Consider the following 131,846-nt stretch of genomic DNA (forward strand, 5'->3'; position numbering starts at 1 on the left):
AATTGCGACAAGTAACTTATCAGTGACACAACAATGGTCGTGAGTGACTATTCTTCTGGACTTTAACTATTGTGCAACTTATTACGCATAACTTATCTTAATAGTTTATTAACAACTAACCATATCAATCTAAATCAAAGAAATTAACTTGATAATTTATTCTACTGATTAACCAACAATCTAACTACCATTAACAGCAATAACCTATACTATGAAGAGAGTTACGACACCTCGAGTGGCCCTTGCTTGAGTGTCATAACCTCAACTATTAGATTTTATCTTTAACTCGGATCTTCATTATCAACATTAATCATTTATTGTAGATTCAAAAGGAATACATAAAATTGATAATAGTCTTGTTGATCGACAAAGATACTAATGAGAAAATCTAATGACTGACTATAATAACTATTAACTATCAACTTGTGACTAGTAACTAATATAAACTCTAACAAGATCCTAGATTTATACATGAAATCTTGAGAGTTGGATTGTTTTAGGACTCTAAACAACTATCCTAACAAATGTCAATCCTCTCATAATCATGGGGAGAAGACTTATTCTTTTATAAACATCAACAAAGACCTAATTAAATGGAGTTGAGAGTATCATGATCCTCTTCGAACTCATACAACATCAAAGAACAATATAAGCAAAAAATTGTGCAAGAATAAGGCAACACCATTATGCACCATATTCTTGGTGTTCCACAAATCTCTCCTTGTTCTATCATTTTATTTATTCTTTATTAAGATGAACAACAAGAGGTAGCAAGAACCATTTTACATTCTTGACAGTTGCTCCATGACCACTACCTTCAGGACCACTACTCTTTATGAGCAATGACTCCACAAGTTGCAAGGAATGTACGTGTTATAGGTAACCACCCTTCAATAACAGGTTGGTAATGGAGCTTTGATGTAGCCATGTAGCCAATCTACTATAATACATTCACCATTAATTCCATAATAAAGAAAATTTGAACGACGCATAAATTAGATCAATTGCCTTTCATTCTACTCCTTACACTCTACTTTTAGATTGAAAAATAACACCTTATAATTACAATCCAAAAATTACCATTTTTGGCAGATTTTTACAAGATTCTAAATTTGTCATTTTTGGTAATATTGCATCCCTATTCGTAAGACTATGAAACTTACCAATTATTGAAATAAAAATAGAGTGACACGATATGTCAACTTGTTATGCTAATTACATGCACAAAATAAAAAATAATTAAAAATTACACTTTTGGGAAATCTCATAAAAAAACATTAAAAGCCCAATTTGAGACCTCATACAAAGGAATTTGGTCCTAGAAAAGTGTTGATATTTGAATATTTTTTAAGATTTCAAGATGCTTCTCCATGTAGAATTTCAACCTAAACAGACAATCGAGTAAAAAATTATGACATCTAAAAGTCCCTACATCAAGCTTTGCTACATGTTAATTCTTCAAAAGCATTTTATCACATTAACTATTACTAACATTAAAACCCATAACATTCCATAAATATCCACAATATCACATTCAATTCATTCATCATGACATATATATCATTCATTATACTTGAGTACTCAAATTAGCTAATAAAGTTCTTGTAGACGTATAAAAATGACCATATTCCTAAATGAATATTTTATGTTCATTTCTCTATTTAATTAAATCCAATTTAATTAAATCACCCACATTCCTCTATTTAAATTAAGTAAATTACTCAATTTATTTAAATTAAATTCACTAGGCCTCTTTTGACATTTAATGAATAAATCATTTTATTCAGTTAAATCCCTTCTATCCACTTTTAATTAAATTCAAATTTAATTAAATAGTTTACCCTAAATTGAATAAATCTAATTTATTTGATTTCCCCAAATTGCAACCAAATTGAATTAAATTCATTTTATTCAATTAAATCCTATTATCCCTTCATCCACTTGCAAAATCCTACATCTCCCACTTGCTTCCTAAACCCTATTCCTAACCCCTTCTAGACTCTTCTAATCACTTCTAAATTAACCTAACCCATTTCCTAAACTTTGTCACATCCCTAAGCAAAGGGAAGTCACTTCTCAAACCCTCAAAGTCTTTGAAAACCCTTAAAGGCTTCAACCACTTAACTTTGAAAGTCTCCCAAACCATTAATGGTTAACTCAACTCTCTAGCATGGTTAAAGAATTTCCCTAAACTCAACCTCCATGTGACCCAAGGGTCTCATCAAGCATTTATTGCTTTGACCATGTTTATCCTTAATACTTTGCACAAGAGTTTATCCTTTGGGTAAAACCTTTATCCAATGGGTAATCCTAACTTAACCATAACCCTTACCCCTAAGATAACCATGAGGTCTTCTCAAGCATTTAATGCTTCCTACCTCTCTTCTCAACCTAGTCTTATGTTGACATTTGTCACCATTTCATTGGTGCAAATTGCAAACATAGATTCCCAACTTTCAATTTCAACCCTTCATTAACTCTTTCAATCCTGACCATCCATTGCCTTATTTTTGCTATAAATAGAGCTCTCATTCCTCCATTTTCAGAGATCCAAGTCTTTAGCATCACACTTATACTAAAATCCATGCAAACTTTAATATCTCATTTATGCTCATCATTTAGCCTCTCTTTTAAATAGGAATTAATCTAAATATGCATGTTTAGAGTATTTTCCTTATCATTTAGCTTAATCATAAGACTAATATAGCATGCTAGGATAGTCTTGCTACTAATCTTGTCATCTTATAACTAGTTTATTGCATTTATAGGATCATGCATAGCTGAGGATGCATTTCATCTTAAAATCAACTAAAGCATCCCTCGTTCTTGCATTTGTCATCCCTAAACCACTTTGCTCAGTGATCTGAGAGCAAAGACATTGGTTTGAAGGACCTTGTGAGATAGAGAACCATGGAACCAACCTTGGGAAGCTGAGCCATACTTCATGACTCCATAGCTTGCACCAAGAAGTCCTGTGGGTGTGTGAGCAAGGCTCCTTAGACTCCATTTTTCACATATTGAGTTCTATCAACCCGCTTTTCTCGCATACATTTCTGGCACCCACCGTGGGGCCCGACCCCATATATCAAATCGGTTTTTGAATTTAACCACTTTTACAGGTCCGTGGGAAACAAGAATCGGTACGTGGGAAACATTTCCTAGCGCATCCGGTTAACAGTGTAGCGCATCCTGCTTTATGTTCAGCGCATGGGGTTCATCATCTACTGCATGAAATCCTTAGTTTAGCACGTAGTCCTCACTAATATTTTCCTGTAGGTCTCGACGTGGGAGAAAAATAGAACAACGCATTAGAAACACAGAACAATGCATCAAAAATACTGAACAACGCATTAGGGAAATAGAGTAGCACATCACAACCATCTTGTAGCGCGTACAGTCTATTCTGTAGCACATCACATACAGAAAATAGAGAGCTAATTTGTAACAAAAATCAAAATTTAGACTTGTAGAAGTCCATGGAATTCATCTTTTTGCTAACTCAATGACTATTTTTTTTTGCAGGTTACTAACATTTTGATTGTAGGTTTTAAATCTATTTAGGCTAGAATTAAAAGTAGTTTAAATTTTTACTAACTTTTTAAGTTAGGTAAAATTCAAATTTCTTTTTTTCCTTGTTTAAGTAAAACTGAACTCACTTTCATTTTGGGCAAGTAAAACGAACAACAATCAAAAAAATTTCTTCCTTTTCTAGGAGAAAATTTATCAATTTGGGCTCTAAAAAGAACAATACAAATTTTCAAACTTTTGCAAAAGGCCTAAAAAGAATTTCACCATCCTTTGGTGCATAAAAGGATTGACCTTTAAATTTGGGCAAAGTAAAGAAATCACACCAAGTCACAAAAGTCAATTGCAATCAAAGAGGGAAATTATTCCCCTTTTGTCAATTTTCTTTTGTTGACCAAATCGAAGTTTTGCTTTGTTGACCAGGTTCTTTTCCTAGATTAGATAATCACTGATTTGAGGAAATAAAATAAACACCATGTTTTTGTGGAGCAACATCTCCATATAGATCATTAAAAAATCATTGAATTGACAGGATAAAAAGAACAACTTGATTGCTTTGTCTCAAAAGTAGAAGGTATATGCTCTCCCCTTAATTGGGTGATCAAAAAGCTAGACTACTCTTACGCCTTCAGTATTTCAAGCAATAAATCCTTTAGCAGATCTACCTTCCCGAGGGGTTGAAATCAACTCTTAAAATCATTTATGGCCGGTGTGAAGGGAACAACCTAAGTGGGAAACGAATTTGACGCCAAGTGTTCCAACCCACTATAATCAAAAGTGGAAAATGACGAAAGTCCTTTTCAACAGTTGCACGCAGTGATTAGCCTTTCCCCAGTATCCCTGAGATATGTAAAGCCTTTGTTCTAAAGGTTGGGAAGTCTCTTAAGGGAGTTAATCACTGACGGCCAAACAAGAAGCCTGATTATGAACCTTAGAAATAACAACCTTGAGCTGAGTCAGTAACCAGACATTTGTAATATCATAGTGCAAGGGTGGGGAAGAATCTGCCCCCAAGATCACTCACCATATATCTCCCAAGATAACTACTCAATTGTGAAGCAATTCACTTTGAGTTAATTTCTGGCAAAAGGCGAAAAAATGGGCGCCCTCTAGGGGGTGACATGACTGTTTGAGCTGACGGAGTATCAAGACTAGTGGGCTATGGTATTACTTATGACCTTTGAATAAAGAGTCTTTTTTAAGTGTATTCATTGTAACCAAACCTGTTAAAACATTGGGGATTTGAACACATCCTCACATAATATACGCTTATTGTTTAGATTAGGCAAAATGGTAATGTATTTTTTGCTGTATTTGCATTTGTTACTTTAGAAAATCATCCATCAAAATGGAAAACCTAAGGCAAAACACTAAAATCATAGAAAACAGTCAAAACAGGGCAGTTTAGCATGTAAGAGCAACTTCTTAGCGCTTCGGAACCATCCTTTAGCACATCAAAGCCTATCTTTAGCGTGTAAAGTATTCATAGTAGCGCTTCATCAAAATCTAGAAATAGTTAGAGACAGTTAGCGCATCAGGAAAACAGCCTAGTGCGTTGAAACATCAGCTTAGCGCGTAGGAGTCAAAAATCAACGCATCAGGTTTATCAGTTAGCGCGTGGAAGGCCCATACTAGCGCATGATATTTTAAGAAAAATAGAAAACCAAATAAGCAGTCTAAAACAATTAGCACGTAGCCAAGGGCAGCTTAGCGCATGTGGTCTTTTCCTTAGCGCGTGAAGAAGTTTCTGTAGCGCATTCGGTCTCTGTTTTAGTGCGTGGTCAAACCCAGAAAAACAGTGGGCAAAATAGTGGAAAATTTTGAAAATTTAGAAAACATTTTGAGAGCATCCTTTCATCAGCTTCATCTTCATCAAACCAGAGTATAAAAAACAAAGCGTTAAAAACTATTTCTTAAGCAAATTTCATGTCAAAACAAAAGTTGTCCAGAATCCAAAACTAATCGCACGATAAAACATATATATTGTATCAAAATCAGGAAACATCATCGCAAGTGACGAATAGGTCCTTTATTATCTCACGGATTATATCTCAAAACACTTGTTCAAAATCTCAGGTTGTCAAATCAAGTTTCCATATCGGGAGACTTTATCCATATCATTTGACATGCTTTGTCATGAAGGGGCATCTAAACCTTCACTTTGATAAAGTAGACCTGAGTTTTCAAAACAAGATCAAATAAATCCAAAACAAATCAAAGGAAACCACTGAATCACTTATGCATGACTAATCCCCATATTCTGAGAAGAAAGAATATTTATCGTAACACCACGTTGAAGAAACAACAACCAAGTTTTTCCAAATTTGTCAAAAGAAATAAATTTTTATACATCAATCATCAACTCTTCAAATCTCATCGAACATTCCTTCATCACGTCAAAATTTATATCTAGAACAAATCCAACGAATTTGACAAAGAGCCTTTAAAGACTAGGGCATATTGTCAAAAATCCGCATTCAGTCAAATCATAAACCGTGGAGGAAGGATCAATCCGACATTCTTTCTCGACGAGTGCATCACTTACAACATACCCCGATTTGAACCGCCAACCCCCGAGCAACATATCGAAGAGGATTTTGTCCCCTTTGTCATAGAAAGTTTCTACTAAAATGCTTGTTACTCGCTCTCAACAAAACAAACAAAGCGAGGCACAAGCAGAATCCAGTATGAATCGGAGGTTATCCAATCCTTTTGAAGGTCCACATCTAGAGGATACTGAAATTTCTGAAGAACTTCTTCAGGAATGCCAAGAAAGTGCTTGATTCCAAAAACTTGTGGAAAGACTCATGGAAAATGACAAGGAAAAATACTTGCTCATGCTCACAAGGAAAGGGGTTAAACTCCCTGAAGACTTTGACACATACATGTTTAGAACAAGACCTCAACATTACAAATATCAAGAACGACAACGAGAAGGGGAAGCACGTGACCCTGAACAAGATATTCCTGAACAAAACATACCGAAACAACATACACCAAGGCAAAACATCCCTGAGAAACACATCCCCGAGCAAAACATACCGTTCCATACACCATTTCAACCCAGGATTAATGCAAGGGAAGAACTCTTCCCTCGGCAAAACAATGCACCTTTGGTGGCCCTTACTCAACAAATGCAAATGTTACAAAGACAAATGCAAGACATGCAACAAGGGACAACAGTACGGTATTCACTAAATGAAATTTGTCCTTATCCATTTGACAGAAGGTTGCACATGATCCCTTTTCCTCCAAATTCAGATGTACCTAAATTTGACAAGTACGATGGGAAAAGCAATCCCTGTGATCACGTTAGAGAATTTTGTACCGTGAGTCTTGAATTTGCTCATGATGACACCTATCTGATGAGGTTGTTCCCAAGAAGCTTGGGAGGACAAACAATGGAATGGTTATCCAAAATCACACCTCTTGTCAGATCATTTGATGAATTGGTCAATAAATTCATAACACAATATTCCTATAACATTCAACATGCTATAACCATGATAGACGTCTGCAACACCAAACAGAAAAACAATGAAACATTCATGGTATTCCTTCAACGTTGGCGACGTATGGTTTCACGATATCCTCGAGATATTCCTGAAAAGGAGAAAATGGAAATTTTCATCGACAACTTGAATGGTGAGATGAGTTACAGGCTCAAACTCCAATGCATATCGTCTTTCGCTAAACTGATTGAAAACGACATTCAAGTAGAAGAAGCACGTGTCAAGAAGGGAACACTCAAATTCTTCAAAGAAGGAACAAGTTCATCAAACTACAATAACCAAAACAACAACAACTTAGATAAATCTAGATTCTGGACTCAAAACAAAAATGAAGGCGGCAATGAATCACATGATCCAAAATCTAAACAGCCAATGCTCGCATTATCAGGAAATCCTCAAGCTACAAAGAATCCTAAAGGTGTTAACCCAGACGCTAACACATATGCACTGAATACCAATCAAGGTCAACCCAACACAAACAACGCCGATGATACTCAAAACAAAACCACAAATCGAGGACCTAATAACAATTCACGAGACGGCACCAACAATTTCCAAAAACGTGTCTTCACACCACTGGGACAATCACTGGAGTCAGCATTCGAAGAACTCCTGGAAAACAAGATTATCTCTTTGCTCGCAATCAGCAACTATGAACCCCAAATCAAACCACCTTGGTGGAACGACTCACACTTTCGTGATTCTCATTGCAACAAAGGTCATTGAACGAACAATTGCATGAGATTGAAAAACATTGTTCAAGACATGATTGATCGAGGTGATTTAATGGTGGATGGTCTCAAAACAAATGGTGACAACAGAGCCTTTAAAAATCCTCTTCCAAACTACAACAAAGATGGAGCTTCAACCTTGAACGATACACGTGGAGCTCGTATCAATCACATCTACAATAACACCATCAATCACATATCAACTGAAGACCATCATGTAAATGTCATCACAATCCAAGACCAGCATAATCAGGAATCTGTCAATGTAACAACCAGAGCTCAGAAATATGTCTTGAAGGGCCACACAACAACAACAAACACTACACCAAAAATCCAATATGATTTAGTCAGCCAACTACGCAAAACTCCTGCTCAAATATCTATACTAGAATTGCTGAAATTGTTGCCAAAACACAAAGACATATTGGAACAAGCGCTATTGGAAACCAATGTACCTCAAGATCTGGATGCTGACAAATTCCAAGCCATGGTCGCTCATATGACAGGGCCTCATAATCTCACCTTCTCAGAGCATGATAATGCTTCCTTAAGTCATCCGCATAACACTCCTCTCCATATTGAAGTCATCGTCTATAAGCATCGAGTAAAAAGAGTATTGATAGATGGAGGAGCTGGACTTAATATATGTACCTTAAAACTTATCTGTGCATTAGGCTTCTCGGAGGAGTCTATTGATCCACGTAAAAAGATTACCATAAAAGCATATGATGATGAAGAAAGGTCATCTAAAGGAACTGTGATGTTACCCATTCAAGTTGGACCAGTGCAAAAGGATACTATGTGTCAGGTCTTAGACATAGACCTCAGGTACAATATTTTATTAGGACAACCCTGGATACATGAAATGCAAGCAGTGCCTTCCACATATCACCAATGTGTCAAATTTCCCTACAATGGACAAGAAATTTCTATATCAGCTGATCACAATCCATTTCAACATTGCAACGCAATGGGGGCAGCCCAAGACAGTTTGGTTCCCATAATAGGGAAAAACAGAAATCCTCAACATCAGATCTACAGAAGGCAAAGTCTGAATCATTGCCTGGAGATTTCAAGCAGAAAATGCAAATCAGAGAACAAGGTATGGGGGAATACTCTTTGGAACCCATGTGTTTGGCCAACTTACCAACATCACCTAGATCTCATGGATTACCTACAACATCAACACATCAGGTAACTCAGCCCATCACCAAATTTGATGGTACCTTCATCCAACTCAGCACTCTAGCGCATGAATCAGAAGAAAAGGACATCCTTAGCTGGTTATACAAAGATGAGGGAGAAGATAATCGAGCAGCTACTCTGGACATAGTTCTATCAACACACCTATATGGAAAGGGCTACTTAATCATGCAACAAATTGGATATAATGGTAAAGGACCTATTGGAAAACGCAAAGGAGTCATGAAACCAATAGACCTTCCTTCACAGCTCAGTAGAGACAAAACAGGATTGGGCTGTAAACTCACTTTCCTACTAGGAAAGATACCACGCATAAATCCAAAACCTCAATGGAAAGCAAAGAAGAAGTACAAAGAAGAATCCTGGCAAGAAGCACTATTTGAGTCAGCAGCAACAATCCGCAAGGACCGTGAACGTAAAGAATAGAAGCAACATCAGGAGAAACTTCTCAATCACAAGAAGGCCATATTTGCAGCAGTAGCTCATATCCAAGCACCGATATCCAAAAAAGTAGAACTACCTCCTGATATCATTATTCCTCCCCAAGGAGGAACAGTATATGAGCAAATACAAAAGGTAGAAGTAGGATCCAACACAGAATCAGCGAAGACTATCAAACTGGTATCAATTATCAAAGATCTCTTTTCACCATACAACATACCTGTTTATAGCACTAAAAAAATCTGGGATAATACCTCTGAGACTGATTCCAATGAATATGAATGGGGTAGTTGCTCAAATGCTACTGGAGATACCGCTGACAATACTAGTTCCATATCCCTTTCTCATGAAGAGAAAAACGCAGGAGTTGGACTACCTGAATTTGGACCACATAATATCTATGACGCCAAAGAAAGCAAACAGAAACATTATGAACAAGTCTATACGAAGGATGATACCATCAAAGACCTCGACGGAATCCTGAACTTCTTTAGCACCCGAACCAATCACTATGAAACCTCTATCTTGACACTTACAGTAGCAGAACTTGATCCACCAAACGATTCCTTACCACTTGTCTTTCTCGACCTCATTGACTGGGATGAACCCGAAATACATGATATAGCAATTTTCCCAGACGATGAATCTATTATCCACTACCTATGCACCGTTAACCCAGAAACAAGCTCTACCAGTGAACATGATAACGATGTCTGCAACCAAGGGAGTGCCAAGTCTCTCAGTTGCAAAAATGAACCAAATAAAAGATCTAATGCTGAAAACCAGTCAATGGCAGCTCTAGATCGCAAAAAAATAAAAATAAAGGACGCATCTGAGGGTGAAAACCTTTTTAAAGCACCTAAAGATGGCAAACTTGACACTCTTCCTGAACATTTTCATGAGCGATCACCCATATTGATTGAGCCCACTCAATCAATCAACATTGGTACTACAGAAGCAGCCAAAAACATACACCTGGCAGAATCTCTGACAGAGGAGGAAAGATCAGCATTTATCATCTTTTTTAAAGAAAAGAAAATTAACTTTGCTTGGTCATATGTAGATATGCCCGGAATTGATCCACACTTAATCATGCATCACTTGTCCATCTCTCCAGGAGTTAAGCCGGTCAAGCAAAAACTACGAAAGATGAATCCACAGGTAGCACTCATGGTCAAGGCTGAACTGAAGAAACTATTAGATGTCAGATTCATTCGACCCATCGACTATGCAGAATGGATTTCCAACATAGTACCAATATCAAAACCAGACGGCAGTATCAGAATATGCACTGATTTCAGAGATGTCAACAAAGCCTGTCCAAAGGACGACTTTCCTTTACCCAGTATCGACATCATTGTAGACCTCACAACGGGCCATGCAATGCTCTCACTAATGGACGATTTTTCAGGCTATAATCAAATAAAAATAGCCTCGAAGGATCAAGATAAAACAACATATACTTGTCCTTGGGGAACGTACTGTTGGAATGTTATGCCTTTTGGCTTAAAGAATGTAGGAGCTACTTATCAACGAGCAATGACAACAATCTTTCATGACATGATGCATACCTTCATGGAAGACTATGTGGATGATTTACTAGCTAAATCCTTCACTAGAGCAGAACACCTTAGCATCTTAACAAATTTTTTTGATTAGTTAGAACAATTCCAAGTCAGGCTCAACCCTAAGAAGTGTGTCTTCGGGGTTACATCAGGCAAGCTACTAGGCTACATAGTCTCAACTAAAGGTATTGAAGTAGATCCAGCAAAGGTACAAGCCATTATGGAGATGCCACCACCAAAGAATATCAGTCAGCTTAGATCTCTACAAGGACGACTCCAATCAATCAGGCGATTCATCGCTCAACTAGCTGATAAAAGTCTACCATTCAATCATTTGCTCCATAAGAATGTACCTTTCAGATGGGAAGCCAAGTGTGCAGAATCTTTTTATCAAATCAAATAGTATCTGATGAACCCACCAGTTCTAGTACCACCAATAGCAGGAAAGCCACTCATTTTATACATTTCAACAATAGATATATCACTGGGGGCACTATTGGCACAGGAAGATCAACAAGGAAAGGAATGAGCCATATACTACATCAGCAGGACATTGAATGGCTATGAACTCAACTATACATTCATTGAGAAGGCTTGTCTAACAGTAGTCTTCGCTTCTCAAAAGTTTCGACATTATATGCTAGCACACACAATTAAGCTAGTGGCAAAAATTGATCCTCTCAAATATCTACTTAGCAAGGCAGCTCTTATAGGCCAATTGGCTAAATGGGTCATGATTCTCAGTGAATTTGACATCCACTACACAGAACGAAGAGCTATCAAAGGACAAGCAATTGTAGATCAACTAGCTAAAGCACCACTACTAGGAAAACAAACTATGGAGATTGAATTTTCGGATAGAGACATTCTTGCTATTTCTACCAAGCAATGGACCCTATACTTTGACGGATCCTACACCCAACATGGTTCAGGTGCTGGCATTCTCTTCATTACTCCTGAAGGACACACTATACCAAGATCATATTGGCTTATGTTTCCATGCACAAATAATGTGGTTGAATATGAGGCATTGGTTATAGGCATCAAAATGGCCGTAGAATGGAAAATCACGGAGTTAAAGGTCTACAGAGACTCACAACTAGTCGTCAATCAAATCAACAACGACTATCAGACAAAAGATGACAAGCTACTACCCTACAAACAAATGGTGGATGACTTCAAACAGTATTTTGTACACATCACCTTCAAGCAAATACCAAGGATAAACAACAAAGCGGTCGATGCAATGGCTACTATCGCTTCATTACTACAGATTCCAGAGCAACAGAGTCATTACGAGTTTCTGGTACAACAACTATTCTCCCCAGCTTATGACCACTTTGAATCCCATGTTGTCTATGCATTGATTGGTTCGGATTCCCCTTTGTATGGACTGATATATGATTATCTAAAGAACAACATCCTACCCATTGACCTATCTCGAAACCAAAAGCGTAACTTTATCCGACAAGCCGCCTGTTATACCCTTACTGCTGATACTTTGTACCATCGAAGTCTAGACGGTACTCTTCTTCGTTGCCTTGATTGTAATGAATCTGATTCCTCTTTACACGAGCTTCACGAAGGTATTTGTGACACACATTCAAGTGGAACTACTCTTGCTAAAAATCTTCTAAGGATGGGATACTACTAGCCTACAATGGAAAAATATTCTTACCACTTCGCCAAGAAGTGTCCTAAATGCCAGATCCATGGTAATCTGATACATGCACCAGCACAGGAACTGCAACCGTTTACAACATCCTGGCCCTTTTGTTAGTGGGAACTCGACTTGGTTGGCAAAATTCATCCTTCATCTTCACATGGACACAAGTTCATTATAACTGCAACATGTCTGAGAACTATGTGAACAATTCAAAATACAACATCGGTTCTCTACACCATACTACCCACAGGGAAATGGTCAGGCAAAAGCATCCAACAAGACAATACTAAAAATCCTAAAGAAAACAGTAAATGATGCAGGCAAAGATTGGCATGTACAACTCAATCCAACACTTTGGGCATATAGAACTAGCATCCGTACACCTACAGGAGCAACACCTTTCTCATTGGTCTATGGATCAGAAGCTATTTTACCACTGGAGGTAGAAATTCCATCTCTCAGAGTCTCTCTAAAAGGCTTAATCCCAAATGAAGAGTATCAAGTCAATCGACTACAAGAACTAGAACTTCTAGATGAAAGACATCAACATGTCTACACTCATCTCAAAGCATATCAGCAACATATGTGCAGGAGCTACAATCACAAGGTCATTCCTCGAAATTTCAAAGTTGGTGACCTAGTCCTCAAGGAAAATCCAAGAAATCAGCAAGATCGAGAAAAGAAAGGGAAATTTGAACCTAACTAGTTAGGTCCCTGTGTCATCATATCAGTCTATGGATCAAGTGCTTATCAGCTTACAACTTTAGAAGGAGATGTGCTCAATGAACCAACTAACAACATTCATCTGAAGAAATATTACACTTGAATAGTCTAATGCATGGAAAAAAATAAAAACAATCAAAAAAATAAAAATAAAATCAAGGAAAAGCAAATAAAAAGGTACAATAAAAGCAACTAGTGAAAACCTGGTAACAGGCGCTATTGTGAAAGGACGGCTCCTTTATCTATATCCATATCCTTATCTCCGTAGTAAAGCACTCTTGGACATCGCCCGACACTTAGCAAACATCCATTCAGGACATACTTAGCATAGTCACTAGCCCGATTTATCCATATATCCTTTCACCACATCTCACCATGGCTTGGTAATCACTATACATATCTCCATTGAGAGGTACACTTGGCTAGGGGCAATATTCGTCAACACTTGCAGCACGTTCAAGCCGTCAAAACTAGTTGCAAACTCAGAGCATCGTGTCCAACAAACAAAAACTTATGCAAACCCAAATCAAAACATCGATCGATAACAGATTCACAAGGGAAATACGATGAATGATTTTCTGAAGTATCAAATGTTGCATTTTGCATAAAGTCTTGACTATTTTTGCATTTAGCTTTTTGAATTATTGGATTCTCTAAATTTTCTCAACAATGCTTCTATGCTAGAGAACATCGAGAAAATCCAATATTTTTCTTAGTCTTCTGTCTGTGAAGCGGTCATTTGTACTGTGTAAATACTTGTCTCGAGACGTGATACAACGAACATCACTGAAGACATGATTCCACTTTACACATACAAATGGTTTAATCTTGTCTATTTATACGCAATCCACACTCTGGTCGTCCTGGTTCAACTATACCTTGACGCTTGTGCTATCTTGCAAAATCAAAAATCATGTAAATTTTTCTCAGGTCATCATGGTTTAAATTTTACCATTATGCTTGTATAAATTTCCAACATATCCAAAAATCAATCCATGCTCGATGATGATACATATATCGAAAGCAAATAACATGTGGTTATATCGGATGACAAATACAGAATGAGGATGCTCCAAAAACAATTAGTTGCATATCATATCATTCATCTCATTTTCAAAATACATCTCACAGCATATCATATCATTCATCTCATTTTCAAAATACATCTCACAGCATATCATAAATCATTCATCTCATTTTCAAGATACATCTCATAAACATCATACATTTACATCATGCATTTCGCTTCATCATATCATCTATCTAAGCATTGCATCATCATAAAGTAAAGTAAAAGCATATAGAGCATGCATCCATAACACATCACATGATCAAAGAAAATGGTATCCTATATATATATATATATATATATATATATATATATATATATATATATATATATATATATCAAAAATGATCAAAATATACAATATATGTCATGTATTGGCCCAATACAATGATCAAAATACAATAGAGACAGTGTCTCTCAAGTATGACTATCTCCTGAAGGAGACGGTCTTGCCACAGAAGTCCCAGCCCCTGGATCTCAAGGTGGATCATGTCTCGGTGGCCCTGTCACACCTCTACGCTCTGATCGCGATCTCGTCTCTCGAGATCGAATTAATCTCGACTGCGTAAAACTTTGCAATTGACGCTCCCTGGGCACCACAGCCTCATAATGATGACGGTAGTACTCCACCTCCTGGGCTCTCAAGGCCAGCTCTCTCAAGGTGTCCCTCATCGGCCCACCTGTTGTTTCTCTCTGCACGCTCGCTGCGAGATCCTCCACTCGACCCCGTCGCTCTATCTCAGTATCACGCTCAATGGTCAACTGTGTAATCTGACGTTGATGTGCTAATAATTGTGCCTGCAACTGTTGCACTGTCACTTGTAAGGTCCTAATCCGGGCATCCTCCACATGAGTTAGAACCCGAACCCGTAGGGGTACCTGTGAAGGGGTACCCCTTGTCCCTCTGCCTGTCCTCGGCGCTAGTGGAGGAAGCACATCAGTCCTCCTCCTCTGCGCTAGCCGTATCACCTCATTAGTCCCTCCCACTGTTGCTATCACCTCTCCCACTATCCCCTCACCCCCTGCTCCAATCACCAACCCTCTTCTACCTCTATCCATCACAACTCGTCGAACTGCTCTCTCCACCCCTCTATCACCCCTATCTCTCCCTCTGTCTCCTCTCCTACCCCGACCTCCTCCACCTGCTCCCTCATCTCCATCTCCCCCTCCCTCATCCTCATCATCATAAAAAGTGGGACACATCTCCGCTGGATCCGATATCCTCGCCACAACATGAGCTGCAAACAGTCTCGCAAAATCATCCGTCATCCCAGCATCCAAAATATCTGGGGCATAATCCCATATCTAGCCCGCTAGCTGCACAAAATCCTCCATGGTCACCACACTATCAATAGTCAGACCCCAATCTGGTATATCCTGCCTCAGGTGTGCATACAAACAGGTCCCCTGTGGTATCCCCTGCTGCCGACCAAACTACCACAAAACTCTCGTAACCAAAAAACTCTCAATGACAAAAGGGGTCCTCCCTATAAAAAATTGGGTCATAAAGACATATGGCATCTCCAGCCCATCCTCAGCCCAAACCTCACAACCTGTATACGGTCGCCATATGACCATATCAATATCATCCAGTACCCTCCTCCAATGCTCCAGTTTGCCCAGCTTCCGCTGGACAACTAACCCCCTATATCCATATGCATAGGCATGTCCCACCGGCCTATCTCTATCCACCAGTGGCCTAGCTGCAGGAATGTGCTCCCAACACCATACCTGTAGGAGTGTAACGCCAGCTGACAAACTGTCGTAACCCAGGTATATTACCTCGTGCAAGTCCCTGTACAAATGGGCTAGCATAGCCGATCCCCATGCGAACCTATGACCCTGTGTGTCCATCTCCTCCAGTACCAATCCCCATCCCACAGATAGTCCCTTCGACCTACGGTCGGGACATAGAAAACCACCCACAAACCCTGCTAGTACTGATGGAAGAGGCACATAATCTAAATCCAGAAACTCCTGCCACTGAATCTCATATCCACACATTGTCTCATCATGGAAAATCTAACAAAGTGCCTCTGTCTCGCCCTCCTCTGGCTGCTCATAAGGTAGTAGGGCACCTACTACTGGTATGCGCAAGATCCTGTAGCAATCCTCCAGGGTCAATGTCATCTCCCTTGTGGCAAAATGGAAGGTGTTCGTATCACTGTGCCATCTCTCTGCAAGCGCTGTCAGTAAACCTTAGTTCACAGTGAACCGAGGCATATCCAATACGGAAGACAATTCGCATCTCTCAATAATGTCCAGATCAGCCTGTGCCAACCGTGGTATCAATGCCCATAGTCTCGGGAACCGCTCGCGCGACTGAACCACTCCCAATCGCTCCTGTCCAGCAACAAAACAAGTTCAATATCAGTTCCTCATAAAAACAAAGATATCAAAATCAAAATCACATCATATCTATCCATATCAACTTGTAACACAACTCAAGTTTTCAAAAACCATATCAAACTTGTAACACAACTCAAGTCCCCATTTCACATCAACTTGTAACACAACTCAAGTTTCCAACCCATATCAACTTGTAACACAATTCAAGTTCCACAATCATATCAGCTTGTAACACAAATCAGGCTCCACATATATTAAACTTGAAACAATGCACATCAAATCAAGTTTATACCAAATCCACATCGATATCTATGAATAACTTGAAAAACTGCAAATCAAACCAAGTTATATCGGCACTTATATTGAACAAACTATCAAAACATGACAGCAAACACAAAAACAAAACATTTTACACCTATCCCAGACAAACTGACCTTATCCCATCAATTTTCCTCACTCATAACTCATCTTTTCTCACAAAACCGACAGCATGTGCTAACTAAATTTGGCTACGCGCTAGATTGACTCGATGCGCTAACCTATTTTCTCCACGTGCTATCCTATCTACCCCATGTGTTAGATTCACTCTATGCGCTACCTATTTCTTTCCATGCGCTATCTAAGCTACCCTAGGCGCTAAACCTATCTTACACGCTAACCTATCTTGTGGATGCGCTACCTGTCTAACCCTATGCGCTAGGTCTAACCTACGCGCTACTTACCCCTACCCATGCGACTCCCTGTCTACCCAATGCGTTAGGTTTACCTGATGCGCTACCTATTTTAGTTTCTGCGCTACCCAGTGTCCCTAATGCGCTAATGTGCATTTATGCGCTAACCTAGCAAACCTAAGCGCTAACCTAGCAAACCTATGTGCTACCCTACATTTTTCGGATGCAACCTAAATCTACAACCTTATGCGCTATGAAATTTTTTGTATGTGCTGACCGATGACCTAGATGCGCTAAAATGTTAAACCCGCGTGCAAAATTCCAAAAAAGTACCCAAAACAACAAAATCAAAAATCAAAAAGAGGTTAAAAAGGTTGACTTACCGGTGGTCCATACGCGGCAGGCCTCCGATACCTCCGAACGCGCTCAAATTGATGCATAGAATATGGAATAGACATTTTGTCTTCTCTCCAAAAGTCTCTTTCTCTGAAGTCAACAAGCACAAATGAGACAAAACAATGCACTTTTCCCCTTTTATAGGGTGAAATAAAATTAGGTTTAGGGGATTGCACATGTAATTCGCCCGTGGTCTTCCTCGTACCCTCGTACACATCACTTATCGAGAGATGAATCAATTTCAGTGTTCCACATAGCCAAAATTTTGCCAATCAAACACAATTATTAAATCACATCAAATTTTTCCGAATTTTTTATTCATCTCCCGAGGGGGCATTATCGACATCAATTATCAAAACTGGGGCATGGCATATCTCAAAACGACATAAAAAATTTATTTGATCATAAATCACGATAACACATCATTTTCTTTGAATTAACATGTGCACACACGTCACTTCAAAGAGGGGCAAAATGTAGACATATAAAAAATGACCATATTCCTAAATGAATATTTTATGTTCATTTCTCTATTTAATTAAATCCAATTTAATTAAATCACCCACATTCCTCTATTTAAATTAAGTAAATTACTCAATTTATTTAAATTAAATTCACTAGGCCTCTTTTGACATTTAATGAATAAATCATTTTATTCAGTTAAATCCCTTCTATCCACTTTTAATTAAATTCAAATTTAATTAAATAGTTTACCCTAAATTGAATAAATCTAATTTATTTAATTTCCCCAAATTGCAACCAAATTGAATTAAATTCATTTTATTCAATTAAATCCTATTATCCCTTCATCCACTTGCAAAATCCTACATCTCCCACTTGCTTCCTAAACCCTATTCCTAACCCCTTCTAGACTCTTCTAATCACTTCTAAATTAACCTAACCCATTTCCTAAACTTTGTCACATCCCTAAGCAAAGGGAAGTCACTTCTCAAACCCTCAAAGTCTTTGAAAACCCTTAAAGGCTTCAACTACTTAACTTTGAAAGTCTCCCAAACCATTAATGGTTAACTCAACTCTCTAGCATGGTTAAAGAATTTCCCTAAACTCAACCTTCATGTGACCCAAGGGTCTCATCAAGCATTTATTGCTTTGACCATGTTTATCCTTAATACTTTTCACAAGAGTTTATCCTTTGGGTAAAACCTTTATCCAATGGGTAATTCTAACTTAACCATAACCCTTACCCCTAAGATAACCATGAGGTCTTCTCAAGCATTTAATGCTTCCTACCTCTCTTCTCAACCCAATCTTATGTTGACATTTGTCACCATTTCATTGGTGCAAATTGCAAACATAGATTCCCAACTTTCAATCTCAACCCTTGATTAACTCTTTCAATCCTGACCATCCATTGCCCTATTTTTGCTATAAATAGAGCTCTCATTCCTCAATTTTCAGAGATCCAAGTCTTTAGCATCACACTTATACTAAAATCCATCCGAGCTTTAATATCTCATTTATGCTCATCATTTAGCCTCTCTTTAAACTCTTTAAATAGGAATTAATCTAAATATGCATGTTTAGAGTATTTTCCTTATCATTTAGCTTAATCATAAGACTAATATAGCATGCTAGGATAGTCTTGCTACTAATCTTGTCATCTTATAACTATTTTATAGCATTTATAGGATCATGCATAGCTTAGGATGCATTTCATCTTAAAATCAACCAAAGCATCCCTCGTTCTTGCATTTGTCATCCCTAAACCACTTTGCTCAGTGATCTGAGAGCAAAGACATTGGTTTGAGGGACCTTGTGAGATAGAGAACCATGGAACCAACCTTGGGAAGCTGAGCCATACTTCATGACTCCATAGCTTGCACCAAGAAGTCTTGTGGGTGTGTGAGCAAGGCTCCTTAGACTCCGTTTTCCATATATTGAGTTCTATCGACCCGGTTTTCCCGCATACAGTTCCAAATATTGTCTCAAGAGAATGTGGGATGTCATAAAAAGTATAAACTACAACAAGGAAAACAAGGTCAATTCTAAGACTCGTCAAAGGTTGCAAGAACTTCAAGCTTAAATTAACTTGAAACATACCCAACTTTCCCAAAAGACCAACAGTAAAACCAAATTTATGTTCAAATGTTCCTAAACATAAAATGCCAAATCAACAATGTAACCAACTACTCAATAATAGAGCAAATGTGAGAGCCTAATTCTAAATAAAATTAGCCTAAATCTAAATTCAATCTCTAAGATTCCCACCTCAAAGACATCCCTTAGAGATGGAAAAATATAATAAATTTGATTTTTATGGTATCCCTAATTATCCAAATTAAATGCCCAATGCAATTAGGGAAAGAGTACCAAAACTCCAAGGTAACAATGTTATCATTGGAGATGAAATCATGATGAATTTGTTTGTGTAGCCTTTGCAAGAGAGCACTAGATAATGGTATAAAATCCTTCCAAATAGTAACATAGATTCTTGGGAAGAATTTATTAGGATCTTCAAATTATAATATGGGAAAATATTTGATCCCAAGTTTGTAATCCATTAGCTAATACCCATTTAAATGGGATGAATGAGACTATTGTTTATTTTAACATCAAATTTATTATGACAATGAGAAAGGTGTCTTCAAATTTAAATCCTATTGAATCAATGTGCATTGTATTGTATTGTGGATCATTTGATGCTAAGTTGGGATAATATTTCTATGACAAGAGCCCTTAGACCTTGAGAGAGTCATATGGCATAGTGATCAACATAGAAAGTAACATGAGAGAATCGAAAAAGCATTTTAATGGAGAGAATATTAATTTTTTAAGCTCTAATACAATCTCCCCTAACAAACATCTCATAATTGGGAATAAGCTTGACAAGTTGATGGGAGTAAAGATGGATTTATCCTACAAGGTTGCAAGGAAGGAGAAGGGATTGCCTTCTAATAGTGTTGCTACATATTACAATGAGAACAAAAGATTACATAATAGGCCTTCCAATACTAATTGGTCTAGCAGTCTAGGAAATAATGATAGATAAGTGATTCCTAGGTAGTGGAATCCAATGCACTAGGATAGGGACATCCTTGTTCCTTTGAGGAAGGATCATTTGAATGTCCAATATGACTCACTATGGTGGGTGGCATACTATTTGCATCATGAACTATTAGATTATGTAGTTGCTATTGCACTCATAAAAGATAAAGAATTCCCCACTGAAGAGGTTGCTCAGAGTATTATGAAGACGAACATGTGGGCCAACTTGATACAGACAAAGATGATGAATTGTTTCAATATCATCATAGAAACCATTAATTTCAATATGAATTTCCAAACCATTATTTCAAGCAACCCAAGGAACTCATGCAACAAACTTATAATAGAGAAAAACCTTCCAATGAAGATATTAAAGCTCTTAATGATGTTTCTATCATGCAAATGCAAAGTGAATATCAACTTAGGAATAGGCAAGTAAATGCAAGAAATAACATGGGAAAGGTAAACACACTAGAAATCTTGACTACACCTAGAAATAAAGGGAAGAAAAAAATGGACATTGAACTAAGGAACACAGATAGTTTAGAGAAGCAAATGATAAAATTGTAGACAAACTAGCAAAAAAAAATGTTTTCCGTGTTGGAAACCTTTGCACAACAAAAAAATGTTCCAAAAAATAATCCTGCCAACATACTAGCAACAATATTGTGAATGCTAAAGCTACTAATGCACGTGACAAACCAAATTAGATGAAAAAAAATTGAGATGGAGGGAAATATATGAATAAATGAGTTACAAAAACCATCAATGAAAAGGGTGTCACTATTGATACCTTAGATATTATCTTCTATCGCTAGTTCCCATGATATAATTGTACCCCTATCCAACACTTTGCTAAAATCCCATTAACATGTCTTTCACATTAAGCTAGCTCGAGATCCAAGTTCCAATGAGGAAATTGCTCAAAATCCTTGAGCATAAAGAAAAATCATTGGTGTACACGAATGCCCAAAGCACATTTGACAATTCTATTATCTCTCTAAGAATTTTCATTGTTGAATCCAGTTTCCAAGAAACACCTAAGCTCCACCTTGGTACTATATCTATAAGTATTCAAAAAATTATTGACTTATGTTACACCTCTTTGCTAATAAAATGACGGTCCACAATTATATGTTGGATTCAAGAGCCTCCAACAATGTCATGCCACTTGAAATCATGAATTAGTTGAGCTCAAAGAATTCTAATTCTTATAGTAAAGTTTATGCAATGGATTCTGAGAAAGTCAATGTTATAAGAGTTGTTAATGATGTGGAGGTTCAACTTGTTACATACCTTGGTAAGTGTTTCATGATGGACATTATAATTGTTGATTGTGCAACCAAGTGGGGTATATTACTTTTAAGAAAGTATGAAACCTTAATAGGTGATTGTAATGGTGAAAAAGGGAGGTGAGATCAAGTGGAAAAAATTTCCCTCCTCAAGAAAGGAGTGCAAGTCTCACAAAGGATCCTCTTCAACCTCTTTCACACATTACATTTAAAAGAGGGGGGTTGAATTCACTAGATCCAATATCTGTTAGAGTAATATTTTATTAGCTAATAATTATTTATTTAATTATTAGTCTATTATATTTTATGCTTAAGCTAAACTTAGGAATCTTATAATTATTTAGGGTTTTCACCTTCAGGGTTTCGAGTATCCTTTTCTAAGGATTCTCTCTTTGTATTTTCATAACAATTGTAATTATTGAATTGCATTCTTCTTGCACAATCAATATGACTCCTTTTTTCTGGATCTTTGAATTTTGGCCTCCATAGCTTTTTGGCTTCTCTCCTTCTGTGACAGGTTTGCATGCAGGTGATCTTTGGGAGTTGTAGAGTTGATTTTTCCTCAACTCCAATATGGTATCAAAGCTCCAGATCTGCATGCCACTTTTCTCTTCATGAGAGATTTTGGGCCTTGTTCTTTAGATCTGTGCATTCAAGGGCTTGTGCAATTGTTTTTTTCTATTTTTGGGGGTAGCTGATTTTTTGGTACATATTGGTGCCAAAAGGACCTCACAGTTGGATTCAGAAGGCAAATTCAATGAATTTTGATATATAATTTGCCTATTTTCGATGACAGGGGCATCTGGGGCATGATTTTTTATTGGCACATTTTTCGAGGCACAAAAAATCCGTATGGTTGTACCTGCAAATGCATCAAAAAAAATTCGTTAAATTTAATTTATTTATTTAATTATTTTTACCCTCTTTATGCCTTACAAGAGGGGTTTTTTTCTTTTGGCCGTAACTTTGTCATACGGAGGCGCTTTTTCAGAAACCTTATATTGTCAGAAAGCTCTTTCCGAGCTCTATCCAGATTTGGAGGTTTGAACTTTTGATTTTTCTTTTTTTATGGTGTTTTTTCTGTCAAAACCAGAGGTTCCTTTTTGCACTCTGGGAGACATCACTTGAGCATCCAAACTCCATTTTTTTGAAAACTTTATATTGTTGGAAAGCTTGTCTTGTGTACTTTCCAGTCATATGAGGGTTCTTTCTAGATTCTGCTCCAGGTATATTTTATTTAGTTTTTTTCTTTTCAGCACTCTAGAGAATATCTTGGATGTTTTAGGTCCCGGGATCTCTTTCTTTGAGTAAGATGTCTCATCTTTGGTTGTTCTTTCTGTTTCCAGTCTTCTGTCTCCTCTGATCATTTTCACATTTTATTTATGCAAACGCATTGAGATAAAGTGCCACCATGCATTGTATACTTGGTATCTTGCACATCTTGTGCCTTATTGTACATGCACTATTTATAAAGTGTCACGGGGGGGGGGGGAGTTGATGTTTGTCTTTTGTTTGCCATCTACCTTTGTCAAGTGAGTGTTCCTTCCACAACATTAGCCTCATGATGTGTGTCAAGTGAGTGTTCCTTCCATGATACTATGTACTTTCTCTGTGCCTTCGATGTTCATGGTTCTTCGTCATGCAGTTCTTGTTGGCCATTATTTTTAGTGTACTTGTCCCTCTCCCTTTTTCAGCATTATGGGGAGGTTTGTCCTATTGGTTCTAATGCTTCTTTGGTTCGATTGATTAGCTCTTTAGGCTTTGGTGTTTTATGCCATCTGTATCTTCAAGTTTAGTTGTTTGCCTTTGTTTGCCATCTGATCCAAGTAGTGTCTTTTGAGGGCACTCATGCAGATTACAATCTTCTCTACCTAGTCATGTTCTATTTCAGTGGAGGTTCTTCAGATCAATAGTTACTCTTTGACAGTGTTTGCAACTATTTCATGCTTCAGTGGTGTTCTTCATTCTCTTCTTTTTGTTCCTATCTTCTGGAACACTCTTGTTTGGAGGCTTCTTAGTCCTTCACTTGAGATTTCATCTCTTCTTGGAGAGGAGTTTTTGTTCCCACTGGGTTTTCTCATTTTTCTCCACTTTACAGAGATTTTATTGTACTTGGGTACCTCATTAGACCTAGTTGTCGGGACCCACTATTGCTTTCCTACATTTTTTACTTGCTTTTTTAGTCCTTAGTTGTTTTTTAGCTACTTCCTAAGTTCATCTTAAGGGGGAGTGTTAGAGTAATATTTTATTAGCTAATAATTATTTATTTAATTATTAGTCTATTATACTCTATGCTTAAGCTAAGCTTAGGAATCTTATAATTCTTAAGGGTTTTCACCTTTAGGGTTTCGAGTATCCTTTTATAAAGATTCTCTCTTTGTATTTTCATAACAACTGTAATTATTGAATTGCATTCTTCTTACACAATCAATATGACTCCTTTTTTTAGGATCTTTGAATTCTGGCCTCCATAGCTTTTTTGCTTCTCCACTTTTGTGACAGGTTTGCATGCAGGTGATCTTTGGGAGTTGTAGAGTTGATTTTTCCTCAACTCCAATAATATCAATGGAGAGATTGAATACTAAGTGAATTGACAATGAATTTGGAAAGTAAAAGTAACCCCTCTATTAGAATGGATAAGATGAATTAAGTGAATTGAGACTAAGTGTAAAGATAGCAAAAACATGATTACAACTTGAGATAGAAATGTGGGATGAAGTTGTCCACCTGGAATTAGCAATAAAATGTCGAGACAGAGCTCTCCTGTAAATATGAGCGAAAGTTGTCAGGACCATGTTGAAAGTGTATTCGGTCCTCTGAAAAATCCGCATGCCGAAAAAGGTTTTTCCATCTCTGAAAATGAAGCTCAAACCTGCAAATACAGCTGCGCACCTACAACCTACACATAGAAAAGAGAGGAAATGTTGTTGGGATTGGGGCTTTGCCTTTAGGTCAAACCCCGGTTTTGGAATTAACCAAATGATGAAAGGTGCTTGCAATTAAATGAGAGTAAATGACTGAAGTAGAATTAACCTCAAGAGAGGATGCAATTGGAATGTTGATAGAGTTGTTTGAAAGCATATGTAGAATTGAATGCTTTTAATGTTGATAGGGATCCCCTCTTCAATGGTTGAATCCTTGACTTGAATGCAACACCTAGCTTTGAAAGGAAACTTGAGATGCTCAATGCTTGAATGCTTGATAATGCTGTTCACCTTACTTTCGCTTATTGAACTTATTGATCTATTGAACTTATCAAACTTATTCAAATGAGAGGGGAAAATACATCTTATATATACTTGCCAATTAGGATTTGTAATTGATTTTCTGTCTCAGGTCGACATAGAAAACCTTTTCCGGCTTCTAATTGATAAGCCCAATGCAAGACTTAAGTGGAGGGGGCCCAAAATAGGGCAAGGACAAGGGTGCCACGCCACTGTCCTGCCCTAATCCAGGACAAAAAGTGCAGGATGCGAGGAAACGCATGTTTTGGGAGGTGCGAGCATGTCTCGAATCTCCAATCAGGCTTAGGGATTCATTTCACCAATGTGAAGACCCAAATGCAGTAAAAAGTTGCAGGTTGGCAATTTTATGACATTACATTTAGCCCCCACTTTAGCGGCAGTATAAGCGTACGCCCATACTACCGTTAAAGTACAAGGAAACAAGATTGAAATACTTTCACCACGTCAAGGAGGCAAGATACACCAAGCCCCCGGTGGACCAAGGATCTTACGACTTCAATTGACAAAGTAAAAGGGAAAATCAAAATGGAGGAACCATGACTGCAAGTAGTAAGGTTCCCCTTGCTATGAGTCATCAAAAAGAAAAGATACCCAAAAAAATTTACAAAGTAAGGTCAAGTTCACTAAGTAACTTTAAGTATCAAAAAGGAAAATATGAGCAGAGTGTATGCCCCCACGTTAAAGAGATCGCACATGCCTTATCGGGAGTGATTGCTTTAAGGTAGGATACACCCAAGAGAGAGAGAGAGGGATCACGTTATCGCAAGGATTTAGCCGCCAATTGAGGAATAAATCCAAGGATAATGAACACAAAACACAAAGAATGAGGTAATTTCATTTTCCTTGGGGTCAGTATACTATATGATAACTCATGTATATCATGTATACGCATAGAATAGTCATCATTCCCCAAAGAAAGGAAACTACCTTGGAAGAAAGGGAACACGAGTGTCTTTTGAGTCAACATGAAAGAGACCAAAATAGATCTCAATGCTTTGCATCATCCTCAAGTAGACATTGTGAGGGAAAATAGAAGAACAAGGATACACATAGAAGAATGGTCACAAAAGAGCAAGAAAAGAGAGAGAGGTAGAGGATCTACGGTGCTAATGCAACTAGTCTAGCACGACATCCACCTCCCGATCTTGCTGATTACTATTTCGGGAAGGCGGGAAACACGCTAGAGGAGAGAAATTGAGCACAATAGATGGAGCTATCACAAGATCCAAACAAGGACTAGGCTCATGTGCTAAGTCACTTTGTTCGATGCTAGGAGCTAGGATTAAGGATTTTGAAAATTCTGTAGATAAATGTTTGTCAACATCAACATATTCATATTCATATTCATATTCAGAGGCATTAGGAGTTGTATTGCGATTATGAATAACATTTTCACCTATTTCTTCATCAAGATTTATAAAAAGAGGATCTCTAACATGAATAGAAGTTAAACCATCATGTGTTTTCTACAACTTATGATTTGGAGATTTAGGTTCAACATATTGCTTAGGAGAAAAGGGAATCATGTCAATTGTTGGTGTTTTGGGAGATTGAATAGTTTCAGAAACAACTTCACCAGCTCTAGCATGATGTTTTCTTTTGTGATCTCTCTCACAACCATTCCATCGAGTCTTAGTGGAAGGCTAAGAAGAAGGAGGAATATTTATGAAAGGAGGAATATTTGTTGAAGTAAAAATATTCTTATCTTTGGTAGTTGGAGGTTTAGGTTGAGGTCTCTTAGGTTGAACAAGAAGAGAGGCGGGTCTCTCTATAAGAGCAAGGAGGCGGAACTGCACCATATAAAGGAGGAATGTTTGGTGTAGGAAGGAGACCAAGTCCATCATGAGGAGGAGGTACAAAGTCTAACCTTAGGAGGAATATTATTGTTCTTCTTAGGAGAAGGCGTAGTTTCATCCATAGGAATAGGTTGGGAATCTTCCTTAGGAGGAAGATTAGTTCTATCTATTAGAGGAAGAGCTTCATCTTCAAGAATGATGGGAATATCAAGTATTGGAGTTCTAGGTTGGCTTAAGGATAAGATCACATCTTTCTTCCATTTTTGATAAGATTGAAAGAGAGCATCACTTGTCGGTGGAAGAGATTGAAATTGTTGAAGCCAAAAGAAATCAATAGGCACTCTTGGGCTTCTTTCGACTGGTCAAAATAAGCTATGGTTAATAGTTATGATTTCTCCATTATGGGGAAATTTCAAACACTTATGTATTGGAAAAGTAATAGCCTTCATGGAAGATAGCCAAGGGTAGCCTAACTTCACACGGAATTATTCAGATGAAGGAATGACAATAAAGTTGACATCTATAGATTTAGTGTTTACCTCAATAGGGAGTGTGATAGAACCAATGGTAGGACAAGAAAATCCATCAAATAACTTAACAACCACATTAGTATCATCATAGATTGGTTTATGCAAACACAAAGTGAAAAGATACATCTTAGTGATGGCATTAACCATGCAAGAGGGATCAATAAGCATACCATGACAAGGTTTATAGTGAATCTTCGCAACTATGTATAAGGGTCGATCAGGTGCTCTAATAGTCTCACTAGGGTCAAATGTGATACATGAATCCTTAGGTTTTTCTTGTTTCTCCACAATATTCATCAAATTTGGAGCCGTGATAGTAAGGTCAGAGGGAGAGAAGGAGCTATGTTCAGTCTCAAACATGTTAGAGGTATGAGAGGGCAAAGGATCAGTAAAAATATCAATATTTTGGTTAGGAGGAGCTACTGATTTGTTTCCCTTATCATTTACTCCGGCCATAGATATAGTATTATTATCAATCAGGTCTTGAATCTTACTTTTTAATGCAAAACATTTCTCAGTATCATGACCAGGTTGACGATGAAATTGACAAAAAGAATTATTATCAAAGTAAGGCGAGGATGCCTTAGAAGGGTCAACAAGTTTTATTGGAGGAAGGTTGATAACATTTCTCTGTAACAAATGAGACATAATGCTATGTAAAGATTCATTCAAATGAGTAAATTGTCTTTCTCTTCTGAAAAATTTAGAAATAGGAGGCACACATGTTGTAGCATTCACATTATTCTTGTTGATGGTGTCATTAAATTTGATGAAGCCTTATTCAGTTTGAACTTCGCAAACGATTGTTGAGCACTCTCACCCTTATCACTCAGAGCCATAGGAGTAGATTGCTCCAGTTGACGCACAATCAGTTGATAATTGTGAAGTGTTGCGCACAACTTCGGAAAGGAAGTAAACTCAGAAAGGAGAAGTTTGTCACTAATGTCTTTTTTGCAAATTAGAAATGAAAATTCTTTGAATATCATTATCAGGCATTGAAAAAGAAATTTGAGAATACAAATGCTTACATCTACCAATGAAATCAATCACTTTTTCTTTAACACCTTGTTTACAATGCATTAAATCAATCAAAGTGATTTTAGGACCTACGTTGTTTTGAAATTGTTGAATAAAAGCATTTGCTAATTGTTGAAAAGAAGTAATAGAATAGGAAGGCAAAGAGAAATACCATTGTAAATCCTTATCTCTTAGTGTTCGAGTAAACAATTTGGCAAGCAATCTTTGATCATAAGCAAGGTCAGTACACAAAGTTTGGAATGTCTTGACATGTGTTAAAGGATCACCTTTTCCATTATAGAGTTCCAAATGAGGGACTTCAATGGGTTTAGGAGGGACAACTCTAACAATATCAAGAGAAAGTGTAATGCCCCGCCAGGAAACCCCGAAGGGATTAAGCCAAAACACAAGAATAGAGTGCAAAATTTTTATTTTTTTTAAAAGTTACAACACATAAGATGCAACAAGATATCAAGATTCAGATTACATAGCGGAAGACTTCAACTAACTCCTAAAGAGTTTCCCAACGAGATTACTTAAATTTTCACAATACACTTTACTCACACAGTTAATCCAAAAGCTGAATATCTGAATAATGAGATAATTCATAATCAGGATAATTTCTTTCAAGGGACGGAAACATAAATCACAAGCAAAGATGCATCATTAAGTTCCATTCATAATCTTCATTCAAGCTTTTCATTTAAAATAACAAACCATACATGTAACATTCTATTTCACTAGGATTTCATCATAACATAAGAGATCTTTCCAAGCATATTTAAATTTCCTTAGCAACAACTGAATATAATTCATTACTCTAAGATTCATTATTCCATATTCCAACTTATTGCATTAAAAGGACGATATCACACATGCATTACGATAAATCGCATCTCAACCAATTATGCATTCGATCAACATGGCATTCAAGATAGAACTGAATATAAGCATTTAAAGTTAATTCCCATTTATCCACTTAACCATTTTAACATAAGCTAAACATACATGATAAAGCTGAATAAAGGAAACATAAGAGAATACACCACATAACACCATAATGATCTCGGAGTTCACCCCTAAAGGGCTACATCTCCAGGTCTGCGCAACTGCAAGACCCCTCTGATAATTAATAAAGGTTAAGAGTACAAGAGGTTACGCTATACCATCCAGCCATCAAGGCGATACATAAGCAATATACAACGACCACAACGATCAATAATACATAAACGATCCTTACAAAGAACAGGATCCAGCTGAACATAATCCAAGCTAATACAAGAGGTCCAAGAGAGCATCCATAAAACTGAGCCATCACCACCCAAGGTCTAACATGAAACCGACACTCACAAGCGCAGAGACAAAAGGACGACCCACAAAGGTACTCAAACAGGACAAGACGACAACACACTAGCGAACGTAGGGACAAGTGTCATCACACAACCTGGTATGGTTACCATGGCAAGTCTTCATAGGTCCTGGTCCCATACACTGGATCACCCTGGCAACCTAATCCGAGCTTCTGGCCCATCCAAGCCTCATGTGGACCCACATATCCTCTCGTGAAGACAAGGAAGGTGGTTTGCCATTTCAGGCCTTCTCACAGCATGTCGAGTCTAAGCTAGCACTCGTCCCATGTGTGAGGCACATTATTTTATTTATAAATTATTTTCTAATCTACTTAGGTTATCACTTATTAGACTCACTTTCGACGGGTTATCCAGCAGCCACTTTGGGCGCGGCCCCCAATCGAAAGCCACTTTCCCATACGACACTAGACTAACTCAGACGAACTCAAACCACGGAATACACATGGTAAGACGAACGGAGTTCAAGAAGGAGAACAATCATCTGGTCAAACACGACTCAAAGGTAATCACTTACTGACGGTACTCTAATCTAGAGACCCGACCAACAACGGTCAACCACAATCATCATTCGACTCACACACACAAGGAATACAACCAACTATGACAACATCACAATACAATCGTCAACTCGGAATCGAGGACTGAAACAGGAACACCAAATCATCCATATGACAGGGTCCTTTTAAACAAAGCAAAACATGCCATTTCATAATTAAAGCGAATACAGTAATTAAACTCGCAAGACAATAATCAGAAAAGACAATATTCCTCAAATTGATTTAAACATTACAAGGCGATCAAGTTTTCTACAAGATCTAAATCAGCTTACAGTTATCTATCTCATCAAGGGATAAGTTGTTCTTGGTTTTCTAACTCCTAAGGTTCAAGCATCGAACAGGCATATAAAGCCGTAATGAGTTTCTAAACCAATTTATATTAATAAAATTTGACAACCATTAAGCAATTTAAACAAGGATACATTTAATCTCCAACAAAACGTCATTAACATACCGGTCTAAAACCGACCTCTTCAGTTTCATATTTTCAATCCCAGATGCATAATACGAATCACGGGAATATAAAAATAAAAAGGGAAACCAAATGAAGGTAATCATTTCCCAATCCGAATTTTACTTTCCTATGCACGTATAGCAGAATCCAAAATGAATTGCTAAGTAAGGAGTATATTCATTATTCCACGATCAATACATTATACACAATTTGATATTAAACCATACATCAAAATCTACATTACATAGTATTAAAAAAACATTATATATATATATTTTTTTTGAGTTAAAAAAAAATACATTTAAAAAAAAACATCTTTCATTATAAACTATACTCATATCATATGCATTCTTTTTATTTGAGTGAAAAGAATACCTAAAAAGAAAACATTTTATGAATTTTGTTTTAACCAAAACGCGTTTTAAAAATGAGGGAGGCGAGCTGGGCGGGCCGTGCCCTAACCCTAGCCGCCGTCCCACACCAGCCGCAGGGGATGCCCATGCGGGCGGCGCCACTGCGGTGCCCGCAGGTCCGCGGCGCCCTGCGGCCACCGCAGTGTGCCGCGGCATAGCCGTTAACACTAGCAAGGGGGGGGGGGGGGGGAACGTGCGGAGGGGGACGTGCGAGAGAGAGGGGAAAGAGTGGGAGAGGGGAGAGGGAGCGGGTGGAGCTCCGCTCCCCGCCTCCCATCCCCAAAACACAGTCCGAACAATAAACAAATACGCCACGCCCAGGTTCGATAACCAGCATTTGAAACTTTCTTTGAACACACAGTTCGGCATTTTATAAAATTTTGCTAATTAAAAACACACAGTCCGGTTACATTCCCAGTATGAAATTTAATAAAAACAAATTGATTAAAACGCCCAGGTGGAGTAAAACAAAACGCACAGCCCGATTTTTTTTTTTTTTCAATATAAATATATTTCCTTTAAAACACCCAGTCCGAAAACTAAAACAAACGCCCATCACCCAATTTGATAAGCAATTTCGATTCAATAAAAATTCGGTTTAAAAGGGACTGGTTCGGTTCAAGTTCTTGGGTGATTTTCCTCCTTCCCAATAACAAAGGGATTCAAACCCCCAAATAGCAATGATGAAAACACATCTCAATTTAAAATCTCCAGCCAAACTCAAATGGACAATCGAATGATTTTTCAATAACAAATTCAGAATCCTACCTTAATACGCAATCCTGGAATGGCTGAAGGAGAGCCCCAATCTCCAGCTCCCAAATCCTCCAATTTTCATTCCCAACCAAAATCTTCTCCAAATTTGTCTCCCCTTCCATTTTTCCCCAAATTTGGGTTATATGGAAGAGTTGACCCAAAAATCCCATTTTTGGAATAAAATTTCTTATTTAAAAATAATTCACAAAATTTAATTCCTTTCTCACAAACACAACAAATTAACTTGCCTTTTCAATTCAAAATTCGATTTCTCATTTAAACAAATTTAATCTTTCTAATTTAATAATCCAACAGAATACAATTAATCTATTGCGATAAAATATCAGACTTTCTCTTTCAACAGCATAAACAAAATGCATTAAATATTCGAAAACAGACATTTAATCGGATTTACTTCCAATTTAACATAGGCAATTCATTAACAACAAAAATCGCATAACGAATACCTGATTAATCTAATCCATTAATCTTTAATGCACAAACGCATATTTAATCAAGATAATTACTAAGGACTAAATAACCAATTTAACCAAGCACACCAAGCACACAAACCGAGAAGGTCAACCAAACAGACGACTCGCAAACCCAAGCACGAAGGGATTACCGACGACGATTGGCGATGCTCACTTGAGCACGACGAAGGTCAACTAGGGTCTTACGACCACCTAATCCAACTCTAAGGATTAAAAAGGTATGCTCAAACCTGCAAAACCAGGTGACGACGAACCTCGCACTCATGCGACTTCGTACCTGAAATCTCCTGCAACCAACGATCATACATGCATACATATATAATAACTTAATGAATGTGTTAGCTCGATGAATACCATGAAATAAGAACACTAAACAACTAGCATAAAACTAGTGTGAGAACCACATCAATAGCTATGCGTAAAATCAACATCTGACTATAACATAATATTACGATTAACTAATCAAGATTAAACCAAGGGTAGAAGTAGATTAGGGTAGGGGTACTACAGAAAGAGGGCTCGCAACGTTAAATGTGGGCACACTAAACTTGGATTGACTCATAGAATCAATTTGTTGTTGCAATGATGACATAGTTTGGGCAAGGCTATTAATGGTTGCTTCGGTTGAAGAATTTATGCTAGACATGTTTGATTGAGAAGGTGGTGGAACACTATGGTAAGTAGGCATAGGGGATGATTGGGTAGGAAATGGGACACTAAAAGGAGGGATAGAATGATTGGATGAATTGCCCCCTTGTATCACATTGATTGGTTGAGAGACAATAGGAATGCTCATTGAAGGCATAGATAAAGATGAAGGATTAAATGAAGAAGAGGGATTGCCCCCATGACTAATGGTTGTAGGTATAACATTTTGATTTGACGTAGTCATGATGTTTGAAGTGAAAGTAGGAATGCTAATCATTGAAGTGGTCAAAGGAATAGAATGATTGACATGTGTAGGAGTTTGTGAATAACCTAAGTTCTTAGCACAACTCTTTATAAGCATGACATTAGATTCAACAATGTGAGCAATACCACACAATATATCAATTCCATTCTTATCACTTTGAATCATGCGTTTTAGACCTTCAATTAAAGGAATAACTTCACTACTAGGATATTCTTGGGACGTCCATTGTTGAAAATTGTCAAATTGATTGTCCAATTTTGAAAGTTGATCTATGGAAACTCTAGTCAAAGCTTCTTCTTCATCATTGGAATCATCAATTGGGTAGACAGGGATGTTATTAGGATGAGAAGAATTAGCATTATTCTCATTGAAGAAGTCACCCAAATTAGGCTCCATCTCTCCGAAAATTAAACCTTGGGATGCCTTAATTCTAATGCTTCGTCTAACAGGGATAGGATAGGTAGGACTAATAGTGGTAAAACTGATGCATTAGAGGGAAAAATTTTAATTTGAATTTGAGTTTTGAATTTGGGGAACAAAGTTTGCAAAATTGAATAATGCGCAAATGATGATTATATCACTTAAACTTTGTTGAAAGAAGAAATGACACAATTTCCAAAATAAGAATGAAAATAAATTGAAATTTTAAAATTAGGGCCAATGGGATACCACTTAACTTTAAAATTGATAAAACTAGTATTTTTAAAACTAGCAATTGCACCTTGGTGTGCAATGGGTATGCCGAATAGATGTGGTCAATTAGAAAAAAAAATTGGTCTATATTTTTTATACATTTGTGCAATATATGATATAAATAGGGAGAAAGAGAGAGATGGAGGGGTAAGAAGATAGAGTTAAGAGACGAAAGTAGAGAGATGATAGAGGATAATTAGAGAAGTATATAAAGATGGAGCACTATGGAGAGAGATATAGGGAGAGGTAAGAATATAGATAGGGGAGAAAGATAGAGAGGAATATAAAGATAAAAATAGAGATGGAGATGTAGAAGCAAAGGACGAGGGGGGTGGAGAGATAAATAGAAAGAGGAGAGAAAGGATAGAGGTATTTATTTAGTGAACTCATGTTTCTCATATTGTATGACTCCTCATAAGGAGCAACTATCTTCCTACCATGGATATGATGGAGGAGAAATGTATTATTACTTACAATCACACAAACCCATTGAAGAGATGAATGGCAATAATGTTCAACAAATTGCCATATTGCAAATCATAAGTGATAATAATTTTCACAAGTAAAATAATTGTCAAATGGAGATCAATCATTTATCTCCAATATCAAATCATTGACATGAAAATATGATCAATGTCCAATAGATTATTAGATTGGAGGCAATTCTATAGAAGGCAATTATTTCAAACACTTCATACACCGTGATAAAATATGAGAATAATTTATTTTTTAATACTAGATAATACATGGTTGGTAAGTTTTGAAAGATAATTACTTTAAAATGAACTACATAAAGAGAATAATAGTTAAATGAATATATTGTATTGTTTTCAACATCTTGAATGAGGAATGTATACATGAAATTTATATATTAAAGAAATAAATTATCTAAAAATTGTAGCATTCAAGTGAAAATGAAAATCAAGTCATAGAGACATTACTCACATAATTTTGTAGACATTGATCTTCATTTTAAAAAAATTGGAGGTCTAGAAGATAGTGACTCATAAATGAATCACATAAAGATAATAAGATTAAAATGTATTTATTTATTTATTTGACATAGGTGAAATTTATAAACTATAAAAATTTGCAAATGAGCAATAATAAAATAGTAGAATGCATCGAAGGAAATAAAATTTTGTATCAATTGAACCTGTTAAATTTCATTAGATGCATAATTGATTTATTTTCTATTATTTATCTAATAATTAAGATAAATAGTTTAAATGTTAATAATGCATATGCTGATGGTGAGATAAATGATTAAGTGCTGCCAAGAACTATCATTCTTAGATATTAGAGGTGAACAAGATTATAAAGGTTCAAGATACAAAGTTCGAGATCATGAAGCAAGTTCAAAATAATATCTAACAAAATTAAGGTTGCAAGTGTGAAAAGATTCAAAATTACAAGATAAATAACAAAATTTAATATTAGATCACATGAAAAACTTCATCTTTTTTATCATTTTCATTATATAATTGTGTATCTCAATTGTTTTATCTAAAATAATTATATGATGCTTATTATATTCTAATACGTTATGACTTTTAACAAGTATCATTTTTATATATATTAGAGGTTAACAAGATTATAAAAGTTTGAGATGCAAAGTTCAAGATCATGGAGAAAATTCAAAATAATATCTAATAAAATATTGTTGCAAGTTTGATAATCATAACTACAACTATGAGACTAAACCCAAACAAAATGTAGAATTCTCACAAAGCTTAAAAAATTCATGATAAAAAATAAAATTTAATATTAAATTGCATGACAAGTTGAAATAACATATTTTTTACCACATATAAAACTAATACCTAGAATAATCATACGATGCTTATTATTATTTTACATTATGACATTGAAATGATAAATAGTTTAAATGTTAATAATGTATATGTTGATGGTTATAAATGATTATGTTCTTCTAACAACTATCATCCTTAGGTGTTAGAGGTGAACATATAAAATTTTGAGATACAAATTCAAGATCATGGAGAAGTTCAAATAATATCTAATAAAATTAAGGTTGTAGGTGTGAAAATCATAATTGCAACTATGAGACTAAACCAAAATAAAATGTAGTATTTTCAATCTAACAAAAATATAAAATTTCAATATAAATAATAGAATTTAATATTAGATCAAATAACAAGTTAAAAGAATATCTTCTTAATCGCATTTAAAATTAAATACTTTAAACCTCTTATCAATTTTATTATATATTTATCTATTTCAATTATATTATATAAAATATTATATGTTGCTTATTATTTAATAAATTTACCTACATGTCTAAATAAAATATAACTAACACTTGAAAAGAAAATTATTCAATAATTAAATAGGAAAAACAATAAGTTATAATTATAACATTTATATGTAAAAATTTATTCAAAATCTAAAAAATCAATACATAAATATAAATATTTTATCATTATTATTTTTAATTAATAGACCATGAAAAAATGTTAAACATACACGTACTATTATCTATATCACAAAATCTATTAAGAGATTGCCTAAGCTATGACTTAGTAAAATTGAATAAATAAATACATTTAATAGCTATCTTGTCCAGCTCCATGAGAGGCGTATTTCAACAATTCAATTAAAAAAAAATTAGCTACTGTCATTTCTGAATATATTCATTATTTCCTTTCTACTGAAGGGGTGAATGAAAGGGCTCTCTCTCCAAATTGACCCCTACAGGTGACTTGCTAGACAAGCTAAATGTGTACATTGTAAAGTTTGAAGAAACAAACTGGCAGAGGGGTAGCCATACTTGAGGTGAGACAGCGACAGGTGATGGCGACTGAGGGGCCAGCGACAGGTAATAAGACATCCAATTTCCATCCCCTCAAACATCTTATCAGTGGAAGACACGATGACAATAATATTGTGTTTGTTTTAGAGAAGTAAAGTTGTTATGACAGAGGAGGATCCCCTTCAAAGATTTTTATTACGTATTGCACCCTTTCTCACGAATTTATTTTGGCTACAACTTATTTTGCGACAAAAAACGATGAACGGTCGAGATATCTTCCATCGTCTTGCATCCTTTTTTAAACGGTCTCTACCGTTGATTTCAAAAATATAGAAGGTCCATAGAACCTTTGAAGGAAGTAGACAAAAGGAGAGATATAGGGGTAGATAGAGATGTATATATAATGATATAAAAATAGAGGGATAGATAGAAGAATAATTATGGAGAAATAGACATAGAGGGGCAAAGAGATATAGATATAGAGGTATAGGAAGAGGGAGAGGGAGAGGGAGAGAGATGAATGGATAGAGAGGGAGAGACATGTTTAGAGATAGATGGGAAAAGATGAAGATAGGGGTGAGATGAAGATAGGGAGAGATAGGAAGTGGGGAAGAAATGGAGAGAGATAAAGAGAGGTATCATGAGAGATAAAGATAGTGAGATAGAAATATAGAGATAAAGAGGAAGAGTGAAAGATATGGAGGGAGAAGGAGAGGAAGAGATAGGGGAAAATGTGCGAGATAAGGAGATCCAATAAGATATTAAGAGAGGTAGTGGGGGTAGAGAGAGACAAAGAGACAAAAGTTTAGAGGTAGATAAATAGAGATGGAGAGAGGGACAGATAGGGGGAGTGATAGAGAGATTTGAGGGAGATAAAGAGAGGAATGGAGAAAGAAAGAAATATAGAGATATGTTGGATTTGAGAAAGAGATAGATAAAGGTATATGGGAAGAGAAAGGGAGGAATATGTAGAGATAGAAAAATAGGGGGATAGGGAGGGAGCAAGGGAGAGATGATAATAAATTTTAAATTTGTTAAGTTAATAAATAATTAAATAAAAAAGTTAAATTATATTATTATTAAAATTAAATAAATAGATATATTTAAAATACTTAAGCTAGTCTTATATAATTATTTTACAATAAATAAAAATTTCATTAAACAAATTATAAATTAACATAATTCTAGTTATTTTTACTTGTTATTTGTAATTTCATTAATAATTAAAATTAATTTTATACTTAAATCTAAATTTTTTTAATAAATTAAACAAACAGTAAAAATTATATCAATAAATTCAAATAATTAAAATTAAAATTTTAAAAATATTATATAAATTAAACTAAAGATTCAAAATAAAAATTTGTTCAAATAATTAAATTTTTAGTAAGACAGATAATAATATTAATTAACTTTTCATATAATATATATTCAAAATCAATTATGTATATATTATAATATAATAATTAATAAAATTTAAAACTAATACAATTTATTGCTTACATATTATATTTACTATATATATTAAATATAAAAAATTCAAACAAAATTATTATTTATTTAACATAATAATAAATTAAATATAAAAAATTCAACAAAATTAAATATAAAATTAAGAATAAATATATATATATATATATATATATATATCACTTAAAATAAATAAGAAATCTGTTTTCAAAGTTTGAAAATATAAAAGAATGTTATCATGGAGTTATTCGGCATCGTGGCAATGATATGTATAATATGGATTGAATGGAAATTGCCAAGGCGAATATAAAAGATTCACAAATTAATATTTTCATCTTAAACACTACCCCTAATCAACGCTTGTCATGTCAATGCTCTTACCACTTGCATACAAGTAGGTACGAAAAGCTCGAATCATTGGACACGGTGTCATTCAGTCCATTGCAATTTAAAATGTTCGTACTTATTAAATCATTACAGTGCGAAATGGCCAGGCTGAAATTTAAAACAGAAGGAAAATGAGATCAACGGTTGCAGACGTTTGAATCGTCTTGCATAACTTTAAGTGAATGTGAACCGTCAGATTCTGTATATGAGCTCGTCCATCTCATAGTAGGAGACGCCTTCGGCGTAATGAGGACATATTACAATTAACCACTTAATTTTAAATTTTTTCTTGAAAGTTGTGATGTTGAATTTGTGAAGTATTTTTATTTTAAAGGAATCAAAATTCGACAAAATCAACCAATTTTTTTGGATTTAAGCAATTAAATACAATCATAACAGTCTCCCGAAATTTCGAGAAAAAACCCAGAAACTGTGTTGAAGTTGCACACGGTCCACCCAGATTTTTCAGGGATGAAAGCTATGATGATTTTAGAGCTAACCTCAAAAATTTGGTTGATTTTACAAAGTTTAGATATGCGAAATGAAGCTTGGAATGTGAAAATAGGACCCTATAACACTCAAATCAAAGATGTCACAACCCAAATTTATATGTTTCTTCCTCTATGTAACTGGTAAAGTTCGTTGTCACTGCAATCACAAGAATAAATGTTAAACACCAAAAGGAACTCTGTAAAGATTGAGAAATTCTAGTGTACAAAACCTTAGAAAAAACTGGCAGTGACTGGTTAACGTTGTATACAAATGGTGCAAATTTGCATGAGTATAGCAGGTCAAGGACAAACCATGTCTTTTAACACAAAATATTATTAACTTCAACTTTCAACTCAAAAACTTTTATATAGAACATAAACTATCAATAAGTAATAGACGTCTGACAAATGCTGCTTATTAGAAGATCCAATCCTTAAAAAAAGGAACACTCCTTTTAACACAATATCATTAGCTTCAACTTTCAACTTAAACTTTTATATAGAACATAAAATATTAAGTACCGCACCTTTGAAAAATGCTGCTTACTGGAAAATCCAACACTAAAGGGAGAAGCCTTCTAACACAAAATATTATTAGCTTCAAATTTTTTATACAGAATGTAAAATACCGATAACTAATGCACCTTTGACAAAATGCTGCTCATACAAGTTGCCACATTATTATGAACGGGATCATTTATGTGATCCCGTAAATTTTCTATAGGCCCTTTTCCTGTGAGGGCGGCTTGTGCATAGAAACCTAGCCAAGCCACCATGGCTAGACGTCCATTCTTTATTTCTTTCACCTTCAATTCCTCAAAGGCAATAGGATCGTTTGATAGACCTAAGGGGTCAAACAATATTCCCCCTGGATAATTTTCATCTCCTGGTAAATAGATGCCCAGTGGTTCTAAAGCTTCAATTCCACAGTACCTTGCATACTCAGGGCCAACCTGTGTACAGATTCTACACTGTCAGTTTAAATGTAACAAAATAGGTTATAATTTCCAGAGAATAATATTAAAATTAGAAATCTCTCTCTGTCTCTGTCTCTGTCTCTCTCTCTCTCGACCCAGAGCAAATTTGGTGCTATGGTACAGCTTACTACTTTGATAATAGCAAAATTTCGAAAGCCCAATAAATACGTGCAAATGATCATTAAAATAGCAGGGAGGCATAACTCATAAACATAATTTTGCAGACATTGATCAAACTAAAGTACAATGAATCCTTTTAAGACTGTATAAAGCCAATGCTAGCATTTCAGATGAAAAACCAAACTAAGACAAGTTAGAATATCACGATCGTATGCGTTTAACTGCATGTGTGCTATTCATTTTAAATCTGCAATCCCTATGCAATCTATGAGTAAATATTTAAAAAATACTTACAGATTTGACATTCCCCAGTTGTCATACCAAGTGTCTACATTTTGAAATTTTGATTTTACTTGCTAGTTTCCCTACATCACAAAGAATCCATGTTTTTGCCATTCACTGTATGTTTATGTACATGTTTCTCTCTGTGTATGTGCATGCGTGCATGTGAAAATAGTGACATACTCAAACTTGTGCAAATCAAAGATCAATATTTTGGAACACATCCTGCTAGTGCAAATAGGAAACTCTAACCCACTCCTGCAAAAAGAAAAACATTTCTTCCTGTCTAATCTTCTGCTCAGAACTTATGTTTTCATTACTTGTGTATTCTTCTCTTGCCAGTACGGTTTGTTTCCCATTAGTTAGAAAATGTATTTAGATGCATGAAATGCCCATTAAGCATTTCAACATCCACAAAGGTTTCCAAGAAATGGTAAACAGATCCAAATGCAAGGAAATTCTAGTTGACAACAAACTTAAGAACGTTTGTTGCTATGAGAAGAAACCAATATTCATGCACAGAAAAAAGAGAGTGCACGATCTTGACAACTCAACCAAAAACTGAAATCCATTTGTCAGGTGCTGTACAAGATGAGATCATACAGAAATGGAAGACACTAATCAGGATGTTTGAAACTAAACTGTAATGAAACGGAACTAATATTTTTGCACATTGGAAATTTAGAAAAGGAAATAAGAAAAACTAACACTCGCAAGTTGCATCAAAATAAGTACATTTTCCATGCACAACGAGCATTTTAAAAATGGAATGTGCCAACCAGAAAACTAAACTAAGGAGCCAAGCATTTGTATTTACTATTTATGTATATACTCATACATCAAAATGATAGGTAGGTGAACTGGTTTAATTTCCTTTTCAATTAAAGTAAACTCAAAAAATGCCACTTGGCATGTATCAAGTATTGGTTATATTCTGCTTTTTGCACCGAGTAGACACTAACAGGCTCTAATTTGCTAGCCAGTACTTATTGAAAACTGGTGATGTTTTCTCTACTCCAAACTGTCCTACAACCTCGCTGGAGTCTGCTTCTAATATCAATTTTTGACACTTCCATTTAACACCACAAAAAATTTCCCAAGATAGAATGTTTTGTAAATACAAATCAGAAACTATCTTAGAAGATATCATCATCTCATGTGTTTAACAAAAGTCTGGATCTATTTTATACATATTTGACCATGTATCAGTTTCATGCCCACAGAAATCAATGACAATGAGCTATGCTTTGAATGGTGGATGGTTCAAAACTTCAAACAATCAGATATGAGATTGGCACTATCTGTCATGTGCTTAACATTCAGGGTAGACTGTTCCAAGAGGTTGACTTAATTAGTGTTGCTTCATTTGCAACTTGTTTTGAATCTGAAAAAACTACAAGTAGTTATGGTCAGTATGTTTGACCGTTTCCTCCCAAGAATGTAATACTTCAATTGCCTGCAAGATTGAACAATGGCATACAGTTATCAGTTATGTGTTTGGATATTTTCTAACAGCATTAATTAAAGTCTCACTTCATTGGCATGTTAAATGTGGACTGAACCAACTGCATATTGAGTCATTATTTTCATTCTTGTTGGAATGTTGATGGCAAATTACACAAACAGATCCATACCAAACAGAAATATAAACTTCACAAGCAAATGGAACGAGCACCAACATTTAGAGATATAAAAAAATATTGAAGGGAAGAAAACAACTTCACAAAATCTTAAATGGAATTGGAATCAATTTGATGAAATGGTCAGATTGCCTCTATTTAAATGCCATTCATACACATGACATAAGAATAGGCTGACCCAATTAAAGCATCAACACCAAGATAATTATGAAAGATACCATACACATGTAGGCCTTTCTGATATAAGTAGGTTCATTATTACATGTAGCCTCTCTATACACAAAGTAGATAGGACCCAGAAAAGATGAATATAATGCAAAGATGTAAAACAAGAATAGGTCATTCAGTGGGACCAAACAAGATGGATTTTCCATATTCTAACACCCCCCCCCCCCCCCCCACTCCTCCCCTAAAATTCAACTTGGATGGGCAAATAAGGAGACAGTCGAGCCAAAAAAGAGAGGCAACATCCCCCACTAATGATAGCTTCTAGTTACATGAACAACTCCTGCACTCTAGAAATCTGTCCATCCATCAACACAAATCTGAAGGCAGCTTTTGTCATCAACAAAGCAATATGATCCTCAACTGCTTCATGTTAGAAATGAAGGTGATTAAATATAAAATGAAAATCTGATTTTAACCAGTGCATAACCAAATGAAGCTTTCAAGAAAATAAATCAGCAACTCAAAGAAATATGGAACAAGAGAAATAAACAAATTACATGATGTTTACAAGGACAAGCCCTTTCGGGAAAAATCTCCACCAAAAAAGAGAGGCACAAGTCTGTATTATCTTCTATCTTGAATCCTCAACACCTGTGTAAACAGAAGTTTCTTACTTGCTAAGTAGATTACATTACCACCACCTTAAACCATGCTTGTATAGCATTTTCACCCCCTAAATGGAGTATTCAATTTGGTTAGTGTCTTCTTTGCCTATGCTTTAGGGCAAATACGTGGAATAGTTCTAACCTATACCATGTATAAACACGGTTACTAGACATAAGTGATCCCAGTCCATACAATGTAAAAACTTAGTGATTAATTGCCATTAGAGCAATGTTCATTAACATCCAGTTGAAAAATCATATCCTTCCTCTAGTCAACATAAAGAAATCTCAATATGTTTACTGCTAGCATATATGACCAAATATTCATTTATTCATTTGAGTACAAGAGCATAGTTTAATTGTATAATAGCTTGTTCATTGCAAGACTGCTACATGAATTTAACTGTCAAAGCACCAAGTGTAATACAGACCATGAGAAGAAATTGACAAACTGCAATGACTAAAACTCCTTGCGCTCCAGCAATATGCAATCCTGGTATTCCAAGGTAATCTAGAGTATCACCCTGAAAAATATAAAGCACATTTACGAGTGTGAGGATATTTTCTTTCCAATTTATCAATAGTTTTCAATGTGTTCTGGACACAATCATGAGATTTTCAAATAAAAAATAAAACCATATATAAACATAAATAGAAACTCCTAATAGATTATCTCCTTAAGTCATTTTCTCATTACACTGAAATACAAACAATCACTTTGCCACACCCATTCTTACTTCTTTTAGCAATGAAATAAACCAGTTTCACAAACTTCACAAGTTAATTATCTCATTATTCTTTCTTGCTTCTGTGTATGACTATTACTATTTACAGAAGATATAGGATTCAAAACCTCCATTTTTTTGGGTTTCTGCACATCCATAGATGTTTATTTATTTGCAGATTGATCCAGGTAGGGATTAAGTTACCTCTTCTCTTGGAACTCCAGTAATCTGCACACTGAAATTACTTTGTTTTAAATCCCTTTTTATTATCTTCGATATCAAATGATCTGCCTAATCTTTACAAGGACTATTTTTCTTTGTTACAATCATCTTTTACTTCCATCCCAACATCTTTATCCTAGGGTTTGATCAGGCAGGATCCTTGTTTGTGGGCAATTAACATTGATACCAGACAGAGAAACATTTTACTGAATTTTGTAATTCTTGTGAGAAGCAACACCAATCTGCTCCATCCAAGGACTGTTGTGTGGATAGAGATTATCCAAAAAGTAAAACTATAAAGTCTAAATATAAAATCCTGTCCAAAGTTTGATGAATACATTTCCCATCATATTCCCTTTAGTTAAATGAAAATCTTTCTAGGCATACAACCATTGGCATTTTTCAACATTTAGGCTCATCCCTTGCATCCACTTAGTTTGCATCCTTTCCCAATTCACACGTTCACTCTTCAGCTCCAATCTATATTTAAATGAATTTAGTTGTCTACTGATTTGAGTATAAATGGAAGGTTTACCTAGTGCAGTGGCATATCAAACGCTACTGGCCTTATTTAATTTTGTGTAGTTGTCTCACATAAATGCATAGCATGGTATATTGTAATACATTTTCTTCTTGGCAGCTGGTCCTTCAATTTCACCAAATAACTTGTTATGAGTTTGCACATCCTAACAAGTTCAGTTACAATGGTATGTCTTCTGATCATTCACCACTAGTTCCAAAGTATTACAAGAAGAATTTATGTTTGTTAAATAAATATCTGCTCTTTGGTCCATTACATAAAACCACTTCACGTTCTTACCAAGGCAATGTACAATAGGAACCACAAACACAATGCACTATTTTTTATCAATCATGAATTGCCAAATGATTGAAGTGCACAGAATGATAATACACAGAAATGCTAGATTTTGTGTTCTAATTATAGTGATCAGAGCTTATGTCTAGCAGCATAAGTTCATTGTAAAACATGAATTGCCACCTAGTATGACACATCAAAACCCACATATTAGTTCAATATAAATGCTTATACAAAACAGATGTTTTAATGTTCAACAGCAATCTCACTCCTGTTGTGACCTTTTTCACACATCGCCCCATTGCAAATGGGGACCCTCCCTTTTTCCTTCTTTCTACGGTTTTTGCTAGTGTCTGTGGCCTTCCGCTTCAGTTTTGCTCAGTTTTGTCAAGTTTTGAACGGTTTGAATCCTAAGGATTGAAAGTCAGTTTTTGCAAACCAAGTGATAACAGAGTCTAGACACCGTCAAAGTGCCCAGAAACACCAAAGGACGAAGAACGCAATTGATTTGAACGAATTTGGACAACTTTCTGTTTTTGGAAAGTCTTCTTTTTTGCTTTTTTCCTATTTTTTAGCTCGATCCCTGGGATGGCTATTTTTAGAAAGTTTTCCCTATTTTTTAGGGATGCCTGCTTTTTACTTTTTCGGAGTAGGGACCTAGGGTTTGCACTGGTACCACTAGCCTGCATTGATCGCAATCGAAAATTTTCAAGTTTTGACCCAAAAAGCTAAGTTCCTACATTTTAGGGATCATGGCGCTTCGAATGGGTTACCTTAGTATGGGTTTCAAATATCATGTTAATCTGGCTAAAATTGAAGAAATTATCAAATTTTGACGTTTTTCGAGTATTTCTCTAAGTCTGGCTAATCATGTGTGGTGGTGAATGTTATGTCAAGAGATTCACAAAGTCTGCCCTCATGGAAGGGAAGCGTGGTTATGACCTTCCAAAAGTCCGCCCTGCTGCAGATGAAAGGTTCAAAGATGACAAATTCCGCCCTGAAGCAATCAGCCATAAAGATGGATGAAGTCCGCCCAAGGTGGTGAATAGAAGATGGTGCCTAACTCTCAAAAAAGTCCGCCCTACATCAACATTTGATGGTTCCCAACTCTCAAAAAGTCCACCCTCCAAAGGATCATACATCAAACAAGGTCTGCCCTGCTGGTTAGACCTCAAGACACCCCTCCACCATGGCAAGATGAGATGGAAAGTTGATAAATTGATCAAACAAGACTAAGATAGGGGTTAGAATGATAAAATTTGAAGGTGAAATAATTAATTTGGAGGTGAGGTGGGTTATGACCTTCAAAAAGTCCGCCCTATCATGAAGAAGGAAGTGAGAAAGTCCGCCCTACCTTTGATGGAGGATAAAGCAAGTCAAAGAAAGTCCGCCCTGTCTTTGATAAAGGTTGAAGCAAATCTAACCAAGTCCGCCATTATATGGAAAAGATTGACAAAATCCACCTTGCTGTCAAGAAAATCTGTTAAAGGAAAGAAGAAAGTTTTTAGAAAGTTTCGAATTTGGAAGGAGAAAGAAAGATAGAGTTCGATTCATGAACTCAAACTGAAAGTAGAAACTTTCTCAAGGAACTAAACTCAAACTCGATCCAAAATCAGAACATTCCTAAGGGCTAAACTCAACTGAAAATAAAAAATAGAAACTTTCTCAATGAACTGAAATTGACAAGGAAACAAGATCATTTATCAAATTTCTAAGTTCGATGTATGGGATGAAAATAGAAACAAGATAAGTTCGATCTAGGATGGATGAACTGTGTTTCTAAATGCAGAATTCGAAATTACTTTAGAGTTTATACTTATAATGAATTGGTCATTCATTTCATTCATCTCAAAGGTTCGAACTAGGAGAGAAAAATACTTTTGGAGAGAAAGATTTCAAGGGTCTTAGAGAGTGACTCGAGGCTTTTCAAAGACATTTCAAGAGCAGATTCGAAAATTTCTGAGACAAGATTTCCTAACGAAGCAGCATCCTTTCTACTCATTTCTTGTCTAGATTTTGAAGGTGACAGGGGTATTCAAGGCAGATTTATAGAGTTTTCAGAAACTTGGTCTGATTTTCACACATTTTCCAGGATTCGAATCTGATTTTGACATTCATTTCACGAATTTTGGGACTGAGTTGTTCATTTTCAGAACAATCAAAGACAAATTTCACTCCCGAACCTTCAAATCGGATGTTGTTTTCAAGGGTTTCTTAAATTTCTAAGTGTTTGCAGCTTGTTGAAAGCTAAAAGTGTTGAGGAAGTGAAGAATCAGAGCACACTTTGCCATCAAACCTTCAAAGTTTACGCTCAAAATGAGGATTCTAATTTATTTCTTTTGGTTTTGTAGGTTTGAGATGATGGTTGAACGCGATGAATGTCTGAAAAGATGAACTTTAGATCATATCAATTTATACTCGCGAGGAGTTATCCAGAGCTATTTACCCTCCTCCCGCGCAACATAAATTGGCAGCTGAAGGCGGGATCATCGCAAAAAACACAAATGGAGTTTCAGGCCAAATTCAAAGTTGAAGACAGGACCACAAGCAAGGTTCGTCCAAGCATAAAGATGGCCAAAATTTGGCTATGTATGAATAATACTTTGCAAAGGGATTCTTCCCCAAATTCAAGGCACTTGAAAGAATCTAAAGGCACCAAGAAAGGAAAGTTCTCAGACTTCTTGAAGGATTTTATCTTCTGAAAGATTAAAAACAAGCTCCCAATCAAAATTAGATGGTGACAAGAAGAAACAAATTTCCATACTCCGACGATTTCTTAGGTTTCCCGAGAACACCCAGTTAATACCGTCTCCAGAATTCGTAGGTTTAGATCAGCTTTCTTAAACCCTATCCCCTTTTGCCCTTTTTGAAAGTCTAAATCCCGAAAAATCCAAAAAAAAGAGAGAGCCTGAAATTGATAAATCTATCCAAGTCCAGAAGCTTGAAAGACATTTGTAAACGTAAGTCCCCCTTGAGATTTTCAGCATACACTACTATTGATGTGTTTTTCATGCACATGCGAACACAGAATAAAATACCAAGGTATCTTATCCTCTCTTGAACAGAGTTTCCCCGAATGCTGAAGATTTCGCCTAAGGATCAATCAAGGCAACTCCAAGGTTCAAATGTGTAGGTTCTCTACGTGTGGATAAGCTCAGTTTGGTCTAATGTGATTATGCTAGAATCACAAGGGGACTTACATTTGAACACCTGAGCGTCTGATCTGCTGGAACGTGAATCTTGAGCGTCTGATCTGCTGGAGCGTCTGATAGGCTCAGAAAGTCTACTCTAAGGCCTAGAATGCAAGAAGATGAATGAATGACTAGGTGGAGTCCTACTGGGATAGGTCTCACCATCAAACTGAATAACTCAGCACTAGCTTAGTGTGATCTTCTAAGGGATGCTTCGAATTTGTTCAAATCGTATACCATCAGACATTGATCACCATTCAAGATAATGCATGAACAACAAACGCGTAACGACTCGAGATTAAGCTCATTCTATGCTAGTTGAACACGCAAGGTGCACTTACAATCAGTAAGAGGCTAGTGGTTTGTGTTAAATTTTGTAACGTCGGTCATACTATTTCATGCTTCTGATATATATATATATATATATATATATAAAGAGTGATTCTCAAACAAGTCGCACTCCTTCCGATCGAGTAAGTAAATGGTGACTAGTTTATATATTGTGGTGAGAGGTACGTAGGGAAGAGATGTGTCTTCCCACGTGGGAAGACATATCTCTTCACTACATACCCCCTCATCCACTGATATAGCATGCTTACATTGAGGAGGATGGACACACCGAAATTAATAAAGTGTTGTGCATCTTCAAAACACGCTATAGCAGATAAAATACAACTTTCAGATCATATCTCTATCTCTTCTATTTTGATCACAAAATTTTGAAAGAACTTAACATGGTATCAGAGCCAAGTTAAGGAAGATCGTATTAAAATTCTGTAACGATCTCATAAACTTTCACCAGGCTCTTACTAAGATCACATTCCCATAAATCTAATGGCAACCGGAGTTAGGTTTGAAGATAGATTAGATGAAGCATCAAATTTTGTATCTTGGAAGTTCAGGATCATGCTTGTTTTGAAAGAAAATAAAATTGACTCCCATGTCAAAAGTGAAATTCCTGAACCCTCTGATGATACAGAGAAAATTCAATGGAGCAAGGATAGTGAAAGGCCCTTAAGATAATTGTGGATTCAGTAAGAGACCACATTGTACCAGTTATTTCTAGATATGAGACGGCCTTTCAGATGTTCAAAGCACTAGCTGACATTTATGAAATCAACAACACTAGCAGGGCTCTCACCCTAAAGAATCAACTACACCATATACAGATGAATAAAGGAGAAACAGTTACATCCTATTTCTTGAGGATCATTGAGCTTAGGGATCAACTATCCACTATTGGACAAGTAGTAGACAACAAAGAACTTGCTATGATGGCCCTAAATGGACTTCCTACCTCATGGGAATCGTTCATTCAAGGAATCAGTGCTCGTTCTAAATTTCCCAAGTTTGATAGATTGAAAACTGATTGCATTCAAGAGGAATCTCGGCTTGTCACAAGAGGAATAAAACAAAACAATGGTAATGAAGACATTCGAGTTCTAAACTCTAATTCCCACAAGAAAGGAAAGAAGAAGAACTTTAAGAGAAAGAGGGACAACAACTCAAATGGGAAGAGGTCTTCAATGAAGAAGAGAGACATTTCTGAAGTACAATGTTTCAGATGTGACCAATATGGGCACTATGCAATGAAGTGTCCAGACAGGATCAAACAACAAGCTTCAATGGCAAAAATTAAGAAAGGGAGTAATTCCGAGAAGCTAGTCTTCTACTCAGCCTTCTCTAGTCAAGTCACCTCCAGTTTCAACACATGGGTGATTGACAGCGGAGCATCTGGACACATCACAGGATTTCGTGAGCACCTAGATACACTTGTGGAAAGTTCAAATGAAGAAGTGACAATTGGTGATGACTCAAATTATCCAGTTATGGGAATAGGACCCTGCAATATCAACCTAAAGTCAGGCATATCCCTACAACTGACTGGAGTTCTATTTGTACCTGGTATAAAGAGAAACCTTGTCTCAGTTTCTGCACTTGAAGATAAGGGTTACAAATTAACCTTTATGGAAGGAAAGGTACTTGCTTGGCCAAAGAACTCCACCATCAAGAAAGCCCACACCATTGGAGTAAGACAAGGGAGCCTCTACAGACTTTGCACCACTCCACCTCTAGCCTTGATTCATGAGACTCCAGATTCGAATGAACTTTGGCACAGAAGATTAGGGCACCTTCATTTCCATGCCCTACCTAAGATAGAGAAGATGGTGATCGGCTTACCCAAGCTAAGTCAAAAATCTGAAGGAGCTTGCAAAGGGTGTGCCTTGGGAAAGAATACTAAAGGGTCTTTTAATTCTAGCAACAGTAAATCCAAATATGTATTAGAATTAGTTCATTCTGATTTATGTGGACCCATGTCTGTACCCTCAATAGGGGGAATTTTATATTATGTAATATTTGTCGATGATTATTCTAGGAAGACCTGGATATATTTTCTGAGGTACAAAGAGTCTGAAGAAATCCTTTCTAAATTTAAGGAATTCAAAGCTCTTGCAGAAAATACGACAGGTAAGAAAATCATAACCTTAAGAATAGACAATGGGGGGGAATACACTTCTAATATGTTTAAAGATTATTGTATAAATGTTGGGATTAGGAGGGAGTTAACTGTACCTTATAACCCACAACAAAAGGGGGTAGCTGAAAGAAATAATAGGACTATAGTAGAAGCTGCTAGGGCTATGTTGTTTGACCAAAATATAGAAACCTCATTTTGGGCTGAAGCGTCTAGGACAATTGTGTACATTCAAAATAGATGTCCTCATTCTCTTCTTGACAATAAAACCCCTAAAGAAGCCTTTACTGGCAACAAACCTGACATAAGTCATTTCCGGATCTTTGGGCGTCTAGTCTATATTCATGTCCCCAAAGAAAAGAGGTCAAAGTTAGAACCTTCTGGAAAGAAAGGAGTATTTCTTGGGTACAGTGAAACCTCTAAAGCCTACAGAATATACATACCTGGTCAAAGACAAATTGAACTAAGCAGAGATGTCATCTTTGAGGAAGACATAGCATTCAGGAGGTCCAAAAGATCTAATGAATTAGAACACCAAGATCCTCCTACAAGCTTGGATGAGGATTCCACCCCTGAGATTTAGAGGGAGACCCCTGAAGATGTTGAGCATGAAGCTCAAGGCTCACCTTTAGAAGAAAATTATCCCGAAACTAGGAAGAGATCACTTTGGGCTAAAAAGATGCTTCAAGAAGCTGAAAATTATGCTGCTCCACAAGGGACCTTCAGAGAAAGTAAGAGACCTAACCTATTTTCCAGTTATATTGCCTTGATGAGTGAGATAATTGATGCAGAACCTTCCTGTGTTGGAGATGCGCTCAAGCATCAAGTTTGGAAAGATGCTATGTCAGAAGAGTATCAGTCAATTCTGAAAAATGATGTCTGGGATATTGTGCCTAGGCCTAAAGGCAAATTTGTGGTATCTTCTAAATGGCTCTTCAAAATCAAACATGCAGCAGATGGCAGCATTGAGAAGCACAAAGCAAGGTTTGTTGCTACAGGTTTCTCATAGAAAGAAGGTATTGACTATGAAGAGACATTTGCTCCTATTGCCAGATACACTTCTGTTCGAGCAGTTTTGTCTATTGCAACATCTAAAGTATGGAAGGTCCATCAAATGGATGTTAAGACTGCTTTTCTGAATGGGAAGATTGAAGAAGTTTATTTGGAGCAACCTTAAGGTTTTGTGATTCATAAGGCTGAATCACATGTTTGCAGATTAAAGAAAGCTCTATATGGAATGAAACAGGCCCCCAGAGCATGGTATGAAAGAATTGATCACTATCTCTTGGAATTAGAGTTTTCCAAGAATGAAGCAGATCCAAATCTCTACTACAAGGTAATCAATGGTAAATTATTAATTCTTATTCTTTATGTTGATGATCTACTAATCACAGGAGAGGATAATTGTATTTCTCAATATAAGAAAGAATTAGCCTCTGAGTTTGATATGAAAGATTTAGGAATTCTTCACTACTTCCTTGGATTGGAAGTTTGGCAGCAGGTAGATGGTATAATCCTTAATCAAGGAAAATACACCATTGATATACTCAAGAGATTTGGAATGATGGATTGTAGATCCATGACCACACCTATGGAGACAAATCTGCACAAACTAAAGGAAGTAGCTGCAAAATCAGAATTTGCAGATCCTACCCTCTACAGACAGATTATTGGATCTTTGATGTATTTGGTAAACACAAGACCTGATATATGTTATGTTGTTAATGCACTAAGTCAGTTCATGTGTGAACCTACGGAAATACATCTTGTTGTTGCAAAACATATTCTGAGATATCTTCGAGGAACTATTGGTTTTGATCTGAAGTATAAACATGAAGACCTTGACCTACATGGATTAACTGATTCTGATTGGGCTGGAAGCATAGTTGACAGGAAAAGCACATCAGGATGTTGCTTTAGTTTAGGATCAAGAATGATCTCATGGATATGTAGAAAACAGTCTTCAGTTGCTCAGAGTTCTACAGAAGCTGAATACATTGCAGCCTCCATGGGAGCAAGAGAAGCAGTATGGCTTCGGAAACTGCTTGTAGGATTGTTTGGTCAGCCCTTAAATCCTACTGTCATCTACTGTGACAATCAGAGTTGCATCAAGCTTTCAATGAATCTAGTATTTCATGATAGGTCCAAACACATTGAGATTCCTTATCACTATGTTCGAGATATGGTGGAAAGAAATGTGATCCGACTGAATTATATTGATACAGGTGATCAGATTGCAGACATTCTTACCAAGCCTCTCTCCAAGATCAAGATTGAACACTTTAGAGATAAACTTGGTATGGTTGAAAATGTTATTTAATTTTGAGAGATAGTCTCATTTATTCTGATATACTAATATATTTAAAGATGTTTAGTGTGTAAACTCTTTTATTTGTCATGTGTGTGACTCCATGACTGCATGGGCCTTCTGTGAACATTATTGAAGGGTGATGACTTTTCAATAATGAACACTTGTTTCAAATTGATATTGTAAGGTGACGATTTTACAATTATCAATTTAACTATCTTGATGGATATCATGTGACTTGATATCTGTGGACATGTCATGATAGTATATATATCTCTAAGACATTATGGTAGATATCTGTTGGTTGATATCATTAAATAAACCATAATTATGATAGATATCTTCATGGTGAATATTATGAACATAATATTCGTGGACATGCCATGAAATCATTATCAGTATGGTAGGCATCATGTGACTTGATGCCAAGTGCACATACCTTACTTGATAACTATGAGTTATGGTGAGTATCATGAGACTTGATATTCATTGTTGAACCATATCTCTGAATATCACTATGGTGTGATATCTCATCTCTTCACAATCAATGGATGAATTGTGATGTTTTCTCTAACATGAAATGTGTCCTCCCTAGTTAAGAGGGAGTGTTAAATTTTGTAACATCGGTCGTACTATTTCATGCTTCCGATATATATATATATATATATATATATATATATATACACCGCTCATAGTATCGGGTGGTAAAGCGATTTGCAAACAAGTCGCACTCCTTCCAATCGGGTAAGTAAATGGTGACTAGTTTATATACTGTGGTGAGAGGTACGTAGGGAAGTGTTGATGTGTATTTTGTACACGACCAAACACAAAATAAAATACCTAAAGGTACCTTATCCTCTCTTGAATAAAGCTCCCGAATGCTGAAGATATCGCAGAAGGATCAATCGGAGAAGCTTCAAGGTTCCTGTTATGTAGGATCTCTACTCGTGGATAAGCTCTTTGTGGTATGATGTGATTTTGCTAGAATCACAAGGGGACTTACACTTAACGACCTAAACGTCTGATTTGCTGGAATCACAGGATTTCACTAGCCTAGATTTTGAAAAAAAAAGAAAAAGGATGAGGGTGAGGAAAGGATCTAATTCTAACACTAAGAATGTAGGAGCAATGAATAACCTTTGGTGAAATTCTAACTAAGTCTTGTTTTGACATCCCAGGACCATCTCCACAAGGTTAGTGTGATCTTCGGAGGAAAGCTTTATGATGTTTAGATCATCGCTACAGGCATAGACAGCATCCGGTTGATGCATATCAGTGAAGAAGCGACAATTGAAGTTAAGCTTAAGCTGAATGATTCCAGTTGACTACACAAGGCAAGTCTGCAATCAACAAACTGCTAGTAGTATGGATATACAAATTTCACCATCAATCAAACACATTTCTTCCACTCATCTAATAACATGAAATCAAAACTGAGAAGTATAAAGACCATGGAAATTGTTGAATCGACCCATAGATTTCACCATTTCTTCAATGAAGTTTTACAAGCCTTTTACAACAACATCTTGGCAACAATCTTTGCCTTCTCTTGCTATTCTATCAACTGACTATTCACTATTAGCTAACTATTCACCTACTATCAACTATTGACTAACTATTAGCCTTTACAAATGAGGAGCCAGGGCTTATATAGCGCCCTCAATACAATTCAATGGCTCAGATCAATTTGAGATCAATGGCCGAGAATTTACAATGAAAACCCTAATTAGGGTTTGTTACAACAAACTCAATTCTAGCCAATGAAATAATTGCATTATTTGGATACATGTCTTCTCTTGAATATTCGACCAATGGAGAACTGGGGTAGGTACATCGAAGTTTGTGCCATCTCCCATGAGTCAGGTACATTGAATCTGGACACGCTAAGGTGGACCAACCTGACTGGAGGAGTGATGACTAGGATGCCACCTTGTCTTTCCTTCAAATGTTGGACTAGAAGAGGTCGTCCTTGTTGATGCTAGGCTGGAGAAAGTCGTCCTTGTTGATGCCAGGTTGGAGAAGGTTGTCCTTGTCTTGGTCTGGTCTTGTGGAGGTCGTCCTTGATCTGGCCTGGTCTTCTTTCATCTGCAAGACAAACCACAAGAGACGATTAAGGACACATAATAAATTCATTTCAACATAGTATTTCCTACCTTAAATCATCAACAAGAAGATATCAAAATGAAGTTTGCTTAAGATTCTTTCCAAGGACAGGCTCCATCAGAATTTCGCTCTAGACCCTTTGGAAGGGTCAGGAGCGAAATTCTCTCTTGAGCTCAAAATTCACATTTTTTGAAGGTCCAAATCTCTCCAAGGCATTCTAAATAGCTTCTTTCACTCTAATCCAAGCCTAGTTTTACTCAAATCTTGAAGGAAATGGTATCTTTAGTGTTTTTCGCTCTGGACCCTTTCGAAGGGTCGGGAGCGAATTTCTTTGCTTGTAGCTCATTTTTCATCATTCCAACTTCAATCCACCTCACAAGGCTAGGAAATAGTTCTCTTCTTTCACCCAATCCAAGTTTGATTTGTTTTTGCAAGGCAAAATAGGAGATTTTAGGATTTTCGCTCTAGACCCTTTGGAAGGGTCAGGAGCGAATTTCCTCTTATGGCCTAAAATCATCACTTCTGGAGACAACCATCGACTTAAGGGCAATCACAAGGGCATCTTTTACCTTCGTCTAGGCATAGCTTAGCATAAATTTGAAAGGAATAGGTAGATTTTAGGATTTTCGCTCTAGACCCTTTGGAAGGGTCAGGAGCGAAAATCTTGTTTTAGGGCTATTTCACCATCCTTTCAACTTCAAATCACCTCCAAGACTTAGAACACCTTTGCCTCACTCCTCTCCAGGTCATAAAAACCAAAATCTTGACTTGATTTGCAAGGAAAAAGGGTGATCTTAAGAATTTCGCTCTGGACCCTTTGGAAGGGTCAGGAGCAAAATTCTCGTTTGGCTTCAAAATTTGCATTCTTGGCGACCAAAATTCACTCTAAGGCAATCCAAATGCCTTCTCACACCCTTGTCCAACCTTGGCTTTGCTCAAAATTTGGAAGAAAAGATGATTTTAAGAATATTCGCTCTGGACCCTTTGGAAGGGTCAGGAGCGAAAATCATTTTTAGGCTCAATTCCTTCATCTTTCATGGTTTCTAGCAACTTAAAGTCACTCTCAGGGGAAACTTCTCCTTGAATTTACCTTAGCCCACACTTGATCTAGCAAAAAATTGATAGCAAAGAGAGGTTTTGAGAAAATTCGCTCTGGACCCTTTGGAAGGGTCAGGAGCAAAAATCTCCTTCTTGACCCAAAATCATCATTCTTTCAACTTGAAAACTTCTTTGCAAGGTAGAATCTCATCCTTCATTGCCCTAGGAACAAGGTTTCATGTCCAAGAAAGGTTAAAAAGTAGGCTTATAAGGAATTTCACTCTAGACCCTTTGGAAGGGTCAGGAGCGAAATTTCCTTTCCTAGCTAAAATCCTTCATTTTCACAACTTCCAAACACTCTCAAAGGCAAGATCATGTCCATTTCCTCTTTCAACATGCTTTGGACATCACAATTTGGTCAAATAGGGATGGAAATGAGGTCTAGGAGGATTTTCGCTCTGGACCCTTTGGAAGGGTCAAGAGCGAAAATCATGATTTGGGCTTGATTCTTCCTTTTTCCAACTCAAAATCACCTCAAGAGGTAACTAAACATCATCCTTCACCCAAGGGATAAGGTCTTAAGCCAAAACAAGGTCAAAAGAATAGGCTTGCGAAGAATTTCGCTCTGGACCCTTTGGAAGGGTCAGGAGCAAAATTCACCTTCTTGGCTAGAATCCTTCATTTTTTCAAAGCTTTCAAACATTCCAACGTCCAAACATGTCTACTCTTCCCTTCAAAATGCCTTGCAAATCAAAATTTGGTCAAATAAGGCCAGAAATGAGTCTTAGGTTGATTTTTGCTCTAGACCCTTTGGAAGGGTCAGGAGCGAAAATCTTGATTTAGGCTTTAATTGCTCATTTTTCAAACTTCAGTCTTCTCCTGGAGGCAAATATAGATTGTTTTCCACTTGAGGAACCAGGTTTTAAGCCCATTCAAGGTAGCAAATGAGGATTATAGAGAATTTTGCTTTGGACCCTTTGGAAGGGTCAGGAGAGAAATTCCTAATCTTGGCCAAAATCCTTCACATTTCTATGTTCCATCACCTCAAAAGGCAGAGACATGTTATGTCCTTCCCAAATTCGCCCATGGAACAAGGTTGGTATCCAAAACAAGGGAGTAAATGAGGCTTATGAAGAATTTCGCTCTGGACCCTTTGGAAGGTTCAGGAGCGAAATTCCTCTCCCAGGCTAGAATCCATCATCCCAAGGTCTAAAATCTCCTCTCCAAGGCAAAGTTGCATCAAACCTTCTCAATTATGCCTCAAAAGTCTACAAACTTGGTCAAGCTAAGGAGGAATATAGAGGAAATAAGAATTTCGCTCTGGACCCTTTGGAAGGGTCGGGAGCGAAATTCACCTTAGGCCATGATCCTGACTTCATTTTTTTGCATTTCTTCATTCAAACAAGTGCTTTTTCCTTCATTCAAGCCTAGGAATGTGTTAGTTCTAGGTTTTGGTCAAAGTAGAATGTCTTATGGAGAATTTCGCGTTGGACCCTTTGGAAGGGTCAAGAGCGAAATTCGCTTTGGACCCTTTGGAAGGGTCAAGAGCGAAATTTGACATTTTGGACTCTCCGTCAGGATCATTTTATGGAATAGGATGTTTGAGAGTGGTTTCGAACCTCCAGGAGTTATATTGCAAAATCTAGTTTTTGGAGGATTCTTCAGTTTTCCAAACTTAGTCAAATTTCAAGGTCAGGACATTCCAGACTTAGCCAAATTTCAGGATCAGGACATTCCAGACTTAGCCAAATTTCAGGGCATTTGAAGATCAGGATGACATTTCAGACTTCATCACTCACTAACTCGACCTAGCTCGGACCCTCAAGAATGATACCCACTCACAAAGCAAGACACAATTAACAACGAGAGCAAAACTAGGCCCTAAGGAAAGAAACCCTAATTTGGAGCACCTGTTGACTCCCCTGGCTCAAGCAAAGCCTACCATCCTATTGATCCCTTGGCGACACTCATCCTGCAAAGGCTAACAGACAAAACCCTAAAAGACCTAGAAAACAAACGAAAGCAAAAAGCAGGGAACCCCATTTGCAATGGGGCGATGTGTGAATACGTCACAACAGGAAGAGATGTGTCTTCCCACGTGGGAAGACATATCTCTTCACTACGTAACCCCTCATCCACTTATATAGCATGCTTACATTGAGGAGGATGGACACACCGAAATTAATAAGTGTTGTGCATCTTCAAAACACGCTATAGCAGATAAAATACAACTTTCAGATCATATCTCCATCTCTTCTATTTTGATCACAGAATTTTGAAAGAACTTTACAGTTTGGACTAGGTGGATTCCACGCGAGTGCATTCAATAACTTCTTTCATTCAATCTAATTATCTATCATCTAAAATGAAGATTCAACAAGAGACCATGCATATTGCAAAGAAAGGACACATTCCACCATAACTTCAATGAAAATGGAGTTTATTTACAATCAAGGCAACAATTTCTTGCCTTCTCTTCCTAATCTACTCTAATTGCTATGCTATTTGCTATTCTATCTACTGACTATTCACTATTGACTATTCTCTAACTATTATTAGCTAACTCTTAACTATTAACCCTTTACAAATGAAGAGTCAGTCTTATATAGAGAGCTCTTTACATCTCAATGGCTCAGATTGATTTACAATCAATGGTCAGGATTACAAGATGAAAACCCTAATTAGGGTTTGTTACAACAAACTCCTTTAGCCAATGAAATAATTACATTTCATAGATGTGGACCAATAGATGTCAAGGGTAGGTACATCGGAGTTTGTGCTGCCACTGGTGAGTCAGGTACATTGAATTTGGAAATGTTGATGTGGACCTATCTGACTCGAGGAACAGTGACTGGGATGCCACCTTGTCTGGTACCTGCTCGTATCTCTTTTGATACATAATTTGGTGATGCTGAGAAGCTAACTTTGATTAACTCTTCTGAAACTATCTGCTTCTTCAACGTACCCTTGCACTGACCTTGGTTGATCCTCCTGTGTCCTTGATGTTCTTGATGGATGATGTGCCTCTCCTTGGCTCTCCTATGCTTGATGAGGCTTCTTCATGGTCAAGCAATTTCTTCTTTTTTGCCATCTTGTGATTCCTTCATGTGATAGAATGAGGTCCTTGAGGATAGCTTGGTCCATTACGTACAATTCCTTGAACACTTGAAGTCTTCCAATGCTTTAGAAGCACCTTGAGTCCTCCTCCATGCCTTTGAAGTGTCCTTGATGATGATGGGACTGGAATAGGTCGCCCTTGTCCTGGCCTGATCCTCCTCCATCTGCAAAACAAACCAAAAGATGATTAAGTATACATGATATATTTGTCTTAACATGGCATTTCTTACCCTAAATCATCAACAAGAAGGCATTAGAATGAAATTCATTCAAGATCCTCTCCAGGGACAAGCCCTATAGGAATTTCGCTCTGGACCCTTTGGAAGGGTCAGGAGTGATTTTTGTTATTTTGTTCAATTTAACTCACATTTTCATCATTTCACAATCTTGAACTTAACCCTTCAATCCTCTTGCCATCATGATCTCACAACTAGCCCTTTGCCCGGCTTAAGCAAGGTAAAAATAGGGATTTCAAAGGATTTCGCTCTGGACCCTTTGGAAGGGTCAGGAGCGATTTTCATGATTAGGTCTAAATTCCATCATTTCCTTACTCCAAATTGCTTTTCAAGGCAAGTATATACTAGTTTTCTCTCCACCAATGCCTAGGAATCCATATCTTGATCTCAAACATGAGCAAATTAGAGGCTTTTGAGAATTTCGCTCTGGACCCTTTGGAAGGGTCAAGAGCGAAATTCATACTTTGGTTATTTTCCCTCACATAGCTCCATTCTTCATCCTTTAAGTCATTAAGAACAAGTCTTTGGGCTTCAAAATTGTTTGTGAATGAGCTAGCTTGTAGGTTGTGGCGAGGTAGAGAGCCTCATGAAGAAATTCGCTCTAGACCCTTTGGAAGGGTCAGGAGCGAAATTCTTGCTTTAGGTTAAATTCCCCCTTCTTCTTACTTCGTTTTACCTTGACTCTCACCTTTCGATCTCTCTCTCATGAAGGCAGCACTTGTTCGACCCTCAAGAAGGCCTGAAAGGAGAAATTCGCTCTAGACCTTGGCCAAGGACAGGACCTAGAAGGAATTTCGCTTTGGACCCTTTGGAAGGGTCTAGAGCGAAATTCACACTTTAGCTCAAAATCTTCACATTTGTGATCACAACTCAATCAAATGGATGCCTAGGGATACCTTTAAGTTCAATCAACCCCCATCAACGTCAGGCTTGACACAAAATTGGGAGAAAAAGGAGGTTTTGAGAATTTCGCTCTAAACACTTGGAAGGGTCAGGAGCGAAATTCAAGTTTTAGGCTTGATCTCATCATTTCCTTTACTCCAATCCACCTTGCAAGGAAAATACATACCAATCTTCCCTCTACCACACCATAGGAACTAAGGTTTTGACCTCAAACAAGGAGAAAATAGGTGTTTTTAGGAATTTCGCTCTAGACCCTTTGGAAGGGTCAGGAGCGAAATTTGTATTTTAGCTAAAATCCTTCATCTCCTTCACTTTCAATCACTTCAAAAGGCAAGAATATATCAATCCACTCCCAACTATGTCTAAGGAACAAATATTTTGGTCTAAACAAGGAAGAAAATAGGGGTTATAAGAAATTTCGCTCTGGACCCTTTGGAAGGGTCAGGAGCGAAATTTTCCTTTGAGCACATATCACACCTCCTTTCTCCTTTCCTTGCCTTGGATATAACTTCTCAAGCCTTCTCCTATCATCACCAAGTCGACTTGCTCTCAAAGTGGCGTTTGCTTCAATGTTTTAGTGAGGAAATAAGGTCATTCAAGAATTTTGCTCTAGACCCTTTGGAAGGGTCGGGAGCGATATTGAAATTTGTTGTGGACCCTTTGGAAGGGTCGGGAGCGATATTGAAATTTGCTCTGGACCCTTTGGAAGGGTCAGGAGTGAAAATTGACATGTTAGTCTCTCCGTCAGGATTCATATATGGAATATATAACATTTAAGTATAAGTTTTATACTTTAAGTTATATTCCATATATATTGTCAAGATGTTTGAGAGTGGTTTCGGACCTCCAGGAGTTATAATGTAAAATCTAGTTTTTGGAGGATTCTTCAATTTTCCAGACAATCAAATTTCAGAATCAGGATGACATTCCAAACAAGCCAAATTTCAGGACATTTGAGGATCGGGATGACATTCCAGACTCCTTAAGGCGAATTCGCTCTGTCCCTAATGTAAGGGATGGGACCTACAAGGACATTATGCATTCAACCAAGGTTTGATTTAGCAACTTGAAGTGCGACCGGATAGCACACAAAAAACACCCTAGGAATTATCTAAATAACCCCTAATCACTCAATTGACCTGACCTCTTGAGGAGATCCACCTGACTCAAGCAGAGCCTGCCATCCTAATGAGCCCCCTGGCGACCCTTCGATGCAAAGACTAATAGCCAAGACCAGGCAACCAAGCAAACTAAACTAACCCTAGAAAGCAAAAAGGTAGGGGTCCCCATCTGCAATGGGGCGATGTGTGAATACGTCACAACAACTACCCAAGTAGCTATCCCACTAAAGTCGCTTGTTCGCACATATAGACCTTGGAATCAGCAGTGATTTTTCAGGAGAGGATAGAATACCTTTGGGTATCTTATTCTAATGTTTGGTAGATGATAAAACATACACCAACAACTCCCAGAAAAGAAGTTTAAAAAAGCATCTTTTTTATATTTACCTTTTTGTCTTTCTGTGCAAACTGTTCTCTATTTACCACATTGCTTTGTCCTATCACACATTTGTATGCAGTATACATGCATAGCTTCTAGGAAGTTTGTGATGTGCAACTTCCAAAGGCTAAAAGGTCAAGAAAAACAAAACTTGTCTCTATCATGTGTGGCATATCATAATCCAGTTCAGTTAAAAAATGTCCACAATACTTTACCATGTTACATCATTGACAATAAGAATTCTTAATAATTCACCCTTAGTAATCTACCTCATTAAGTAACTGTAAAGTCTGACAGTAAAATTTGGATGCAGGAATGTTCAGTACATATGCTGGCTCCAGAAACATGTGATTAGATAAATGTGCAGCCATGCCTTCAGATGCTTGCCTTGAGCTTTGCATAACCGACACGCCACCAGACAGGCTCAATGAAATCCACAGCTCCAAAAAGATCCAGCAATTCAGGAATGACAACACCCAATGCTGCAAGCATGGCCCACCGAGCATGAAGCACTTCAAAACTGCATCCAAATACAAAAAGAAAAACAGAGTTGAAGAAATATCGAAAGGTTTATTAGTAGGAAAATTTAACAAAAATGTTTGAAAATACCATCCAGGTGAAACTTAACTAAAGAACATAATCTGAAATAAAGTTAACAGTTAAATAATATAAGAACATGGAAGTTTTACAGGTAATTGTTTGAGGCAGGATCCTTTAAGCACATAATAATCATGAATATTCGATTCATCAAAAGACCTGATGTCCATGGACCATTAAAGTGACCCACAGTAAGGATTGTATCTTTGCAGATGTTGACCAATTAACCCGATTTGCTAATTTACTCCTATTAATAAAATTGTTTATAAATCACAACAACTTGCAGCGTTTTATGGAGAAACATTATAAGTTGCATTGGACTATCTCTAACTATTGTTCTGGTCATAGTAGGAAATTCAATGAGTTCTCCCACAAACTCACAAGTTTTTCTTTAAGGCAAGTAACTCACAAGTCAAGTCCTGCTAGAAATCTCACAAGCTTTACATGAGTTTCAAATTCAAACTTGGCAAATTTCAAGCATGGACTTGGCTGCTGAGAGGAAACAGCAGCAGGGGTTTCAAAACCTTTTCTTCGGCATTCTTGTGTTTGGCAGGTGCAAACTGAACAGAGTGGATAGATTATTGAGTTATTGGAGGTCCAATTTCAAGATTGAATAAGCAATAAGAGAGAATTTGCAAAGTATTTACTTTTTTTTCCTATTCTATTCTTTTTTCAAAATTCAAACATTGAAGCTGAACAACCAAAATCCTGCAGCTGCTATTATCCTGCTAAAATTTTCTGTTTTTGAATCTTTTCTCAATGTTTGTTTTGTCTTATTTTTGTAATGTTTTTTCTTTCTTTTTCCAAAATTCTATTTTCATATGAATGAAAACCCTGCTGCTATGCTGTTGAAATTTTCTTTTCTTTTTTCTCAATGTCCAGAATCTAGTGTGCAATAAGCAATGGCAATAGAAAGAAGTGGCTGGAAGGACCTTGCATGGAAGCATGACACACGAGCTAAGATCAAGGGCATAGTGACCTGAAATTTTTGCAGGTTTAGTACAAGAGGAGGTATAAATAGATTAATATTCAACCTTATTTGAGCTGCTGGCCAAGATATCTAGTGTGTACTCGAATGCTCTGTTTTCTAGTTATGAGGTGAAGAAAATTGAAAGGACATGGGAAGCAGTAGCATCAATGATGAATTCCACAGCCACTATTGAATTGGCATTTGGAGATTATTTCCTTGGCCCACGAATCAGGCGTTCCTCCATCGAGGAGAGTTCTAGAAGTCCACATTCTACACCAAATTTCTTCATTCCTCACAAAGGTTCTAGGGGAACAACCTTATCTTGAAGGTACCATTTGTAACCAAGAGAAATACTGTGATGCTAGGGTGGATTGGCAAAAAACAATTACCACAACAATTTTCCATTTAATGTGGTGAACAGCCCATATTAGAAATTTAAAGAAGGCCGGTAAATGCATTAACAATTGTTGGTATGGGTAAGACTCCAACTGCTAAGAATTTCATGGCACATTGCTAGAAGAAGCCATCAAAAATTCATGGCTTGTAATAGATGATCAAAGGAAAGAATGGCAGATATAGGGATGCAGTATTTTATCAGATATATGAACATATGGCAAGATTAGGATGTTGATAAACCTTTCAGAGTCTTTGATCAGTACATTGATGTTCTTTAAGTCCATAGATGCCTCGCATGATGTCAATAATGATAGAACTTTGTGCAGTCTATTGGAAGGGGTGATCCAAGAGGCTGGGAAGAAGATGTCATCCAAATTATCACAGACAACACAGAAGCACCAGTTTTTTGAGTCCTTGTGTTGTCCGTTGCAAGTATTCAATACTAGAGGACACCAAGAAGATTGGATGGATCAAGAAGTGTGGTTTAAGACACCAGACACATTACCAATTTTTTCTCCAACCATACTCGGGTGTATAATTTAATCAAAGAGCACACAAAAGACAAGGAGCTTATTTGATCGGCAGTAACATGATTTGCCACAAACTTCATCACTTTGCAAAGCATTGTCAGGACAAAACCTTTTCTCAAGCAGATGTTTGTGCGCAAAGTCTAAATGAACTCTTCATATTCCAAAAAATCCACAAGGGGAGTAGACCGCAATTACACTTTTTCATGATGTTCTTCAAGAATGCATAGATATTCAAGGTAAGTAACAACTGCAAACTTAAGTTTTATAGGAAATTTCGTATTTCTGTTTTCTTTTTGTTATTTTTTAAATTTTTTAATAGCTTAGAATTTAATTTCCAATCATTTTGGTAATAGAGCATTTGGTCAAGGTTCTACATTTGGTGACCAAGAACACATTCCAAAGGATTATCCCTATGAGGTCATGGATGGGGCCAAGGAAGCCATTGTTCATTATTATATGAAACCAAAGAAAACATGAAATCATTTGGCACATCATTGATTGTGAAAGTTCCACAACAAGTTCCCAAAATAGGGGCATTTCAAAGATGTGAGATTGGGACAAAACACATCCCTGCCACTCCCTTTGTTGTCAACAAGCAAGCTCATCCTCAAGATGCCCCTACATAAGCAAGGGATGTCTCTACAGCATCCCACTCTAAAGAACACACATATATACTGAGAGGGCAGGGGGATAATCAGTATGATGCAACTTTTTACCAATTTAGAACTTTATCAGTCACAATAACATCATTTACTCAATATCAATAATTATGCACATGATAAGAACACAATAACATACAATATTTATGTGGAAAACCTTATGGGAGAAAATCAAATCACAATATTGCTCATATATAAAATCTTCTTACAACTTTGTAGGCACCAACTCACAGGAAACACCAATTCCCTTAGTCTGTAGGCACCAATCCCCACAGCTAAGCACCAACTTAGCAAGAGATACCAATCTCTCCTTTGGGAAGCACCAACTTCAAAATCAGAACTAAGTTCCACCTTGAATGTTGCTTCTTCAACAAATGATGGACAATTACAAACTCAATCACAATATATGTCCTCTTCAATAGATGTCAAACTCCTCCTATGCCCTCATAAAATATTCTTCTTATTCACTCTATAATTACCTTCTTGAATAATCTTCATATATATGCCTTATTTCTTCATTGCTTCACCTTTTCAAATTGGCATGATCTCCCTTTCACAAATCTGATTATCATCTCTTCAAATCTGCTACAACATTCCTCACAATCCCTTCATAGAAATCTGCATATATCTTTCTCAAAATCTGCTCTTCAAAGTCTTTTGGCTGGCATATGTATAATAGATATTCTTCTTCACACACCACACTCACATCACTTCATGAATCTGATTTAAATCATGCACAATCTTCTTTCACAAACTGATCACATATATGATAAAGCTTTCCTTCAAATCTGATGACAAGTAATATTAATGTCTTCCTTTAAAAATCTACTCATGTCATTTTCTTGCAATCACACATATTTCCCTTTAAAACAAATCTGGTTTACACTCCTATTTCTGCCCCTTCTCTTCCTTTATATCTGCTCTAAACCCAGAGCTTAGAATGATGTTCAATGAATTGTTCCAATGTCCACCAAAAGACTCATTTATATACCCCTCAAACATGCCTCTTTATCCAACGGTCACCTCCCTTTGATTAGGTTGGTGTTGACGTGTATTTTGTACACCATCATACACAGAATAAAATACCTAAAGGCATCTTATCCTCTCTTGAATAAAGTCTCTAACTGCTGAAGATTCGCATGAAGGATCAGTTAGGATGACTCCAATGTTCTGGTTAGTAGGGTCTCTACGTGTGGATAAGCTCCAGCGGTATGATGTGATTTGCTGTGTCCTTAAGGGGCCTTACACTCCGAAAGTCTTACTAAACTAAAGAAGCTTTTCAAAAAAATAACAAAAGGATAGGGTTTGCAAGAGGTCTAATCTAATCTAACCCTAAGAATGACTTCATGTGGACAAGACTTGGCAAGATTCTACCAACTTCAATTTCGCCATAAAATAACAACTCAATTGAAATTGATGCGATCTTCTAAGGTAACAAATGATTTTCAACGCATCAAAGATCAAAGACACTACCACGAAGGTACATATCCAAGATACAATAATGATTGAAGGTTAAGTGATTCAAATATCTCCAGTCGACCACGCAAGGCGTTCCTACAATCAGCAAGAAGCTAGTGGTTTGGATTACGAATCCTACCAAAGATCAAGTCTCACACTATGTCCTTCAAATTAACACACTAATTTGATTGAGCATGATTCAAATGAATTGAACAACCATGAAGATAACCAAGAAAGTTGCAACAAAACACCATAACTTCAATATTTCATTGATTTCAAAGTCATCATGTACAACAATTGCTTGAATTCCTTTCCTCAAACTCAATCTTGCTACAAAATAAATTGCTTCTAAACTCTAATCTCTCTAATACATCAAACTCTCTCTCTAATCTCTTAACTATTATCTATTCTCTTTCCTCCTTTTTCATGTGCTTTGTCCCAATACAGGACAAGATCTGAGATCCGGAATGCTTTGACTCTAGCTTGTCAATCGAACCATCTTTTCACCACTCCTTGGTGTTTTGCAAAGTTTTCTAACGCTTGATCTCTCTTTTCTTCCAGGTTCATTAACTGCGTCAGTCGGGCTTGTACTGCATCAATGTCTTCCATGTACTCCTGAATAAATCTCAAAGTCGGGATCCTGAGTTGCATGGGGAAGACTGGGTCTTGGCCATAAACCAGAAAATAAGGTGAAATGCCTAATGCGTTCTTGGTTCTGATTCTGTCTGCCCATAAGGCGAATCTTAACTGGGTGTGCCATTCTCTCGGACTTCTCTCTAGCAATTTCTTGATAACGCTGAGTAAATTCTTGTTGGTAGACTCAGCTAACCCATTACCCTGAGGATAATAATTTGATGAGAACTTAAGAGTTATTCCATACTCAAAAGCCCAATTCGAGAATCTTAATGATGTGAATGCCGAACCATTGTCGCAAACCAACGCATAAGGACATCCAAACCTTGTGATTATGTTTTCCTCCAGAAATTTGATTACAACTTCAGTAGAGCAAACTTTAAGTGCTTGTGCCTCTGACCATCTGGTACAATAATCTGTAGCTGTAATGATGTACTTGTGTTGTGCTGAGGATGCGGGGTTAATAACACCAATAAAATCCATTCCCCATTTGGCAAATGGTCTGGCTTCAATCACTGGGTTCAGTGGCATGGCAGGATTCCTTTCTCTAAAAGCTGCGACTTGGCATGTATGACAAGTCTTGATATGATTGAATGTATCTTTGAAAAGCGTAGGCCAGTAATATCCTGCTCTTAGGATCTGGTGAGCTGTAGCGAGGTTGGCTCCATGTCCGGTTCCAAACTTGGAATGGAAATGTTCAATTATCTGTTTCGCTTCATCTTTGCCAACACACCTCAGGTATACTCCTTCATAATTTCTGCGATATAGAACAGACCCTTGAAGCATGTAGTGTTGACACTTGATTCTTAGTGCTCTCTTCTGTGTGGGTGTCATGCGAGCAGGACATCTGTGATTAAGCAAGTATGTCACAATATCTTTGTACCATTCGTCATGTGTGACATCTTCTAATTCATAAACTTGCTGGACTAATCCTGGTCCATCAATTGCCAATGTCTGCGCCAAAGCTTGCCCTCGAACAAGTTTCATGGGCTGGATTTCAATATCAAATTCTTGGATAATGGCGACCCACTTACCTCTTCTTTCTCCTAATTCATTTTGCATGAGAAGAGTCTTGACTGCTGCATCTGGTACTATTGCATAAATCTTGGCCCTTAGTAGGTAATGTCTAAATTTCTTAACGGCCTTTACTAGGGCGTATGCTTGTTTTTCAACATTGGGATATCTAAGTTCTGCATCTTTCAGCGGAGTACTCATGAAAGCAATCGGATTTTCATCCCTTTCTTCACTTCTCTGAGTGAGAATAGCGGCACAAGTGTAATCAGAAGCAAAGGAATATAGATAGAAAGTGTAAAGCGGAAAAATCGAACCCTAGTGGTTCTCCCCTCCCCAACTCCAAGGAGAGAGAAGGGAGATTCACTAGGGTTGATGGTTTTCACTTAGGGGAGACTTTACATTCAAAAGAGGGGTTGAAACCCACAAGATCCAATCCCACGCAATGCAAGATTGGATTCTATATGAGTTTCAAGGGTTGTGATAGCAAGGATACCCTCTTTTGTAAAGAATGTAGATGGAAAGATTGAACTAGGAATGCATAGAAAGTGATAAAGATTCGCTTATAAACTGAGATAGGGATATGATATGAAGCTGCGGACCTGGAATTAGCAGTAAAATGTCGAGACGGCGCTGTCCTGCAAATTTGAGCAAAAGTTGACGAGACGATGGCGCCCGGCGTGCACACGGTCCTCCGAAAAATCCGCGAAACGAAGGGGGATCTGTTCGTCTCTGCACAAGGATTCCAAATCTTCAATTTCAGCCGCGTACCTGCAACCTACACACAGAAAAGCGAAGACGATTGGGGGGTTAGGGATTAGGGGTTTGCCCTTAGGTCAAACCCCGGTTTTGGAATTAACCAAGAAATGAGAAATGTTGCAAATGTAATGTAAAACAAGTACTAGTACCTTGTTGTAAGGATGTTTGTATCCTTATGTGCGAAGGTATAGATGTTGTTGTTTGTTGTATGTTGTATGTTGTAGCATGTAATGTGTTGTAAGTGATCTCCTCTTCAATGGTTGAATCCTTGTCTTGAATGCAACACTTAGCCTTGAATGGAGACTTAGAATGATCAATTGCTTGAAGGAATGCTTGAATGCTTGAGTATAGTTTCCACGCTTTTTCCATCATCCTCAAATGAGAGAGGAAAAGTAGTTTATATACTTGCCAATTAGGGTTAAAAGACTGATTTTCCCGACCTTAGGCCGACCAGGAAATGTTATTTTCCAATTTGCAAACAAAAAGGCCCGAAGTCCCATAGGAGACCGGGCCCAAAATAGGGCCAGGGACCAGGGCGCTGGAGGTATAGATGTTGTTGTTTGTTGTATGTTGTATGTTGTAGCATGTAATGTGTTGTAAGTGATCTCCTCTTCAATGGTTGAATCCTTGTCTTGAATGCAACACTTAGCCTTGAATGGAGACTTAGAATGATCAATTGCTTGAAGGAATGCTTGAATGCTTGAATGCTTGAGTATAGTTTCCACGCTTTTTCCATCATCCTCAAATGAGAGAGGAAAAGTAGTTTATATACTTGCCAATTAGGGTTAAAAGACTGATTTTCCCGACCTTAGGCCGACCAGGAAATGTTATTTTCCAATTTGCAAACAAAAAGGCCCGAAGTCCCATAGGAGACCGGGCCCAAAATAGGGCCAGGGACCAGGGCGCTGGGCGCCATGGTCCTGGGGGACCAGGGCGCTGGGCGCTCTGGTCCCACCTCCCGGGACAGCAGGGTGCAAAGGAGGTTCAGGCCAGGGTGCAAGAAAATGCAGTTTTTGGTGTCATGAGCAAGTTTCGGGGTCTCCATTCAGGTTTAGTGTTGCGTCGCCATCACGAAGACCCAAATGCGGTCGAAATTGCAAGTGTCGCAATTTTAGGACGCTACAGAAAGGCTTGAGGTAATCTGGACTGATCAATACTGGTGCTTCTGTGATGGCGGTCTTTATTTCCTCAAACGCCCTTTTGGCTTGTGGAGTCCATTCAATCTTTGCATCCTTCTTCAACATTTCATTCAAAGGTCTGACAATCTCGGCAAATCCGGTAATGAACTTTCGGACAAAGTTGATCTTGCCGAAAAATGACTTGAGTTCTTTCTTGCTTGCTGGCAAATTGATAGTGGATATGGCTTTCACTCTTTCAGGATCGATGGATATTCCTTTTTCTGAAATGACATGTCCTAAAAGCTTTCCTTCTGTTACTCCAAATATACATTTCTTTGGATTGAGAGAGACATCGTATCTTCTGCACCTTTGGAAGACTCTTCTTAAGTCGTCCACATGATCTTCCCTTTGCCTGGAAAAAACTGTGATGTCATCCATATTTATAACAATACATTTACCAATTAAGTCCCTGAAAGCGATATCCGTAGCTCTCTGGAATGTGGCCCTGGCATTTATAAGTCCAAAAGGCATTCTCTTGTAAGCAAATGTCCCCCATTTGGTGGTGAAAGCGGTCTTCAGTCGATCTTCAGGTTCGACTAGGACTTGGTTGTATCCTGAATATCCATCTAGAAAGGACATCATCTGCGATCCGTTGACGATCTGCAACACTTCATCTAATGATGGTAGCGGATAATTATCTTTCTCTGATGCTCGGTTGAGATTTCTGAAGTCAACACACAATCTGATCTCTCCATTTTTCTTTCTGACAGGTACCAGGTTGCCGACCCACGTCGAGTGTCTTACTGGGAAGATGATCTTGGCTGAGAGAAGCTTCTTAACTTCTTGATATATCTAGTTATGCATTGCAAAATCTAGTTTCTCATTATGAAATGTTGTGTAGGTATGGCGACCCCGAAGGCGGGAGCATCCACCAGTCGTCTAGCTCTCATGAAGGAAAATCAAAAGACCGAAGAAGTGGAGACCAAGATCGTGTCTAAATGGAGCAACATTGGAGATACTAACTTGGGTAACTTCAGCACGAAGAAGTTTCGAGATGTCCCTTACATTGGCAAGCCATCACCTGTCGCCTGGAGGATAATTGAAAGTGGCATCATTAAGGCGGCCGGCTTCCCTCCAGCAGTACAGTGTCATGAGTTGATGATCGAGTGTGCTCGTCATTATGATCCTCAGTCCAGAACGATCGTGTCCAATGAAGGAAACACTTTGGCGTACCTTTCAAAGGAAGCTATAAGTGAAGCTTTCCATCTTCCAGAGCACAGAGACATGATATACAAGAGCATAGAAGGAGCCAGGTCAATGTACGAAGATGATCCAGATGCTTGCCTAAGCATCATCAACAAGAACTGGTTACTCAAGAGTCGTCCTCGCCTGAGTAAGGTACCGAACACACCACACAGGATTGATTTCCAGGAGGAGTACAGAGATTTGATTACAATGCTCAACCGAGTCACAGGTGCACCTCAAGCTTTTTACTTTGAAAAGTGGATGTTCTACTTCATCCAGGTGATCGTTCAAGGGAAAGGAACAATACATTGGGCTAGAATGATTAGCCATTGCTTGGACATACAGTTGAGGAGACTCAAGGCCACCAAGTCCTTCCACATGAGTTCATACGTCATCTATGCCTTGATTAGGAGTTTTGAGTACGCAGGACTACCTCACAGAGGAGTGATTGGAAGAGGACCCGGCGAGGTCAGGGTTTGTGATTCCTATGTCCACTTGCATCATCCGCCAGGAAGCAACTACAAGCTAGCTAATGATACCTTCACGATGAACATCACAAGGACGTTGCAAGGTGGGATTCACAACAGATTATCTCAGGATGCACAGAAATTAATAAAGAGGTATGGTGCTTGGTTTATTCAATTTCCAAAGTTTACTTATATCAGAGTACATGGATGTCCTTTACCTCCATACATGTTGCCGAGATATCCGACAGACAGAATTGTGTTACTTGAAGTAACAAGACAATTGGCAGCTTATGCGAAGGCATTCAGACACAGACATGGGAATGGAGTTCCGGTACCTATCATTTTGGGCAATTCAGTTGAGGTATGTCCTAATGCTTTAGCTATGGATGACGCAGAGAAGGAGTTAGCCTTGTATTCTTTTTCATCCTTTGCTTTGAGAGAAAGCTTTGATCCACATGGACATTTAGAGGAGACAGTCGGTAGGAAGTTTAAGCATGAGTACCAAATTGAAGATTTTATGATGAATCTCTTAGATGATCTTGAAGTGAAACGAAAAATGCATTCTAGATTGCCTTTGGATTTCATCAGGAAATGCAGGATTTACAGAGTGGCCGACCAAGCTCAGGACAGTGGCAGACATATCCAGTCATCCTATGATCGAGAGAGTAAATCAGTAAGGTTAGATTGGAAAGAGCCCGAGGTCGTGGATTTAGATGCTTTGATGGCTCCAGTCTTGTCTTGTACTCACAGATGGGTTGACGTACAGCATTAGAAGTTGAGAGAGCAACACATAACTATGACTTTCACTTTGGAAGAGAAACCAGCCAAAGGTGGAGCTAGTGTAAGCGAAGGCAATCCTAATCCTAGAAATTCAGGTGAAGGTAACCTTCGAAGTGCAAGTGAAGGCAATCTCCATCCAAGAGGTTCGAAGAGGAAAGAAAGACCAGAAAAGAGGGAATCTTCCAAGAAGAAGCAAGAAGCCAACCGAGATCGTTCATCCAGTACTTCTTCTAGACCAGAGAAGAGAACACTTCAAGGAGAAGAATCCATGGAGTCGATGGTACAGAACGATAGGCAGGAAGAAGGACAGGCACTGCAAGGGTCACCAGATGGATCTCTCCAAGATTATGAGTTAGATGAAGATAGAGAAGGCAACAAAATAACATCTCCTCACAAAGAAGAAGAAATAGTGCATAAGGAAATTCAAGTTCAAGAGACAAGATCGGCCATCCCAGATTGGTTGAAGGAAAGATTAACCAAGGTGATCGTGATAGAGGACGAGGACAATGTGATTGATTTAGAGAGCCTTGTTGGACATTCCCAGGAAGTGACAAAAAAGAGGAAGGCTACCAAGATGTCCAAGATGATTAGAGATGAGACTGGATCCAGAAAATTACAGATAGCTACACCGGCAGTAGACAAGTACGAAGGTGAGATCCTAGCAGAGGAATATGATGTAGAGACATTTGAGCTAGGTCCATCCACAGCTAAGCAGACACTAGATGATGCCACAGATTCTTTTGAGGCATTGAAGGACAAGCTTAGAGAAGAAATGGAGAAGAGTAGAAAGCTTGAGAGAGAGAGAGGTGCATGGAGGACATATTTCAGTCATCTCAATGAACCTTTGGGACGTCAGGATCCAGCTAGATCACCAGTGCAGGCACTTCCCCTTCAATCAATTAATGAGGCAGAAAGATTCAGGAATATGGTCCAGCATACGAGTACTTGGATGGATAAATCTCATACAGTTGCCGTAGAATTTGTAACAAGGATGATGAAGACTATTCATCAAGCTATCCAGGTTCTTGAGATAATCCACAATTTGATGATAACAGTAGCCGCATTTGCTCATACCAAAGATGTTATCATTCCTGTCTTGAAAGTAATCAGACACACATCAAGGAAGGTCTTAGCGCAAGAAAAGATCATGGATGGAGGATCTCACAGTTTGCTTCAGTGGTCCACCTTACTCCAGATGAAGGAAGTTCTCTTCGAGGACATCAGTACTAGATGCAGTCATGTTGAGGAGGTGATCAACCCGATCCAGGACAGAGTATTTGAGGTACTACATACCATTCTTGGCAGGAGGATCGAAGTTGAGACAGATGTGGATATGCAGGAATTAGAGGATAGAATCAAGGTCATCTTTTGCAAGGACACTAATATCACAGACGAGCAATATGATCAGATGTTTGCCACCATGCTCCTGATTGAAAGAACAAAGGAACTTGAATCTTCATGGGACGCAGCTCTTCTAGATGCATTTGATCAGGTCATCCACTTGGAAGAAAGTATGAAGAATCTTCCCGAAATTCCAATTGCAGAGATCGAAGGAATCGTATCAAGATTCATTGCATATGCTAAAAAGGAACATTGTAAAGGGAATAAGATTCTAGATGAGAGGTTGTTATAGATGACATGGCACCTTAATTGTCATTGGTTTATGTCTCCTAGGTTTTTGTGCCAAATTTAATATTTGGCTATGCATTTAATATTGTTCAGTAGAAAGGAGGCCATTTGTAACAAACCCTAATTAGGGTTTAGGTGTCATGATCTTGACCATTGATCTGCTTTCAATTTGGACCATTCATTGTAATTGAGGATGCTATTTATACCCTCATTTTCATTTCATTTAAAAAGGAGGAAATAGAATAGAGATAGTTAAGAGATTAGAGAGAGTTTGATGTATTAGAGAGATTAGAGTTTAGAAGCAATTTATTTGTGTAGCAAGATTGAGTTTGAGGAAAGGAATTCAAGCAATTGTTGTACATGATGACTTTGAAATCAATGAAATATTGAAGTTATGGTGTTTTGTTGCAACTTTCTTGGTTATCTTCATGGTTGTTCAATTCATTTGAATCATGCTCAATCAAAGTAGTGTGTTAATTTGAAGGACATAGTGTGAGACTTGATCTTTGGTAGGATTCGTAATCCAAACCACTAGCTTCTTGCTGATTGTAGGAACGCCTTGCATGGTCGACTGGAGATATTTGAATCACTTAACCTTCAATCATTATTGTATCTTGGATATGTACCTTCGTGGTAGTGTCTTTGATCTTTGATGCGTTGAAAATCATTTGTTACCTTAGAAGATCGCATCAATTTCAATTGAGTTGTTATTTTATGGCGAAATTGAAGTTGGTAGAATCTTGCCAAGTCTTGTCCACATGAAGTCATTCTTAGGGTTAGATTAGATTAGACCTCTTGCAAACCCTATCCTTTTGTTATTTTTTTGAAAAGCTTCTTTAGTTTAGTAAGACTTTCGGAGTGTAAGGCCCCTTAAGGACACAGCAAATCACATCATACCGCTGGAGCTTATCCACACGTAGAGACCCTACTAACCAGAACATTGGAGTCATCCTAACTGATCCTTCATGCGAATCTTCAGCAGTTAGAGACTTTATTCAAGAGAGGATAAGATGCCTTTAGGTATTTTATTCTGTGTATGATGGTGTACAAAATACACGTCAACAGTTGGCCAGCATTAATATAATAATTATTTATTTGTGTTGATCCCATCTCTCAAAGGGGGCGCTTAAAGCAAGGAAGTTCGCCTCATAAACAATCATTTGCAATATTAATGTCATTTAAACATTATGAAGTAGGTCAGCCTTCTAATACAGAAGAAGAGAGCCATCTCATGATGTATTATCAAGAGGTGGCACGGGTGACTCAATAGCCATTTCAACATGTTTTACTTAGTTGCTCCTTCAACATAATTAATGTAATGAAGGATAACTAACCATTCACCAAGAAGAACCCAATAAGATTATAAATGGTGAAGAATGTGTGGGATTACAGCACTCAGACATTGGAAAAACTTACTATCCAATTACTTCCATAGGTTGTTAATTCCAAGTCTGTGGACTCTGGAAAGGATTTTGTCCACATATTTGCAATCTCTATGCAAGGAGGAAGAAAAAAGCCTCAAAAAGAGCAAAGAGATTTATATTAGCTAACTGCACTAGAGCAAAGAAGTTAGCATGTATATTGTTGTACATGTTGGCATTCATCTACAAAGAAGACCTTACAAAGTACCTAAAGGGTCTAACAGCACGTTCAGCATTAATCCAGATAACGCTTCACAATCTGATAAAATATCTACAAAGGTTGATTAGTGTCACACTGACACAAGAGAAGAGGACTTTAAACGTAATTATCATCATATTAAATGCAATAACTCTTTCTTTATCATCCTAAGGAAGTGGGTATATAACAGATCATCTTTAGAAATAGAATTTTCCACATCTCCCTTAAATTTTGGCCACTGTAACATGAATACCTTTTGATATTACTTTATTATGTAGGGACAAAAAACATTTCCTCTGTCCTTCATACCTATACTGTTAATATTGAGAGATCTTCTCTCTTCCCTTGACCCCCGCCCACTATAACAATGAACTACAGTATAATATGGATAATTAGAAACATCCTACATCACTGTTGTTGTAGCATCAAATTATCTAAATAAATATTGCACTAAACATTACTAGGAATTAATGCACTAAATTTGTACACCATTAAATTACAACAGAAACCTGGCACAAGTAACCTTACACTGAAAACATTATGTTGGTGCAAAAGCTGATTGGCAGAAAGAGGTTATTACGATGATATGAAATAAATATTTAAAAAAGAAAGAAAAGAAAACTTACTTGAAATATTTATCAAAATTTGTTTGGTCCTTGCTCAGACCTGCTATGTCAAAGCCATAATCACCAGGTGCTTCACCAGTAAGATAATCTGGATATTCATAAGGGATGATCCCCAGCCAGCAAGGCCGATCTTTGCCATACCATACACTACATAAAATAAAAACTATAAATTTGATCAGAAAATTACGTGTATGCATGCCAATGAAGAAATATTCACAATATGTATACAGAATCAAGAAAAGAGATTAGAATATTCTTTTCAAATATATAAAATTTTGAACTGAGGAGTAGAAATTTCTTTAGTAGTCAATCAACAGTAAGGTTTTCCATTAGCAAATGATATCATGTGATAAAATACAAATAAAGTTCAATAGTAAATACTAAATACTATAATAGTTGCATAAAGATTCCTGAAATAAAAATCCAAAATGTTCAAGATCTCCACAGAACCAAGAATATCATGTCAATATTTGAGAACCAAACTCAATCAACACTGAATAACACAATGTTGGGAAGAAATCAAAGCTTGTTTTTTTGTCAACAAATTATGCATATTGATAGTTACAAGAGGTGATCATCCAAAAATATTTTATGATAATACATATGTCAGACACACACATGCCAACAAACAATCCCTGTGCCGGTTCATGAAAAGAAATGTCATTGACAACTTGTATTAACATTGACTATTCCAATTACCCTCATATAACTAAAAATTTATTATTGAACGATATTTCCTCATCATTCCTCCCAACAAAGAGAGCATTCATACAAATGAATTAAAAGAAGACCAATGGTTATCCTAAATAATGATGTTTCTAGAGTTGTGAATGACTATGAAAAATCTGAGCACTTAAGGACCAACAAACCACACCAAATGATCACTTGAGACCTCAAAAGGGCCCAAAAAATTCAAGAGGCAATAAAGCACAAAACATTGCTGCACTCTGGAAGACACCATATTCAAAGTAGGCAAGAAATTCTATTAAGACCCAGAATTAGGATAGGTGTATAGAGAACTGATTGACAGTCAGTAATGGAAACCCAAAGGTGTCTACTTAAGGCCTTTAGAAGTGGAGTGATCCACTTTATGATTCAAAAGAGCTCCTCTATGGAGAACATAAAAAGGTGAAATCTTCAAAAGAGGAGTATAAGTTACCTGAAATCTGCTACAAAGTAATCTGTTGGAGCTTATAAAAATCCATAGAAGGTAGAAAACTTTAAATGTGTAATGAAATATAATTAACAAAAGAGTTTAGAATTTCATGAGCTCATGTGAAGTAAAAGAGAGAAACCATTCTCACAAGGTTGTGAGAGCACTGCTGCATTTGGTAGGATCAACAGTGATTCTTCTATAATGGTAATTGTATATTCAATAATGAAAACGGAGTTTACATGTATAGGCAATTACATTACAATGTTTCTAAAAGAAACAAACGTAAACAAAAGCTAGAATTAGAAACTACCTAAACTAACTAAGATGACCATTAAAGAAACATTACATAATTTTAATACCCTCCCTTAATGGTCATTGTTCTAACTACCCTACAGAAGACAATTTGCAGGTCTTTTGGTAAAAAAAGCATAGAAGGCTGCCCCCTTCTCTTCAGAACACTCTGCAACATGAGTCTGTTGTTGAGACCCTCCTTGATGCTGCAAAAACTTCTGGATATGACCAAGATAACTAAAATCCTTCCAATTTGATGTTGGGAAACAAAATTGTCCCTCTCTATAGCTAGAGATACCGAGAACAGATTCTCAAACTGAAACCACAATTTTTAGGAGAAAATCGCCAAAAAAATTTAGCCCACATCCTAGTACGGGTACAACTCAGGTTTGGGTACTGTTGTGACGTTTTCACACATCACCCCATTGCAAATGGGGACCCCCTAATTTTTAGGCCCTCCCGGTATTTTGGCTTGCGTTTTTGGGGTCTTTTCGCAACAGTCTCGTCAGTCTCTCTGCTTTGCAAGTGTTTGGGGGTCATATTGGTCAAGTCTGCCTTTCGTTTGAGCAAATTCAGCTAAGTCTAGGTCCTGTTTTGTCTTGTTTTTTGGGTTTATGCCTTTTGTCCTAGATTTTAGGGGTTTTTGTTAGGGTTTTGAAGAAACTAAACATACAACTGGAATCAGGACCCTTCAAGGAACCTCCCAGTAAAATTTGAGCCCAAACGGAGCAACTTTCTATTTTTAGAAAGTCCCTATTTTTTAGGGATTTTTCCGGGTCCCGAAATGTCGTCATTTTGCCAAAAATCAAACTTACTATTTTTAGTAAGTTCCTATTTATAGTAAGTCATTCCTGCACCCTGTCTAGGGGTCTAACGCTGACACTTTGAAGGTTTCTATTTTTGGAAAGTCAGTACTGGCAGGGTCAGTCAGACAAGGCGACAAGGATTAGACGTTCGCGGACATTTCTAATTCCGGAAAGTCAGACAGCAGACACAGAAAGCCAAAAATTGATCAAGTGCTGGAAGCCTATGCCTAAAATGGAAAGCTCAAAAATTCACCAAGGTTCAGGAAGTCATTCCAAAACTGCAAAGCAGGAAAAATTCCATGAATCCATGGCAAAGTGAAAATTCCGCCCAAGGATGCAGTTTGGCGCCAAAGTGAGTCGAGCAAGGATAGATGGAAAATTCCATGAATCCATGGCACAGTGAAAATTCCGCCCAAGGATGCAATTGGGCGCCAAAATGAGTCAGGAAAGGATAGATGGAAAATTCCATGAATCCATGGCAGAGTGAAAATTGCGCCCAAGTATGCAGTTGGGCACCAAAATGAGGAAGGCAAGGACGGATGGAAAATTCCATGAATCCATGGCAGAGTGAAAATTGCGCCCAAGTATGCAGTTGGGCGCCAAAATGAGGAAGGCAAGGACAGATGGAAAATTCCATGAATCCATGGCAGAGTGAAAATTCTGCCCAAGTATGCAGTTGGGCGCCAAAATGAGGAAGGCAAGGACAAATGGACAAATTCCATGAATCCATGGCAGAGTGAAAATTCCGCCCAAGGATGCAGTCGGGCGCCAAAATGGGTCAGGCAAGGATAGATGGATAAATTTCATGAATCCTCCACATAGAGAAAATTCCGCCCAAGCTAAAAGTTGAAATTTCGCCTAAGGCATAGAATCCAAGGAGTCAAGGAGGAATAAAAAGCAAAATTCCCCTCGGCCAAATTTTTGAATTTGTTATTTTTAGACACCGAATCTCGACGGACTGTGGAAAATTTTATAGATTCAGAATCGTGGCAAAATTCTCCATCCAATGAACCTGGTTCCTAAATTTTAGGAGGATCCCTAAAAAATAGGGATGTTGAAAAGAAGACATGGACAATTCACAAAACAATGAATTCCTTCATCAAGAGGAATTTTCGCCCCAGCCTTGTGGAGGGCGCCAGAGTGAAGAATGCATGGAGAAACAGGCAAATTGCAAGAGTCCTTGACCAAGGCATTTTAGCGCCCAAGTGAGAGAAGGAGCGCCAGATAGAAGGAGGCATGGAGGATTAACAAATTCACTGAATCCTCCACCAAGTCAAAATTTGGTCCAAGATGAAGGATAGGCGCCAAAATGAAGGAGGCATGGAGAATTCACAAATTTCATTGAATCCTCCACCAAGTCAAAATTGCGCCCAAGAAGAAGAAATTCCAAGAAAGTGAAAAAATTGGCTGTGTGTCGGAAATTCCTTCCTTCAGGACAGAATTCGAGGAAAGGTAAAAAATTGACTAAATGTTTGAAATTTCTTCCTTCAGGACATAGTTCTTGGAAATCATGAAAATTGGCTAAGGCATGAAGAATTTCCTTCCTCGGGGTAAGGAACAAATTCCTTTCCAAAGGAGAATTCCTCCACAACAAGAAATCACACCCAAGGATGAATTAAAGATAAAATTTCTAAGGCAAGGAAGGAATCAGGGGATGAATTGAACAAGAAATTTCCCCCCCAGGGAAGAATTTGAAAAATCCATTTTCAGGGCTCAAATGACCTCCAAATTTAGAAATTTTTGAAGATATGGATACGTGAGAGAATTCTCTCTCCTGGACCAAAACCCTAAAATTGTGGAAATTCCTAAAAAATAGGAGATGGTGGAGAATTGTTGAAAATATCCTCCAAAGCAAGGAGAGTTCGAGAAACTTCAAGAAAAATTCTTCATGGATAAAATTCTTCTCCTGAAGTTTTCTCTCTCCAAGGTTTTCTCGCCAAGTGGCGGCCGAGTCGACGGACGTTGAATAGATGAAGCATCTCTTTGCATGCAGCCGTCACATTTATGGCATTATGGCATATTCCTTCTGCATGCATCCGTCACATTCAGAAGATGATGGTGCATTTATGGCATCACAGGCAATTTTTGCATGAGGGTACATTCATTGCATAATGGGCACTTCTGGAATGCAATTCATTGTAATGGGATGGAATTAATTGTATATGGGCATGATGGGTTATTAATTGGAGATTCCCACCTTGTTGCACCATGAGTGGGGAATCTTTAGGGCAAACCCTAATTAGGGTTTTTGCATGTAATCATGGCTTGAGGCCTATATAAGGGGGTGACCCCCTAATTTGTAATCAAGAGAGACTATCGTCAGAGATTGTTGCTAAGAGTTTTTGAAGCAAACACTTAATACATTGTTCAATTGTTGGTGTGTTCTTGTGTTGTTTTGGAGCTCGCATGGTCTCATTCTCTTCATAGATTAGATTTGCTTTCATGTTGTTAGACGAACTGGATTTGATAGGATTGCTTGTTGCAAAATTCGTGCTCATACTTTTGGTATGCAGCTGATTGTTGCATACCGTGCAAAGTTACCCTGAGCCTCCGTTATATGTGTAAGTTTAACTTCGATTATCAGGAGAAGTTGTTCGATTTGATGGTTTCTCTTGATGATTTGAAAATCCTTAAACACACCCCCTGAAGATTGCACCGCCTTCGTGTAGTTGTGCATTGCTGGCAAAGCGAAGCGTGGTTGGATTTTGCGCAAGTTATCCCGTCTCTTTGTTCATAAGTTTAGATTACTTTTAGTTTAGTCTTTCTCTACCCTATTCCTATTTACTTTCTGCATAATTCAAAGTCCAAAGATCCAAAACAAGAGCCTTTATTGCAAATCAGTACAAAAGATCCTTGAACTTGTATAAGTTTCTTCAACATACGTAAGGCCCCTTGGGTTATCAGCAAACCCATCAAACAACTGAGTCACATCCACGCACCGAAGGAACCTTGGGAATTAGCCGTTTGAACTTTAAGTAATCCTAGCATACGGACTAATCTTGATCAAGAGAGGATAAGGTGACCGTTGGTGACTTTATTTTGTGTTGGACGCGGTCATTAAAAACACATCAACGGGTACGACCTTGGGTACGGCTTGGGTTCTTCCTAGGTGCTTAGGTTCTCTGTGAGTTCTTCTGTGAAGGACCCACAAAGAACCCAAGCACCCAAGAAGTACCAAGGGTCATACCCAGGCTTAATTTCATAAATTAAAACCTCAGTTTCACTCTCATAACTTTGTGACAGCATTTTTTATTAAAATATGCCAACAAGCAAGCAATTAAATATCATTTCGGTTGCATTTGTGAGCTATACCTATGAACACGGGGTTAGTAAACTTTATATCAGCATTATTGAGATTGATTTTAGTTGATTTACATTATGCATATGTAGCAGCTGTTTGCTTATGTTTTGTGAAATCATTTTCCTTATATTGTTATTGATTTGGCATTTTGTCAAATGTTTGAAAAATGAAATTGAACTAGCTTCTACACTTGGCACAGCTAGTAGTAATGAAAATCCAATTGATTGTGATTGACCTTGATGCTTCTGTTGAAGAAAATGAATATTAAAATCGATTATAATTTGAATTTGCGTTGTGTAATGATATTTTGAGACTTGAGTGTTTTCATTTTTGCAAATTACAAATGAGCTATCAAAAATATTCTATTTATTGGCAATTATGGATTTATGAGTATCACTCTTTTTATAGTTCTAAACTAATACAGTTTATATTTTTTAAATTTGATGTTTGAACATATATATAATATATGTATATATATATATATATATGTGTGTGTGTGTGTGTGTGTGTGTGTGTGTGTGTGTAAAATTAAAATGTATATATGTACGGACGTACCCATACATGTACCCAAGGGAAAAAAAAATGCTGATTCCACGATTTCGTATCAATATCCGTACCCGAATCGGCTATTAAAAAACACATTTTTTCGAAAAAATGTGAAAACCCCTCTGCTCCAAAAACCCTAGCCGCTGAAGAAGAGCGGAAACCCATGATTTTTGAGGACCAGAAACCCTCGAAAAATGCAAAGTCGTTTTTTTTTCATAAAAAATGATTTTAAAAAGAAAGCGGACTTGAATGCCAAGAGAACCACGACTCCACAAAACGCAAAAAAACAGATGTAATGAAGAGGAAATACAAGCTCAGAAAAATTTAGAAAACAAAGAAGTCACACGGAAGAACAAAATGGCATAGAAAAAATGACCGCTGGAAAATGACAGAAGAACAGAGCCATTGTGGGAGAAAAAACGGGTTTAGAGGACCTAAAAACAGCACAAAAATACTAAAACCTGGGCTGAATGGGCAAACGCACGGATTGCAGAAGATACAAACGCAGGAATGGAGAAAACCTGCCCAAAAGAAAAACACGATAAGGGTTTTCACGATTTTGCAAAAATCTTCCAATGCCAGAAAACCCTCAAATGCACCAGGATGAAGGAAAATGGCTCACAAAAACTCCACGTGAAACCCACTACGAGAAACCCTCGAAAAATGCAAAGTCGATTTTGTTTTTATAAAAAAATGATTTTAAAAAATTTTGGGAATAAATTCCAAGAAAGAGGTCGCATATTTATTTATTTTAAATTCGCCAAATTATAAAACCCCATTGACCCGCTTTGATACCATGTAATGGTAATTGTATATTCAATAATGAAAACGGAGTTTACATATATAGGCAATTACATTACAATGTTTCTAAAAGAAACAAACGTAAACAAAAGCCAGAATTAGAAACTACCTAAACTAACTAAGATGACCATTAAAGAAAAATTACAAAATTTTAATATCTTCCTCCTTTGGAAGGTGTCCAAGTGGATCAGGTGGAGCACTGATGGTTGACATTGAAAATTTAAGTTGTATGTTTTGTTTACCTGTCCCTCTTTTTTGATGGCATTCTATGATTATACATTTATTGATGACAAACATTGTTCTCAATCCATTAACTCGTAATGTCCAAACAACAATTTTGGCAAACGATAGTCTAAAATTGCAACAAGTTTAATAAGTGCAACTAAATTTTGAGAAAATACAACAAAAGCCCTTTAGACTCACAAATGTATAGGATTTCTTAAGTTTTCTTAAAAAAGAACCCTCAAAAATCCATGAAAACATGCAAAAAAAAGGTATAGACATCTTAATACATCTATCATAAAAGCACCAAGAGATATCAAAGCTATATCTCTAAGATCTTTTTAATTAGATGTATTTAAGATATATGTGCTAGTTTAATCTACATTTATCTATATTCTTTTCTTTTCCTTCAATCTTTTTTAAATATAATAAATATTCTAAATTTATATGTAATTTATTATTTTACTCTATGTTACTAGGTTACTGCATGAAGGTCCCAAGTTCAGGTTCGAGTTTAGGTCTGGATTTGGTCAACTGTGAGGCTGTCCAAAGTCCTTTTTTTTGCATGCAAACTTGTCCTGGTCAATCCTGGGATGAATTTGGTGGGTTTCCACATCCAACCGGTGAGTTTCGCCATTTTTCTTTTATAATTTATTTTCCTTCAATCTTTTTTAAATATAATAAATATTCTAAATTTATATGTAATTTATTATTTTACTCTATGTTACTAGTTTACTGCATGAAGGTCCCAAGTTCAGGTTCGAGTTTAGGTCTGGATTTGGTCAACTGCGAGGCTGTCAAAAGTCCTTTTTTTTGGATGCAAACTTGTCCTGGTCAATCCTGGGATGAATTTGGTGGGTTTCCACATCCAACCGATGAGTTTCGCCATTTTTCTTTTATAATTTTTCAACTTTTTTCTTAAAGAAAAAAGTGCAATTTGCCCCCCCAAACCCTAAATGTGGTATAGATAACATCTAAAAAACAAAAACAAAACTCATTTCTCATATTGTGAATGAAAAACAAAAATATTATTCATCATTGCTAAACTTTTTTTCTTCTTTGCCATTGCACGAATAGAGTTGAAGATTGATTGGTGAGAGTTCAATACTGGTTGGTTTGCTATTCCAATGCATTTGCAAGAGTTCATTTGTTGCCAAGAAGATTGTAGAGGAAGAATTCTTCAAAAGAAGTAGGTTTTTTTCAAGTTTTTGGTTTTTTACAAGTAGGAATCTCACACACCACTTTAGAATGTGTAATTGCATCTTGCAAAGATAGATGATTTAAATGACTTTATTTGTGTGTTTGTTCAAATTCGAATGATGAATTTTATATGACTAATATTAAATGATATTTCTTTAAAAGTACAATTTATTCTGACATTGTATGTACTTTGTGTACATATGTGTAATTGGATGAAATATTGTACTTGTGTGTTCACTTTTGTATTTTGATAATAGTACATATATATTTATATAACTATATATGTGTGTGTGTGTGTGTGTATGAGTTCGAGTATCGATTCGATCATATACATGTATATATGTATATAATTATAATATATATATATATATCTAATTATCATGAAAATGAATAACTTTACTTCATAAATATTGAAATAATTGAGAGTATACATATATATAGATAGATAAATATATCGATATATATGTATATCGACTTGCAAATTGTATGCATTTATTACACCGAATAAGGAATGCGAAGTGGGAGTAGATGTTGATATTGACTATTCCACGTAGCATTCTATTTGGCAGACTTATTAAATAACATGTAATTAATATCAAAGCATATTGTATTACAAGGAGTCGTCGAGAATATATCGACTATGCTAAGTAACAAGCTCTTTTGTTTAGAACAAACGGGAGTCGATAGTAATATCGACTACCCCCTTTAATGATAGGAAGGGAGTCGGTATTGCTACTGACTGCCCACTCAAACCTCCACTTTCACATGCATTGAAATTGCCATATAATGTGGCATGAACAAACAGTTACGTGGATGACCAGCCCACACGATAATAATGAACTCAAACGATATGCCACATGCACGCAATATAACAGAGTTCGAATTCTGTTGGGACTATTATCATAACTATAACAATTAGAGGTGTCAAATATAAACTCAGATAACAATCCACCACTCGAAGAGATTGGCTCGAAAATAGGAAGAAATAAAGATTAGATCAGTATATATATAGACTGTTGTTTTGGTAAAAAAGAGGGAGAAGACAACGATAGTATAGAAAATAGTAAGAAATATGCAGAGAATAGTAATGATATAACAAAGAATAGAGAATGAAATGAAGAATAGCAAATAGAGAAGGAAGATTAGAGAATAGTGATGATAGAACAAAGGATTTGAACAGCATGGAGAAAGAAAAGCATTGGAAATCAAGGAGTATTGCAGTCAGAATTGGAAGAAGATTAGCATTGATCATATCAGAATTGGCTTATATTTCAGAGGTGGGCTCTTAAACGAGCAACAATTTGTTTTATTATAAAGAATAAGAATAGAATTATCTTGAGATTTGATTGTTTTAGATCTTTAGTGAACAAAAGAGTTCTATTTCTGAATAGTTTATTGCTTTAGAAGTCACAATGATTATATAAAATTTCGTTTGAAAAAGCCATATAGGTATGTGCAATTTAGAATTATCATTTCAGATCATGGAAAACATTTGTTAGTATCAAATTTGGGAAAAGAAGTAGATGGTCAAAAACATGTGGAAAGATAGAGAACTTATACATTCTAAACTTAAAAATTTGAAACCATAAGATGTATGATTACGCTATTTGGATTTTATGAGAAAAGATAAAAGAATGTGTACTCATAATTTCTATTTCTAAATATTACTTTTATCTATATGCTAAACATGCATACACGTGTTTCACCTTCTTATTTTTAATTCTTGCTCTTGAGTTACTTGAAAAGATAGAAGCAAAAGATTGTTTTCTTATTAGATGTAATTGGTTGTAAACAAAAAATTGTTTCTTCTATATCTCTTAAATGAAAGATTGTTTCTTTAAATATTGTAATTTTATTGAGAAGTTAAAATTGAGAAAAGAAAGATTGTTTTCTATGTACTTCTCCTGATTTCATATGAATACTAGAAAAGTTAGATATGTTTGTGTTTGTGGGAAAGTTACCTTCCGAGACGGGTGCCGAATGTGGAATTATAGAGAGAATAGTTTGTTTTTCTAAACTATATTTTATTGCTATGCATGGCATTATACTCGGCCGAGTAACTTATTGACAATTGAAATATATGGATATATTTTATGCTCTCTACCATATCCTTGATTGATCTTGCTTGTTTCTTAATGGAATTAGAAAATTGAAAATGCATGTATCATTCTAGGCACGCACCAGAGTCCATCTTGTCTATCGAATTCTTTTTGCTAAGCAATTCGTGCAGGGTCGGGTATACTTGATTGACCAAGAATTTCGGAGAAGTGTAAGCTTCAAGGTTGGGTGGAAAAAACACCTAAATCTTGTTTTCGTCTTCATTCTAAAGATTGCATTGAAGATGGCTTTGGATTGCAGATCAATGGACGCATCTCATCCTTTACTTCATATTTATTTTTCTTGTGTTTTTTTTTTTTGAACTTAAGGCATTGGAAAAGTCTAAGTATCGTACGTAGATATGATTGAGATACTACTACATTATCTTATTGAATAAAGAATCTTTATCTCTTTTTAGAAATCTTGTGTTTATTATGATAACGATGGAAGGATCATTTAGAGGAAAGAATGGAATAATGGAAGAAAATAGACTTATTAAAGGAATTATGAGTTTATTTAAGAATAAAGAGTATTTTGTTTTATTCTTGAATTTAGAACGTTTTACGTCTTTACATTAAAGCAGAAAGAATTAAGAATAACATATATATATATATAATCTGCAGTCTGCAAATATGGGAGTTAGCAAGTAATTGGTAGAAAATATGAATAAACGACATTATATAGACATAATCTTATATGTGAAATTGTGAATCAAAGCAGAGAGAATAAGCTATTAACAAATTAGACAGCAGTTTACATGCATGGCATTTTGAATTGACTGAGTTATTATTTGTCTTCCATTTCATAGGAAGTAGGAATATTATATAGATAATGTATTGCTACTGTTGTATATATTTATGTATGTTGTTACTCTTGCTACTATGTTGTCTACACATAATAGAATACATATAATGATTCCTTTAAAGCTATCATCCAATCTGCCGTCCAATTATAAGGGGAGATAGCACATATGAGGAATGCAAGTAGCTAGGAAGCCATTCCGGTAGAGACACCCCAAGTGGGGCTGGGAGGCCGAATGACGGATGTCATTCAATGCTCCTGGGCTGGATGGAACAGTGTAATGTCCCAGATCAGGGATTAACAGTAATAATTCTATTTAATATGTTTATAGTATCTATCAATTCTATTTTAAGGAGACATTTCTGATTAAATCTGAGAATATAATTCCGTATTGATCATTGACTAGCATTAATTGATTATTATGCGTGGATTTACAATAAAGGGAAGACTCATAACATAAGTCAGATCATACCTTAAGCCTGCAACCGATAGCTTGATTATGGATAACCCTGCAATCACAAGGATGTACACACACAATACCTACAGCATATACATATTATGAGTCGATGTAATAACACTAACATATAGACAGGAGAAAGTACCTTGGACTAAATGGGAGAGCAAGGGCTGCTTGCCTACCAGATCCAAGGGCTGGTTACTCTTAACCCCCTTGCTAGATGGGTAGTTCCCCTATGCTTCCAACTTAATCCTTAATACCTTCAGACACTCAGACTTCACCTCTGTCTCGGGCAGACTGGCAGGGAAATTGTAATAGGCCTCTTGACTCCATGGGTCTCTGACCACATGGCAGCCCCTCGTGGCAACTGTTAACTGTCTCCAATGCTCTCACCAAGATAGAGATAAACTTGACAGTCTAACAACTCTACCATGTATTCAGACTTAATTCACACATATAATTCTTGTAATCAGATTGTATAATTATTTTCAATATTGCAACGCTAACAGTATGTGTAATCAGACAGAATTAAGTAGACCGTAAATAGATTATATAAACAACTTACAGAACCATGCCATCATGGGTATAAATTTCTAAGTCCTAATATTGTTGGCAACAGTCACTGTGCCTGTATAATATATTAATAACGGCCAGTGATCTTATGTGACCATACGGTGGTTATAGAACACTGTCTTACCTAGATTTATATCCAACTTGGTAAGACTGGTATGGAGAAAGTAACTGGTTCCTTTACCTCATGAGTCCAATGACCATATGAAAGCCCCTCGTCACCACTCGAAACCTTCTCCATACTCTTCCCAAGATGGACATATTAACAGTTCCTAAAACTCCAACAAGCAGCATTCATATAATTACACAGCATATGCTCTCAGACATATTCAAACAGTATATATATATATATATATATATATATATATATAAACTTCTAGAACGGTATTAATTCACCATAAACATACACTTAACATTCCAGTATCCTGGATATTATTAATACTGATACTAATCTGAATAATATGACATTATTAAATGCTGATACTGTTCTGAAGTAATATGATATTATTAATGCCAATATTAATCTGAATATTATGATATTATTGATGCTGATAATAATCTGAATAATATGATATTATTGATGCTGATATTAATCTGAATAATATAGATGCTAAACGTGTGCTGTGAATTCTATAAAAGCAGGGAAGTACTTTCTTACATGTTTGTGGTGAAGAAGAGTCAGACCTTTACGTATCTGCTTGGTCTGAAGTCCTCCTAAAGTTATTCTTCATTTTCACTTGATGCCTTCACAAATGAGTCGATCTCCTGATATTTTACATGGTGAGATGAAAAGACACAACCTTTGTTATCATCACATCCATTACAAAGGAGTCATCCCTTGAATAATTCACTGCTTTTGGTAACTTGCTGTTATGGCACTTAATTAAGGAGTCGCTGCCAAGTAATCCCTACCTTAATAAATGTATTTGGCTCCCCTTTAACGAATTGTTGCTGATAATTCCCTTTGATTAACTCGGCCCTTGCTGCTCTTTTATTTCAGTCAGCCTAATTTATTTATTTCAACACCTAGGTTATTTTACAAGGTCAGCCCTAGGAATTTCCATTAACTCATCATCTAAATTTCATCCATTAAAGCTGCAATCAGTCATAAAGGGCAGGGGCATGACAATATTCGCAACAAATGGTGAAAGCAATTAATGAGAGTCCAAAAGGGTACAAGGACTCCAATTATGATGTAGCACCTTATTGGAAAAAAAAGGTGAAGTTTGTAGAGGAATCCTTGAAGCCCATAAGGGATCTATGATGTCCCCTTCTAGTTGACATCTGTCAGCTGAGTAGATTAGCCTATCACTAGCCCTCGTAGGCTGATGAGGTTGGTTAGACGGTCTCCCGGAGATTGATTCTTCATCTTCAGAGTGAGCATTACAGGACTGGCTTTCGTTTGAGGTCTCTAGGACTCCATTTGAGACACTTTCTATTTTTAGCAATCCTGCTATTTTTAGCCAGTGGGTTGGGCAGTGGCAGAGTATGGCTTGGCAGTCTCCAATTCTGACGGTAGGCAATTCTGATGGATACTTACAGAGATATTGATATTTAATTACTTTAATTAAATATTAAATGGCGAACTTTAATGTTTTAATATTTTTAAGTCACTTTCAATTATAACTTAAGTGAGGGTTTATTTCTCATCGGATGGGGCCACTTTTGTATTAAACTGAAAAGAGATTTATTTTTGAAGCTTCAAAAGACAAAAATAAATATTAAAAGTTAAAACATTATTTAATGCCAAATCGTACTTTTCTTGGGAATCGCACCAAACCCTAAAGGGAAGAGATAAAAGAAGTTTTTAGGTCTTCTTTTCATTATGTGAAGATTTGATATTGAGTTTGCTCTGAGGAGATTTTGGCTTGAGGGTTTCAGTAGGGGTTTCTTCCTACAAATGATCTGAGAGTATCGGTACAGGGAAACGGTGGATTTTTGTGCAACAGCATTAGAGGCTGTGAAATATCAGTTGATTTTGCTTTCAGTTGGTTTTATCCAAAAACCAAGATTGGGAGGATTAGACAGGTTTTCATTCATTTTATGCAAAGGAGTTACTGCAGCCACAGAGTCAAAGCAGAGGCAGAAAGGAGTGTGTTTACAGTTGGGTTTTTGGTGCATGCATGGCCTGCAGATCTGTCGTACCTTTCTTCCTAGAAAGGGTTCGATTTTGTTGAGGGAGGATTCCAAAAATTCTGAAATAAATCCTAAAGGGGATGCCTAGCTGGTAGCTCCAGTTTGAAATGCTAAATTCACCATTTCGGGTAGTTGGGACTGTTAAATAATTTTGTTGTCATTTATTTACTGTTGTACGGCAGCAAGGACAAATAAGGGGTTTCATAAATTTGAGGTATTTGACAATAAATCTTCCTGGTCTTGTCTGATTTCTTTATTGAAGGTGTTTATGCAAATTGGATGTAATAAGGGTTTGATAATCCTAATTCTATGAAGTTCAATTAATTTCCAGCTCTTTCCAATGTTGTTTTTCGCATACTATTTGTTCAAAACTAGCCTTGTTGTTAGAAATTGCAAAATACAAAACATAAAACGCAACAGGTTCAACTAAACCTCCGTTGTCTGAGTTGAGAACCCTTGGTAGGTTCTTATAGTGGTATCAGAGATAAATCTTGTCATCCTAAGGGTTTAGAAGTTACATGCAGTCACAGGAAGCGGGTTCACACAGGTATTACACACGCAGAAGAGCCCTCCTTGAAGGAGAACATAGTCTTAACAGGCAGTCAAACACTATGGGTGATAGGCATACAGGCAGCCCACCCAAAGGCCACAGAGCTGAGAATGAGGAGACAAGAGAATTTGTTAGGACTATGGCTACGGGGCAGCAACAGGTTGCTCAAGCTTTACAGGCACTCACCACCATGATGGAGCGTATGAATCCTCCAAACCGACACAATCAGGAACCAGAGGATAATAAGAGTGTAGCCAATATTCCTAGACCTCACAGGGCAGCTACACGCACAGTTGACAGGCCTAATTTCTTGGTAGAGGAACCTGAGGATGTTGCTAGAGCTGAGGCAGAGCCTGTCTTTGTTGATAATGTCATGACAGTACATGATGAGTGGAGTCTTCTTCCACCTGATGTTAGGCAGAATCTGAATTTTGATCAATTCATGAGGCAAAAACGGGAGGTAGAGAGGAACAAGCAAGAGAGGAGGCCTCGTTTCCAACATACAGATCTTGAGTTTGCCACAAGCAAGCTCACTCTACCTTATTATGATGGTAGCGGTGCAGTTACAGCTAGGTCCTAGATCCATAAACTGGATACATACTTCACACTGAGACACATGATTGAAAGGGATGCAATTAAGTTTGAAACCTTACATTTGGACGGTACTGCACATGAGTGGTGGTATAATGGACTCATCACTCTCCAACATGATGAGATTACGACCTATCAGGAGTTTGTTGATTTGTTAGTGGAAAGGTTTGATAAGAAAGACCCAAAGTCTTACTTCTATGAGTTAGCACAGCTGAAACAAACAAGGAATTTGGAGGTGTATGTTTCAGAGTTTTTAAAATTGTCATGCATGGTAAATAACATGTCAAATCAGCGGTTAGTAGTCTTGTTTAAAGAGGGACTCATGGAGCCTTTGAGAGGTTGGTTCAAAGCATTTGATCCCCCAACACTTCTACTTTCCATTAAAAAGGCACGAAGTATGGATGTGACAGCCACTCAGAACAAATTTGGGTCAAAAGGATCAACGTCTTTCAAAGATAATAAGAATTACAGCAAAGGGAAGGAAAAATCAGACTTTAGAAATGATTACAAAAGGAAGACGGCAGCTCCCCCCTTAGATCATGAGACACTTAACGATTTGAGGCAGAAAAAACTAGGTTTTTATTGCAAAGGTCCATATGATGTCAACCATGACTATCCTTTGAGGCCTAAGGGCAAGGCAAACAGAGTAATGTGGGCATATTATGAAGATTCAGAATCTGATCAAGAAGGTCAACCTGCTGGTTATGATGATTTAGAGGCTGAAAATGACACACGGGGTCCTCCGAGACTTGATAAGATGGATGCAGAAGGTGATGCACACCTTAAGGAGGCACTCCTCACTAGTATTCAGCAGGAAGGGTCATTCAGAATGAGAGGAGTACTTGCTGGTCAAAAATTTATTACCCTACTAGATACTGGAGCCACACATAACTTTATTGATGTCAGGTTAGTTGAGAAGAGAGGAATCCAAACAGAGGAGTTTGAGGGCATCCGTGTGAGGGTGGCAAATGGTTACACTTTAAAGTGTAACAGGATGATTACACAACTCCCATTGCGTGTAAACAATTATGAGTTTAAAACTGATTTCTATGTGGTTCAAATGGGTGATACAGATTTGGTCCTTGGTATGAGGTGGTTGCATGAGCTAGGCAAGTTTACACTTGACTTGCAGGAGATGGAGATGTCTTTCACTATTGATGGAAAGACACATGTGCTGAAAGCTATTAAGGACAGCAACTTTAGGATGATTACACTCAGGCGGATGGAGAGGCTTGTACGCCACGATCAGACTGAGTGTATGATTATGCCTATACAGCAGGATGCTCAAAAAGTTGAATATCATCCTGACATTCAGATACTGAGAACCAAACATAACAAGGTTTGCAGTGACATACCATCAGAGAGGCCACCAAATAGGGGTTTTGAGCACATCATTGAGCTAGAGGAGGGTGCGAAGCCAGTGATGATTACTCCATCCAGACATCCGAAGCACCTGAAAGATGAAATAGAGAAAACCATACAGGAGCTTCTGGCTATGGGACATATTCGGCCTAGTAAGTCCCCCTTTGCTTCTTCAGTTGTTTTGGTGAAGAAGAAGGATGGCACATTGTGGATGTGTATTGATTACAAGGTCCTTAATAAGCGGACGATCAAAAACAGATATCCAATTCCGCGTATTGATGAGCTCATAGATGAGTTACATGGTGCCTGTTATTTTTCAAAGATTGATTTGAGATCAGGCTATCACCAGATTAGTGTCCGTGAGCAGGATATTGAGAAGACTGCTTTTCGTTGTCATTATGGACATTTTGAGTTTGTGGTTATGCCATTTGGGCTAACCAATGCACCTGCTACTTTCCAGTCCACAATGAACAAAGTCTTCAGACATCAGTTGAGGAAATCAGTATTGGTGTTCTTTGATGATATATTGGTTTACAGTCGTACTTGGGAGGAGCACCTCAGTCACTTAGATACAGTTTTGAGCATTCTGGGTAGGGAGTCCTTGTATGCCAAGGAATCCAAATGTGACCTTGGAATGACTGAGTTATTGTACTTGGGCCATATTATCAATGCAGAGGGAGTGTGGATGGATCCAGAGAAGATCTGTGCTATTGTAGATTGGCCTACTCCAGTGAACCTTACTCAGTTGCGTGGGTTCTTGGGCCTATGTGGTTTCTATCGTCGTTTTGTTAACGGTTATTCGTGCCATGCAACACCTTTGACAAACTTGATGAAGAAGGGTGCCTTCTTATGGACTCCTGAGGCCCAGGAGTGTTTTGATAGGTTCAAGGAGCTCATGACTTCATGTCCAGTACTTGCTACACTTGACTTCTCAAAGTCATTTGAGTTACAATGTGATGCCTCTGGTGAGGGCATTGGGGCGGTGCTTATGTCGGACAAGCACCCTATTGCATATGAGAGTAGGAAACTTCGTGGACCTAACAAGATTTATAGCATTTATGATAAGGAAATGTTGGCCATAATGCATGCACTGTCCAAGTTTAGACAATACTTAATGGGCAACAAGTTCTACATTAAGACTGACCACAATAGTTTGAGACATTTCCTTGGGCAGCGTGACTTAAATGACAGGCAACAAAAGTGGGTCAGCAAACTTCAGGCTTATAACTTTGATATTTCCTATATCAAAGGTACACAAAATGTAGTTGCAGATGCCTTGTCACGTCATTCCCACCTGAGTTCTATGGTCCAGATAGCAAAGGATTGGCAGCATATTATATTGGCAGAGTATGCCAAAGATAGATGGGTTGCAGGTGTGATAGAGGGATCAGTAGTGGACAGCAGGTATACAGTTGTAAATGACTTCATCATTTACAAGGGGAGAGTGTACTTGATCCTAGGGTCAGAGTTGAGTAGGGTATTGCGGTTCTTTCATGATGAACCGATGGCAGAACATCCCGGGTTTTTCAAAACCTACAGGCAGGTTCGTGAGCACTTCACTTGGAAAGGGCTCAAGGCGGATGTTCTACAGTATGTTAGAGAGTGCCTTGTTTGTCAGCAGAATAAACAGGAGCATACATACCCTGCTGGTTTACTTCAGCCACTTCAATTCCTAACAGGAAGTGGGAATGTCTATCTATAAATTTCATCACAGGGTTGCCGAGAGCACAAGGACGTGATTGCATATTTGTGGTTGTGGATCACTTGACGAAGTATGCCCACTTCTATCCGATTACCACCACTTATTCAAGTATTCAGGTAGCAGAGTTGTTCTTCAGAGAGGTATTCAGATTACATGGCTTGCCTCGAACTATTGTCAGTGATAGGGATACTCAGTTTTTGAGCCACTTTTGGCAAGAGTTTTTTAGACTCTATGGGACCGAGCTTACACCGAGCACCAGTTACCACCCTCAGACTAATGGTCTGACTAAGATAGTTAATAAATGGGTGGAGGGATACCTCAGGAACTATATTTCAGGGCAGCAAAAGGCGTGGGTGAAGTGGATTTACCTCTATGAGTATTGTTACAATACCACTCACCACATGTCCATTCAGATGACACCATTTACAGCATTGTACGGGTATGAGCCTCCTAGTTTAATTGACTTATTGCTGAGTGACAGTAGGGTGCCTAGTGCGGGAGACATGCTACAGGAGAGCCAGGACATTGTGAAGACTCTTAAGGAGAATATAGCCAAGGCACATAATAAGCAAAAGCAATATGCTGATCAGAAGAGGACAGAGAGGTCATTTGAGGTAGGAGACATGGTGTATTTGATGTTGCAACCATATCGACAGTCTACTCTGAGGAGGAGTGGAGCAGAGAAGCTCAAGCCATGATATTATGGCCCTTTCAGAGTGACCGGGCATATAGGTGAGGTGGCTTATGAGTTGGATTTACCAGCAAATAGCAAAGTACACAATGTGTTTCACGTGTCACGTCTCAAAAAGGCATTGGGACACCGTATTGTTCCTTCTACAGTTTTACCACCCCTGGATGATGAGGGGAAGTTGATACTTGTACCTGAGGCTATCATTGAGTTCAGGGAGAGGAATTTCAGAAGACGTACTATCACAAAGTACTTGGTGAAATGGAAGGATTTGCCGGTAGAGGATGCTACTTGGGAGAGCAAGGAGATTTTATAGCATCCGGAGTTGAGATTGCTTGAGGACAAGCAATTTCAGGAGGGGCAGACTATGATGTCCCCTTCTAGTTGACATCTGTCAACCGAGTAGATTAGCCTATCACTGACCCTCGTAGGCTGATGAGGTTGGTTAGAGGGCCTCCCGGAGATTGATTCTTCATCTTCAGAGTGAGCATTACAGGACTACCTTTCATTTGAGGTCTCCAAGACTCCGTTTGAGACACTTTCTATTTTTAGCAGTCCTGCTATTTTTAGCCAGTGGGTTGGGCAGTGGCAGAGTATGGCTTGGCAGTCTCCAATTCTGACGGCAGGCAATTCTGATGGATACTTACAAAGATATTGATATTTAATTACTTTAATTAAATATTAAATGGCGAACTTTAATGTTTTAATATTTTTAAGTCACTTTAAGTTATAACTTAAGTGAGAGTCTATTTCTCATCGGATGGGGCCACTTTTGTATTAAACTGAAAAGAGATTTATTTTTGAAGCTTCAATAGTCAAAAATAAATATTAAAAGTTAAAACATCATTTAATGCCAAATCGTACTTTTCTTGGGAATCGCGCCAAACCCTAAAGGGAAGAGATAAAGGAAATTTTTAGGTCTTCTTTTCATTATGTGAAGATTTGATATTGATTTTTCTCTGAGGAGACTTTGGCTTGAGGGTTTCAGCAGGGGTTTCTTCCTGCAGATGATTTGAGAGTATCGGTACAGGGAAACGGTGGATTTCTATGCAACAGCATTAGAGGCTGTGAAATATCCGTTGATTTTGCTTTCAGTTGGTTTTATCTAGAAACCAAGATTGGGCCGATTAGACAAGTTTTCATTCATTTTATGCAAAGGGTTTACTGCAGCCATAGAGTCAGAGCAGAGGTAGAAAGGAGTGTGTTTACAACTGCGTTTTTGGTGCATGCATGGCCTGAAGATCTGTCATACTTTTCTTCCTAGAAAGGGTTCGCTTTTGTTGAGGGAGGATTCCAAAATTTCTGAAATAAATCCTAAAGGGAACGCCTAGCTGGTAGCTCCAATTTGAAATGCTAAACTCACCATTTCGAGTAGTTGGGACTATTAAAAAATTCTGCTGTCATTTATTTACTGTTGTACGGCAGCAAGGATAAATAAGGGGTTTCATAAATTTGAGGTATTTGACAATAAATCTTCCTGGTCTTGTCTGATTTCTTTATTGAAGGTGTTAATGCAAATTGGATGTAATAAGGGTTTGATAATCCTAATTCTATGAAGTTCAATTAATTTCCAGCTCTTTCCAATGTTGCTTTTCGCATACTATTTGTTCAAAACTAGCCTTGTTGTTAGAAATTGCAAAATACAAAACATAAAACGCAACAGGTTCAACTAAACCTTCGTTGTCTGAGTTGAGAACCCTTGGTAGGTTCTTACAGGATCTGTGTACCAAAACAAGAATGACCATAACTTCTAATGGATGGAAAGAAGCAAGAAATTGGCTATTGATCAATGTTACTGCAATGTCCCCCAAAGGGGCAATGTTTTTGAGAGCAATAGATTGTGAAGAGGAGGTGAAGGATGGTGCATTTATTGCTAGCATTCTTTGTCAAGCCATTGAGAAAGTGGACCATCAAAATGTTATGCGAGTTATAATAGAGAATGCTATATATTGCAGAGTGGCTAGGTTATTGGTTGAGGAGCATTATTCACACATTTTTTGGACACATTGGGATGTCCATTCCCTCAACCTTATGCTACAAAAATTGGCACCAAAACTAATTGGATCAAACAAGAATATGCTAAGGTTGAAGAGATACAAATGTTCATCACCAACCACCATATATCACAAGGCATATTTAGAAGATTCTCAAAATTGGAGTTGTTAAAGGTAAGTTAAATATATTTCACTTTAGTAAACCTTTTAATATTATTTTAATTTCAGTTCTTGTAAATTTTTATTTTTTCATTTTGATTTTCAAATAGGTTGTTAAGACTCATTTTTCCTCCAACAAAATTTTGTTGATAAGACTTGTAAAGGTTTGTGAGGCACTTTCTAACATGGTCATCAGTGCAAATTGGTCCGTATGGAGACAACCTAGCACTACAAGGGCAGCAAAGGTTAAGCAATTGATCCTAGCTGACAATTGGCGGGATTGTGTTGAGTATCTCCTCAATTTTATTCAGTCCATATTGAGCATGATCCATCATATCACCATGGATAGGCCTTGTTTAGGTGAGATATATGATGCCATAGACTCAATGATTGAAAAAGATGAAATCCATCATAAATGCAAAATTTCTTCAAACAACTACAAAAAAACATTGAAGAGAGATAGAACAAAATAACCACTCTACTACATCTTCTTGCCTTTGCATCGAGTCTCAAATATTATAGTGTTGAGCTCACTTCTGTGTCAACAAGAATTTCCCCATATAGAGATGTTAAAGTCAATCAAGGGTACAAGGCAGCACTTCGTAGACTTTTCATTGATTTTGACATGCGGAAGGCAATGAGAGTTGAGTTCATGGATTTTGCACACTCTGTTGACATTAGTATTGATGCACTTCGAGATAAGTACAAGGTTGATGCTCATGGATGGTGGCATTTTCATGGCCAATCATTCACACACAAACAACCTCTTGCAATCAAAAATTTATAGCAAGTTTTTAAAAAAATATTTAATCTTTTAAGTTCTATTTATATTTTAATTTTATAATTTAAATTTTGTAAATTTCATATTTTTTTCTTAATAGATTGCTAGTTCATCTACATCTGAGAGGAATTGGAGCACATACTCCTTCATCCACCCAGTAAAGCGCAATGGATTACACTCAAAAGAGGCAAAGGACTTGGTGTATGTGCATTCAAACTTGAAACTTCTTACACACACACAAAGTGGTTACAAGGAAGTGGGATATCAAGCCAAAGCATATTAACTTGGATGCTTCCACTTCCCACTTTTCTGCACTTGATGTTGACAATGAGCCAACTAGCAAGCATGAGAGCGCTAGTGCTAGTGTGAGCGTCGGTGTCAATGCCAATGGCACTACTTGTGGTTCTTCTAATTTTCTAGTTACCTACATCATCTAATATGGATGGTGATGATGATATTTTTTAAGACCCATATGATGATTTTTTATCAATGATGGTTGATTGTTGACACTAGACATTATTAATTTTTAACTTTAATATATATATCACGACATTCAAGTTTGACTAATATTTGACTATTAATATGGTGGTTTTATTTATTATATAATATAAGATGCTCTGTGTGGTGTATTGTGAATTTAATTACTGCTGCAAATATGTGTATATTGCTGATTTTTATATGTTTTTGTATGGACAAACCCAAAATGAACCCAACCTCAAAAAAAATTGACCAAACCCACAAGCTGAACCCTTGAACCCAAACCAGTACCAAGACTCATAACTTAAGACTTATAATTATGAAACAGTACATAATAATATATAAATAAATAATATGTACTTTATTTTTCTAATTTTAAAAAAGTCAAATAAATTATTTACTGAATATTTAACTATACAATTATTTTGAAAGTATTATTTATTATATAACTTACTAAAGCACATAAGTATTTCATTAAAATTACTTTGTTAACTATAGTTAAATGAAAATTATCATTATAATGTCCCCACTTTGAAATATAATATAATAATAAAATTAAAATACAAAAGAATAAAATAGAAATTAGATTAAAATATAAAAAAATATAATTAAAGTTAATTAAAGTTAATGAATGGTCAAAAGTCATGAAATGATAAGTTGCGACTCCCTCAAATATGAGGTATAAAAGGGAGAAGAGAACTCATTTGAAGGGGGCATAATTTGGGAATCAAAAGTGCAAATCTGATTTAAATAAGAAGTGCAGTTCTGATTGTGAAAGGATGTGTCCCTTTCAAAGGGTGGAAATAATGAAGAGTTGCACTCTTTCAAAGGGTGCTAATGGTGAAAGGGTGTGTCTCTTGCCAAAGGGTATAAATGATGAAGAGGTGTGACCTCTCCCTCACATTGAGAGATATAAAGGAAAGGCATCAAAAGCATCCAGGGACATCACCATCAATCAGATCAGATCAGAACTGTTATTAAGTTACAGGCAGTAATATCCTTGTTCTTGGTGGTATGCATGGGGATGTGCTTAATATATGAAGCCTGATAATGTTCTTATGCAGAATTTTATAGTAATATTAATAAAGACTGCAATATGTATGACAGTCATACTTAATTTCATATACATTCATAATACATTAGAAGTTAGTGTACTCATAGCCCATTCCTTAATCATTCACTCTTGCCCCTCATGAGGATAGGTCGGTTTTGTTAGGGAGAGGCAGAGTAATAGCTCACAAGATAGGTAAGCCCAAGATGGGATATGGATGGAGTCCTGAAACCTTGAGGGAGCCTACTTGTAGACTGGTTTCCAAGCACCCTATGACAAGTAATTCCCCATCCTCCGTTAGGGTTGATGATTAGGAAAGAAGTAAGGATTGGGGCTTAAGTATAGTAACTGTCAAATGTATTGTGAATCTTAATTGTTCCTTAATTTTATAATCTGATTTAAGACATAATAATGCATAGTGATGTATATTAATCATTGGGAATTGGCAGCCTCCCAATAGGGGACATTACAATCATGCACACAAATAACAATTTTATAGAGTCCTTAAACTTTTATATATCAGTCGTATGTTTTATTTATTTTGCATTTTTAATATTTTTCTATATCAGCTGTTTAATCATTTTTGATAATACGCTCAAACCATTAAACTCCACCCCTTACTGCCAATGTAGTTATGCCTTTCAGCGTAATTAAAATCATGGGCTAAGTAAGTAGTCTTGATCAAGTTGTAAAGCAGAGGAATTAACATAAGGAAAGCCTAAATCCAAAACCTGCTAGAAAAGTTCCCGGTCGTAGTAAAATGGCCCACCCTTGAGTTTATCTCCAGTTAATTGTGGCATGTTAGCCTCCGGGTATATTATTAAAATTGAGAACAATTAAGATCTTATCCATGGAGAATTGAAAGTATCATCAGTAGTTATTAGAGAATTCGGGGGCTGGAGTTTTCTATTAGTATAGAACAGTAGGCGAATGTCTCAATCTTTAACAAACAGAAATCTCTGTAGTATGGGGTTAATTTTAAAGGAAACATATGGAATTTAACATGGAAACTTTAAAAATTTGGCGAATCTTACCCTGACAAAACCTAACCTAGACACAGTAATGAAAAGATGAAAGAATGAAGGTGAGCAGCTACCTGTCATTTCTAGCTCTGCTCAAGGCAGCTTCTCTCTGAGGAGCTTCCTTGATGGCCGACAACTTGGTCTGTTGCATTCTGTCCTGTAATTGCGCTCCCAACGGACTGTTCGCAATTGCCTTCACTGCAGTAAAGGGAATTGCAGAGAATATCAAAACCCCAGCAAGCTGCACAATGCGCGGTTTTAAAAGTCACCACAACTTCAAACTGCCTTTCACATTCATAAGTATCAATAGAAATACCTCTTGCCAGGAAGCCCTGCATGGTTGAATTCGATGCCTGGATTTATTGAGCGAGAGGAAGTTGACAGAGGTATTAAATTTCCGGGGCTTGAAGGAAGTGTGTAAATTAGCTGGTGTGCCTGTGGCCATTGCCATATTCAAAGGTGATATCAGGGACTTCCCTTCTTTCGATTTGTTTTGGAAATCATTTCAATATTCACGCCCCCCAGATATATTGAACACTCTCCACCCATTCCTTTAGGGAATTAAAGATTTAGTCGAAACAATTATGATAAATTAAAATTTTAGATGTAAGGTTGTTACTTCCCTTTAGCAGACAGTTCGCTGCCATTCGAGATATGGTATCTCTATAGAGAATTTAATGGACAAATGCTTACATTGTTTAAAGTCATACCATATTTTAGATCCACTAGGATTATATGAGATCGGAGAAGAAATGGGTATTTGCAAGTTGAACATTACGCTTGGTGACATATAATTAAATTTAATGAATCTTATAATGTGCAAGTATGGGTTTCATACTATTTAAATCGTGTGATTTTATTTGTTAGCTTTATAATCAAAAAAAAAAAAAAAAAATTAGTATGATAGAATATGTCTTGATCAATAAATTGGTAAGGTCATTAATTTCTTGTCTTTGAGTGGAATCTCTTTTCGATTTGTAGATCATGTATCTATTAAGCTCTTACTTCATTCCCATCATTAAGCTTTTACTCTATTGTCACTGTTAGATATATAAATATTCATCATAAGCTTTATGATACACTAAAAAACTAAAAGTAGACTTCTAAATTATAAATCATATAGATAGTTCAACTAAAAGATTATTGTTTCGCTATACAGTAATTCGAGATAAAATTCTTTAAAGAATTTCACATTCTGCTTGGAATCGGTTTTTTTAGCTTCCCATTTAGATTACCCTTGAAATGCTTGAATTGAATATAGTTTTGAATCTTCATAGAGCTTGCACTATTCACTAGCATCTTCATATGGAAAAGTTTGTCCAAAAAATTTATAATCATAACCTATGAAAGGGAAACACTAAATAGAGTTGAGTTTAATGTTATGTCTCTTGGCACATTTTCTCATAGAAGAAATTCTTGCATGTCATATTCAACACAACAATTATGCAATTTAATTATACATCTTATCTTTATAATATTTCAAACCAAGTTTTGAAATCAATGGAAAGTGGTTTTTATGATAAGTGTTTATTCACAAAACATATTATATTGCAAGCTTCTTCAAACTCAAGGCAACTAACATATGAACTTAAAAGTGGAATTTCTTCATCATGTTCTACCTTTCTTAGAAACCATATAATTAATCTATTTCACCTAGTGGCTTATCATTATTTGCTCCTAACAGAGATATCTTGTAGCATCTATCCCATATTTAAACCAAGAAAAGAACAAGAGCCAAAAGAAAGTATAGAAGTATCATGGTTGAGCATACCTTGAGCAATTTTTTTTGCTTTAGTTTTAGATAATTTGATTGTAAGGATTAGGTGTGTTATTCACCTTGCATATCTTAAGTTCTAATTATTTTCAAATGATGAAGTATGTATGTATCTACAAATCTCATGGAGGTGGAAAATAAGATGCCCATGTGAGGATGGGGACATGTGTAATTATTTTATCATTCTTTCAAAGCTTAGAAATATTATTTATACTAAGGTATTGAAAGGGGTTACGTAGCAGACTTGTATGAGCATTTTATATTGTTAGTTGGACATAGATGCAATTAGTGTTTGATGGGGAGTGCTTGGGAGTTACATATGCCAACTTGTATAATGGAAATCAAAGATGGTTATGCGGGGAATTGCATTCAATTTTGAAGGACACTCTATTGAATGGGTCATAAGAATTATTTCTATGGTATTTTGGAACCTTGTTTAAGCCCATGATATCGTCTTTGGTTTTCTTAGGTCTCCATGACTGTACATATTGAGGGCTTGTGATGGAGGCATTATGCATTCTTTCTATAGGGTTATGTTGATGGTTTTCCTCCAAAATTAAAGGCTATTTATCTCCATGGAAGGCATGAAGTTTGATATTGTATTGTACCATTAATGTTGTTGGAAATACATTGGATTCACTACTTTAGAGGCTAGGTTTTTTCTTGAAAGGATTTTCTTTTATATATCTATGTCACTCTTTTTTTTTTCTTACCTTTTTTTTATATCTCTTATTATTTTTTCTAATGTTCTTTACATGCTAGAATACAATAAATGACTATAAATAATATTCTCCTTGAAGGATTAATGTGAAAATACTTCCATGCTTACTAATTACGTTTAGTTTTTTATAAAATGTATATTATAAACATAGAACCGGTATGATATAAGAACAAGATCCACTTTCATAATAACATTGGAATATGAAATCACTTAGAGGAGTGATAGTATTTGACTAACTCTTGTGAAAGAGAGTCAAATGACAATTATAGGTTTCTTATTCCTTTGTTATTATGGAAAGTGAATGAACTATAAAGATATGTTGAAATGATGCAAAACTATGGTTAAGATATGAAGAAAGTAAACACTTAAGTTGTTGTAAATGGTTGAAAGATAATAAAAAATGTTGCAACATACACAGAAATGGGTAGGGAATCCGACTATCCAAATGTGATTAAAATCTGATGTTGATATGGCAGGACTAGGGCACCCAATGCCTTGGTCGCAAAATTCTAATGACTGGGCCGCCTTAGCGCCCTGGTCTTGGGATAGGGGTGCTCTAGCGCCCTAGTCCCAAAAAATCAAGTAAAAATTTTGGGAACACGTCTCGTACCAGGCTCCTAATGTTGTTTGAGGTCTTTGGACTCTGTTGGATACCTTTAGTTACACACAAGAGGGAAAAAAGGGGGTTGTGAATAGGGGTTTGCCTTAAGTCAAACCTCATGTTAGGAATTAACCCTAATTGAAATAGAAATTGAACTAAATTGGAAAGCTTGCCTTTTAAGGGCAAGGAATTGAAATGCTTGAATGTAGATGATTATACCTTCAATAGTGTTGGTTAATAGATTTATCACCTAACTGCATATTCTCATGCCCACAAAGATGACAAATGTAACCACAGTTGAACCAGTTTGAACTAACTATCTACTAACTGATTCTCTTCTTATTTTAAAAGCTGGCAACTACCTTTAGATGATATTCAATGAATAAAGAATTCAATGAAATTCTTTTTGTATGCATGTAAAATTCATCTTAATCAAAATATCAATTAGAATCAAAGGGAAATCATGAATCCCTATCTAATCAAAGAATCTAACAAACAAGACAATGAAATAATGTTGTGTATGGTGAAAATGGATAACAATAATAACAAGATTGAAAGGCTAAATGAATTCAACCACAAAACCCTAGCCTAACAATCAACAAAGATCCACCATAACATATGAAGATTACCTAAGACAATACAAATCAAATGAAATCACAAAGATTATACCATCACATGTCCAATAGGGTTTTGATCTCCATTCTTCCTATCTCCATTGATCTTGCTTGATATATTTGCTCTCAGATTTTATATGCACAAGAGCTCAACAAAGAACGGAATGTGGTTGCAAGTAGGATCGTAGTGTAGTCAAGTCCTCCAAATTGTCGATTAGGGTTTGATAATGAAGAAGGCATCTCCTTAAATAGAAGACACAATATGAAATGGAGGGATAAGATTGAGAGGTGTAAAAGGAGGTCGGCTATGATTAGAGAGTAGGTAGAAGAAATAATAAAATAATGAAAGAGGTAGGTAGTGTAGGAATTAAGAGATGAATGACATGTGTCATGTGTGGAAAAGGTTAATGAATTAATTAAATAAATAAAGATTTATTTAATTAATAGAAGAAGTAGGACCAATTAAATAAATAAGATATTTATTTAATTTAGGAAAAGGATAATTTAAATAAATAAATGTATTTATTTAAATGAGAAATAAGGCTAGAAGAGGATAAATGAATTAATTAAATAAATAAAGATTTATTTAATTAATAGAAGAATTAGGCTTGGATAATTAAATAAATAAAATATTTATTTAATTCGACTGGACAATTTTAGGTGTCTACAAATGCAATATCAAGAAATAGGAATTATAAATCAAATCAATCAAAAACTCCCTATTCCAAGATTGCATATCGCTTACATTGCTCTTCTCTTCTTTGTGGTATGATGGCTCTCAGATATTGCACTGGTAACCTGCAAGTGACACAAAGATTCAAAGTTCGTGATTATTGAAAATGGAGATTGAATACTCAATTTATAGATTTTTGGAGAAGATTGATTGGAAGGTGGAACAGATTGATCAAGAGGTGGAACTCAGGTGAGCTCAAATGAAAATTGATAGTTGAATTGTTGATTGTAGGAGTGAAACTCAATAGATTGAATAGATCAATGGAGTCAACTGATTGAGAAAAAGTTTACAGAAGGAAGAAAAAGAATGATTGGAGGAAATGAAGAGGATGACAAAGAAAGCTTAATTTAGAAAAAACTAAATAAAAGATAGAAATAGAGATTGGAGAGATAATTGAATTAATTAATTTAGCATGTGCTTGCACTTTCACTTAAATTTTCAATTTAATCTTTGCATGAGATTTATTCAAATAATTGAATTTATTTTAATTCAATTTAGCATTTGAATATATTTAGAACTTGACTTTGATTTTTCAATTTGATTTTTGAAATCATGCACATGTAATTGAATTTGGAAGAAATTAGAAGAAATAAGAAATTAAATGAATTTAGAATTTGGGGGTTTGGAAATGGAAGAATTAATTAGTTAATTAAATAATTTAAAAATCTATTTAATTAGTTAGAAATAGAATTTAATTAATTAATAAAGATTATTTAATTTAAAGGAATTAAATCATAATTAATTAAATAATAAATATTTAATTAATATTTAGAAAAGGGTTGAATGATTAGATGATGATAGGATTGAGATGGAAATTGAGAATTAATTTATTTAAATAATGAGGATTATTTAAATTAGGGAATTAACCATAATTAATTAAATAATTAATATTTAGAAAATAGTTAAAATGATTAAATGATGATAGAATGAGAAATCGAATAATTAATTAGATGGTGAGGAAATATGAATTTAGAAGAATATGATTAATTAACTTAATTAAAGAATTAAAGAATTATTTAACTAATTAGAGGAATAATTAGTACGTGATACAGGACTATGTGCACTTTTCGAGTGTGAGATATAGGACTTGCAGATTAGTGGTCGTTATGACATCCCTTGGGCCCGATTAGACTATGATGACATGACTATTGTATTATGTGGTGTTGTCAGTGGTGTACTGATACCTGACATATGAAGTCATGGGTTTCCAGTTGGATGGGGCAAAGTGCTCCATGATATGATTGTTCATCGTCGATTGTATGCGTGGGGTCCTTGTCTACTTGCCATGTTGTACTATCAGTTGCATGGCATTGTGTATCTTGGATACCGTTCTATTAGTTGTGGTGTGACTCTACTCCAGACTTAGGCATGGGAGTATATTTCTATTTTGAGGCTTGTTATTCATGTTGATTTGCAGCCTGGTGAGCCTTATGCTTTCAGGTACACAACAGGTATTAGACACAGGGGTTTAGGTAATACCTTATATTGGAGGCATCAGTTTGACATGTCGCAATATTTTATTTGGAGACCATACTTAGATTGCCCCGGTTGGGAGGATGATGCAGTACACTTGCCTTTCTGCCGACAACAAAGATATCTTTTTGGTAGGACCTTTGAGACCCAACGGATTATCAAAATGTATCTTCCAGGGCAGGTTCTGAAACAGTTCGGTGAGGTGCAGGTGACACCAGTGGTTACTGCTTATTTTGCTCGTGTATCACGGGAGGTATCTGATTGGGGTGTTTGCATACAACCACGTGTTGCTTCTGTTGAGTTTTATTCTCTACAACCATTACTATGGGGTTGGGGTAGAGGTGCAGTGGATCAAGGGATGACGACGGAGTTTGATGCGTGGTTTGCTAGGCATAGGCCAGTGCCTTTGACTGATCCTGTTGTTCCGATTACAGCATAGTAGATTCGCCATCCTAGATAGCAGTTGAGGATAGACGCAGGGGAGAGAGTTGGAGGAGGAGGAGAGGGTGGAGCTGAGAGAGGAGGTGAGGAGGTGAGGAAGATGAGGGAGATGAGGATGTAGACATTGGTGGAGACACCGAGTCTATTAGCAGTGAGGATAGCGATGATTCTTTTGAGTCATCAAGTAGCGAGGATGGAGGTGATGATGAGGATATGCCAGAGCTGGAGGATGTGCCTATTGCCAATGGTGGGAGAGGACAGGTTGGTGAGAAGGATGAGTTGCAAACTCTTAGAGTGCAAGTCCAGAGTTTGGAGGATGAGGTCGCTAGACGAGATGTCGAGCGAAAGACCTACCATGCAGATTATGGTTCCCTTGAGGCTAAGAGAGATCATCTCCAAAGGGAGAAAGATGAGGCAATGCGAAGATGTCAGATTACCATGGATGCCTTTGATCAGCTTTTTTGAGAAGGTACTGATGCACGTGACCAGGCAAAGAGATACTTCACTGCTGTGCAGGAGGCTATTTATTATAGACAGGCATATGAGAGAGCCATCCCTAAGGGTCAGAGAGAGCCTAGCTTCAGTGCGTTTATGGGGAGGAGATCGAGTAGATCTACTTCACAACGGACTAGTAGTGGTGGCATTATGGGACAACCTCGACATCTTGGGGCAGGATCTAGTGGACAGGATCCACCTGCTGACAAAGGCAGTGTTGGTTGAGACATTGTTTTGATCATGTTATCTGAGCCTTCGAGCAAATTTATCGTATTCGTATACATTATCATTTTTGAGTTATATATATATGATATGCAGGTCTAGCAGTGATCTATTTATGTTTTGTTTTCCATGTATGCTTATATGATGCTATGAGTTTTATGATGCATATCTATTTGATTATATGCAATGGTAGTACATGTATGTATTAATGGTGCAAATGAAATCTAAATGAATGCAATGAAATCTCTTATGAATGCTTAATGGAATCTATAATGAATGCTTAATGGAATCTATAATGAATGCAATGAAATCTATAATGAATGCTTAATGGAATCTATATTGAATGTTTTTAGTATGATAATGGTTGAACCAATTTTAACTCAGATACACCTTGAAGAAATGTTAGTTAGATGATAGAAAGAATGTTAGAAAGAATACAATTTAGAAAGAAGATGAGAAATCAACAAACTATCAATAAGCAAATGAGATGAGAATGAAATTTGAAGGAATCACGAACCCGTGTCACATATTTTATTGCGTCAATATATATTCATCACTGAGCCTTATTATTGAACAATGAAGCTTTAGCACATCAGGGTATAAGGAACCAAGATGCAAAGATATCTCATTGTAGAAACAAACACGTAGCAGACAAGGAGTGAATCCACCATTCTGGGAATTACGCTAGGGGTCGAGGTATGTGTGGCATCCAATAGCTGGAAGCTCCTATCACAGACACCCACTAGAGCAATTTCCCTAGAATTTCATCGGTTCACACCACAAACAACAAACAAAGAAAAAGATAATGCCCATCATAGCTCCTCTAGTCACTTGTGGACATCCTTGAGTAGCATAGGAACAATATTTGTCGCCAAATGATAAAAGATAAAGACTGGCCAGGACAAAATTCAGCAGCTATACTGACCTTGTGTCTTCGTTCTCAATTGCTTGATGTGATGGTTGATAATGTCTAATCTCAGAAAGTTGCGGACCCCGTTTAAGACTGACCTGTCTGATTTCGAGTGTATCCTCTTCTTTTTAAGACAAGATAATGATCACGTTGATATGGATATGATACAATTGATAAGACAGTTTGATCAGGTTGATTGCAGATGTTTCACTGGATAGTCATATCCTTTGTTAACTTCGTGCGAAGTGTTTGCTGGATATCTGCTAGGGTATTTGTTTCTCACAAGACATTTTATTGCAAGTTTTTCTGATTGATTGATTTTTTATTTTTAGTTCTTTTCCAAGAGCTTTTTCGATGTTTTTGGATTATGTAGATCGATATTTGAATGTTTTTTATTGATTTTTTTAGGACTTTATATGGATGTTTTTTATTTTTGAAGGATTGTTTTGCAGATGTTTTTGGTATTTTTTCAAGACTTTATATGATTTTTTTGATTTTTTCAGGACTTTATATGGATGTTTTTGGATGATTTTTTCAGGACATTATATGATTTTTTTGGATTTTGAATATTTCAATGTTTTTTGGAGTTTGAGTTTTTCAATGTTTTTGGATTTTGTGTTTTTTTCTTCTTTTTTTTTAAAAATTTTTTTAATTTTCTTGAAGGACATTATATGATTTTTTTGGATTTTTTTTGGGATTTTTTCAGTACTTTATATGATTTTTTGGATTTTTTCAGTTACGCCCCCAGTGTGCAGACCTGTATGACATGATGATCTACAGAATGTATGTCGAGACAAATGAATTTTTGACATGATCTATGTGAATGCAATATGCAGGATGAAGATGCATTTCCTATTCGAACAAGGTTGACTATGTTTGTTTTTGCATTTGTAATACACCAATTGAAATGGAGGTGCAAAACATTTCATAGATAAATGGTCAATCAATCCCTAAGGCCCTTTCGAACATTCAACTCAACACACTTAGTGACTTCGATTTAAAAATGAAGACGCGGAAAACTTCCCCACTGGTTCTTAGATCTTCGTTTGCCCATGTGTGTGCAAATGAGTTATTTCCTTCTCTTGTGTTCACTAAAAATCCTTAGCATCCTATATGACTAGCTACATGGATTATTCTAACTTCAAAAGCATCCCGAATAGAGCCTCGCTGCTAGCAAGCCTTGAGAGCTCCGACAAGGTTATAGACTGTAATTTCTCAAATATTGCTCCATTGTCAGTAGGCGTTCATAGCCCTGATGGAGTTACTTGCATGATCCCATAATCAAGCTTTTTGTCGCACTTGCATGCGTGATATTTCAGTTATATATCATTTCTCTTTTGCCTTAAGATGGATATGTGGCATAGCTCTTTTTATTTTTATTTTCTTGCCTTGACTTGTAAGTAATGAAACCTACTTGGGTGTGACAATTACAGTGGCGCTAAAACAGAATTTTAGGTTTTTAACTAGTCATATGATCAACTAGGTGTCTAGAATGAATTAGAGATTTATTTTGTTTGAGATATAGCAATTGATAGATTTTGGGTTAACAAGTCTCAAATAGTGAAATCACTACCCAACCATAAGTAAAGTGTCATCATAGGGCAATGTTGAAAATGAATGACCTAAGAACCTCAAAGACTTCATGTTCGAATATCTAAGAAAGGACATGACCCTTGTTTCTCTTGAATGCAAACGAATGATAAAATTGAACAATTGCCTTGTTTTATTGGTACTGCTATATGAAAATGTGGAAACTTTGACAATGCGACTTCTGAATATGATGGTGCTTGGAAAGAAACTATATGCGGTGCAGTTCTTTGAATAAAATGATGTGCAATACCAAACGTAAAACCTAAACTAACCCAGCTTTTAGGTATAATATTTGTCTAGGTAGTTCATTGGTCTTTATTTGAAGAGTCCGATAAAGATGTCTTTTCCAATAGGATATAAGGACTCAGCTAAGTGTACATGTTTACTATCTCCAATATGTATTTTCTTAGTTTTTCAATTTTGTGGATCATCGTAAGGAAATCTAGCTCTGGAACCCCTGAATTCACCTATAGCGTTATCATTTTCAAAGCAATCCAACCGTGGTAGATTCTCTTGCCCCCGGTCTTTCAAGTACAAGTGTATGAGACAAATTGGTTTTAAAGTTATGACATGAGCGGGTGTTATGTTTGTTTTTATTGATGCACTTGAAGAGGATGATGTAACAATTGTTGACACGTTGTTCTGTGTGGTATGATGTGGATTGGTGATTTGATTTATAAGGGGTTCATGAACAACTTGTGTAGAGGGATTGGGATCATGAGGAGAAATGACAAGTTTATTTGAGAGGAAATCTTGTGAAGAACATGGAGGATTATGACATGGAGATGAAGGGATGGAGAGATCTTGATCAGGATTTGGATAAATAATGGGATCTTGTTTAGGACATGAAGGTAAAGGTATGCTTTGATCTTGTCTTGGAAAAGGATTATTATGAAGGATGGAAGAGATGTCCCGATCTTGTTTAGGAGGTGGATGTTGGATGGGACTTGAAATGACACTTTGTTCTTGAGATGGAAGGGTTTGATTATGAATGGAATAGAAAAGAGCGAGGGGATTATCATAAGATTCTTGGTCGGTGGGATCTTGATCAAAAATTGGGTAGGATGGAAGTGGTTGTTCTTGATCTTTATTTGCTTCAGGACTCATTTCTTCTTATTTTGGATCATCATCTTGACATAGGGGAAGGAGTTTGGAAATGCATGGGAGATTGTTGGAATGTTTCAACATTTTGGCTTGATGAAGAAGGGTTTTGAATGAGATCCTCTGAATCATGATATGAATTAGATTGGATTTGTACGATGGATAGAGATTGGGAGGTTGTGTTATTAGATAAAGATGGCATGGATTAGTCTTGCGTGACTTTAGGGGATGATGAAATGGTGGATAGATATGGTTGATTTGGGATTTGTTTGAAAGGGATTTGATTTTGGTTGAAAGGAGTATGATTTTGGGTGAAAGAGGTTTGATTTTGGTTGAAAGGGTTGTGATTTTCGTTGAACGAGGTTTGAATGTTGGGTTGATATGAATTTTGATTTGGACTTTGGTTGAATGGGGTTTGATTTTGGTTGAACGAGGTTTGAATGTTGGGTTGATATGAATTTTGATTTGGAATTTGGTTGAATGTGGTTTGAATATTGGGTTGATATGAATTTTGATTTGGACTTTGGTTAAATGTGGCTTGATTTTGGTTGAACGAGGTTTGAATTTTGGGTTGATATGAATTTTGATTTGGAATTTGGTTGAAAGGGGTTTGATTTTGGTTGAAAGAGGTTTGAATGTTGGGTTGATGTGATTGGTATGATTGATGTAGTGGGTTGAAAGAAAAAGAAGGTTTACATGACTCTAATTTTGGTTGAACTGAGGTAGGAATGATTTTGTTGAAGAATGAAAGTTGGCATGTTTGAATGGTCTCACAAGAATAAGAAGGATGGTCTGATATTGATCCCCTCGTGGTCATCACTTCTCTCATCATGTTTTCTAACCAGCCCCTATGGTTGTCAGGACTAGCCATGTATGTCACTTGTTGTTGCAAAGTTTTGATTTGTTGAGATAATATTTCTATGGATGACAATGGAATAGGAATGGAAGGGATGAATCCTCCACCTTATCTACAAAATGTATAATTCCAATCCATGATGTTTTCTTGTTTGGTTTGGACCTAGGATCACAACATGTAAAATATTTTCTCCATTTCTCTGAATGTGACAATGTTTGATTGAACTTGACTAGCTTGTTTGAGTTGAGGTTGAGTTTGACTAATCCTCTGATTGTGTTTTGGACATTTGGGGTATGATTTTCTAGGATGATTATGCAAATGATGATGAACTAAGACAGACGTATATGAGGTCTAGATGAAGACAGAGACGATAATGTAGGACTATAACTAATATGGATGATAATGCAAAATACTTAGAACGATAATGAGGACGTAAGTGGGACTATGAAAAAGACGTAGGATGATAATGAGGACGTAAGTGGGACTATGAAAAAGACGTAGGACGATAATGAGGATGTACGTGGGACTATGCAAAAGACGTAGGACGATAATGAGGACATAAGTGGGAATATGCAAAAGACTTCCTAGGGTCACAAATATGTAAGGACTTTTGATTTTTGGTTTCAAAATGGACTTTGTTTTCTATAAGTTTGTGTGTGGGACAAGGTTTTGTAGTTTTCCAAATTTAAGAACAATTGTTGGGAGGTATGTATAGCTGACTGACTCAATTTTCATACAATCTCGGAAAATTCAGAGATACGTGGGATAGTGCCTGAAATAGCCCAAGGGACTGACTCAATACTGGTCTAGCACAACGATACATAAAAAAGCACAAAATACAATCTTAGGCTGGATAGTGGACACCATTCAAATGAGGCCCTTACAATAAAATACCTAAATAAAATGAACAGATAGAGAGTCTGGCAGCACGGGCTCCACTCCACGACACACACTTCTCGGGCATGCCAGTCTCTCTTACCCAGAAGATCCGAAGATCTTATAGCCGAGGGATTTCTATATCATAGTGTAAGGTACATGAAGGGTATCTATGGGGTATGATCTGCACTCTCAGAATCACTAAATGTAGGATTTTTGGCAGCTAAATTGGTTTGTGGTATTAGGTTTTGAGGGGTCCCGATCCAACGATGGATTCTCAGAGCAAGTCACTTAAGACTTTAGTTGAGCTTATCGATGCAGGGAAGGCCCCCACATACGTCGAATTCACTCAACACTCTAGCCACCTGACCAGTATATTTATATAGCGGCTCGAAAAACCCACTCAAGAGTACGGTGGGAGAGATGATATCCCCAACGCATCCCAATTCAAAGTACCTCTATGGGGTGATGAAATTCCCAATCAAAGATACCCCTCACTACATAGAATAAAATAAAAATTTGGATGTCTTTGTCACCTTCCTCCTTTCTCCCAAGACCCCGAAGGTGGGTGGAAAGTCAATTAGTGCAACAGTAGGTCCACCCCAGACACAATAAAAATTCTTTACCTTAAGAAAAAGAAAAATGATTTAATCTAATGCAGCTTGATTCACGTTCGTTTTATAGCCCAAATTTAGGTGTTAGATACGCATGTGCATGTCCATTTTAAACACCAATTTGAAATATGAAGGCATACATGTCAATTTTAACCATTTGTTGATTTTAAGCACCAAAAGATCAAGTGTGAGATACATGCATGTCAATTTTAGCCCATGTTCATTTTAAGCACTAACAACGAAGTGTGAAATTATCCATGCATGTCCATTTTAACTGTTGCTGATTTTAAACACCAAAAAATGAAGTGTGAGGTGATGCATGCAAAAATACTAATCTAATACTCTCTGTCAATCCGCCATAGGCTATAAACAGAAGATTAGTAGTAAAGTCCAACCAACAGAAAACAAAAACTCAAAATTTGACAGAAACGAATGTGTAATCCTACCTGTGCGATTACGTGATACTTACAAATCGAATGCGTGAACCTGACAAAGCAAATGCGTAATTCTGATAGAGCGAATGCGTGATGATGACTGATCGATTACGTAGTACTAACAGGTCGATTGCATGACAGACAGACAGACAACAACAAAAGTTAAAAACTTAAAAAAAATATAAAAAATAAATAAACCCGATCAGGAACCTGCAAAACCAATTGTGAAGCCCTAGCCAAATCTCTCATCATCCATTCAATATTGATTAGATCGTATTTAACTTAATAAGAAAGAACTAAGCTATTATATCTATTAAAGGCTAGTTGCTCTTCTGAATCTTGTATCAATTTTTCTGCCTGGAGAACCTTTTGATAGCGTTTGGCTTCTCTTCTTTGTTGTTTCGTCCTTCTTGCACCTGAAATCCTGAACTGTACTTTTCTTGCCATAAATTGTTATAATCAAATCATGAAATAAAAGCAATTTGGTCCCAGATTAACCCAATTTGAGACAGAATTAGATAGACGAAATAACAGACGGAATAAAAAATTATACAACAGTTTTCCCTGCGAATGCGTAGTCCAGAAAGGGCGATTGCGTGATCTGAACAGGGTGATTGCGTAACCTTGTCAGAGTGAATGCATGACCCCAAGGGGTCGAATACATGACGTTGTCTATGCGATTGTAGGATGATGTAATCATGATTGCGTGATGGGATATCTGTTCTCGAAATCCGTTCAAAATCTGTAAAAAAAAATGCAAAAATCCGTACGACCTGCAAAATTACATAGAGAACAGAGAAGGTAAGTTAGTTGCGTTTCAGGTCAGGTTCACCAAAATGTATGCATGTAAAACTCATCTTAATCAAAATATTAATTAGAATCAAAGAGAAATCACAAATCCCTATCTAATCAAAAAATCTAACAACAAGACAATGAAATAATGCAATATCAAGAAATAGGAATTATAAATCAAATCAATAAAAAACTCCCTATTCCAAGATTGCATATTGCTTCCATTTCTCTTCTCTTCTCTGTGGTATGATGGCTCTCAGATATTGCACTGGTAACCTGCAAGTGACACAAAGATTCAAAGTTCGTGATTATTGAAAATGGAGATTGAATACTCAATTTATAGATTTTTGGAGAAGATTGATTGAAAGATGAAACATATTGATCAAGAGGTGGAACTCAGGTGAGCTCAAATGAAAATTGATAGTTGAACTACTAATTGTAGTAGTGAAACTCAATAGATTGAATGGATCAATGGAGTCAACTGATTGAGAAAAAGTTGATTGAAGGAAGAAAAAGTTGATTGAAGGAAGAAAAAGAATGATTGGAGGAAATGAAGAGGATGACAAAGAAAGCTTAATTTAGAAAAAGCTAACTAAAAGATAGAAATAGAGATTGGAGAGATAATTGAATTAACTAATTAATTGATTGAATTAATTAATTTAGCATGTGCTTGCACCTTGACTTAGATTTTCAATTTAATCTTTGCATGAGATTTATTCAAATAATTGAATTTATTTTAATTCAATTTAGCATTTGAATATATTTAGAACTTGACTTTGATTTTCAATTTGGTTTTTGAAATCATGCACATGTAATTGAATTTGGAAGAAATTAGAAGAAATAAGAAATTAAATGAAATTAGAATTTGGGGATTTGGAAATGGAAGAATTAATTAGTTAATTAAATAATTTAAAGAAACTATTTAATTAGTTTGAAATAGAATTTAATTAAATAATAAAGATTATTTAATTTAAAGGAATTAAATCACAATCAATTAAATAATAAATATTTAATTAATATCTAGAAAAGGGTTGAATGATTAGATGATGATAGGATTGAGATAGAAATTGAGAATTAATTTATTTAAATAATGAAAATTATTTAAATTAGGGAATTAACCATAATTAATTAAATAATTAATATTTAATTAATATTTAGAAAATGGTTAAAATGATTAAATGATGATAGAATGAGAAATAGAATAATTAATTAGATGGTGAGGAAACATGAATTTAGAAGAATATGATTAATTAACTTAATTAAATAATTAAAGAATTATTTAACTAATTAGAGGAATAATTAGTACATGATCAATGAGACATTTTTAGGTGTCTACACTTTTAACCAGAAAGCAAATAAGGAAAGAACTTTTAATCAGAAATCTTTGTAAAGGCATGCATAAAATACAAACAGTTTTTAGATTTTTCAAGATTTTGAATCAACTAGATCACCACAAAATATCATTCACAATTAATATCTTTGCAGCAACGAGGAAAACTGAAACCATTCACCATCTCAAATATAAATGCATCCACTAATAACCATTCAAAAGAACAAAAAGCATTCACACACCATAAATCAAAGATTATGAATATCCGAAGCCACCAGCAATTTTTCTATATTCAAAACAGTAAATAGAAATTTACTTAAACAAGTTTTTGCTCTTAAGAGTAAAACAAAGTTTGCCCAAAAGATCCTGAAATAAAAGTAAGTCCAACTATTTAAAAATATAGAGAAATGGTTTCTTGAAGACAACCAATAATTTAAAATTAGTCTTTTAGGCATCCCAACCAATAATCAAGAAAAGCGATAAAATAGTAAAATTATGAAACTACCCCCCGCCCATTTAGCTTCTGGTTCATTATCGCCAACGATCTTCACCTCATGTTCAGCATGTGCCACTTCCTAGGCCTTAAGCCTTTGTCTGTACTCACAATACATGTTCATGATCGACTCCAAGCCCGGTCCTCTGGTACTGTTGTGATACGCAGTCTTGTTCTCCATTTTGAAATCAACCCGTCAGTAGTGGCAATGTTTTTGTGCATTTCATCCATCTCAGACTCAAAGGCAGTGATATGCATCTGCAAGTGACACAATCCCTTAAAAGATTCCAAGGAAATATTTTGAGGATCCCTAATGATTTTTTGATAATTGTCCTTGAATTCATCCATCATTTCACCAAGTTCTCATACATTTTCTTCAAATTTGTCCACGAGGTCAACATCCAGAGCACCGAGATTATTCTTTATTTTTAGCATATCATTCAAGTAGTGTTTTAGGGCATCATCAATGTCACTGATATAATCACAATAGATCCTTTCTTTCCATTCCAAAGCTTCCCGCTAGGTAAGATCAACTTTCTTAGGATGTTCTACTAATTTTTCGGTCATTAGAATGGTAGGGTTCAATGTCGTGAGCTCTGTGACCTCCTTTGAAAGCACAAATATGCTCCATGTTCTTTCTTGAGCTACTACAGCTCAACTAATAATTATTTTCTTTTATTCTAAATGTTCACATACAACACTCTAAACTTAGTGATGTAACTGACACTAATTCTATACATTTTATCTATCCATTCAATGACAGCTTTAGCATACCCTAGATTACCTTTGATCTTTTTCACAGTATCTAGATCAAGTCCCTGCACATGTGAACTTGAAGCCTCCCCAGTATCATGATTTATAATAGATGAAATGAAATTCTTCAATCAATTGACTAGGGATTGTAGCTCCAAGTTCTTTTTCTTATGTTCTTGAGCCCTCTTAATCAACGCATGGACTGAAAAGTCAGCATGGTAGACGTCCTCTTCTAAAGTAGAAGGTCCCATATCCACATGGTTGATCTTATAATCCTTTTATGTTATGTCACTTGCGTTCATATCTTTAACAGGATCGACGATCTCTAGGAGCTGGTGACTAGATACAAAATCAAAAATGATCTGAGACATTCGCTTGGCCTTTTTAGGCTTGTGAGAACTTTGTAACAATAGTGCAACTATATCTATCTCACTGGAAACAAGGGTGGACACTTTTCTTTTCGTATCTACCTCTGCCTTCATCCATGTTGGAGAGGTTGTTTCAAGTCTTGACTCTTTATTAATAATGTTGGGGGTATTTTGCAGAGGAGAGGAGGGAATTTCAAGCAAAACAGAGAAGGAATGATCATCAATTATCTATTGATAAATACCTTCAAAATCAACAAGGGGTGATTTCCCCCTGGGTGGCATGATTATGTCATCTCGCTCACAGGTTGATTTTAGTCTAGCAGTGGTTTCTCTAGGTTTCTCTCCATCGCCACTAGACTGAGAACTTCGGGTTGGTAACCTATATGTAAACTTGGTTGTTGATGTTGGAACAGGGGAAGAGGAAAATGCTCCTTGCTCTCTACGGGATGACAACCTTTGGCTTTGTGAGGAGCTCACATGTTGTTTCCACTTGCTATTTAACTAGTCAGATGTCCTTCTCAACATTGGAGCAGTACGAACCATTAGGTCTGAGACCTCTTCTTTGGACCAATCAACTTTTGTGGGGGCCGCATCGGCAAGAGTATGATACTTTGGGTAAAAAATGAACTCATCTTCAATCACATCATTAGGAACATTAAAAGAATTACTGAGAGTATGAATTTGTTGCAAAGAAAGTCTCATGAAACCTCTTTTAAACACTTCAGCATCATCTAAACAATCCTCCCAGAAATCTTCAATCTCAAGTCAATGCATGTAACCTTTGGCTCCATACAAATGGTGCTTCACATATCTTTGCTATTGAAACTATTTCTAGCCAGCAGGGATAGAAATTGAAATTTCTCTAGGATTGTTCCCACGGCCTTAGCGGTACCATTTGTTTTGCAAGAGAAATGAGATGAGGACAATGGAAAAGAGTATCCTTTCTTTCCCATGTTCAAGTATTTAACATTTACCACAGTCATCTGGCAGCAAACTTCCAGAAACACAATATAATCAGATGGGAACCGAGGCATTTTCAGCAGGGCCTTTTTAAAACCCCCAATTCTAAGGTATGTGAGCCTGTCGAATTGGGTGTAGAAACTTCCAAATTTCATCACAAAGGTAGCAAATTCATGGGAAATTCATAGACCAAGGTTTCCTTCTAATTTTCTAACCATACCCATCAAGAATGCATCATTGACATGGGAAAAAGCTTGCATACCCTTACGCATGGTGAGCTGGGGAAATTTTCGGTAGATGGGTGCAAATGCAGGGAGAGCATGATACAATTCCAACCCTAACCAAGTAGACTTTTGACTAGCTAGGATGAAAATCAAATATGAACACATATGAAAAGCAAGGGACTCATGGAAATTCTGCAATTGTTCATGCAAATGATAGCTAATGATAGAAGCCTAGTCAATAAAACACCCAGGGGCGCAAAATACCAAAATAAAATGACACATCCAAAACTCAAAATAATCAGTGCAAGCATTCCCTACAACACGATGCAAGAGGACTATAATCTTTGCAACTTCATCCTTAAAGTGCATTCTTTTTAATTTGGTGGGCAATTGAGACTTACCTCCTTTTTCATACTTTAACCAATTTCTGGCAACGTAATTCATACACCAGTCCCCATGCATTCTGAAATACTCCTCACCAACTAGAATGGGCATATTATTAGAGGTTTTTCTCTTAGGAAGGCACAAGGCGCGAGAGACGCTTTCAACGTTAATTTGTGCTACAACCCTACCACCCTCTGCTCAGATTTCTTGTGTCTCTGGGTTGTATCTTTCAGAGCATGCAATGATTAAATCTGCATAAGGCACGATAGCCAAAAATTCAGCTACAAAAGCCAAGCCACGCTAAAAAATTATTTCCCGCAACGGGGCTCTCTCACCTCCTTCAAGCTCTTGTTGGAAAGTCTCTAGGTTCAATTGTTCTACTTCTGTGTCTCACACACCTACCTAGTGGTTTTGTATCACACTCTGCATGGACACAAGCTAGATAATGCACTTTGAGAAAACTCAAAAATGAGAGCTAACTCAAAAATAATTTGCCACCCTGATTGTGTCCTCGAGTGATGTGAAATGCCTTAAATGTTGCATTTACTTCGCCTTCAAAATGGTCCTTTCATTCGGCTTGTTCCTGCTGACAAGGGAAACAACGTTAGTCCATACAAAAACTTGACACAAAGGTGGTGCCCCAAGACCTAGGTGAGACTAACAAGTCACTCGGTCGGGAAAAATATGAACTTATGAACCTATAGTCAAGACTCACAAAATTTCCACAACTCCCGCTAGAGCGACCAAAACACACAACAATGGGAGATCGGGCGATCGAACACTCTTGAAACTTCCTAACCTTGCGACAAGCTTGCAAAAGAGATGCATCACGCAACAAGACTTTGAAAACTCATAAAGCCCATGATAGGAAGTTTGAAACGTGAAGAGATAAGGAAACGCTTAGAAAAAAATTGGATGGCAGTTCCAAAATTAAATTAAAAAAGGGGGACAATGAATAGGTGATGCAATGTTCTTAGGATAAGTCCTCCATATGTTGATGCAATAACATGATAAATCACATAAAATCCATCATGAAATCATAATTGAAGCATAATAGGAATATGCCTTGATGTAGTATGTTTCTCCTTGACTCAAATCTCCTCTTGAGGATGAAGAATTGCTCTTGAATTGGATGATATTGTTAGCATAAGATAAGATGATGAAAATGAATTGAGAGTTATGCCTTATATAGGGATTTGATAATTAAAATCACCTTTAGGCCAACTTAGATTTGATATATTTTTGCACAATGCTAGATTTGAATTAGATAAGACCACCAATTTATCCTCCCAAAATTTGGGGAAAAAAGTGTGAGACCATGGTGGTAGGTCACCTTGGTCCTATCAACTTTTTACTGAATTTCTAGGGATGCAAGATAACAGGGTTCGAATGTTGATTCCAACTTGATGGCTCAAACCATAATGTATAGTTAAGCAAAATATTCTTTGGAAGTTAAAATTAGGATAGGATTAAGGATAAATCGAGATAAAATAATAAAGGGCACACCTAGAATTAAGGGCCCAAATAAATAGTGTGATGATGTAATAAAGTGGAATAAGACCCATAATATTAATTTAAATATTAATTAATTATAATAAAGGTTCTATAATCCACAAAGGAAGGGAATTACTAAAATAGGTGTTAGGAGAGTGTGAAATTGGACACGCTAATAAAGGTGTACAATTTACAATGCTACATTTAGCCCCCACTTTAGTGGAGTGTGATCTTATGGTCATACTCTTGGTAAAGTAAAAATGAAGAGATAGAGCATCTAAGTGTAAGATAAACTAGGGATAGGATGATGTTGAGGGATGATCAATCCCCCAAGCATAAGATTTTGTCAATCCATGCAAGTAACCTTCAAATATAAACAAAAGCAAGCAACGTTAGTACTAAAACACAAAGTTCCAAGTCAACTATTTGAAGAGACCTTGATAATCAAAATGTATCAACCACTAATATCATTCTTGGCATGTTATTGCAAGAGCACAAGTGGACTTATAGAAATAACAAGGACGCACACCAATTGAAAGCACAATAAACCATGATCCAACACTAGCAAAGTGAGTTATGCTATGGGTTCATGGGAGAGAAAGAAGGAACATGGATTACATGGGCTAGCAAGTTATGTTACAATAGGTGATCCACGTAGGAAGGAAGAGTCAGAATAGTCTAGCACGTTGTGTTATGCTAGTTTCACTCATCTAGTTAAAATGTCGACTAGTTTCAGGAGTTAAGAATCTCATCTAAGACTTTGGTCTGGTTTTGAGCATGCAACAACCTATACAAGACATACAATTGAAAAATAATGTATTTGGTTTCAAGAATGAAACATCTCATCTTAGATTCAGATCTAGTTTTGAGCATGTACACCCTAAATAAGACATACAAAAGGATTACATTTGGTTTTGGGAATGAAGCATCTTATATAAGAGTTAGATCTAGATTTGAGAATGTCCACCCCGTATAAGACTTGCAATAAGGACAACCAAGCAAGGCATTATGCAAGGAAATTCGTAACTTAAATTGAAAAATATGCTACAAGGAGGCCATGATGTATGCCCCCCCCCCACCCCCTTAAAGTTGTCAGCGTAGCCCATGCTAAGGTCTTAAGGAAGATAGAAACAAGGAAGCACACCTTCATCACCAAGGAGATATACTTTAGGCAAATAAGTACATATCTCCAAGCTAAAGAGGCATGACTCTTATAAGCAAGGAAAAGATAGTTATAAAAGATATATCTTTTAACAAGTGCAAAGTGAATCCTTCAAAGGAGAAGGACGAAGAGATCTTTGCTCAAAGACACCTACCTCCAAGACGAGATTTTGAACAAAAATAACATAATTGACCAAAAGAAAGGAAGGAGAATAATAATTTACACCTTCATCCTCTTTCTATGTAAAGGGATTCTTGATGAAGGATAACACACTTTTGACCCTGAGTGAGAGGTTCGTTTATAATAGACATGCATTGTCAAGTGAAGAAGAGGTTGTACCCAAGGATACACAACTCTTGCATAAGAGAGAATCCTTGAGCAAACAAACAACTTCACACAAGGAATGACATTATATTATAAGAAAACATCTCTCATCATAGGAAAAGTGGATCCTTAGAAAGGATAGGAGATAGAAGATAGACTCAATGTCCCAAAGCATAGGGACAATCAAAAGGATTACACTCCTTCTAAAGAGATATAATGCATAAAATATGTACCATTTTAAGCAAATAATAGGTCCTAACCAAGGAACACACATGTACTCGCATGAAGGAAAATTCAATGTGAGAAAGGACATCAAGTTACGAAAAATATAGCTCAAAGGAAGAGGAAATCTTTAGAAAAAGTGGATTCTCGGTGAAGGATTGCACACTTTCACTAAGGAAAGATTGTTCATGAAATATGTATCACTTCAAAAAAAAAAATAGGTCCTAACCAAGGAACACACATGTACTCGCATGAAGGATAATTATATGCAAGAAAAGATGCAACTCAACAGCGGAAAGGTGAATCTTTGGAAAAAGATAGAGAATTGAAATATTATTCTTGTTCCCCAAGCATGGATACAAGGACACCAAAGAGAGATCATTTATAAAAGACACACTCTTCTAAAATAAAGAAAAGATCATCATCAAGGATTCATTTTCTTACAAGAGGGATGGGATCCTCAACAGGGATATGCACGTCCACAATATAGAAGGGTTCATTATAAAAGATACAAATCAATAAATGGAAAAGATTCAATGAATGATTATAGACTTACAACACTAAGGAAGAGGTCCTAGTTAAGGATATGTACTTATAAGGCAAGGATGAGATCCTCATTAGGGATACTTTTTTCAATAAGAGGGACAATATCTTCAATAGGAAATATACACCTCCACAATTAATAAGAAATCCATATAGAAGACACTACTTCACAAAGGGAAAGTTTAATCTTAAGAAGAGGAGATGTTTTAAAACCGTTCTTGCCCCCCAACATAGAGACAAGAGAAAATACAAAATAGGCTATTATGTTGCTACCAAATTATGATTGCACATGAAATTGTATCGCCATGAATGACAATGAGCCTCCAACAGGTAAGCTAAAAATGTCACATAGTGAGGAGAAACATAATAGCCACTAATGTTATTTAATTATATCATAAATTGAATGAAGAAGTTGAATACGACATATTAAATGCTCTACAATCAACAAAAGTAAGACCATACATAAGATGATAAGTATTGAAATGTCTTGATTAACAAAGTAGTATCTAGGAGAAGAATAAACCTTTATGTCATGTTCCTCTCGCACACAAACTTCCTCATGCTTAAAAGAAACCTTAGAAGAGGGACAAGTATACTTTATTAGGGCCTCGTTTCTATAAGGGAGGGTATTGGAATGAATAGAAGGTAAAGCCTCATAAATGGGACTGTCAAACCTATTAACCTCTTGGGAAGCCTCATAAAGGAACTTGTCAATTATCACAATTTTCTTATGAGTGGGATTTATGTTGAAAGATGTAGAGGATGATCTAATTGAGATGAAGTCATTAAGGGCTTCATTTAATATATCACATTCATCACTACTAGATTTGACATTCACATTGAGAGATGGTCTTTTAGATGCTTTGGTGGGCTTTGAAGCATTATATCCAAGTCCAACTGAGGTTTCATGTATGTTATTTTCTAAAGGAACTCTAGTCCCTTGTTCACTTGCACCACAACCATTTCCATTGTATCCGCCTTTAGGTAAAATGTGGAAACCTAGACCATAAAGGGATGCCATATTAGAAAGAGATGGTGGTTCTCATAGGTCTTAATGTCATAATTAGATGAACTAGAAGAAGATTTTGAAGAACGGTTTGAATTAGAAGCAGCCACAAAATTGTTGCTAAGTTGTTTAGACAAGGTTCATTTCTTCTTAGGTTCCACCATATCACCATCCTTTTTAGTCTTAGGCTCTATTTGGGGGACTTTATATTCTCCTATGAAAGTAGGTGTAAAATCTAAGGACCCCCAATCATCTCCTGAGAGTGCCTCTTTATATGAGGAAGTATCTTCAGGAGGAGATGGCATTTCATCTTGAGTAGTAGAAGAATTGGAAGAATATGAAGAAGATTTAGAATTAGATGAAGTTTGCAAACAATCTTGTAAATTAGTATCAACATGCAAAGTATACATCTTATAGTTATAAATGAATTTGACTTGATGATGAAGAGTAGAAGGGACAACTTGCATATTATGCATCCAAGGTTGTCATAGAAGAAGGTTATGAGTAATTTTATTAGGCATGACTTAGATAGGTGTAGGTAAAATAACAGGTCCTACTTTGATAGGGAAAGTTATAGTACCTAAGGATACTCTAGAAACATTGTCAAAGCCAGGAATAGAAAGAGATTCAAATTGAATAAGAGAAGTGTCCACATTAATCCTATGCAACAAATCAATGCTACAAACATTAAGGCCAAATTTGTTATCCACTAAGATTCGTTTTATAGAATTACCATTGATAAGGACAACTATCATAAGAGGATCATATTGATTTTGAACCTCTTTAGGAGGTAACTCATCTCGAGAGAACACTATTGCAACTTTAGGTGCCTTCATAGAATCAATCAAAAAGTCATATTATTAGGTGGCACCTCAAGTGGAACATCTAGGTTCTTTAAAGCATCTTGTAACATTCCATGGTAGGTAGGTGAGGTTTGAATCAACTCTCAGAGAGATATCTTGGTATGAGTAGCTCAAAGTTATTCAACAAGATCTAGTCCTTTCCAAGATTTTGAAAAACAAGAGGTATTGGAGAATGTGAAAGATGATATATATATATATATATATATATATAATGTGTGTGTGTATGTATGTGTGTGTATGTATGTATGTATGCATATGTATATATATGTATGTATGTGTGTGTGTATGTGTGTATATATACATATATATGTATGTATGTATATGTATATGTATATATGTACATATATATACATATACATGCATACATGCATACATACATATACATATACATATATGTGTGTGTATAGTGTGTATACATATACACATATACATATATACATACATATACATATACATATATATGTGTGTATGTATATGTATGTATATACATATATACACATATATACACATATATACATATATATACATATACATATAGATGCATGTATGTATGTGTATACACACATACATGTGTGTGTATAGACACACACACACATATGTAAAGGGGGGGATTTTGATTTAACAATTTGCAACATAGAAAGGAGAAATCACTAAATCAATTTCACTTAAAATCTTTACATTCAAAAGAGAGGGAAGGGAATCCATTAGATTCAGTCACAAATCAAATTAAGGATTGAACACTGAATGGATTGATTAATTTTGTGGGGTTGTTCCTCTCTTTTGTAAGTTGAAATGCTGAAATGGGTAAAGTGTTGAAAAATGAAGGTAAAATTGAGAAAACAGTGAGCTACAGATGCGGGATTTTCACATGCACCTGGATTTGAGCTGTATAAGATGGATCAGATCAGTTGTTTGAAAAAGCTCTTAAAAAGTCGAGACCATGGCACATCACAACAGTCCTTCAAAATTTTTGCACGCTAAAGGGGGGATGATTTGTCTATGTTAATGAAGCTTATTCTGAGAAGTACAACTATGTACTTGTTTCTTGCACACAAAAAGAAGGGGAAATATGTTGGAAATAGGGGTTTGCCTAAGTCAAACCATGGTTTGGAATCAACCTTGAATGAAATATTGCGAATACTTGAAATAAAATGATGTAAAGGTATACCTTAAATCTGCAATGACTGATAATGATGCTTTGCTTCTTGAATGTAATCACATATGTTGCATGAAATGACATGAACATGACAAAACCCTAACACACACACATCCTTGCAAATGAATGATGTAATGTTGCTCCATAATGGATAGATGAAGAATATGTAGCCTTGAATACCTCTAGAAATGCTTGATAATGAAAACTTCAATGCTTGAATGCTTGATTATAGTGCTCCCAATATCCATCTATCATGAATGTACATCTACCTTATGCCCAAATGAGAGGGGAAGACCTCCTTATATACATGTCCATCGTCAATTATGTTAATTTTCTGACATAGGCCGACACGGGCAGGGGATTCCCACCAAAATTTTGGATAGGAAAAAGGTTTTGAATTGGGAACCAATTAGGGAGGACCATGGCGTAGTGCCATGGTCCTTCTGAGGACCAAGGTGCCATGCCCTGGTCCTACCCCATATTTGGGCCAAGGTTAAAGTGCAATGCAAGGTGAAATATGAAAATATGACATTTATTGCAAGGTAGAGGCATAAATAGGTCCAGATCAATTATAGAGATGAGAACACTAAAGCAAGGGCCCCAAATATGGTCAAAATTGCAAAGGGTGCAATTTTAGGATGCTACAACACACACACACACATAAAGATACACAACAATATATGCATAGCTATCTCATGAAAAACTCAATGACAAGAAAACATGATCAACACAAAGTACTAACCGCTGAAGAGACACAAGAGGTGACAAGGTAAACACATGTTGACATCAACAAGTAGGATGAAACAAACACTACCCAACCAAGGTGGTGATGCTAAAAATAATACATCTTACTCCCTCGGCTCAAGGCTTGAAATGACAATTATTCTTTTCCAAAGTTTGTGATCGTCTCCTTGATCATACTTTCCCTTCCTACTAAGGGTGTTGTGATTCTTGCATCCACTCGATTATATGAAAATTAGTTAATCACATCTTACCATATTAATGGATTTCATAAATTATTGAAAACAAGATGAATTTATTATTCATTATCCATTCATAGCAGAAACAAAAGCAATGTCATTGATTAGCTAAACCAAAGTATAATAAGCATTTTCCAAATTTAGAAAAAAGGGATGTAACAATTGGGGCCATATCCTGGATCCATTAAGTGTTGTTGTCACCTAAAAGAGATGAGAGTGAAATAACTATTGGACTAATTAGGACATTATCTTATCATGTAATTAATTAGGTCCTTTAGTTAATTTATTCACTTAAGCTAAAGTTAGGTGCTTTTTCCTTTTCATTAAATTAAACTAATAATAGCTTAGGTTGTCTCATTCATAATGATTGTCACACTTGACACTAGCTAATTTAATCTAGCTTTAGGGTTTGCATCTAGGGTTTAATTCATCATTTCATAAGGATTCATTCATTCCTTGCAAAATAATTCATTTGTGCAATCAATACGAAATTCTCAAGTTATTGAGCATATTATTCTTCCATGGTCTCAATTTTGTGATAGGTGTTATGCTTGCAAAGGATTATTGACTTGTGTGGTTGAATCATCAACTTCTACATGGTATTAGAGAAAATCTACTGGTAATTGTCCATATTCTTGAGAGGTCTATGCTTGAGAGAATTTTTGTGCACTTTGAGCTCAAACAAAGGTTGTCATCGTGTTCATATCATCCCACAACCTATAGATTGATTGTCATTTTATCAAAATTTGAGCAGCTAAAGTTTTGGGTTATTTTGTTTAGGGCACACATTTTGAGGCAATCTTTGGGAGTCTTTGAAAAATATGGTCACTTTAGAGTGAAATGGACTTCACCATTGTGTTTGCAATGTTAAAAAACCTCCAGATCCACTCTCATCTTATCAAAATTTGAGCAAGTATTTTTTTGGATATTTTTTTCCCAAGGGCACATATTTTGAGGCAAGATCTAAAGGTCAACAAAAAATCTACGCATTTTAGGGTGAAACAAACCTCATCATCGTACTCATAAAGATCAAAAACCTAAAAATCAATTGTTCATTCACCAAAATTTGCGCAATTTTTTGGGACACATTTTCAAAAAATTGCTCATACAGATCCGTACTATCATTGTCACGGGCATAAGGAATATTTCATCAATGCCAAGAGAATACTCTATCAATGGCCACTAGGAAAATATTACGTCAGTAGAATATTACGTTCATGTCTAAGAGGTGACGATCTCTCAGATAATGAACACTTGTATGTAGACATTATAAGGTGACAATCTTATGATGTTCAAACCAGTTATCATGTTGGATCTCTGGTATGCCATAGATGTGCTATGATTGTGTTGTGGTAAAACATTTTGAATAAAATGTTAGTGCACATACCACAACTTGAATAAGTAGAGAATTTAAATATTTTCCTATACTTATTTCTAAAGTATTGCATGTTTAGGCAATACTGATATCATGTGCTTAGGTGATATCCTGTCATCACCAATTGATGAGATGAACGTTTGTATCATGTGTTTAGGTGATACTTCATGTCATGTGATTAGGTGATATGATCTTCTAGAGAGCCAGATTACGCAATGAATACTGACCATCATTAGAAATTTGATGCTTGATATCTTGTCTTTCATTTATCTTACCTAGCTAAGAGGGAGTGTTGATGCATGATAGCCTCGGTAACATAAATGATTGAATGAGAGATAAATGAAGTCTCTCATTCAATCATCTATCTTATTGATAGACTATGATAAAGACTTCAAGTTATCATTCCTTCATTTGATGATTATTCTTTGACTTATATATATACAACCTTACTTGCAAATTCTGATCAATATCGGATTCTTAACCAATGCTTAACTATCGATAATTATCGGTTGTAAATCATAGAGCACAAAATACCGATTGGCATCGGTTTACATTGTTAATCATATGCACATTGATTAGTATCGGTCAAACATGTTAACTGTGTGAACACCGATTGTTATCGGGTTTAGTTTATGACTGCATACATACCGATTAGTATCGGTTGACTTATTTATGATATACACACTGATTAGTATCGAGTAACTTGTTAAGTTTTATTATATATACCAATTGGTAAATGCAATGATGATTGAAAAGGTGCAATCAAGTAATATCTTGATCAGTCATGTCTTCGAAATTGATAAATGCTCTTTCTCCATCTGCAACATACTAGACAATAATCAGATTTATTATATTAAGATATAACACATACTTGAAAGAAAAGATAACCTTGAATATAACTTGCATCTTGAATTGAAAATTGAATAACATTTACAAACACCACACATTAGAAGGCTTCACATGGAAAAGGAAAAAAGCAAAAATACAAGGACTGCAAGTCACATCAGCAGGCCAAGGACACATAATCACATGATTCTTTGAATTATTCTTCCTCTTCTAAGAGGGCTTCATCTAATAAGGATAAACTAAAGTGTGCATATTGCACTAAGATGGGACATCATGAGCATTGGTGTTATGCAAAGAAGATTGATGAGATTCAAAACCTTCTCCTAAAGTATAATATTGAACCACCTTCATCTAGTTCATCTTCTTCTACAACTTCATGACCTACACATTCCAGGTTTGATTCTATGGCATGTAGCAAAGACATGATGAAGGGCCATGCTCTCTTTGCATCCACACATCTTCAATACATCAGATGTCTTCTTGATTCAAGAGCCTCTCATCATATGAATTCATCTATGGGTATGTTCTCTGCATATGATCCGTGGAGTTTACCATACATCTTGATGGGTAATAACACTTATATGAGTATTACTAGGAGGGGTTCTATTGAGGTTGATGATGGTACATTTAATAATGTACTATGTGTTCCTTCTTTATAGTCCAGTCTCTTTTCCATATATCAAATTACTCTTAGTGGGTAGGGTAAGACAATGGAGTTCACTTGTTTCAATGCTTATTAGAGATCTACATAGTAGAGAGATTATTGCAATTGGGACTATTGATCATGCATCTTGGTTGTATGAGTTCTCTCATTTTTCTCCCATCAAGCATGTAGTTCCATTGACTTGTCCTACCTCTCATGCATCTAGAGTGGTTGAAGTATTTGAGGAGAGGTTAGGTCACTTAAACCTATTGTTGGTATGTGTGTGACTGATCATGCAAGTATTGTACACTCATAATGTATCCTTGTCGGACTTCAAGGTCAGGCCTTGAGTGGGGGTTTGGGGGTGTAGCCCTTGAGGAAATTTTCTTTTTTGGGGGTATTTTTTTGTTGAAAAACCCCTAAAAAGGCTAACTTTGTAGGTTGCCCTAAAATTGCATGTTATAAGCACCCAGAATGTAAAAAGCATTGTAATGGTGTTGTATTGTTTTATTGGATAATAAGAAAATGTTGGATGGTTGTGTTTTGTGGATGTAGCCCATCTTGGGTGAACCACCTTAAATCTCTGTGTTATATGTGTTGTGTATGATTCTTCATCTTTTGTGTATTCGAATTTGCATATAATTGTTAATTTGTATTTTCTTTGGATCTGCCTAAACCCTAACAATTGGTATCAGAGCCGTGTATTTGTGTAAATTGGCAGGGACTTTAAGATTTGAGTGGGAGCAATGGAAGAAACCAAATTCAAGGTCAAGAAGTTCACCGACCAGAATTATCAGCTATGAAAAATGCAGATGGAGGATTACCTATATCAAAAGGATATATGGCATCCATTGGAAGGAAAGACAAAGAAACAGACCACAATGTCAGATGAAGATTGGGATATTATGGACAAAAAGGCATTGGGGACCATTCGTCTATGCCTTGCACCGTTTGTAGCGTTCAATATATCAAAAGCAACAACGACTGAAACCCTAATGGAAGCACTGACAAAATTGTTTGAGAAACCCTCAGCTTCAAAAAGGTATTTCTTATGAAGCATTTATTTAATATGAAAATGAGTGAAGGAGGATTTGTAGCAAATCATTTAAATAAATTTAATACAGTTTCCAACCAATGGAATTTTGTAAAAGTTAACTTTGATGAAGAGATTAGGGCTCTCTTAATTTTATGTTCTTTGCGAGAAAGTTGGAATAGCTT

General features: G+C 36.6%; 1 protein-coding gene across 3 annotated transcripts; it reads right to left on the bottom strand.

The window, feature by feature from the left end:
* Positions 1-39,902: 39,902 nt before the first annotated feature.
* Positions 39,903-101,898, bottom strand: LOC131053584 (chlorophyll a-b binding protein 7, chloroplastic). Of its 3 annotated transcripts, none has more exons than XM_057988211.2 (6): positions 101,572-101,898; positions 101,330-101,448; positions 76,495-76,641; positions 62,384-62,516; positions 43,792-43,884; positions 39,903-40,461 (listed from the first exon to the last, which is right to left on the bottom strand). In XM_057988211.2, the coding sequence occupies exons 1-6, from the start codon at positions 101,704-101,706 to the stop codon at positions 40,144-40,146; spliced, it is 945 nt and encodes a 314-aa protein (XP_057844194.2). In that variant the 5' UTR covers positions 101,707-101,898; the 3' UTR covers positions 39,903-40,143. The 3 variants fall into 3 exon arrangements, with proteins under 3 accessions (XP_057844194.2, XP_057844195.2, XP_057844193.2); XM_057988212.2 differs by having other exon boundaries at positions 101,330-101,453; positions 101,572-101,895; XM_057988210.2 differs by having other exon boundaries at positions 101,330-101,496; positions 101,572-101,887.
* Positions 101,899-131,846: the final 29,948 nt, after the last annotated feature.

Source organism: Cryptomeria japonica, chromosome 4, assembly GCF_030272615.1.
Source record: "Cryptomeria japonica chromosome 4, Sugi_1.0, whole genome shotgun sequence".
NCBI classification, from domain to species: Eukaryota; Viridiplantae; Streptophyta; class Pinopsida; order Cupressales; family Cupressaceae; genus Cryptomeria; species Cryptomeria japonica.

Bases quoted from the DNA above. Each gene is read 5' to 3' on its own strand.
- LOC131053584 (XM_057988210.2), bottom strand. From the start codon at position 101,706: ATGGCAATGGCCACAGGCACACCAGCTAATTTACACACTTCCTTCAAG. The intron at 43,885-62,383 runs GCAAGCATCTGA...TATATTTTTCAG, and splicing joins TCGGTTATGCAAAGCTCAAG to GGTGATACTCTAGATTACCT. The intron at 40,462-43,791 runs GTCTGTATTACA...ATCTGTACACAG, and splicing joins TTTGTCAATTTCTTCTCATG to GTTGGCCCTGAGTATGCAAG.